Genomic DNA, 142023 nt, shown 5'->3' with positions numbered 1-142023 from the left:
ATTGTGATATTATAAGAGGAAAGTCTATCTGGGGAGAAGATTTGGACTTTAACGCTTAGGGTAAAAAGATGAGGGGATGAGAGCACTGTCTTCTGGCTGTTTTTCCTGGGCTTTCAAGAAATCAGAACAGGCAGGGAGCATTCAGCTGGTCTCTCCCCAGACCAGATTCTCTGACTTTTCTTCTCAGGATGTTGAAGGGCAAATTTATTTAGTCCTCCATAGATCACCACAAACTTACCCAGTAATAGAGGTAAAAGAAGAAGGTTTCCAAGGCCAATGAATAGACACACTATTGGGAAGAGACCCAATGACTCACCAGAAATCCAGCTCTCACTATAATATACAACCAGACTTCTGGAAAATCTATGTTGGCTACTAGGATCATAGGATAAGGGCAGAGGACATTCAGATTGACCAGACTGAATTGGGGGAGAGGGGGTCTCACAGTGAGCACTCTCCTCTGAATATAATGTTCCAAGAGTTAGATGCTGTTTCTGTGTTTGATGAGATTATGGAGATTACCATGATCCTTCATATGGGATGTTAGAGAACAACTGCAGTCTTGGAAAATTATAACAGAAGGAATCAGGAATGATGAAAGAGGCCATCTGAATCAGCCTGAGACAGGCTGCCCCAGTTGCCCAAATAATCTGCTTTTCACTAAAATGCAAAGAAACTGGCATTCCTATTTTCTCAAAAATTTACATCCTGCTCTTCCAAACAGTTAGAAGCAGAGCTATTGCAGGGCATGGATGGTGTTGGTGGTGAATAGCTGGAGAATTGGGCAAATAGAAAATGTATTTCTGTGGGGTGCCTGGCTGGCTCAGTAGGTAGAGCATGCAACTCTTGGGGTTGTAAGTTTGAGCCTGATGTTGGGTGTAGAGATTACTTAAAAATAAAATTCTTTAAGGGCAGCTGGCTGGCTTAGTCAGTTAAGCATCTGCCTTCAGCTCAGGTCATGATCCCAGGGTCCTGGGATCCAGTCCCACATCAGGCTCCCTGCTCAGGGGGGGAGTCTGCTTCTCCCTCTACCCCATACCCCTGCTCGTAATCTCTCTCTCTCATGCTCTATCTCTCTCTCAAATAAAAATCTTAAAAAAATAAGATCCTTTAAAGAGTGTATTTTTGTGAGCTAGTGTTTCATTCTGTTCATACAACTGTTTCTTTGTCAAACTATCTGGTTATTGCTTACTAGTGATTTAATAAAATTACAACAGTAAGTGATGTAGCACCTGAAAGAGTTAATCTCTCAAACTCCCCAGTAACAGCTGCCACTAGGGCAACACTCCTGGCAAACACTCAACATAACTTCTGTAATTCAAAGTTCTGGAAACTGAGCCAAGAGCAGGCTCACCAGGCTAAGAATAAAGCTGTTTTTGTATCCAGACAGCAAGTAGCTGTTTTGAAAACTATGCTTTCCATTTAATCTCTCTGAACATAGGGAACTTTTCCTTAAAGACTAAGGACAAGGCCCCTCAAAGGGAGAGACATGTGGCCCTAATGTCCTTTCTCTCTAGACCTGTTACAATATCAGATTCCTCATATGCCTGAGTCCAGATGCTTTGGACAAGGGAAATATTCAAGTATTTCAGGGGATTTAGATACAGGATGAGAGATAATGCAAATTCTTGGAAACCTCAATCAAATGGGAAAGACTAAATGTTCAAGGATACGGACGAAGAAGGGCCTGAGGTGGACAGCTTTTCCTAACTCCAAAGTGGGACACAGAAGATCAAAGGTATTCCTTTTGGTGATTTCATCAGGCCCTAATACTGTTCTTTGTTGTTTAAACCTTTTATTTTGAAATAATTTTAGACCCACAGAAATGTTACAAAACTCGTACAGGGCTCCCTATACCATTTCTCCCCTTCCCTTAATGTTAGCACCTTACATAACCATGTCACAAATACAGAAGTCAGGAAGTGAACATTGATAGAATACTATGTAACCATGAGACTATTATTGCAATTAAGTTATTGCTATCTTGGAGAAAGAACTTCCTCAGATGTATACTGGCTGCTAAAAAATGGAAATGTGGAGTTCTCTTGTCCCACCAAACCTGTAAACAGGAAATAGTACCAGGCCAGATCATGAGTGAAATCATAGCTGATACTGGGGTAACTGGGAATCCATTCCCACTTCCAACCTTTTCCCCTTCAACTCTCAGTTGGGTTATTGGAAAAATAGATGGATCTCAGATGTCAATTGAGGATTACAGAAAACTAATGTAATGAATCTGTAACTGTTTTTCTATAGGAAGATCTTTCTAAATCATCCCTAACTGTGGGGCACCTGGGTGGCTCAGTCGTTAAGTGTCTGCCTTTGGCTCAGGTCATGATCCCAGGGTGCTGGGATCGAGTCCCGCATTAGGCTCTCTGCTTGGTGGGAAGCCTGCTTCTCCCTTTCCCACTGTTCTCTCTTGCTCGCTGTATCTCTCTGTCAAATAAATAAATAAAATCTTAAAAAAAAAATCATCCCTTGATTGGTATCCTTTTATTGATCTTACTAGGGCATTGTTTTTAATCCCAATACTTTTTTTTTTTTTACATATTAGACATCAACAACATTTTGCTGTCACTTGGTGGCCGTGATTTACCTTTACAGTCTTGCCTCCAAGATATTTCAACTCTCTAACATTTGACATAATCTGTTAAGGTGGTATTTAAACGGGTGTCCTAAGCCTAATTCAGATAGGAAATTACTCATTATACTGATAGCATACTGATCAGGTGACACTGAAGTAACTTTCTGAAGTTCAGCCTTTCCATATTGAGTTTATAACTAAAAGTCAGCAGACTATTATGCATGGAAAAGGTCAGGGGCCTTCTCAGACAGAACCCTTTCTGGGAGTGTAATTATCTGGGGGTAACCAGAGAGATTCTATATCAGGCAAATGTTACCCATAAAGTCCCTACCCCTAAAATAGGGACACAAAAATTAATTTTTATGTTTAATATTGGAGATAGTATGCTACATATCTGGGTTTTAAGCTACAGCTACTTCATCAAGTCACTAGACAAATTTGTTAGATTTGTTAGATTTGACCAATTTGACAGATTTGTTAGATTCTAAATAAATTAGAATTTGTATGAAACCACCCCCCTTTCTTATAGCAACTGATTCTTTTTCAGATTATGGGCAACCCACCCCGGCAGTTGGCCTGTAAAGTACCTATTTCTTCCATAGAGTTCCTAAGTGCAGAATTCCCCACAGGAAGGCATTTTCAATGGCCCAGCCTCTCCTCCCTTTTTTTTTTTTTTTAAAGATTTTATTCATCCATTTGACAGAGACATAGAAGAGAGCACGCACAAACAGGGGAATGGCAGAGGAAGAGGGAGAAGCAGGCTCCCCATTGAGCAGGGAGCCCAATGTGGGGCTCGATCCCAGGACCCAAGGCCTCCCTCTTAGCTGCTTTTCCCTCATGTGCCATTTCTGTGCCTCTTCACAGCAACCTAGGTATCAGGGAAGGGAGAGGGAGAAGCCACCTTTTTCTTTGCCTTTCTGAAATCTGAGTACAGATTTCATTTTTTAAATTTTTTTTCTTTTCTTTTCTTTCTTCTTCTCTTTCTCTTTCTTTGGGCAGGCAGCAGAGGGAGAGGGAGAATCTCAAGCAGGCTCCACACCCAGCACGGAGCCTGATGTGTGGGTTGATCTCATGACCCTGAGATCATGACCTGAGCTGAAATCAAGAGTCAGACACTTAACCTGTTAAGTCACCCAGGCGCCTCTGAGAGCAGATGTCAACTGTGCTGGTGGCTGCTGCAGCCTAGGTAAATTCTTTGTAAGCTGAGTGTTCCTAGATTGAGCACAGCCTGCAACACTTTATTTTTTAAAAGATTTTATTTATTTATTTGAGAGAGAGAGAGCACAAAGAGGGAGAGGGAGAAGTAAACTTCCTGCTGAGGAGAGAGCCCAACCCAGGGCTCAATCCCAGGACCCTGGGATCATGACCGGAGCCGAAGGCAGATGCTTAACCGACTGGGCCACCCAGGCGCCCCAGCCTGCAACACTTTACACAACAGGTATTTTAAATACCCAACAGCAGTTACTTCAGGAGGTAGAGCTATCAAAGCTCACTGAAATTCTGAGATCTGGGACCTAGTCTGGCTTCTTTTTGTTCAGTTTTTAAAAATATGTATTGAGCTTCCACTTGCTGGGCATCTTCTGTGTGTTCCATCCACCTTGTTGTGTAACCAAGTAGGCTGAGCTGAATGGTCAGGTTCAGCTAAAGAAAGGCACTGGCAAAAATGTGAAGGGCAAGAGGAGAGTGAGGTCAAGGTATTTATTCCCTCCCCACTCCTCCTACCACACCACCATGGCTACCAGCCTCCTGCCAGGCAGCCCTCTGCCCTTGAGCCTTCAGGGTCCAAAGTTCTGCACCCAACCTTGTTTGTTTTTTGACCTTGCCAATGCCTTTGTAAATAGTCCCTTTATGAAACTCTCCGCAAATTACCCAATTGGAAAGTGCCACTTGTTTCCTGCCAGAACTCTGACACAACAACACTGACACTGCCAGTGGCCAGATTTGTGAATTGAAAAGCAAAACTCTTGGGGCACCTGGGTGGCACAGTGGTTAGGCGTCTGCCTTTGGCTAGGGTCGTGATCCCAGCGTTCTGGGATCTAGCCCCGCATGGAGCCCCGCATGGGGCATCGGGCTCCCTGCTAGTTGGGAAGCCTCCTTCTCCCTCTGCTTGCCATTTCCCCTGCTTGTGCTCTTTCTCTCTCTCTCAAATAATAAAAATAGTAAGTCTTAAGAAAAGCAAAACTCTTACTAAGCACCTGCTATATAGTTTTATCAGTGCGGTGTTTTTACCTATATTAGCCCATGTAATCATCACAATATGCCTTTTACAGACAAGGAGACTGGATTCAGAGACTTAATTACATATCTTGCTAAGGATCACCAGGCTATTGAGCAGGATCAGACTGGAATTCAGGTAGATCTCACTCCATAAACATCTACCTGCTCTGAAAGCCACCCTTGGTACCCTTAGCTTTAGGGAAAAGGCTCGGTAAAGGATTGAGGCAAGGGAAGGATTAGGCTGTTTCCCCACTGATCATCTGAATTACAATCACCTGGGATGCTTTATAAAACTCCAGATTCTTGGAACTGCCAGTATCTTTCCCAATCTCGGCCGTGTTTGTACCTCTATTTCACCCTCACTGCGCAGGATTGCACAATAATGGAACTCTTTATTTTAGCAGCTACTTTCTTCCGATCAGACGCTAGTGGATTTGCACAAACACTAGGAGACCTCACACAGCGGCTTAGAGTGTCTCACGTGAGTCCAAAAGAAGAAGCGCAAAGGTTCCAACTGCGATTGCTTCCCAGGGAGGTGGAGAGGCGCCTGGCTGGACACTTGACCGAGGAGGGCTGACTCCCCTGTTCCGCAGAAATCGAGATGGCGGCGACGGTGATCCTGCAGCCCGCGGGCCGCTGCAGCTGGGACGAGCCCGTGCGCATCGCCGTGCGCGGCCTGGCCCCGCGACAGCCCGTCACGCTGCGCGCGTCCCTGCGCGACGAGAAGGGCGCGCTCTTCCGGGCCCACGCGCGGTACCAAGCCGACGCCGGCGGCCTCCTGGACCTGGCGCGCGCGCCCGCGCTGGGCGGCAGCTTCACGGGGCTCGAGCCCATGGGGCTGCTCTGGGCCCTGGAGCCCGAGAAACCCCTGGTGCGATTTGTGAAGCGGGACGTGCAGACGCCCTTCGCCGTGGAGCTGGAGGTGCTCGACGGCCACGAGCCGGACGCCGGGCGCGTCCTGGGCCGGGCGGTGCACGAGCGCGACTTCCTGCGGCCGGGCGTGCGGCGGGAGCCGGTGCGCGCGGGCCGGGTGCGCGCCACGCTCTTCCTGCCCCCAGGTGAGCGCCCCGGGTCCCAGGCTGAGCTGGAGAAGCGGGTGGAGGAGTCCCGGGACCCTGGGCAGCCTCTTGCCTGGCGGGGGGTTCGGGGGGAACCACGTGGTTGTGGAACTTTCCTAAACTCATCCCCGCACTCCAGAGCCTATCATGGATTCCGGATAGACGTTTTTCCTCTAAGTTTCATGGCACTTCCTAGAGTCACTACCGGAACTCCTTAGCTGTATGCTAAAAAGTGCATTTATTTCAAGTGCCCGCCAGGCGGCTGTGTGATACCAGTATTAAGTAATAACTTACGCTGCTTTGCCTCTTTTCACATGAAACGTCCAAGGAAGCTAAAACCCACAGATAGAGGCAGTGCCCCATAATCCTAAAAAGCAAACTGATGGTCACCTTCTCCCATCATAAACAGTCTGTCAGTGATTCTTTTGTTTGTTTTTTTAAGATTTTATTTATTTTTGAGAGAGTGGGCACAAGCAGGGGGGAAGGGCAGAGGGAGAAGCAGGCTCCCTGCTGAGCAGGACCCTGGGATCATGACCTGAGCTGAAGGCAGACCCTTAACCGAGGGAGCCACCCAGGCATCCCTGGCAGTGATTCTTAATCTTGGTTGATTTTCCCCCACCCCAGGGGACATTTGGCAATATCTGGAGACATTTTTGATTCTCACAACTGAAGGGTGGGGGCGGGGGGCGTTATTGGCATCTAGTGAGTAGAGGCCAGAGATGTTGCTAAACGTTCACAATGCACAGGGCAGCCCACACAACAAAGAAATATCTTACTCAAAATGTCTATAGTGCTGAGATTGAGAAACCCTGGTCTAAGTAAAAAGGTGCTTACTAGGTAAAAGGGGCCTGGAAACAAGACCCTTGACCCAACTTTTACAACCAAATTCCTGGTTGAAACCCCTCCTATATAGAAATGCTGGAGTTGCCACAACAATTCTGTCATTCTCCAAAACAAGAGGCCCTGGTTTATTCTTACAGCTCATCAGCAGTTCCCAACCTTAACTAGTGGCTGCACACTCAATTGTGAACTCCTGCGGCTGCGATCAGATTTAACCCATCTCTGTGTATCTATATTCCTAGAGGCTTGCCCAGGGATATAGTAGGAGCTCAATAAATCATACCGACTGATTCAGTAAGAATCTTCCCCAGGGGCACCTGGGTGGCTCAGTTAGTTAAGTGACCACCTCTTTGATTTCAGGTCAGGTCGTGATCTCAGGGTCCTGGGATGGAGGAGCCCTGTCTTGGGCTCTGCACTTAGTAGGGCGCCTGCCTGAGATTCTCTTCCTCTCCATCTGCCCCTTCCCGTGTTCCCTCACGTGGGCGCTTGCTCATTCTCTCAAATAAATAAAAGCTTAAAAAAAAAAACATTTAAAAAGAATCTCCCCCCAAAAAACCTTTCACCACCCATCACGGTATCTGATATTCCAGTCAAGTCAATCTTTTGTTAACTATTTCAGTGTCTACTATGTGGTCCATTTAAAAATTGTTTTCTGTCTCAAAGGCTTTTGTAAATAATGTAGAAGAGTTCAATCATTTAACAAATACATATTAAGTCAAGGACCATGCTACATACTGGGATGGAAAAGATAGCAAAGTCAGACATGGTCCTCACTGTACTTACAGCCTAATAAAGGACCCAGGTAACTATACTTGCACTTATAGATGTGGCAAGTGCTGTGATAGGGAGAAGGAGAGGCCCGGGGTGCTGGTGGGAACATATAAAAGGCTATCTGACTCAACTCAGCCTTGGGGGAGATCTGGGAATTCTTCTCGGAAGGGAGATCTAAATTTAGGTTTGAAAACTGAGGGGTCAACCAGATCATAAAAACTAGAGAGGGGAAGAGACTAGTGTATACCACTTTCAGGAGCCAAAGAGAACAGCACATTTAGGGATGGTGTTATTTAAGGCTGGAGCAGAGAGTGCAAGGACACGCAGAGTACATCTAATAAACCCTTATGTATGTAGAACATTTTACAGCTCTCAAAGTATTCTCAAATAGATTTTTTTTTTTGAGGAAAATTTTGTGGGAAATGTACATTTTATCATGTGCTATTTCTAATTTGGTATAAATATATATATGGTGTGTATATATACACTACCATACATATACCATATATATATATGAAAATATGTGAAAAATTCTGGAGAAAATAAATAATTTTGTTCCCCCTCCCTTCTCCCTGAAGGTTACTAAAAGAAGAAAAAAGGAAAATTTTTTTTAAAAGGATCCTTTTTCCACTCACTCCCCCACCCCCAACCTTCCCTGCTTCAGAAACTTCTCTTTGCTGACTGCCAAAATCTGAAACTCGAGAATGTCTTTTGAGAGTCTAAAGCTCCTTATGATTTGTGGTGCTTTCTAGGTGCAGGACCCTTCCCTGGGATCATCGATCTGTTTGGAAGTGGTGGTGGCCTTTGTGAATATAGGGCTAGCCTCCTGGCTGGACATGGTTTTGCTGTGCTTGCTTTGGCTTATTTTGGATTTGAAGACCTCCCTGAATATTTGGATGATATGCACCTGGAGTACTTTGAAGAAGCCGTGGACTTCATGCTGCAGCATCCAAAGGTGGGTTCTAGTGTTTGCCTGAATGCAGAGGAGAGGGGATAGAGCGGACACAGGACTGGATTCAAAAACCCTCCCAGGACACCAGGGGCTAGAAATATGTCATGAGACACCAAAGTTCCTTCAAAAGTTACTAGGATTATTATTTTCATTTCTACCCATTTCTCTCCAATCTCTTAAGACTCAACTGTTTATTTCCCTTTAATTCTTGACCATAATTCAAAGCGCTCTACTAAAATGTTACTAACCTTAAATTCTGGTTCTCCATCTACCACCACATGGCCTTATAATCCTGAACAAGGCAACTGTTTTCTCTGAGATTCAGTTTTTCTCACTTATAAGGCTAATGTAAATGTATAGAGGAAAACATTTGACTATTAAGAGACATTTTTAGGACATTTGAATAGGGACTGTATTTGATGATACTAAGGAATCATTAATTTTGTTAAACGTGATAATGGTATTATGTTTTTATAGAGAGTTCTTATCTGAGACTGCAAAAAATAATCAAAACATTTGGTCTGATTATAAATGGAATACATACTCTGCAACTATCTAGACTTAAAGAAACTCAAATATTCTAATGTTAAGTAATAAAATGTTCTATAAGTTCTATAGGATAGTCTAACACTGCCAGAATTCAGGGAATGGTCTCTTAGCAGAGCTGCTACAACCTAGATGATCTTGAACTGTGATTATTGGTTTATTAGAGGAGATAAGGCCCCAGGGAAAAAGAAGAGACCAGTATATACTCAGTTGTGCCCTTAGGCCTAGGCAAGAGGGGCTTCTGTCCTGGACCTTTTGTTTTAGATGGCCACATTCTGGCCTGCCTTTGGGCTGCATCCCTGCCCACAGGGTGAGGAATCCAAGGGACCCAGGGAATGTATCCACCTGGAATTCATGTGCCTTACACACACACGCACACACACACACACCATGCCCTTGTGATATGGAACCCCAGAATTCTTTGCCAAATAGCACTAATCCTGCTTCCAGGCTCTATGTCTCTTCTCTGGTCTATCAATGTGAATACACCTAGGCCTTCACCATGTAGGCTGGGGTGTCCACATACATGTGTGAGAGGCCCCTTAAAGTACATGATGGAACTCAGGATGGGAAAAGAAGAAAGGTGGACCAGGGACCAAGGACTGGGTCTGGCTCTCCCCCAGGCCACATTCCAGTACAGAACTTCAGGGATTCCCAAGCTTTCAAATTTTCTGTTATGGAGGTATATTTATCAAGGTGGGAAAAAAGAATATACTTGAAGAGTTTGTTCATTTGATTTATAACGTTTAAATATTTAGGTATGGGGTGTATGGGTCTCTGTGTGTACTCTTGACTCAGTCACCATAAATATTAGTGGAAGGCCTGTATATTAAGAAATCAATTGATTTGCTTATTAGAAGACAGTTGAGCTTTGTGGATTGTTGCATAAGGAAAGAAAGCGAATGAAATTTAAGAAAGCTACCTAGAGAATATAAAATCACCATTTATGTCCTCCACTTACAAATTCTAAGCTTGTTCTGTTTCTCTTCTTCAGGTGAAAGGCCCTAATGTTGGGCTTCTTGGCTTCTCCAAAGGAGGTGACCTGTGTCTCTCCATGGCCTCTTTCTTGAAAGGCATCACTGCCACGGTACTTATCAATTCCTGTGTGGCCAACACAATAGTTGCTCTGCATTACAAGGATATGATTGTTCCCAGTCTTGGCAGTGACATAGGAAGATGTACAATTAATGAATCAGGACTTTGGAATTTTCTGGATGTTTGGGACAATCCACTGGAGGAACGCAATCACCCAAGTATTATTCCACTGGAAAGGGCCCAGGGGCCCTTCCTGTTTATTGTTGGCATGGATGATCATAACTGGAGGAGTGACTTCTATGCCCAAATAGCCTCTGAACGGTTACAAGCCCATGGGAAAGACAGACCCCAGATAATCTACTACCCAGGAACTGGTCATTGTATTGAACCAGCTTATTTTCCTCCTTGTAGAGCTTCTGTACATACAGTGTTACACCAACCAATATTCCATGGAGGTGAGCCAAAGGCTCAATCAAGGGCACAGGTAGATGCCTGGCAGCAAATTCAAATTTTTTTCCATAAACATCTCAATGGTAAAAAATCTGTCCAGTCCAGCAAAATATAACATTGTAATCATAGACCAGATACTATTAATAAAAATCTAATTCATACAACATGTGTTGGGTTTTCCAAAGCACATAGGGAACTTTTGGTAACAAGATAATTATCTCAGCTCCTTGTCAGGTCCTGTTGGATTCCAAGGCTTCGCAACCCTCCTTTCTTCACTGCCACCCCTCTCTCCCCTGAACTTTACCTACCATATAGGCTTAACCCTGATTTTATCCATAGGATCCATCTTAACCTGAAATAGGAGAAATGTAAGAAGTGCCTACCCAACTCTCAATTGCTGGCCTAGCTTTGACCTGTGTTCTGGTTGTGAAGACTGAGCTTCTGTATTGCTGAGAGTTCCATATCCCCTTTGGACCCTAACTGACCATGTCTGAACCTTGGGAACATACCCACTTGAATCCCTTAAGGAATGGACTCTGCTTCTTTCTTGCCAGTTCCTGAATGTGTATTCAAGACTTGTCTCTGAACCCCACTCTGAAGATTGGGGGCATTGATATTTTTCATATGCTAAGCTTTGCTTTTATTTTATGAATGCAAAGCTTTGCTTTTATTTTACGAATGAAACCTCAATTTCTTCCTTACTGATAATGTATCCTTTACAAAATTCAACATTTATAAAGGATAACTTTACAAAGTAAAGCTGAATTCTTTTTTTTTTTTTTAAAGATTTTATTTATTTATTTGACAGAGAGAGACACAGCGAGAGAGGGAACACAAGCAGGGGGAGTGGGAGAGGGAGAAGCAGGCTCCCCGCAGAGCAGGGAGCCCGATGCGGGACTCGATCCCAGGACCCTGGGATCATGACCTGAGCTGAAGGCAGTCGCTTAACCAACTGAGCCACCCAGGCGCCCAAGCTGAATTCTTTACAACAAAATTTATTGTAAGCAAAACTGTATTGATATACTGATTTAACCAATTTTTTAAAAGATTTTATTTATTTGAGAGAGAGAGAGGGAGCATAAGGAGGGAGGGGCAGAGGGAGAGGGAGAAACAGACTCCCTGGTGAGCAGGGAGCCCAACATGGAGCTCAATCCCAAGACCCTGAGATCATGACCTGAGCCGAAGGCAGACGCTTAACCGACAGCCACCCAGGTGCCCCTATAACCAATTTTTGAAGGATTTCTTTATTAATCTGAGAGAGAAAGATAGAGGAGGGGCAGAGGGAGAGGGAGAGAGAATCCCAAGCAGACTCCTCACCCAGCGTGGAGCCCGATGCAGGGCTTGATCCCACAACCCTGAGATCATGACCTCAGTCAAAACCAAGAGTCAGATGTCTAACCGACCACACCACCCAGGCACCCCGATACAACAGATTTTTTTTTTAAAGATTTTATTTATTTATTTGACAGAGAGACAGTGAGAGAGGGAACACAAGCAGGGGGAGTGGGAGAGGGAGAAGCAGGCCTCCTGCCAAGCAGGGAGCCCAATGTGGGGCTCGATCCCAGGCACCTGGGACCATGACCTGAGCTGAAGGCAGATGCTTAACAACTGAGCCACCCAGGTGCCCCCTGATACAACAGATTTTTAAGAGTACCGTGTGGGCCACTGCCTTAATCCTTGGATGTCATATATAATTGCCAAATTAGACTTCCTCCCAGCATCATCTGTTCCTATTGTCTTCCTACTGGGAAGTACTGGGATCAGTCTGCTTCAACTCATTGCAATGTACTGAGCACTGTCTAGATTCTAAGAGACCAGAGCAGAGGGTCCTCCCTGAGTGCAAGAAAATTTTCCTGAGACACATCACATGGTTTGCTGGGCACATACAAAATCTTTCACCAGTTTCAGTCTATCCAAACAACTGCCCATTAGTTCTTAACTAATGAAAAGCAAGATTCCTTAGAGGTAACCTAACTTTGACCAATTGCTAAAAATATGTGTTAAGTGTAGTTATTCATTATGTAGTATAATAATTTACTATGACGTGAATTCTTGGAGCCTCTGTTTTAACTCACTGCCAGGTGGTCCTGCTACAGATGCCTTTGGGATGGGGAATCACAGGAAAAAGTTATAAGGAACATGGCTGGGGGTATGAGAGATGTGAGAGCCAAAAGGTAGCTCCAGAAGCTAAGCATAAGGATGACAACTAACCATCTCTAGGTACTAAATTTCTAGGTATAGGGACAGCTCTCCACCTTGATTTCTTCCTTACTGATAAAGTAGCCTAGAAATGCCCTCCACTGACTAAAGATATTTGGTCATTTTCCCCTCAGAGTTAACTGTATATATGGCCACCTGTTTCTAAGATTACAAAAGGAATTTCAGGTTGTTGAAAAGCTACCTAAAGTTTCAGGTTGTTGAAAAGCTACCTAAAATATGGTAATTGTGACTAAGAAGGAAGGCAGTAAGAGAAAAGGTATCCATGAAATGAAGCCAGAAATGAGGTTTCTCATTTATAATAATAAGCACAATAAGCACAATAGCGCTTATTATGAAGTCCTATATACTTGCCTTGACTGGGCCACTCATTCAGTCATATGCTTTCCAATGGTTTATGCAAAGAAGGAAATCTAATCAGTTACACAAACTTTACAGCATTCATAAAATAAAAGCAAAGCTTAGCAATTAATTTCTTCCAAAGGTTGTCATGCTAAGAAACATTAAGTGATGTAAATGGTAGTATCCTCAATGATTCCTCTGAGGTAGATATAAATTCCAGGCTCCACTACTTATTAGCCATGTGATCGGGGTAAGTTATTAACCTCTCTAAGCCTCTATTTCTTCATCTATAAAATGGGGATAATAATAGTGATGATAATAGAAACTACCTCTCTGGGTTGTTGTGATTAAATTAGATAATCCAGGTGAAGCATTTAACAAATTTGTCTTTTAAAAAACATAACATTTAAATTTCATTACAGAGAAGTGATTGATCCCACAAAATCTAAGTGAGGATTCCAACTTGAAAGATCCTAAGAGAGAAGGACTAAGTGCCTTTCAGGTGCCTTTCAACTCTGAGATTCTCAGAGGTGCTGGATTCCAGAACTTTGGACTTGTACTTGCATTCTGAGGTTGGACATGACGGTCACAGATTAAATTTAACCCTCTTAATTTAGTACCCTATTCCAGCCTTCTCCTAGGGCTAATTACAGTTATCAACTTGAAGTATACCCTTCCAGAACCATTTTATGTGCATGTACATACAAATATTTGTTTGAATGTAAAAAATATGGTTTTATTTTGTGAGTCCCATGACTTTTTCTTGGGGGGGGGGGAAGTCACGATGTAATTTTTTTCCGCATATAAAAACACATTTTTAATACTTGTGCCAGGCCCTAAGACAATAAAGATTATTTCCGTAGTGTATACATCTGTAGTGCTGCCTCATCTAAAACGTTTAAACTTTAACGTTGGCAGTCTTTCTTAATCCCAGGCAAAAATAATTTTAAGGAAGGAATTTGGCAGAAGCCTATTACACGTAGCTTCCTTCAACTAGGTTTAGGGAATTGTGACCCCTGGTGGCCAGGGAGGGACTTTAAAGAAAGAGACTCGCCAGCATTCTGTCAGATCAGTAACCTCTCACCTCGTCGAGCGGTAGGCAGGGCATGAGCTCCTGCCTCTTCTAAGCGGTCCCACTACAGGGACCCCAAAAGCATAACCGACCCCGGGCCCTCCTAGAAGTCGCCTCTTCTTGCAGCCTTTTGCTGAGTGGCGCCCCAGGGACCAGCCGGGGGCCCTACTGCCCTCCGGACCCGAGGATGCCCCGCTGGGCCCCGCCCGGCCCCGCCCGGCCCCGCCCCGCCCCGCCCCGCCCCGCCCCCGCCTGCCCTGCGGGCGGGGAGGTTTGACTCTGCCTGCGGCCGCCGCCCGGCCGCGTGTCTTTCCCCGGAACCGCGAAGATCCCGGGGCCATGTGGAAGGCTGCCCAGGCCGTGCTCGGAACCCCCGGGATCCCCCTCCCCCTCCGGAGGTCGATGTCCACATCGGCCCTTCTCTTCCAGAAGGCTGCGACCCTGACCGTCACGCCTACGACTGGGCTGGCCGACGAGCTCCTGGACATGAAAGTGGCTTAGGCCCGAGGGAGCGGGTGACCCTGCGAGCGTCGGCCGTCAGCTACCGAGGCCGTCTCTTCCACTCGCTGGCCCACTACGAGGCGGACGGCCACGGGGGCTCGGACCTGGCCAGGGACCCGGCTCTGGGCGGCGACTTCACGGGCGTGGAGCCCTTGGGGCTCCTGTGGAGCCTCACGCCGGTCGGCTCAGAGGATCCCTGCTTCAGCCAGATGCCGAGGGGCGTGATGAAAAGGCCCCTCAAAGTGGAGGGGACCGTCCACCATGCGCCGCGGCAGCCGGCGGTGTCGCTGGGCCCGGCGCTGGCCTCCGCCCAGGTGCAGCGCTGGTTCTCCAGCCCTGAGCTGCGCGGTGCTCGGCTGCAGGCCGGCCGCCTGCGCCCCGGGGCGTCTTCTTGCTGCCCCCGGGTGCGTGAGGTCTTTTCCGCAGAGGGCTTTGCATGGATTTAGGAAGTCGATTTCTGAAAGCCGACTTGCTCTGCTGGCTAATTTATCTTCTGAAAACAGAGCGGGCGCCTTAATTCCTTTATTTTGTCGCCCTAGACACCAGGTGAGATAGTCATTCTCCTAAATGGTGACTGGGATTTAAATTTTTTTTTTTAATTTTATTTATTTATTTGACAGAGAGAGACACAGCGAGAGAGGGAACACAAGCAGGGGGAGTGAGAGAGGGAGAAGTAGGCTTCCTGCCGAGCAGAGAGCCCGACGCGGGGCTCGATCCCAGGATCCTGGAACCATGACCTGAGCCGAAGGCAGATGCTTAACGGCTGAGCCACCCAGGTGCCCCTGGGATTTAAATTTAATCTGCTCGGATACCTCTTTTCTGCCAGCTGCCGCCCCCTTTAAACTCCTAGTGCTGCCGATGCTTTTCCTTGCGAGCATCTTTGCTACAGTTTCTAGCATGAAGTATTTGTTTGCCTCTCTAGTAGGCAGAGCTTTGTGGTAATTTGACTTTTTCTGTTATTTCTTGTAAAAATGACGAGAATAGTGGATTAAAATCTTTCACTGGTATCCGTTCAAGCTCCAACATAACTGAAGTCCTATTACATATATTCACTTTTTTTTATACTGGTTTTACGTTAGGATACAGATGATCTTTTTGTAGTTAATTCTGACATACTCTGATTCCTTGGAGACCTTTATCATGATGAAGAAACTGTTCTGTTGCTCATTTCATAGATCAAAGAACAATTTCTGTATAGATGAGAAAACTGAGGCCTAAAGTGTTTTAACCAAATCACACAGCTAGATGGTGCTAAAATCAGGGTGTAGTCAAATTCTTTGAGAGCCGCACTGACCACAAACGGGCTGAGTGAATGAGTGAAATAGTGAGGTTTTTATTAAAAAAACAAACAAACAACAAAATAGTCTGGCTTATTTTCTACTCTCACTCTCAGGATCCTCAGGACCAACTAAGAATCTTTTAAATGAGAGATTTAAAACATTTTCATTGTTGAGGGTGGGTGGGCTTTTTTTTTTTTTTAGAGCCTATAAGGTACTAGCAAATTTACATACTGGGGATTCAGTTACTGAATTGAAACAAAATAAACAAATTCTCAGTTATTTTAATGGGGTAGACCTGTGGTTGGAAAAATCTATTGCTGGAATAATTTGAGGATCTGTGTGTTATGTCTTTTTCATGGTTTGCTTTAGGCTTTCTGAAAGTAATCTTGAATCCAGAGATGCTTGAGATTTATCTAATTTTAAAAAGAGCAGATCAAGATATGCCAAGATATCTGAATGTTAAGAAAACCACCCTGTAAAAAAAAAAAAAGAAAAAAAAGAAAACCACCCTGTAAAAATCACTACCTTAATATATACACCCTGGCTTTCAATTTGGTGGCTAGATGTACCTTAACTTGTTTCTAGATTTGAAAATTTAGAAACGGCCTTTGGCACTGGAACTTTAGATCTCTTAGTTTGGTTTATGTTCTAATGTTCTTGCCTCTTAATCTGTTTTTATAGATTTATCTGATACTTTTATTGGAATAACACAGAAGAATATATCTGAAAAATACTAGGAGGCAATTGGCTGAGACATTCTTCTCTTGGAATGGTGAACAATGGGAATGTTGAAAGAGAAATAACATCACCATTACAAGGAAATAGTTTGACATTTTACTCCCTTTCCACTGTGAGGGAGCAAGAATTTACTGTCCCCTTCAAGGTCCTTCTAGCTGGATTAAGAATCAAGTTGACATGAGACGGATTAAGAGGAGAAAATGAAATTTAATTTTGTATGTATGGGGAATCCACAGACATGGAAATTCCAAAGACAGTCAGGCAAAACAAGGTATATATGTCATCCTGAACTAAGGAGAAAAGGGTACGGGTCTAGGACTTCGAAGGGAAGGAATTCAATTCATGGGGCAATAAGAGCAGATGTTTGGAAATTAGATTTTTGCCCTGCCATATAGATGGCACTCAGATAAAATTTATCTCTGGTAATAACCCTCATTCTGAGAAAGACCCCCAACTTAGATTTTTCCATGTCATTAAGGGAGGGCAAAAGTTTCTCTTGAACCTGCAGGGTCTCAATTGCCTTCAGCTCAAAATAATCCACATGCCAAAGTGGCATATTCTGAGGGGAACTCCCCTGAATTCCTTCAAACTCAAAATAATCATTATATACCATCTAGGTATATATCTATATCTAGGGGCAGGCTGTCCTTGGCCCTTACACCGCACATGTTGTTCATTTATATTACACCATCATTAGACCTTTAAAATAGTGTAAGCTTTGTTTATTCAGGGATTTTGGTGATTTTGTTTCTTAAGCTCAATGAGAACTCAAAGGGCCCTTTAGAGTTGGCTTTTTTTAATGAGGTATTATACTTTCATAACTCCAAGACTGCCAGAACTATTTGCTTAGATTAATTAGGATTTACCCTTCAAACCAAAACATTTTCCATATCTTTGGTGCAAATTTTCATATTTTTTTCCATTTCTGAGTGATTTTCTCATAGGAAAAAAAGATAAAAACATTCTTACATTTATAGCTTCAAAATAGCCGAAACAAGTATCTATTTCAACCACAACAATAAACCTATTTCAGCCAAAACAGATGTTTTTTCCCAAGGCAAATAGGTGAATGTTTTAAAACAGAAAAAAAAGATTAAAAAATTTTTTAAGTTAAAAAATAATTTTTTAAAATATAAATTATACAATTAGAATTTGCTTTAGAAAATATTAGCTAGGTATCATAGTCCCATTAAATGTCCTGTCATCTAATCCCAGATTAATCCTCTTTCCTGGTTTATAGGAGACGGTCCTTTTCCTGGTTTGATTGATATGTTTGGTGATGGAGGATTAAATGAATCTCAAGCTAGTCTCCTGGCTTGTCGAGGTTTTGCTACTTTGGCTTTGCCATTTTTTGGCTATGAAGATCTACCTCCAATCATGAAGGACTTAAATTTAGATTACTTTGAGGAGGCAGCTAAATTTGTGCAAAGTCACCCAAAGGTGAGTGGGATTGTAGAGAGAAATGTATTTAAAATTAACTCCTTAGGTCCAGGAGAGAGTGAATAAAGAAAGTGGTACTAATGGGCTGGAAAACATCTATAACAAATACCTGTTGAATGAATAAATGAATGGATAAATAAATGAATAAATAAGTCATCTGATAAATACATAAATGTTTTTTCTTTATTGAGGGCTTTGCGACGCCATTAACAATCATGCTTTTTCTTTCTCTCTCTCTCTCTCTCCTTGTTTGTCTTCTCGTTCTTCAATCTCTAGGTTAAAGGTCCAAACATTGGAGTGATTGGTTCTGGCAAAGGGGCCGAGCTGGCATTTTCCATGGCTAGCTTTCTCCCAAATATAGCTGCAGTTGTGAGCATCAGTGGCTGCATCTCTAACACAACTACTGCCCTTACATGTGGTAGATTCATCCTGCCAGGACTGCCTTTCAACCTAGACAAAATCTCTGCCATGGATTCAGGAGTTTACGATGTTAAAGAAGCACTGGATGACCCCTTGGACCCAGCCTACCGGGAAAGCTGTATCCCCCTTGAAAAAGCCAATGCCCATTTCCTTGTCATAGTTGGAGAGGATGACAGGCATTGGAAGAGTTCTGTTCATGCGGACATAGCTGTGAAGCACCTCACAGAGCATGGGAAGACGAATTTCACTCTTTTAAGCTACCCTAACGCTGGCCACAGAATAGATCCCCCTTACAGCCCTTTTTTCTCTATCACTAGATCCCGTGTTGGGAGTGCCCGTTTTGGGAAGTGGACAGCTCAAAGCTCATGCTGTTGCTCAGACTGAGTCTTGGAAGAAGATCTTGGAGTTTTTGCACTTGCATCTAGGGTAAAGTCTAACAAACTAGACAGTTAAGTTTAGAGTATGCACAGAATGAATTAAGGGATAGGTTGAATATTTTTAACAAGTGCTGACTGAAATCTGGATTTCTCGCGGGCATCTGCAAGCTTTTAAAAGAAGTAAGAATACTTGCTTCAAGTTCATCAGAGCCTGTAACTTTGGTTACTATCCATGTTTCTCCATGGTTGGTTGGTTTGAGCTTGAACTCAAGGTAATTGCTAAGTGAAAACCAGTTTTCTTTCTTTCTTTCTTTCTTTTTTTTTTTTTTAAGATTTTATTTATTTATTTGACAGAGAGAGAGACAGCAAGAGAGGGAACACAAGCAGGGGGAGTGGGAGAGGGAGAAGTGGGCTTCCTGCCGAGCAGGGAGCCGGACGCTGGGCTTGATCTCAGGATCCCGGGATCATGACCTGAGCCAAAGGCAGATGCTCAATGACAGCCACCCAGGTGCCCCGAAAACCAGTTTCAATCTGTCATTTACCCACCTTTCCCACCTACCCTCCCTGTTACCTGTACTTCCAAAGGTTTTTAAAAACTGGTGTATGATAATTAGTTTGCTATTATGTGTCCCAGAGGTTCAAAACTGTTTTGAACAGGGGTGAATACATGAATATAGGTCCTTGGTTTTATGATGAGGAGCCACTGGGCTATGATAACTTTCTCATAATAGAGGCTGGAGTGAATTCTAACAAGATGATGGAGAGGCTAATTTGTGGTAGACTGAAGTCATAGAATCCTTTCTGTTGTTAATCAGGTTTCGATTTTTTTTTTTCCTAGTTGCCACCTGTTCTAGGATCTTTAAAGAAAGTTAGAAATCCTAAAACACTTGCTTTAAAACTGCGGCCAATTACTGAGAAACAATGATTCTTTACAGTTCCTTTATCTCTGTATTTGTACTTTAAAAAACTTTCCTTCACACTTTGCTTCAAAAATATATTTAAAAATAGGCACATTCCAGTTCTCCTCCCAAGTTGATAATTACACAAGTAGACAATGTAATTATCTGAGGGAAAGACAGAGTTCATCCCTTTGACTTTCCACCACTCTCACCAAAACTTTAATTGCACTTTGTGGATGAGCCTTAATATATTAAAATAATTTTAATTGAAGTTCTGAGATTTGATTTTAAACTTTAAAAATATGTGTGGAATTAGAAAATGTTAAAAGTTCTGGCCTTCTCATAATTTAGTTTCAGTTTAGTGTTTTTTTCTTCCACGTAATTGAAGGGAAAGATGAAAGTATTAATTATCAGCCTTTGATTTTGGTTGATCAGTGGATCTTGTCAGAACTATATTTTGGGCTCTTGGCAGAGGATGAAGTGTTGTCACCCTAATTTGTAGTACTAATGGTTTCCCTCCCCCAAATTAACATTATTTTTAAAATGTAATACATGTTTCAAATTATTTTTTTTTAAGATTTTATTTATTTAATTAACAGAGAGAGAGAGAGAGAGACACAGCGAGAGAGGGAACACAAGCAGGGGGAGTGGGAGTGGGAGAGGGAGAAGCAGGCTTCCCGCGGAGCAGGGAGCCTGATGTGGGGCTCGATCCCAGGACCCTGGGATCATGACCTGAGCCAAAGGCAGATGCTTAATGACTGAGCCACCCAGGCGCCCCATGTTTCAAATTCTTAACATCGACAAGAAAGTATATATGTCATACTTTACATATATATGTATATATATACCTACATACATATGTATTACCTCCTGATTTTTGGATTATTCATGTAAGTTTTTTTTTTTTAAGATTTTATTTATTTATTTGAGAGAGAGAGCAAGAGCACAAGGGGGAGGGGCAGAAGCAGGTTCCCTGCTGAGCAGGGAACCCTTTGTGGGGCTCCTATCCCAGGACCCTGGGATCACGACCTGAGCTGAAGGCAGAGGTTTAACTGACTGAGCCACCCAGGCGCCCCATTCATGTAAGATTTTTAAAAGATGTTTTTTTTAAAAAAACAGACCAAAAACATAGTGAGGGGAGAAATTGGCTTTTTATCAAATAACTATAATGAGAATAATAATCTGGGAAATTGACTATTGAAATTTGTTACAATGCTCATTCTAATTTGAACTGATAAACCTTTTGACTGTATAAATAACCTTAAGAATTAATGACTCTCTTAGGCTTTAAGTTATTACATTTTTTTAAATTTTAGGGTATGTAACTTTTAGCTATTTTGCTCAATCTCTAATCATCTGTTAAATGTGACTTTTTTTTCTTTTATTCAACCCACATTCTTGTTTAGAAAATTAAAGATTCCTTAACATATTTGGTTGCTATCATTTCACACTATTTTACTTTTACTTTTCAACGGGTCTGCCAGATTTTCTGTATTTGGGGAAACTGTTTCAATAATCTTTTTAATCTTTCTCTCAACTTTCTTCTAGGCCTGCAGCAAGAGCAAGTAGATCCAAAGCCATAGTCTCTGGTGAACAGCTTTTCGAATCTATTTTGCCATTTTGCAGGACTTAAAAGAACAAAGGATCCACGTTATATAATTCTTCCTTTTCCTGTGTGAATGTTTTTAACCTTTGAGAATTTGAAACTCAGCAAATGTCTGCTTTTATAGTGGTAAATAGTTTATTTTGAGGTAAATAAGACATTCATAGTCATTTACTCCTCCAATGATGGAGGAGGAAGTAAAAGTAACATTCTGAGCAAGCATGAAGGTAAAATTGATTTACTAATGATATTTCACCTTTAATGCCAATGCCTTATGATATAATCCACAGTTTTGTTTTGTTTTTTAAAGATTTTATTTATTTGAGAGAGAGAGAGAGAAACAGCATGAGAGGGGAGAGGGTCAGAGGGAGAAGCAGGCTCCCTGCTGACCCGGGAGCCCAATGTGGGACTCGATCCCAGGACTCCGGGATCATGACCTGAGCCGAAGGCAGTTGCTTAACCAACTGAGCCACCCAGGTGCCCATAATCCACAATTTTGAGTAAAAGGCATACTCTGTTAGGTTATAAGATATGTTCAAGGATTAAATTCCCATTTCAGCCACATCAACAAAACTGGTGGAGATTTTGGCAGCCAGGATAAATTCTAGTTTGGAGAGGTGTGGAGGTGTGGAGATCTGAAACAAAACAAAACACTACAAGAAAAAAGGCTGGATATATTATGAATACCCATTTTATTTTTTTAAAAGATTTTATTTATTTATTTATTTGTCAGAGAGAGCACAAGCAAGGGGAGTGGCAGGCAGAGGGAGAAGCAGGCTCCCCACTGAGCAAGGAGCCCTAAAGAGGGACTTGATCCCAAGACCCTGGGATCATGACATGAGTTGAAGGCAGATGCTTAACTGACTGAGCCACCCAGGCACCCCTATGAATACCCATTTTAATTTTCTTTAATAAACAATTTAGTTTTTCCTGTTTTTTAATAAATATGATAAAATTACCTTTTTCAAAATGGAATTTGTTATTTCAAAATTTAAAATATCCACATTGCAGGGGCTCCTGGGTAGCTTAGTTGGTAAGGGTCAAACTCTTGGTCTCAGCTCAGGTCTTGATCTCAGGGTCGTGAGTTCAAGCCCCATGTTGGCCTCCATGCCTGGTGTGGAGCCTATCTAAAATATATATATATATATACATTTATATATATATTTACATTTATATTTAATTTATATTTATATTTATATACATATATATTTTTTTTTCCACATTGCAGAATAGAATAATCAGAAAATAGAGAAGCAAAATGAACACTGTATTAGTCTGCTCAGGCTGCCATAACAGAATACCACAGACTGGGTGGCTTAAACAACAGAAATTTATTTCCTCACAGTACTGGAGACTGGAATTCCAAAATCAAGATGCTGACAGTGTTAGTTTTGGGTGAGGCTTCTCTTGTTGATTTGCAGATGACCATCTTCTTCTTTTTTTTTTTTAAGATTTTATTTATTTATTTGAGAGAGAGAATGGGAGAGAGAGCACAAGAGGGGGGAGGGTCAGAGGGAGAAGCAGACTCCCTGCTGAGCAGGGAGCCTGATGCAGGACTCGATCCTGGGACTCCAGGATCATGACCTGAGCCGAAGGCAGTTGCCTAACCAACTGAGCCACCCAGGTGCCCGAAGATGACCATCTTCTTACTGTGTCCTTGGATGGCCTTTCCTCTGTGACCACCACTCCTAGTATATCTATTCCTCTTATAAGGACATCAGTTATATTGGATTAGGGCCCCACTCTTATGGCCTCATTTAACTGATATTACCTCCTTAACAGCCCTTTTTCCAAATACAGTCACATTAGAGTTAGAGCTTCAACATATGAATTTGAATGGGGGGGGGATACAATTCAATCTGCAGCAAACATTAGACCCTCATAATATTCTTTTAGATATATGTTATGTATAAATGTGTGTACAGTATATATATTTTTTAGATTTATTTATTTGAGAGAGAGAGAGAGTTCGTGCACAAGTGGGAGGAGGGGCAGTGGGAGAGAGAGGGAGAGAGAGAGAATCCCAAGCAGGCTCCATGCCCAGGATGAGCTCCACCACCCCAGATCATGACTTGAGCCAGAATCAAGAGTAAGAGGCTTAACGGACTGAGCCACCCAGGCACCCCTGCAGTATATCATTTTTAAGAAGATTATACCAACTATTTTGTTTGGTAACTTGCATTTTAAATTAGTACATCATGACTGCATGTGAATAGATGCATTTCAGCAACATTTTTAATGGAAGTATATTATTTCATCGTTTGGGTGTTTGATAATACCACTTCTTTTTTTCCTTGACATTTGGGTTTTCTTTTTGCTATTAAAACTTTGAACATAAATCTCTGTGCACTTGTCTGATTATTTCTTCAGGATGAAGTCCTAGAAGTGGAACTGCTGGGTCACAGAGGTGCACACGTTTTTAAAGCTTTTAATACTATTGCCAACAGCTCTCCAGAAAGGCTGTTAATTATAAACAGCAGTGTATATACGCATCCGCATTTAAACATACCTCTAGCAACTCAATATTTTTGTCTAATTTAATAGAAGGGGAAGAGGGAGACATCTCGGTTATATAAAACCAGCATTTTATGCTTTAATTCGCCTCTGGCTCCCTTGAGGGGTTGGGGGAAGGCAACCAAGGAAATTCAGCTGAGTTTAGTTTCAGTCAGACTACAGGTGAATCACAGTAGGTGGAGGGGATGCGGAGGGGCAATCTACAGGAGAAGGGAATTTTTAAAGTTATTTTATGGGAAAGACAATTTTTATAGCGAGGTTTTAAAGTTTTAAACTTTAGGCAGATACCTCACTGCAGATCGGCTGAAATTGCTTTCGGTAGAAAGCATCTCCTGACCACTCTGAGCGGTTAAGCTCTCGCATCCTGCGAACCGCAGCTACTGGGACGCCAGCGGCCGATCGGCCGGAGGACCGAGGCGGCCGCCGCGCGGTCCCACAATGCCCCGCACGCGCCACCCTGAGGGCGGAGAGAAAGGACCGCTGCCGGGGGGTGGGATCCGCGGAGGGCTCCGAGAAGTGCGCACGCGCACTGACCTCGGCGGGCCCTAGCAACCAGAGCAGTGACAGTAGCAACGGCCGGAATGGTGAGTACCTTCTAGGCCTCATAGTCAAAGAGGAGAGGAGATTGGAGATGGAAAAGGGTGACTGTGGCGTGTTGAGGGTTGGGGGGGTTCTCGATTAGCGGAAGGAAGCCGGTAACGGACGCTAGCTCTGCAGTCAGAGGCCGGAGGCGAAAGAGAAGCCCCGGCACCGGGTGGTCTGGGGTGAGGGCGGCCTGGGGCGGATTGGGGGTTGGTTCATGTGGAGGGACTCTGACAGAGAAAGGGGGCGCAAAGAGCAGAAATTCCTCCAAAAGGAGCGGATTAGAGTGGGAAAGGTGATGGAAGGCAGAGTGTGAATGAGGATATTTCTGGACATGGAGATAATTTTCCCCCTGGTGAGACGGGGCGCGGGGAGTGTGTGTAACACCGAGCGCAGCTGTATTCCTAACCTGTGAAGTGCCCAAGTTGTCCTCTGAATGACTGTAAGTGCAGTTATTAGGTAGCATTGTAAAGCCCACTCGGATAGAATATATTAGGATAGCGTTTCTCAGATTTTATGGATAAATATAGTCGGCTGAAGATTGAGCTTGCTGGAATGCAGATTATGAAATTTTAATATAATGGGATTCGTGAACGTGCATTTCGACAGTGCACCTCAAGTGATTCAAAAATTGGAGGGCGTCCCACCACACTTTGAGAAATACTGCTACCTTGGATTTGACGTCTATCAGTGATCTATCCAATCAAAGCCTTTTATGAAGTAGTGATTTTTACCTACTGATGCTCCTCAACTCCTACTTAAAATGTGCAGTTTTGCTTACAGATTTGGTAGTTCCACCCAGTAGTTTGAAAGGGATGTTGTTGGTTGATTACAGACCCAGTCAAAGTTGTTTTAGCGATGTATGTGATTGTCCTGCCTGATGGGGATGTTTATGAAGAATAAGTATAATTAGTTGTCTTTTTGTGATTCCAGTGCTGTTTAAGTGGGCAGAAATTGAGCCCAGGAAACTGAAATGATGACGAAGTCTGTGCCTGCCCTCAACCACAAGATTAAATACCACTCTTTTATTTTTTTAAAAAGATTTCATTTATTTATTTGAGAGAGAGAATGAGATATATATATATAGAGAGAGAGAGAGCATGGAGGGGGGAGGTTCAGAGGGAGAAGCAGACTCCCTGCTGAGCAGGGAGCCCGATGCGGGACTCGATCCCGGGACTCCAGGATGACCTGAGCTGAAGGCAGTCGCTTAACCAACTGAGCCATCCAGGCACCCCATAAATACCACTCTTTTAAAAGTTTCCCCCCACACTTTCCTTACTTTATTCCACAGGCATTTATCTGAAAACCACTGCCAAAGAAAATAAAAAGTTCTGGAACCTAGGTTTATATTCAGGTGAAGAAATAATCAGTCCTAAATGATTCTGAAAGCATGATCCAGGAGAATTACTGAAAATCTTCAAATAGAGAATCAGAACCAGTAATTAGATGAAGCTAGCTAAGTCTGGAAACTGGTAGTTCCAGAGCCCTCGAGAAATCAGGCCAACATAGTTTTTTAATTAACAAAACATTAGCCTCTGGGGCGCCTGGGTGGGTCAGTCAGTTAAGCGTCTGCCTTCAGCTCAGGTCTTGATCCCAGCATCCTGGGATCAAGCCCAGTGTTGGACTCCCTGCTCAGCAGGGAGTCTGCTTCTCCCTCCCCCTGCTCTTGTGCTCTTGCTCTCTCTCCCTCTCAAATAAATAAATAAATAAATAAAACCTTTATTAAAAAAAAAAAAAACCTTAGCTTTCATTGTCTTTAAATGATTGTATTTTGTATTTCACATCAAAACCCAGATTTATGGCCTCTCTGAAAAATGAGAAATACCATATTTCACCACTGTACACATTTTTGCCCCATTTTTGTATTACTAAAATATGGTGGTGTCATATAATTGGCAGCATCTTTTCATTCTTAATGGTACATAAAATGAGGGTGTTATTTTCAATAATGGAGTTTTAATATTTGAAGAAATCTTGTCCCAAGTCCCACCTGCCTGCTGTTTTCTAATGCCAGAGTAGAGGTTATCCTCTTTATATGGCCAGCTTTACCCATTAAAGATGTCCATTGGTTCCCTAGGCATTTCCGTTTTTTTTTTTTTTTAAAGATTTTATTTATTTATTTGACAGAGCACAGCGAGAGAGGGAACACAAGCAGGGGGAGTGAGAGAGGGAGAAGCAGGCTTCCGGTGGAGCAGGGAGCCCGATGCGGGGCTCATCCCAGGACCCTGGGATCATGACCTGAGCCAAAGGCAGAACTTAATGACTGAGCCACCCAGGTGCCCCAAGGCATTTCAGTTTTTGACTCCTGCTATCTCTAGGGGAACTAGAAACCTCATAAACCAACTTGTAGACAGCTAGATTGCTTCCAATTTGAAAGTATTCTTATATATATCTCTTCAGGGACCCATACAGGGATTTTTCTGGGAAATCTATGCATAGGTGGGATTTCAGAGTCATAGGGCCTATGCATACTTAATTTCTTTCTTTCTTTTTTTTTTTTTAAAGATTTTATTTATTTATTCATGAGAGACAGAGAGAGAGAGGCAGAGGGAGAAGCAGGCTCCTAAGGAGCAGGGAGCCCGATGTGGGACTCGATCCCAGGACCCTGGGATCATGACCTGAGCCGAAGGCAGACGCTTAACCATCTGAGCCACCCAGGCGCCCTGCATACTTAATTTCCTTAGGCACTCTCAGACTGCTTTCCAGAATGGCTCTGCTAGTTTGTTTTGTTTTGATTTTAAGTAAGCTTTACCCCCAACATGGGTCTTGAACTCACCACCCTGAGATCAAGAGTTGTATGCTCTGCTGACTGAGCCAGCCAGGCACCCCTGGCTCTGCTAGTTTTTACTTCGTTCAGTAATGCATGAGAGTTCTACATTCTCACCAAATTTGTAACTTTTGCCAATCTGAGGATGTATTTTAGTATTCCATTGTTTTACTCTTCATTTCTCTGATTTTCAGTGAGTTCCAGTACCTCATGATATTGTTAATCATTTGGATTTCAGTTTCTATGAATTCTGTTTATATTTTTTGTTAATTTTTTCGATGTTTTTGTTTTTTGAATTTTAGGAGTTCCTTCTATATTCTCTATTAGTCTTTTGTTGGTTTTATGTTGAAAATATCTTCTCCCAACTTTTTTGTTAACTCTCTCAACAGTGTTCTTCACTTGCTGAATTCTATTTGTTCTATTTGTCAGTTTATTCTATTGTGTTTTCTATGTAGATGATCATGTGAGCATAGTGAGTTTTATTTCTTCCTTTTAATCATTCCAATTTGTATTTTCTTTTATTATAACATTGATAAAGATCTCTTGTACCATGTTAAACAGTAGCAATGATAGTAGTAAGGATCTTTGATATATTTGGGATCTTAAAGAGAATACTTCTAGTGTTATCTTCCCAATTTGGCTCTTCTTGACCACCTTATTTAAAATAAACATGCTCTACACACATAAACACACATCCTGATACCTCTTACCAAATTCAACATTTTTGTTTTTGTTTTGTATTTTCTTCTTCCTTAGTAATTGTCACCTTCTAATATACTATATAATTTATTTATTCATTAAATATATTATTTACCATCTGTCTCCCGCCAGTAGATATAAGTTACACGAAGGCAGGGATCTTTGTTTTGTTCATTGATATATCCCAAGCATGTAAAAGTATGTTTGGTACGTAGTAGACACTTAATGAATATTTGCTGAAATGAATGAATTTCTTCATTAAGTATGATGTTTGCTATAGCTTTTTGGTATGTAGTTTTATCAAGTAGGGAATTTCCTTGTAATTCTTAGTTGAGAGCTTTTAATATTAGATGTAGAACTTTATATATATATATTTTAACATTTTATTTATTTATTTGACAGAGTGAGAGAGAGTGCACAAGCAGGGGGAGTGGCAGACAGAGGGAGAGGGAGAAGCGGGCTATGGGAGAGGGAGGGCTTGATCCCAGGGTTCCAGGATCATGACCTGAGCTGAAGGCAGACGCTTAGCTGACAGAGCCATCCAGGCGCCCCAGATGTAGAACTATTTTATAAAGTACTTTTTCTTCACTTTACTGAAACAAATGTGATTTCCTCCTCTTTAATCCATTAATAGATGATTTACATTTATAGGTTTTTTTTGTTAAACAATCCTTATGCTCCTGGGATCAGCCATTCTCGATCACGATTATTATTAACCATTGGCTTTGGAGATCTAATGTTGTATCTAGGATTTTCAAATCTGTGTTGAGAAGTAAAGAGGGCCTCTTATCTCTTTATGACATCAAGGTTATTCTAGCCTCATAAAATAAACTGGCAGCTTTCCCTCCTTTCCTGGTTTCTGAAATAACTTGTCTAACAGGGAATATCTGTTCCTTGAAAACTTGGCAGAATTTACTTGTAAAATTATCTAGGCTTAGAGATGTAGGAGAAGAGAGTAAGAGTAAATCTCTGATTATCTTTTTAACATTTAAAATAGTTATTGGTCTATTCATATTTTCTGATTCTTCCTGTGACAGTTTGGCACTTTTGTGTTTTATTTTCTAGAAATGCATTCTTTGTCTAGGTTTTCAAACTTACTACCATATATTTGCTTATAATATTTTATTTTTAAGTCCTTGTGGTATCTGTTATTTCCTCTGATTCTATGTTTTTGTCGTACAGCTAGCTCTCTTTTCTCTCAGTCAGGCTTGCTAGAGATTTAGGAACCAACTTTTAGTTTTGTTAATCTTTTTTTTCTTCAGGTCTGTTTTTCATTGACTTATTCCTTTGTATTTTTTTTAGCCTTCTTTGTGTTAGCAATGACATGCTTTTTCAAATATCTCAAATGCTTAGCTTATTTGTTTTCTGTCTCTTATTTTCTCTTATTTTTGAATAAATAAATATATTTGAAACTATAACTTTCCTTTTAAATGTTATATTCCTCAAATTTTGATATTTTTTCTTTTATTGTTTTACTATAGTTTATAGTTTATTTTTTTATTAAAGATTTTATTTATTTATTTGAGAGAGAGAGCGCAAGCACACAAGCAGGGGGACGGGTAGAGGGAGAAGCAGACTCCTCACCAAGCAGGGAGCCTGATGTGGGACTCGATCCCAGGACCCTGGGATCATGACCTGAGCTGAAGGCAGACGCTTAACTGACTGAGCCACCCAGGTGCCCTATAGTTTACTTTTTAACCCAAGGATTATGTATCACTGTGTCTTTGCTTTCTAGACATAATGACATATACAGTTGAGCAACATAGGTTTGAACTGCACTGATCCACTTACATGCAGATTTTTTTCAATAAATACACTGCAGGGGTGCCTGGGTGGCTCAGTCGGTTAAGCGGCTGCCTTTGGCTAAGGTCATGATCCCAGGGTCCTGGGATCGAGCCCCACATTGTGCTCCCTGCTCAGCGGAGAGCCTGCTTCTCCCTCTCCCTCTGCTGCTCCCCCTGCCTGTGCTCTCTCTTTCTCTCTCAAATAAATAAAATCTTTTTTTTTTTAAGATTTTATTTATTTATTTGACAGAGGGAGACCCAGCAAGAGAGGGAACACAAGCAGGGGAAGTGGGAGAGGGAGAAGCAGGCTCCCCGCTGAGCAGAGAGCTCGATGTGGGGCTTAATCCCAGGACCCTGGGATCATGACCTGAGCCGAAGGCAGACACTTAACGACTGAGCCACCCAGGTGCCCCATAAATAAATAAAATCTTAAAAAAAAAAAATACACTGCAATACTGTAAATGTATTTTCTCTTATGATTTTTTTTCTTTTTTTAAAAATTTATTTTAGAGAGAGAGAGAGAGCCTGTGAGCCAGAGGAGGGGCTGAGAGGGAGGGAGAATCTTGAGCAGACTCCACACTGAGCCTAATATGGGGCTCCATCTCACAACCCTGAGATCATAACCTGAGCCAAAACTAAGAGTTGGACACTTAACCTATTGAACCACCGAGGCACTCCTCTTATGATTTTCTTAATAATATTTTCTTTTCTCTAGTTTACTTTATTGTAAGAATATAGTATATAATGCATATAACATGCAAAATATGTATTAATCAAATGTTTATGTTATTGGTAAGGCTTCAGGTCAATAGTAGGCTATTAGTAAAGTTTTTGGCGAGTCAGAAGTTATACTCAGATTTTTTACTGTGTTGCAGGGGGTGGGGGTGGGGAGGTTGGTGTCCCTCATGCCTGTCTTGTTGGAGGCTCAACTGTATTTTTAAACTTTTCCTTTTGGTATTGTTTAGGATTTTTTTTTTTTAATGAACTCTAGCGTAATTCAAAGGATGTCTTCCTTTTCTCACATTTAACGTTTTAAGTGTCATATTAAATTGAATCTAAGATACTATTGATTATAAGGTGCAACATTATTTTATGTTCTAAGAAAGAAAAATAAGAAGTTGGAATTAAACCATAACAAGTAATTTCTTTCTTTTTTTTTTTTTTTAAAGATTTTATTTATTCATTTGAGACAGAGAATGAGAGAGAGAGAGAGAGCACATGAGAGGGGGGAGGGTCAGAGGGAGAAGCAGGCTCCCTGCCGAGCAGGGAGCCCGATGCGGGACTCGATCCCGGGACTCCAGGATCATGACCTGAGCCGAAGGCAGTCGCTTAACCAACTGAGCCACCCAGGCGCCCCATAACAAGTAATTTCTTATCACTTAGAATTTTTGTTTTGTACCTATTGACAGAGGTTTTTTTTTTTTTTTTACTGGATCATAAGTTAATTTTATTTTTAATTTTTTAAAAATTTTTATTATGTTAATCGCCATACATTACATCATTAGTTTTTGATGTAGTGTTCCATGATTCATTGTTTGTGTATAACACCCAGTGCTCCATGCAGAACGCGCCCTCCTCAATACCCATCACCAGGCTAACCCATCCTCCCACCACCGCCCCAGAACCCTCAGTTTGCTTTTCAGAGTCCGTCGTCTCCCATGGTTCATCTCCCCCTCTGATATCCCCCCCTTCATTCTTCCCCTCCTGCTATATTCTTCTTCTTTTTTTTTTTTTAACATGTATTATTTGTTTCAGAGGTACAGATCTGTGATTCAACAGTCTTGCACAATTCACAGCGCTCACCATAGCACACACCCTCCCCAATGTCTATCATCAAAGCACCCCATCCCTCCCGCCCCCCACCACTCCAGCAACCCTCAGTTTGTTTCCTGAGATTAAGAATTCCTCGTATCAGTGAGGTCATATGAATGGATAAAGAAAATGTGGTATATATATACGACAGAGTTCTTTTAAATGTATTTAGGCATGTAGATTTTTATCATATGTCATTCTTTGCAAAGGAATATATGTATATGAAATAAAATGGTTAATATTTTTCTAGGTCATCACCACTGCTACCTGGCCACAGTAATTATAAATTGTTCCTGGTTTTAAAATGCATCCAAATTTCAAAGATGTTAAAATGTAAAAGATGTAGATCTTAGAATCAATGAAATGGGATCTATTTTAATATCAAATGTTGAAAGCTGTATTTTTTTTGTAAACCAAGTGGGAGTGAAGTATATGGGCATTACATCATGATTTCCTTAATTTCTCTGAGAGGCATTTAAATAAATCATCCTGATTTCAGGAAATTAAAACACTCAGTTTGCATATAAAGTCTCAAAGAAAAAAGTTAATCTTTTCAATGGTAGATGCCGAGGCTCATAATCATTGCATGAAAACTGAATCAACAAATCATACCAATAAAGACACTCTTGTTTCTTCTCTTTTTAAGGCAAAAGCAACAACAATCAAAGAAGCTCTAGCCAGATGGGTGAGTATATGAATTTTTACCTCTTTTAGAAACCATACAAGGAGAATTATTGGATAGTTATTTAAATCTGACCATTCAGTACAAGGAATCTTTGGGGTACTGGAACTATTTAGCTGTCTTGACTGTGGTGTTGGGTATGTGAACCTATATAGGTGATAAAATTGTATACACTTAATACACACATAGAAACACATTCCTACTTGTGTATAAATGAATACTAGTAAAACTGGGAAAGTCTGATTAAAATCAGTGGATTATATCAATATGAATATCCTACATGTCCATTAGTGTGTAAATGGATAAAAAAATTGTATATATACAGAGTGGAATATTATTCAGCCACAAAAAAGGAAGGAAATCCTTCCATTTACGACAACATGGATGGACTTTGAGTGCATTATGCTAAATGAAATCAGACAGAGAAAGACACATACTCTATGATCTCACACATATGTAAAATCTAAAAAAGCTGAACTCAGAAACAAAGAGTAGAATGGTGATTGCCAGGGACTGGGGTGTGGGGGAAATGGGGAGATGTTGGTCAAAGGGTACAAACATCCAGTTATAAGCCAAGTCCTGGGGATCTAATATACAGCATGGTGACTATAGTTAATAATACTGCATCATATACTTGAAAGCTGCTAAGAGAGTGGATCTTAAAAGTTCTTAGCACCAAAAACAAAAAAAATTAGGTGATGGATGTGTTAGCTAACCTTATTGTGTTAATCATTTTATAATATATACATGTATAAAATCATCACCTTAAACTTATACAATGTTACATGTCAGTAAAGCTGGAAAAAAATCCTACAGCATATACTAACATAAGAAAGGAAACTGCATTATAAAAAACATGAATTGAATATAAACTATAAATATTTTGAATAAAACATTCTATAAAGTTTGAACAGTTGTAATTCAGCATCATAAATAGAATTTCCATAGAGTATAGAGATAGTGCCTCAATTTCTATGCCAAGTGATAACTTTTTTATGGATATTATCAATAGTTTTTTGTATAATAATGTATCTTTTGCTTTTGAAGCTGAGCTTTGAATCAAAAGTCTTTCAGGAGGCTTGATGTCTAGGGAAAATAGGGTGGATAGGATAATGAAATATTTGAATTCTTGTTTTAGTGCTTATAAACTTCTTTGTACTTTGCATTTAAAAAATCTATTTCTGTTTGGTTAATGAAAAATCTGTTTTGTTAAAGAAGAAAAGTAAATATGGAATAAATTTAGTATTAGATTTTCTTTGAATCAGATTTTAGGTCTTTATTTACTTACAATAGTAAGTGGTTGTTTTTTTGTTTTGCATTGTAGGTTCTATTTCTAGATTATATTGTGGCCATAAATTGTTGACTTTAAGATTATTTGAAGACATTAAGCTCACTCTTTCACTGATTAAGCTAACATTTATTGAGGATCTACTATGTATCCGTTCCCCTCTTATAACCTACAAATGTATGACACAAAAATAAGTACTGAGTGGATGTGTATTAGATATTTTTCTTTCAACTTATTGTGTATTTTCTTTTTCTGTTTTTTTAATTATGTATTTTCTAGTATTGACATGTTATGATTTGATTTTTAAAAACAAGCCTCTGTGTGTCTTATAGTGCACTATGTTATAGAAAATACAGGAAAGCAAAGGAAATGGGCCCTTCACTTTAGGAGCTTCCTGTTTTGTTGGAGAGAGAGAACTAACTTTAAGTATTGAGGTACTTCAAAAATATTATTAGGCAGCATATATTGGTAATTAAATTTTAAATTGTGTACATAGTACTGAAAATCTGAGATAGAGTTTAAGTAATAGTAGAGCAAATAGCTTTGACCTCAGCTGTGTTGTAAGGATGTTATCTTCCAGAATTCTTGGCATTTTGGGGTTCTATCTCAGACTGAACTGTGTATAGAAAAAGCAAGAAGAGGGACGCCTGGGTGGCTCAGTCGGTTAAGCATCTGCCTTTGGCTTAGGTCATTATCCTAGTGTCCTGGGATTGAGTCCCGCATGGGTCTCATTGCTCAGCGGGGACCCTGCTTCTCCCTCTGCCTACCGTTCCTCCTGCTTGTACTCTCTCTGGCAAATGAATAAATAAAATTGAAAAAAAAAAAAGAAAAAGCAAGACGAGATGACAAAATAGTTGATCTTATAGATCTAAATCTGATATTTAAGAAAAGAGTTCTTAGGGACAAAGAATTCTTCCCAAGATGGGGTGCCTGGGTGGCTCAGTCTGTTGGGCAACTGCCTTCGGCTCGGTCGTGATCCCAGGATCCTGGGATCGAGCCCTGTATCGGGCTCCCTGCCCAGCGGGGAGCCTGCCTCTCCCTCTCCCTCTGCCTGCCGCTCCCCCTGCTTGTGCTCTCTCTCTCTCTGTGTCAAATAAATAAAATATTAAAAAAAAAAAAGAAAAAGAAAAAGAATTCTTCCCAAGAAAATGTTATTATTGTTGTTGTATTTTTTGGTTTATTGATAGACTCTTAAAGGATTTTATTTTTTTAAAGATTTTATTTATTTATTTATTTATTTATTTATTTATTTATTTATTTATTTATCAGAGAGAGAGAGAGTACACACAGGGGGAGTGGCAGGCAGAGGGAGAAGCAGGCTCCCTGCTGAACAAGGAACCTGATGTGGGGCTCGATCCCAGCACCCTGGGATCCTGACCTGGGCCAGAGATGGATGCTTAACTGACTGCGCCACCCTGGCGTCCCAAGGATTTTAAATATTACAGAAATGGAAGTTATTTTCTTTCCTCCTCCTTTCCATTTGGTTGGGACCTAACAATAAATTATCTGAACCAGCCATGTAGAAGCCTGGTTATCAGGGTCAGTTAGTAAATGTCAGCAAGTGAATTGTAAAGAATGCACAGAGTTATGAAATTCTAATAATTGTTTTGAAATAAACATTAAAAGCCTTAGGATATTCTGGACTTTTTTAGTTCTGTATTATAATCTGGGTTCACTTTCTTCCAAACTAATTTTTATCATAGGAAGAGAAAACCAGTCAAAAGCCATCCGAAGCCAAAGAGATAAAGCTTTATGCTCAGATTCCCCCTATAGAGAAGATGGATGCATCCTTGTCCACACTTGCTAATTGCGAGTAAGTTCTCTTGTCTTTTTTCCCCTTTCTTTTCTAAATACACAAACTAGAAAAAATGTGTTTGTTTCCTGTGATCTTCATTTCTCTTTTTTTGTTTGTTTGTTTGGTTAATGAAATTCCCCCTTTGGCAAAGCCAAACATAAGAGATTATTGGTTTATGGGACTACTAATAAAGTAACCCTGAACAATATAGTATTTTTTTACAGTAGAATTTGTATAATGTGCCTGGAAAATAGAAGTTTCCTTGTCTCTTGGGAGAAACTAAATAACACAATAAGACTATTATTGTCATAAAATCTAATACTTTCTCTTATAAAATTAGCCAGTCAGTACTATACTTACCAGAAGCCTAAGAGATGCTGCTTTAAATTTTTTCTTCAAATTATAAAAATACATTGTAAAACATCTAGAAAATATAAAAAGCACAAAGGAAAGGAATTAATATCAACCAAAATTGCACCACCTCTTGAGAACCAGTGTTAGCATTTTGATATAGAGCCTTCTAATTTCTTTTCCTAATTGGGATCAAATTATACTTATTATTTTGTAATTCTATTTTCCTGTGACTTTAAGTATCAGATCTTTATTAGTTCCTCTTAACTTATTTTCTAAATACTCTACGTACTTTTTAGTAAGGTTCTGTGGCTAATTTGAGGCAATTATACCATGACACCTTGTGACCATGCTCTCAGGCTGCAGTGTCTCTTCTCAGAGCTGTAGAATGTTATAGAATCACTTGGGGTTCTTTTTGATTTCTCCACCCTGTGTGTTTTGAAGTGTAGTGCACTGACTACCTACATAAGAATCTCCTTATGCAGGAGATAAGCCCCACCCCAAATTTATAGAAACAGAATATCTACTGATGAAATATAGGAATCTGTATTTATAATAAGCAACTTGAGTACCTCTTAGACATGTAATTTGTGAACCTATGAATTAGACTAATATCTGTCTATGTTTCATTTCCCTTAGGGAAATGGGAAAACCAAACATAGTTATTGTATGCAACTTGTCCTTTATGATGACAGCACAGTGTATTATATAAAACTCCACCTTAGATTTTTTTTTTTTTTTTGCTTCAAAAGCATGATTTCAAAGAGCACTGTTTCAAAGTGGTCAAATATCTTTTTATCATAAAGCCTTCTCAAAGGCAAACATTTGAGAAGGTATTGTTCTTAGTACCAAAGTACCTTGGAAACTGCTTGGAAAGAGTCAGCCTGTTCATATTTTTGCTGACTGTCTCTTTGGGCAGGTTGCCTAAACAACAATTAAAGAATTCATCCCCAATCATATTCCCAGATTTAAGGCACTCCATTTTTCACTGGTAGTTGTCAGGAGTTGGAGATTACTAGAAAATGTGCAATTTGACCAATAATTTACACTGTACAGTAATTGCTTTTGTAAAAAAATGAATAATTCTTCTTCAAGTCATATCAGAAAGGATAAGATCACATGTTCTAGAGTCCGTTTTTGGGGGGTTTTAAATTTGACTCTGCCCCTTTCTGGCTACGTAATATTAGGCAAATTGCTTAACATCTTTGTACCTCAGTTTACTTATTTGTAAAATATGGCTGATAATAATAGTACGTATTTCACAGGATTGTTGTGATGGTTAAAACAGTTTATGTAAAGTACTTGGAAGAATACTGAGCACAGATTGTGTTCAACAAAATTAGATTTTATTATATTTTTTGCATGAAATATTCTAAAATATTAAATATTTTGTCAAGAAAGGAAGACTAAGAATGTGTAGTTATGTTCCCTACATAAAATATTTTTTTTTTTTTTGGTAAATAGTCTCCACACCCAGCGTGGAGCCCAATGGGGGGTTGAACTCATGACCCTGAGATCAAGACCTGAGCTGAGATCAACAGTCAGATGCTCAACCAACTGAGAACTGAGGAACCCCTAAAATTTTTTTACATAATTTAATTATGAGTAGAAAAAACCTAGACAAATATATACAAACCATTAAAAGTAGTTCTCTCTGGGGGAATCTGTGTGGTTAGGATTACACATGACTTCTTCAGTATACATTTCTGAATGATTTATTTAACACATGAGCAAATAAATATCTTTGTACATGCATATATCTGCTTTTTTATCAAAAGGGATCTTATAAAATGTATTGTTCTGCTAGGTGGTTTTTAACTTGACTGCACATCATGGACATCTTCCCAAGCTGGTATCTGGAGCCCAATTTAATCTGTGTTAGTGACAGCATAGTTTTTCCATTATCTATCCCTCAGTTGCTAGATGTTTATAGACTTTTTCCCCATTTTTTTTTTGTTACAATAATACTCTAAATAATCTAGCTTATATATCTTTTGGCATTGGTATTAGTATTTCAGTAGGATGTATTCCTAGAAATGAATCACTGGGTCAAAGAACACATGCATTTAAAAAATTTAATAGAAAACACCAGATTACTTCAGAAAGTTTTTTTTTTTAAATTTTCTACAATGAATATGTATTAACTTCTGTAATCAGAAAAAAAGTATGAGGATTTCAAAATGAAAGAATACATGCCATGTCTGAGAGGGAAAAAAGGATTCAGTGTAAAAAGAAAACATGACTTAAATATTATCTTGTATGGGCACTTGAGGAATAATTTCTGATACACCATGTATTTATTTATTTATTTATTTATTTATTTATTTATTTATCTGCTACACCATTTAAAATTGTTTTGTATTAATTCAAGTTTTCCTTTGTTCTTTTTAAGGAAGCTTTCACTGTCTACAAACTGCATTGAAAAAATTGCCAACCTCAATGGCTTAAGTAAGTGATCCACAGTAACAGATGGTTCTTGGATTTTCTTGTTATTGGAATAAACATTCCAGAGACACTATGTAATCCCAGAAGCTGGCACCTGTTTTAACCACAGTAATTGTCAGATGACAGAGAGAATATATAAACCATGTGTCTTAAATTTGATTATCCAAAGAAAATTAGAACACAAGATCTAAACATTTTAAAGACATTTTAAAGCTTTTATAGAGTTAGAATTAAATAGAATTAGATTTTTTAATTATATATTTTTTGTTCAAATTTGTCTTGTGTTTCATACTTGTTGTATTTAAATTTTAATTCTTCACCATCATTGTTTTTCTTGTGCTCATTATCTGTGTTAATGACATTGCCACCATCCCAGTTGCCAAGGGTTCTGACTCCTGCTAGTTTCCTATGGTTGCTGAAACTTGGTGGCTTAAAGCAACAGTTCTGAAAAACAACAGGAACAACAAAAGAACAGTTCTGGAGGATAGAAGTCTAAAATTGGTTTCAGTGGATCAAAATCAAGGTTTTGACTGAGCCACGCTGCCTCTGAAGGCTTTTGGGGAGAATCTGTTCCTTGCCTCTTCTAGATTCTGATGGCTGACATATTCCTTGGCTTATGAGGGCATCACTAATCTCTGCCTCTGTGGTCAGATTGACTTCTCCTCTTTTGTCTGTGTTAAATCTTTCTCTGCCTTCCTCTTATGAGGATATGTGTGACTGCATTTAGGGAATACCTGGATAATCAAGGATACTGTCCTTATCTTAAGATCCTTAACTTGATGACATCTGTCAAGTACTTTTTCCCCATATAAGGTAACATTCATAGGCTCCAAGGTTTAAGATTTAGGTATCTTTTGGTGAGCCATTATTTAACCTACCATCCTCGTCCTTTACTTCCCTTAAGACCTACGTCCAAGTCCATCACAAAGTCTTGTTAACTCTACTCTTTGAAAGAGCTCTCAAATAATTTGTTGCTTTTTCATTTCCAGAAGTTACAGCTTTAATTTAGACCCATGTTATCTCTCCCTTAGATTGTGTTTTTCAAACACTTTTGACCACTTTTCCACAGTAAGGAATACATATGAATTCATGACTCAGTACATATATTCATATGAATACACATATCTAATATATACACACACATGAAGTGGAATAGGTTTGTAAAACAATATTTACCCTTATAGCATAGGTTCCAGTATAAGTTTTTTAAAGATTTCTTTCTTTCTTTTTTTTACAAACCTAACTGGAATAGATTGAGTCATCTTATGCATAGCTCTATTAGTAAATGTTCCCTCTCCAGGACTACATAGATACTGAATGCCAACTTTGAGTAGGGTCCTGGGAGGGGGATGGAGATTTGGAAGAGATGGTAGTAAGATGTAATGCTTGCCCTCAAGGAGCTTATTATCTAAAGTGATAGAACATATTCCTCACTAACTGTAATAATAGCTGGTATTTCTTGAGCATATATCCACCAGGCATTATTCAAAGCACTTTATATATATGAACTCATTTAATCTTCACAATAACTATATGAAGTGGATATTTATTATTATAATCCAATGCCATGTTCCTAAAGAAAGTGTAATTATGATGATGACTAGAGAAGTCTTTAGAGGGAGAAATGACATTTAAACTTGACATTCTTTTTTTTTTTTTAAGATTTTATTTATTTGAGAGAGAGAGAGCGTGTGCACAAGTGGGGGGCATGTGGCAGAGGGAGAGGGAGAAGCAGATTCCCCGCTCTGCAGGGAGCCCGACACAGGGCTTGATTCCAGGACCCTGGGATCGTGACCCGAACTGAAGGCAGATGCTTAACCTACTGAGCCACCCAGAGACCCCTAAACTTGACATTCTTAATCTTGTTTCTTATAGGATTTTCCTGTTAGAGGAAGGGGCTGTTCTCAAAGAAAAAAAGCACTGCATTAATGAATGCAAAGAGTCATAAAAAAGAATGATGTGTTCAGGTGTGAATAGGGTGGCACAGCTTTTAATGACTTTGAATGCAACATTAAGGCATTTGGTCTTCACTAGGCAAAGAGGAACCACTAAAGATCTCTGATTTGGAGGAATGATAATGAGACAATATACTTTTTTTAATTGCTTGTCATAACCCACTAAGTTGATTTCATATCACCCATAGTTTGAAAGACAGTACCTTATGACTTTTGTGATAGCCTCCTAATTGATCTTTTTGTCTCCTATCTTTCTGCTCTTCAGTTGACCTTCAATACTAATAACAGAGTTTTCTTTTCTTTTTTTTTAGATTTTATTTATTTATTAGAGAGAGCGCATGTGCGAGTGCACAAGCCAGGGGAGGGGCAGATGGAGAGGGAGAGAGACAATCCCAAGCAGACTCTGCACTGAGCCTACTCGGGGCTCGATCCCACGACCCCGAGATCATGACTTGAACCAAAACCAACAGTCAGATGCTTAACTGACTGAGCCACCTAGGAGCCCCCAGAGTTTTCTTTCTAACAATACTATTCTCATTGTCATTAACTTTGATATCATAATTTCTTTCCTTATACAGTAATAAGTAAGATCTTTTTAGCCTTCCGTCACCATTTTCATGTGTATTTTTTTTTAAAGGAGTTGTATTTTTTAAAGGAGTTTTACATATTAAGTTCGATATTATCTTTGGAAGAGTTGCATATATTTGTTATCTCCAGTTCCTGAGGTTGTTTCTCAGTGCTCATCTTAGTTGACCTAGCAGCATATTTTGACATGGATGATTTTGTTCCTCTTTGAAGCAATTTCAATATTTGATTTCTGGGATGCTGTACCCTCCTGATTTCTTAGACTGCTCCTTCCCGGTCTTCCCCGACTTTTAAGTATTAGAGTACCCCAGGACCCAGTTCTTGGATCTGTTCTCTTTCTATTTTCACCTACTCCCTGGATTATTTCATCCAGGTCATGGCTTTACCGTCTATATGCTGATGGTTCTCACATTTGTACCTCTAACGCAGGCATGTCCTCTGAACTCCAGATTCATGGACAGTTGCCTGATATTTCCATTGGATGTCTAATACACATCTCATAATTAATATTTTGTTGTTGTTAAAGATTTTACTTATTTATTTGAGAGAGAGAGAGAAACAGCATGAGAGGGTAGAAGGTCAGAGGGAGAAGCAGGCTCCCTGCAGAGCAAGGAGCCCGATGCAGAGCTTGATCCCAGGACTCCAGGATCATGACCTAAGCCGAAGGCAGTAGCTCAACCAACTGAGCCACCCAGGCGTCTTACACATCTCATAATTAACATGTCCAAATCTAAGTACGATATCCTTCTCCAGCCCCAGCCAAACCAACTTTTTGTATGTCTTTCTCAGATAACAACAGTTCCATTCTTTTCTTTGCTTAGGCCAAATTCCCTGGTAATTTCTTAACTCCTTTCTCACACATCCCCAAGACCCATTATCTTTCTAATTTCATCTCCTATTACTCTCCTCCCATTCTCTCAGCCAGCTTTTTGTGTTTTGTGAACACTTCTGATGTGGTCCTGCCTCAAAGCCTTTGTCCTTGAAGTTCCTCTGCCTGTAAATGTTCTTCCTCCACAGATCCTCATGGTTAGCTGCCTCACTTCCTTTAAGTCTTAGAAGTCACCCTCTATCCAAAATGTCAACTGCTCCCAACCCCTTGACATTTCATTCTTTTTACCTGCTTTTTTTCTCCTTCACACTTATCAGTGTCTAACATACTTACTTATTTTGTTTATCATCTGGCAAATTATTAGCTCAATGTCAGCAGGAATTTTTATCTGTATTATTCATTGTTATATCATGAGTGATTATAGCTGTTCCTACCATATAGTAGATGCTCAATAAATATGTGAATAACTTATTTTTTAAAAGATTTTATTTATTTGAGAGAGACAGAGTGAGCAAGAGAGGGAATATGAAGGGGGGAGGGGCATAAGGAGTGGGAGAAGCAGACTCCTCACTGAGCAGGGAGGCTGCCCAGGGGCTCTATCCTGGGACTCTGGGATCATGACTTGAGCAGAAGGCAGACACTTAACCGACTGAGCCACCCAGGCGCTCCAAATAACTTTTTGAATAAGCTTCTTTTATAGAAAAAATAAAATGCCAATCTTTCCATATCAAGAAGCTTTAAAAAATAATTGATTATGTGATTTTCTTAAATATTTAATTTTCACACATTTATAGCTATATGGGATGTATTAGTTTGCTAGGGCTGCCATAATCAATTCCACAGACTAGGTGGCTTAAACAATAGAAATTTATTTTCTGGTAATTGTGGAGGCTAGAAGTCCAAGACCAAGGTTTTGGCAGGATTGAGTTCTTCTGAGGCCTCTCTCCTGGGCTTATGGATGACCATCTTTTCCCTTGGTCTTTAATGGTCTTTCCTCTGTTTCTGTCTGTGTCCTAATCTCCTCTTCTTATAAGGGCACCAGTCATATTGAATTTTACCTAAAATGATCTCATTTTACCTTAATTACCTCTTTAAAATCCTGTGTTCAAATACAGTCATATTCTGGGGTACTGGTGCTAGGACTACAACTGTGAATTTTAGGGTAGGGGGACACAGTTCAGTCCATAACAAGGGGTCTTCTTTCAATGATTAAAGCATTTTGCATGAATTAGATCACTCTTAAAATACTTTGTCTTGAAAGTTAAATGTTTCTCATAACAGAATTTAAAATAATTCATTAAATTAAATAAATTAAAACAAAGTTTATATAACCGTGTACGCCTGATACACACATGCACACACAAACACATACATACACACAGACATCATTTATTGTGTACTTACCATGGATTAAGCATTATGCTGAATGTTTTAGAAAATTATCTCATTTAATCCTGATATTCTTCTTTTTATAATGATTTATTTATTTATTTATTTTATTTGGGAGAGAGCTTGAGGGGGGTTGGGGGGGAGGGGCAGAGGGGGAGGGAGAAGGAGGAGGGGAAAGAATCTCAAGCAGACTCTGTGCTGAGCACAGAGCCCAACACAGGGCTCCATCTCTTGAGCCTGAGACCATGACCTGAGCTGAAACTAAGAGTCTCAACTGACTGAGCCACCCAGGCACCCCAATCCTGATATCCTTATAAGGTAGATATTATATTTCCTCATTTTATATATGATGAAACTGTGATTCAAAGAAGTTTGGTTGCTTCCCTAGAGAGCTGGGATTGGAACTCAGTTGAGTGAATTTGTGTTCTTAACCATTCAATTATGGATTTTGTAAAACATTGCAATCCAATAGAGCTGTCTGCACCGTCCCAGTATAGTTACCACTAGCCACATACAGCTGTTAAGCTTTTGAAATGTGGCTAGTATGATTGAGAAACTGAATTTTAAATTGTATTTAATTTTAATTAATTTAAATTAAATAGCCACATGTGGCTAGTAACTACCATATTGGACAACATAGTTACAGAAGGTTACGTTGTGAAAACTAAGTGTATAACTTATGCATAAGTAATCAACAGGTTTTTAGAACAGAAATGAAGTTTCCTTTATTTTGCTAGAAATCTTTTTTTAATTTTGAAAAATAATACATGCACACGGTTTTATGCAAACAGTTCAAAAAAGGTTACAATGGAAACTAAGTTTTCCTCTGACCATAAAGCAACTACTTTTCTATTTTCTTTTTTTCTTCTAGAAATAGCCTATAGATACACAAATAGAACCATCCTTTTAAAAAATACAAATAAGAATTTTTAAAGCAAATCACAATCTAATTCTTTAAAAGATTGAAAGCAAAAGATTTTTAAAATACTAGTTAAATTGATTTCACTTTTAATCCTTTGTGGAGTGAGGTGGGCTATACATAAATATGTTCCTATTTTCTAGTGTGAGTCCTTATACTATAGTAGATTTGAAATAAATATGCTTCCAAATTTAAAGATCAAATCTTCTTTACTCTTATTTTAGCCCTGAAATATTTTTACTAGCCAGCAGTTTAAAACCATGCATTCAAAATAGCTAACCGTTTGTAAATTTAATATTGTCATGATGTGAAATTATAGTTGTAGTGTTTGCCTTAGATGATAAGTAAGTCAATTTCTTGAATTGAATTGACTTGAATACCACTTTTAATTAATATAGCCTTTCTTACTTACTATATAAGTATATTTATTATATAAAATTTATTAATACTTTATTATACTAGATTTACAACTGTTATAATATGATCCTCATAAACAAAAAATTGTTTTTTTTCCACTGCAGAAAACTTGAGGATATTGTCTTTAGGAAGAAACAACATAAAGAACTTAAATGGACTGGTAGGTTGTTACTTATTTCTTTAAAAAAGCATGCACTTTTTTTCCTTAATATACAAGTAATATTTGTCCATTTCAGAAACTTTACAAAGTAGAAAAGCAACTGTAAAAGGTACCTATAGATCACTTAGTTTAAATATTGGTACTATTTTTTTTAAGATTTATTTATTTGAGAGAGAGAGTGTGCAGGGGGAGGGGCAGAGTGAGAGGGGGAGAGAGTCACAGGCAGACTCTGCGCTGAGCACAGAGCCTGAGGTGGGGGCTCGATCCCGGCCCTGAGATCACAACCTGAGCGAAAACCGAGAGTTGGATGCTTAACTGACTACACCACCCAGGCACCTCATAAATATTGCTAACATTTTGATTGTCATCTTTCTTGCATATTTTTCTATTCTTTGATGGGTATGTACATATTGTTTTGCATCTCTTTTTGTTTTTTACTTAATATGTAAAGATCATTTTTTCATGTTATTTATTCATTTAACAAATTCATTTAGTATGTTTCCTGAATGCCTACTTTAAGCCAGGTGCTGTTCTAGGCATTAGAGATACAGAGAATATGAAATGAAGTCCTTGCTCTCCTAGAACTTCCATTACGGTAGAGGGAGGCAGACTAGAAAATATTTGTATGGTACATATACAATAGATTGTATAATACAGGTGGTGATGAAGGCAATGAAGAAAAATAAGGCATATACAAGAGCATAGATGGATGGGAAGTGAGGATGTAAGCAACAGAGCTGACCAAGGGACTGGTGCTCCAGACTGAGGTGGGACAACAAATGTAAATGTCCTGAAACTGACAAGCCCATTTGTATATATGATCTGGCCTCTTGCCTTCCTTTCAGATCTCAGTCCATATTACTCTTCTTCCTAGTTGGTAATCTCCAGCCACTGGTCTTTCTCTTCCTTGAACACACCAAGTCTGTTCCCACCTGAAGACTCTGTACTTGCTATTTCTTCTGCCTTAACAACTCTGTTACTTTGGATTTCTACCTTATTGGCCATCACACTTCAGCTTAGATGTCACCTCCACAAAAGTGTCCCAGCTACTCTATATCTAAAGTAGCCCTCTAGGCAATAACTCTAACTACTTATAATTTTTTTCATCTTTCTTATTATTATCTGAAATTTTCATTTGTTTGTTCTCTCTCTTTCTGTCATGTCACACACACACACGAATCCTAATGAGTACATTAGTTTTTTTCATCAGCATCTATATTAGTGCTTGATACATGTAGTAGGCACTCTAAATATTTACTGAGTGACTCAATATATTCCTAATTACAAAAACTATTAGGTTAAATTTTTAATTCTAAGAGTAATATATGTTAATTATAAAAAAACAAATCAAGCCATTCATAAATATATGAAATACACTGTGAAAGTCTTTCCTCTTTTTACCTATAGATATCTGTGTGTGTGTGCATGTGTATGTGTGTGTATATATATGTTATATATGTTTGTACTGATAATATATAGGGCATATTTTTTCTGCTTTTTCATTCAACAGTGTATCAGGGATATCCTTCCATGTCAAAATATAAAGATCTAATGTATTTTTTTTTAAGATTTATTTTATTTATTTTAGAGAGAGCATGTGCTGGAGGAGGGGCAGAGGTAGAGGAAGAGGGAAAGAAGCAGACTCCTCGCTGAGTGTGGAGCCCAATGCAGGGCTCGATCTCACAACCCCGAGATCACGACCTGAACCAAAATTAAGAGTGGGACGCTTAACCAACTGAGCCACCCAGGCACCCCAATGCATTATTCTTTTCTTTAAAGATTGTATTTATTTATTTGAGAGAGAGAGAGAGAGTTCTCACACAAGCAGGGGTAGGGGCAGAGGGAGAAGCAGACTCCCTGCTGAGCAGGGAGCCTGACATGGGGCTCAGTCCCAGTACTGGACCATGACCTGAGCTGAAGGCAGATGCTTAACAGACTAAGTCACCATGGCACCCCTCAAATGCATTATTATTATTTTTTAAGGATTTTATTTATTTATTTGTCAGAGAGGGAGAGAGCACAAGCAGGAGTGTCGGGCAGAGGGAGAAGCAGGCTTCCTGCTGAGCAGGGAGCCCAATGCAGGGCTCAATCCCAAGACCCTGGGATCATGACCTAAGCCCAAGGCAGATGTTTAACTGACAGCCGCCCAGGCGCCCCCCCCATGCATTAATTTTTAATAGCTTTATAGTTTTACACAGTTTCAGTATATAACAATGTATTTATTCCAGTACTGCTGAGTGTTTAGATTATTTTCTTGAGGAAGGGGTGTCTCTTTTTTTTGTTATTACAAATCATGCTGCAGTGAACATCTTCACACATCTATCCTTCAACAGTTATTTGAATGTTTATATAGGCTAGATTGCTAAAAGTAGAAATGCTGAGAATATTTGTGTGCATTTAAATTTTTGATAGGTACCTCAAATTGCTCTTATAATGCTAGTGCCAGTTTCTACTTCCATCAATGGTATATGGGTGAGGATTATCCCCTCCACCCTTAATATCCATGAGTATTATCCATTTTTTTAATATTTGCCAAAATGATAGGTAAAAATGGAGTATTGTGTTGTTTTAATCTGTATTCTTTAGTTAGTTGTGACTTTGAACGTGTTCCTATATATTTGTTATGTATGTTTCCTCTTTTGGAAATTGACCAACTATAGTTTTTACCCATTTTTCTATTGGCTTTATTTTTTTCTTATTGAATTCTAAGCACTCTCAATATTTCTAATATCCATTGTTGAGAATATTACTGTAACTGTTGTTAACATTTATTAACTATGTAGCAGACTCTTTATATGCATTGTCTCCTTTGAAATTCACAAGTAGATAATGTCCTCATTTTAAGATTAAAAAAAAATCCTCATTTCAGGATAAAGACACTTGGTCTCAGGTATTTATGTAAAGTGCCCAAGTATAGTGAACAGGCACTCTTAAACACTGTTGCTGAGACCAGCAGTTTTTAGTAGCTATCACAGTCTTCAATATGTATTTACCTTGTCCCAGCTATTCTATATCTAGGAGTTTTTCATACTTACATACATGAACAAAGATGTTGGACCAAATATGTTACACACACACAAATATTTCTGGTGATAGCTGTTGCCTCTGCAGAAAGGAAGAGTTGTGGGGTGCGAAACACTTTTCTTTTTATGCTTATTTGTACTGTGTGGGGTTTTTTGTTTGTTTGTTTGTTGTTATCTTGTATGTTATTCTTTACCCAAAAAGAAACAAACAGATGATTCCCCCTAAAATACAAGGAAAATATTTGTTTACCCATGTTTATAGCAGCATTATTCACAGTAACCAAAAGATGGAAGCAACCCAAGTGTACCTCTATGGATGAACAGATAAACAAAAAAGAAAATGATGGAAGAGTGGCGGAGGGTAGGAGGGAAGAAGAGGGAAGGGGTGGAGGACTTGCCAAGATAGTCAAATCTAGGAAATCTGATTGCAGATTCCACACTTCAATTTAATGCAAACAGTTTTCAGATTTTTTTTTTCAGATTTTATTTTTAAGTACTCCCTACACCCAACCAAGGGGCTCAAACTCCCAACCCTGAGATCAAGAGCCACATGCCCCTCTGACTGAGCCAGCCAGGGAACCCAGTTTTCAGGATTATTAAATGTATTTTTCTTAGTTTGTCCCTTGTCTTTTTACTTTTTTTGTAGTTGCCAAATGGAATTTTAAAATTTGTCAAATTTGGGGTGCCTGCGTGGCTCAGTCATTAAGCATCTGCCTTCGGCTCAGGTCATGATCCCAGGGTCCTGGATTGAGCCCTGCATCAGGCTCCCTGCTCCGCAGGGAGCCTGCTTCTCCCTCTCCCACTCCCCATGCTTGTGTTCCTGCTCTCACTATCCCTCTCTGTCAAATAAATAAATAAAATCTTAAAAAAAAAATTTTGTCAAATTTATTTGTCAAACTTTATGACTTCTATGTTTTGTATCTTATATAGAAGGTCTTTACTTCTAGATATAGTGTTATATTTTCTTCTAGTACTTCTGTAGTTTTTTGGTTTTTTTTTTTTTAAGATTTTATTTTTTTTTTATTTGAGAGAGAGAGAGAGCACATGAGAGGGGGGAGGGTCAGAGGGAGAAGCAGATTCCCCGCTGAGCGGGCAACCCGATGTGGGACTCCATCCCGGGACTCCAGGATCATGACCTGAGCCGAAGGCAGTCGCTTAACCAACTGAGCCACCCAGGCGCCCCTAAGTGTAAATTTTTAAAGTTTATATCTTTAATCCATCTGGAGTTTATTTTTATATGTTGTATGAGGCAGGTATCAAACCTTATTTTTTTTCCTTCAAATGGTTAACCATATGTTGAAAAATCTCCTTTGCCCACTGTAAATGCCTCCTACTAAACTCTGTGTATGCATGGGTGGGTTCCTGGATGGCCAGGTTTCTTTCTATTTGTTGTTTTACTTACATATTCCAGCTCCAATATCATGCTGCTTTAATTTTCTTTAGCTTTATAATATGTTTTGATACCTATTTGGATAAGTCCTCTTTCTTTGTTCAAAATGTTTGTTGGCTTTTCTTAGACATTTACTCTTCGAGAGGAACTTGAAAATCAGTTTATCAAGTTCACAAAAATAAATTCCCTTTGGAAGCCTTAGAATTACATTGAATTTATAGATTGATTTGGAGAAAATTGGTATCTTTATAATAATGAGACTTTCCTCATAGGCAGATTTATTTAGATTTTTTTTTCTTTCAGTAGAATTTTAGTTTTAATTCGTATAAGGCCTGTACACTTCTTACAAAAATGTATTCCCAGGTAATTTATATTTTTTGTTGCTCGATGAATGAGGTAATTTCTCTCTATTCACTTCCTGTTTATAATATAAAAGCTATTTGTTTTGTATATTTATAATCAATTGCCTACGAGCAGTTCTTAACTGTTTATGAATCAGATCTTAAAAACTTTTTTTTTTAAAGATTTTATTTATTTATTTGACAGAGAGAGCGAGAGAGGGAACACAAGCAGGGGGAGTGGGAGAGGGAGAAGCAGACTCCCGGTTGAGCAGGGAGCCCAACGTGGGGCTCAATCCCAGGACCCCAGGATCACGACCTGAGCCGAAAGCAGACGCTTAATGACTGAGCCACCCAGGCGCCCCTCTTTTTTTTTTTTTTTTAAAGATTTTATTTATTTATTTGACAGAGCACAGCGAGAGAGGGAACACAAGCAGGGGGAGTGAGAGAGGGAGAAGCAAGCTTCCTGCAGAGCAGGGAGCCCAATGTCGGGCTCGATCCCAGGACCCTGGGATCATGACCTGAGCGGAAAGCAGACGTTTAACGACTGAGCCACCCAGGCGCCCCCCAGATCTTCCTAAAGACTTCTAAGCAACATTATGTTATCTGAATTCATTACTTTATATAAAAAGCAAACAATAATAATCATCATCATTTTATGTGGTCCAAAATGGAGGTTTTACAGCACTTCATTAAGCCCTTCCCATTCCTATAACTTCCAATGTAATACTATTTACGGAACAGACATTTTTTTGTTTTCAGTACATAGTGGTTTGTTGACCTCAAAGAATCATAAACTTTAATAGCTGAAAGGGATCTTAGAGAACTTCTTGTCCAACCTCCTCATTTCTTTTCCTTTTTTTTATTGTGGCAAAATACACATAACATAAAATTTACCATGGTAACCATTTTTAAGTGTACAGTTCAATGGTATTAAGCATATTTGTATTATTGTGCAACCATCAATGCTATCCGTCTCCGGAACTCTTTTCAGCTGGTAAAACTGCACCTCTGTACCCATTGAACAATAATTTCCTTGTCCCTTCCCCTCAGTTCTAAAACCCCCATTCTACTTTCTGTCTCTATGAATGTGACTACTATACGTACCTCATGTAAATGGAATCATACAGTATTTGTCTTCATGTGACTGGCTTATTTCACTTAGCATAATGTCCTCAAGGTTCATTTTGTTGTAGTGTGTATCAGAATTTATTTCCATTTTAAGGATGAATAATATTCTATTGTATGTATATACCATATTTTGTTTTGTTTATTCATTCATCCACCAATGGATGCTTCCACCTTTTGACTATTGTAAATAATGCTGCTGTGAGCATTGGTATCCAAATATCTCTTCAAAACTCTGCTTATTCTTTTGGGTGTATGCTTAGAATTGGGAATGCCAGGATGCTTGCATGGCTCAGTTCATTAAATAGCTGCCTTCTGCTCAGGTCATGATCCCAGGGTCCTGGGATTGAGTCCCGCATTGGGTTCCTTGCTTAGCAGGGAGCCTGCTTTTCCCTCTGCCTGCCAGTCCCCCTGTTTGTGCTCTCTCTCTTTCTGTCAAATAAATAAATAAAATCTTAGGGCGCCTGGGTGGCTCAGTTGGTTAAGCGACTGCCTTCGGCTCAGGTCATGATCCTGGAGTCCCAGGATCGAGTCCCTCATCGGGCTCCCTGCTCTGCAGGGAGTCTGCTTCTCCCTCTGACCCTCCCCCCCTCATGCTCTCTTTCTCTATCTCATTCTCTCTCAAATAAATAAAATCTTTAAAAATTTTTTTTTAAATAAAATCTTTAAAAAAAAAGTGGGAATGCTGGATCATATTTTTTAATTTTTGGAGGAACCACCAAACTGTTCTGTAGTAGCTGTACCATTTTACGTTCCCACCAGTAGTGCACAAGGGTTCCAATTTCTTCATATACTTGCCAACACTTGTTATTTTCCATTTGCTTGATAGTAGCCATCCTAATGAGTGTGAAATGGTATCTCAATATGCCAACCTCCTCATTTTACAGAGTAAGAAACTAGGAGGAGGAATGATTTGTTTGCATGCAGAAGCAGACCAGTTTGCTAAATACCTGTTTACTCCATGTCCAGTTCTCCAAAGAGCCAGTGTATTTAATGACAGATTCCACTGAACTGATTTACACAAACTTAGCCAGGTTTACTAGTTGATAGTCACCAGATTGCTTCACCAAATCTTATCACTGTTACCTCCTTACAAATATATAGAAAATTATGTTGCTTGGAATGGTTTCAACACCTTTAAAATTTTTCTTTAAGGTTTAATTTAGTCTTAATATACAGCTGTTTCATCTCAACTGTTGTTTTTGTCAGTCCATCTTTGTAGAATTCAGTTTCATAATTTAGACACTAATCACTTCTCAAATGATTAGAACGCATAAAAATAGTAATCTAATTGAGCTGGTTAGTAAATCCTTACATTTACAGAAGTATAATAGACAGTGGAATAGATTGAAAATATATTGAAAAAACTATGCTCTGGGCATCCAAAATCTATACATTAGTAAGTCAGTATACATAGGAAATTCTCATTCCACAAAGTCATATTGCCAAGCAAAGTCCCCAAGTGCACTGCAATTTGGTAATGGCAAAACAGTTACATCCAAATGGCTGAAAACTAAACTAAAACTAAATTAGTACTTGAATAAAACATCACAGACATCGTCAAAAGTTACCCTGTCTAAAGGAATTTATAACATATCTTTTTTTTTTAAGATTTTCTTTTCTTTTTTTTTTTTTTTTAAAGATTTTATTTATTTATTTGTGAGAGAGAGTGAGAGACAGAGAGCACGAGAGGGAGGAGGGTCAGAGGGAGAAGCAGACTCCCCGCCGAGCAGGGAGCCCAATGCAGGACTCCAGGATCATGACCTGAGCCGAAGGCAGTCGCTTAACCGACTGAGCCACCCAGGCGCCCAAGATTTTATTTCTTTATTTGACAGAGAGCACAAGCAGGGGGAGAGGCAGAGGGAGAAGCAGACTCCCCGCTGAGCAGGGAGCCCAACATGGGGCTCGATCCCAGGACCCTGGAATCATGACCTGAGCCAAAGGCAGCCGCTTAACTGAGCCACCCAGGCGCCCCAATTTATATCATATCTTATCCTATCTAAAATGAATTGCTGGGGCGCCTGGGTGGCTCAGTCGTTAAGCATCTGCCTTCGGCTCAGGTCATGATCCCAGGGTCCTGGGATCGAGCCCCCCGTCAGGCTCCCTGCTCCGCCGAAGGCCTGCTTCTCCCTCTCCCAGTCCCCCTGCTTGTGTTCCTTCTCTCGTTGTGTCTCTCTCTGTCAAATAAATAAATAAAATCTTAAAAAAAAATAAAACAAATTGCTATAATTTATAAGTGAACAGTTTTTCAGTAAATCAGTGAACAAGTAAATTCAGCAAATTGGTTCTTTGGAGAATTGATCAAATTGGCTATGTGAAATTGACCGAGAGTCCTCACGTGCACAGGTAAAACAAAACTAAAACAAACCTAAGCGGCAGAACCCAGAATTGAGCCTAAATCTTCTAATCCATATTTAGTCAGTATTTTTCCTGCTACCTCATACTTTCTAAATTGGCAACATGAGATGATTAGGGATGCATTGAGATGAAAATGTATGCAAAACAGCTTAAATTGTTTGAAGACTGATTCCCCTCTTCTGAAAGGTAGGATATATTAATTAGGTCCTTTGGTAGAAGATATCAGAATACTACTAGATGAGGGGGTTTGCTTAAATCACAAAGTTCTGAAATATGAGTGCCAGGATAGACTGATTTAAACTTTTTTTTTTTTTTTTTACTTTGAATTGTGTTTCTTCTCAACTCCGAAAGTTGAAACTATGATGAATTGTGGGAGTTGGGATGGCACACAGACTAATTCAGGCCACTCCCTTCTCGGCTTCCCCCTGGTTCCACCAGTATGGAAAATCTTTATCCAGGATACACTTATTTTCTCTGCGGTCTTTGAAGGGAAAGTGACCAGGACATAGACCTAGGCCCCACATTCTAGACGTTACCATGTGGATGTAGGTAAATTCTTTTGGGATAGGAGGAAATTGAGCATGTAATTGTTCCTGCCTAGAACTTTTTTTGGGGGGGGGACAGGCAAAGGGGGAGGGAGAGAAAGAATCCCAAGCAGGCTTCATGCCCAGCGCAGAACCTGATGCGTGACTTGATCTCACAACCCTGAGATCATGACCTGAGCTGAAATCAAGAGTCGGGCACTTAACTGACTGAGCCACCCAGGTGCCCCTCATTTCTTTTTTTTAAATTTTATTTATTTATTTGACAGATAGAGAGCACAAGTAGGCAGAGAAGCAGTTAGAGGGAGAGGGAGAAGCAGGCTCTCCGCCAAGCAGGGAGCCCGACGTGGGGCTCAATCCCAGGACCCTGGGATCATGATCCGAGCCAAAGGCAGCTGCTTAACCAACTGAGCCACCCAGGCGCCCCCCTCATTTCTTTTTTATAAAGAAAATAATCATTACATTTTGTCTTATGTCTATAAAAGAAGGAAAAGTCTTTGTACCACATTGATTATATCTAGCATTTAAGAGCCAGCATGATCTTTATACTGTAATGGAAAGACTGTGGGTTTTAAACTGAATTTTATACATCAAAAAAATAAGAGGAATTGATGGATAGATAGTGGATGGATAGATGGACAGATATGTGATAGGAAAAGAATAGTAAAATGTTAATGGTAGAATCTGGGTAGTAGATACATAGATATTTGCTATAAGATTCTTTCAACTTTTTGTGTATGAAAGTTTCTGTAGTAAATATTGAAACAAAAACCCTGAAATTTAGACCTAGCTCTATTATTTGATAGCATTGTGATCTTAGAAAATGCCTTTAATCTCTATAATGGAAATCAAATAAGCTACTTTGCCTATCTTAAATATTATAAGGATCAAATCATATAATACAGGGAAATAATTTGAAATCTATATAATTCAATAAAAATGATAAAATAGTGCTATTATTTCCCCTTTTGGTGATTTCAGTAGCTATTCTTAGTTCATATCAGTTTGAAGAGAGGAAGAAAATGTTGTACTTGCCTTAATGAGAAAAAACTCCCACATAGCCTCAGCCCCCCTGCCAACGGACAGGTGGGTTTCAGTTCTCTCTGAAGACCATTGTCTTTATGTTTATAAGAAAGGGGACAGAGGAAAATAAGCTTGTAAACCAAAATGGCTTTCTTTTTCAGGAAGCAGTAGGGGACACATTAGAAGAACTGTGGATTTCCTACAATTTTATTGAGAAGTTGAAAGGGATCCATGTAATGAAGAAATTGAAGATTCTCTACATGTCTAATAACCTAGTGAAAGACTGGGGTAAGCTGAAGCTGGCTCTTTGCTAACCTTCTACCTCCTGTTTATAGAAAATAGCCCAACAGAGAACAAGATGCAAAATGGGGACATTTCTTTCTAAGCACACAGGGAAATAGCTATAGGAGTTCCTATCTTTCAGCTGAATGCTTGAAATTTACATTTAAATATTTACTTAAAATGATTATATTGAATAGATCCTGGTCCTCTTCATCATGGAAAAAAATTAAATTATAGTCCAAAGGCTGAATGGAATCAGTTTAAATTTAATAATTCTTGGATGGAATATGTATTTGCCATCTATATGACTTTGTTTTTTTATAGTACATTATTCATTGAGCATTTACCAAAGCCCTATTAAGTGTTACGAGCTATGCCAGGCTCTTGAGATACATAGTTGAATAGTACACTGTCCATGCCTTCAAGGAATTCACAACTTAGGGGGAAAGAGTAGTTTATAAACTGTGTAATGAGTTCTTCAGTAGGTGTGTGAATGTGTTGCTTTGAGAATTCAAAGATGAGGGATGTGTGGGTGGCTTGGTCAGTTAGGTGTTGGATTCTTGGTTTCAGCTCGGGGTTGTGAGATCAAGCCCTGCAGGCTCTGTGCTCAGTGGGGAGTCTGTTTAAGACTGTCTCCCTCTCCCTCTGCCCCTCCACCCTGCTCTCTCTCTCTCTAAAATAAATAAATAAATCTTAAAAAAAAAAATTCAAAGATGAGGGGCACCTGGGTGGCTCAGCTGGTTAAGCTTCCGACTCTTGATTTCAGCTCAGGTCATGATCTCGGGGTCGTGGGATTGAGCCCCACATCAGGCTCCGTGCTCAGTGTAGAGTCTGCTTGAGATTCGGTGTCTCCCTCTCCCTCTGACCCCTACCCCATGCTGACTCTCTCTCTCAAATAAATAAATCTTCTTTTAAATAAAGAATTCGAAGATGAGGGAATGGTTGGAGACAAATTTGATTTAACCCATACTGATGCAATACAGCATAGAGAAGACCTGTCGCTGGAGATGATATGTTGTTCTTTGTGATTCTGAACCTCATCTCCTTTTCTTATCCCGTCCTTAGGCTAGCATAAAGGTAGAAGAGGTATGTCTTCTTTTTCCTTCCCTTTCCATAATGTCTTCAGAGAATGACTTCATATGGTATAATTTCCCTTACTTTCTTCAAAATCTTAAACAACAAATTGTTCTGAATAGTCACAAACTGAGGGCTAGTGATACTGGAGTTCAATCCCCAAAATCATAACAGGAGAATTTTCCATTTTATTATAGAATGTATTCTTTGTACTTGTAGCTGAATTTGTGAAGCTGGCAGAATTGCCGTGCCTGGAAGACCTGGTGTTTGTAGGCAATCCCTTGGAAGAGAAACATTCTGCTGACGGGAACTGGATTGAAGAGGCGACCAAGAGAGTCCCCAAACTGAAAAAGCTGGATGGTGAGTGATTCTGGACTAGCTTGGGGCAATGCTTTCTAGGCATAAGGATTGAATTTGTGACATGGAATCATGAAAAGGAGCAAAACTAAGAAAGAAATAGGTTGTCTCTAATCTCCAAAGCCATTTCATTCCATAGGAAATTTTAGAGTCTAGGTGAGATGAAAACCTCCTAGGATACTTAGACTGGTATAAGATCATCCCTTGACCAAAAATTTTTAAGAAAGCCAGGCTTGTTCTCAAGTCACAAAGGTATTATTTTGCAGAATAATTAGACATAAATGGTAAGCAGTTGCTTTTTCACAACTGGATAAAAATTGTAGTTTTCTCTCTACCCCTACCCTCTAATTTTAGTTAACCAATATTTAAGATAGGTGTCAATGTCAGTAGATATCCCTGACTGACTGGGTTCAAGTTCTAGTTCTACCACTTAATAGCTTTTTTGTCATTTTGCTAGTTAATTAATTTCACCAAGCCTTGTTCTTTTGTAATCTAAAAACTGAAAATGATAATAGTCCCAGACTTCTCTGGATCTTACCTCCTCCCAGGAAGCCAGGCCAGGATCCCAACTGTTCCAGAACCCACAGACTTCTCTCTTTTCTGCCAGCCCAGGGAAATAACCTTTCTAATCTGAAGAGAATCACTATCCCCCTCCCTCTTTTCCACATTTTTCTGTATCTTCTCACAAACTGTCTTCCAGTGATCTTCTTAGGCTTTTCAAAGACAAAATCCAGTAAGTCTGATGGTCTTTCTCTACTTTCCACATTGCCCCTGAAGCAGTGATCCAGAACTGACTAGGCTACCTGATTGAATGGAGGGAAAGGAAATACTTAGAAGAAACAAATAAGTAATATCCACCAAATATTTGCCCTACTGTCTTCAGCACCATACTCATACTGATAGTCACATCCAAAACAAAAGGATCTAGTTGTCTATGGTGGAGGCCTCCATGTCCCTCAGCCCTTCTCTTCTCTCTTTACCACCCTGCTGCCTTGTCATTCTACCTTTCCTATATTCTTTGTCTCCCCATTGCTCCCTTACTACCTCTTTCAAAGCCTCAGTATACAACCCTTTTATCCACCCCAGCTTACTGCAGTGGTTGTTCTTAAATGGGACTGCACCCCTGTGAAGATATTGGATATTTTAGAATCTCTGGGGAGAGAGTGAAGAGGTCTCTATAGTTTGAAAAAGTTTCACAGGTGATTCCAATATGCCTCCCTGGAAGATATGTGCTCATCTGTCCTCTAATTGAGAATTATTGATGTGAAAAGCTCTTACCCATCTATTTTCCTACACCAAAAAATGTTAACAGCTTGATTGAAGTTTAATTGACACACAGTTAACTGCACATATTTAAAGTGTATAATTTGGTATGTTTTGATATACATATACACCTCTGAAACCATCGCCACAGTTAAGATAGTGAATATATGATGGTGACTATAGTTAACAATACTGTCTTACAGCAACTAGAAAGTTGCTTAGACAGTGGATCTTTTTTTTTTTTTAAAGATTTTATTTATTTATTTGAGAGAGAGAATGAGACAGAGAGAGAGAGCATGAGAGGGGGGAGGATCAGAGGGAGAAGCAGACTCCCTGCTGAGCAGGGAGCCCGATTCGGGACTCGATCCCGGGACTCCAGGATCATGACCTGAGCCGAAGGCAGTCGCTTAACCAACTGAGCCACCCAGGCGCCCCTAGACAGTGGATCTTAAAAGTTACCACCACACACACACACACACACACACACACACACACACACACAGAGAAGTAACTATGTAAGGTGATGAATGTATTACCTAACATTGTGGTAATCATTCCATAATATATATCAAATTATCATGTTCATACCTTAAATGTACACAATGCTATCTCAATCATATCTCAATAAAGCTGGGGGAAAAGGGGAATAAACATATGCATCACCCTCAAAAGTATCCTTGTGCCTCTTTGTAATCCCTCTCTCCTGGTCCTTGCATCATCCCTCCCAGAGCAATCACTGATTGCTTTCTGCCTCTATAGATTAATTTGAATTTTCTAAAGTTTTATATCAGTGGAATCATGCAGAATGTTCTTTTCTTTTTTTTCTGGATGCATAGGGGTAAAATGACAGACTATAGATTATCTCTTGTGGAGAGGTACAGGAATAATTGGGAAGAGGCAAACGGGTTTCTAAGATGCTGGTAATATTCTATTTCCTAAATTGGTAGGGGGTATACAATCATTGGCTTTATTACTCATTAAATTATTTATATTATATTTGTATGAATGAATATTTCACAATTAAAAAATAAAATAGAAAAAAGCGGGTAAGGACATTAGAGTCTTGGACTTCAGCTTTTTTATGTTCAACTTTGGTTGGATTCTAGAAACCATTTGAAGTCATTTGTCTTCTTTCAGGATTGCATACAGGAAGTAAAACTCTTCCCTTAAACATGGAACAGAACCCCTCAAGTAGACCCTGAGTAGACCAAGCCACATTATAGCCTTTTGGACCAAGTGCTGACCTCAGGGCAATCTAAACAGCCCCTACGATAACCAGCTTGGTCTATGGGATAGACCAGAACAGAGACAGCTACAGCTGCTAACTTGCCTACTTTTGCTCCTCTTCTGTTGCTTATAAGCAAAACTAGGGAATCTTAAAAAGCTAAAATGAAAAAGATAATGCCAAATATTAGTGGGATGTGGAGAACTAGAACTCTCAGACCTTGCCAAATGGTAATGTAACTTGGTATAACCACTTTAGAAAACTGGCATTATCTATAAAAGCTCTACATACATATCCATTATGACCCAGCACTTTTTCTCCTAGCTATATACCCAAAAGAAAAGGATATATATGTTTACCAAATGACGTGTATGAGAATGTTCATAGCAGCACTAATTTAATAGCTATGAATTGGAAACAACCCAAATGCCCATCAACAATAGAACAAATTATGACATATTCATATAATGTAATATTAAACAGCAATGAGAGGGACGCCTGGGTGGCTCAGATGGTTAAGCATCTGCCTTCGGCTCAGGTCACGATCCCAGGGTCCTGGGATCGAGTCCCGCATCGGGCTCCCTGCTAGGCGGGGAGCCTGCTTCTCCCTCTGCCGCTGCCTCTCTCTCTCTCTCTCTCTGACTCTCATGAATAAATAAATTAAAAAAAAAATTTTTAGGGGCGCCTGGGTGGCTCAGTTGGTTAAGCGACTGCCTTCGGCTCAGGTCATGATCCTGGAGTCCCGGGATCGAGTCCCGCATCGGGCTCCCTGCTCGGCAGGGAGTCTGCTTCTCCCTCTGACCCTCCTCCCTCTCATGCTCTCTGTCTCTCATTCTCTCTGTCTCAAATAAATAAATAAAATCTTAAAAAAAAAAAAAAAAATTTTAAACAGCAATGAGAATGAGTGAACTACAAATTTCACACAATATAGATGGATCATGCAAACATAATGTTGAGCAACAGAAGCCAGACACAGAGTGTATGTTATACCATCTCGTTCATATCAATTTCAAAAACAGGCAAAATAACCTACGTTGTTAGACATCAGGATAGAATATGCCTTTTGTGGGGGGATAGTGACTGGAAGGGGGCCTGAGGAAGTTTTGGGGGTTCTAATAATGTTCTCTACCTATTCTGGTGCTGGTTACCAGATGTGTTCACTTTGTGTTTATTTATCGATCTGTACACTTACATAATTTGTGTGTTTTGTATGTTATACTCTAATAACACATTCACTCTCCCCCTGTGAAAAGATGCTGCGGGGAGTACAGAGAGATGAAGCTCTGCTCGCTACCATAAAGAACATAAATGTTCATTAAGGAAGGATCACAGAGGAAGAGGCACTAGAGTTGGTTCCTTATTAAGGGTGGGGTTTAGATGGAAGGAGAGTTGTTGTGGGAGGACATTCCAAAATGGAGGAACTCTGTTGAACAAGGGTCCAGAGGTAGGCATGTGCAAGGTGAGTTTGGGAGACAGTGAATTGATCAGTTTAGCTGGTGAAGAAGGTGCATGACTGAGGAGTTAAGACAGAACAGTGGATTGGGGTCAAATTGTGGGCAGGCTTCAAATGCCAGTGCTCAGAAATGGGTGGCCCTTGGCCCAGTGACAGCCTGCAGATGTGTTTTGTTTTTTGTGCTTTGGTTCTTTTTATTTTTTCCCAAATTTGTCCCTATTGCTTAATATTTGGGAGAGTAATATAAAAATACAGATTTCTGGCAACACTGGGATTGCATATTTCATTGTGAAAAATGAAGAATATTTCTTTGTGTTTAACATACAAAGTTTTTACTGGGTATAGGGCTTTATTTTTCTGCCTGGCACCTGTAGGCATTTTATTTGCAACTCTGCATTTGGGGAGCCAAATATTCATAAGTACTTATATTAATCCATTTGAGAATTTCCCTGAGAGGCTTTTTGGATAATTTGAAATTAAAGAGATTATTTTATGAGATTATTTTTATTATGGCACACTTCGTAGCATCTCATAGCTTCTCAGGTTAACAGGAAAATATTTTCATTTAGAATTTTAGCAATCTGTTGAGAATGACCAGAAATATTTTCTTTTTCATTTTAGGTACCCCAGTAATTAAAGAGGATGAGGAAGAAGATAACTAACACCACGTTTTCTGCTTTGTGTTAACTTATTTAAATGTCATAAGAACAACAGATAAGTTTTGTATAATTGTCTATTTTAAAGATCCTGTGTGGGGCAAAGGTTCTTAAGATAAAACAAATCTCTCATTGCTATCTTTTTTTAAACCTATTGAGTGTTTCTCCCCCCAAAACGGTAACACCAACTTCATACATTCTAGTACTTTTTTTAGAAACTCGAATTTTCAACTTTTTGTCTTCAGTCCCAGTTATGTACTACATGGCCCCATCTACCGAAACTTTTATAGACCAGTCATTTTTAACAACAAAGAACAACAAATATGGTTCTTTATTCAGTTTGTTTAGGGTTTGTTTGTTTGTTTTCAGACCAGGCATTTAAATATATATACTTAACTTTTGAATCTGTAGACCATCTTTCCTGAAGGTCCATGTCCTAATGACTCAGAAGCACAAATGTGTCATGCCTTTGGTTCAGAAGGCAGCACGGTGACAGAAAGAGTTCCTCTTAGAAGAAATACAGAGCAGTCCTAGAACCAAGACTCCCAAAGTCCAATTGGAAAAGCTATGGTGAAAAGAGGAAAAATTAATATCTTGGAGGCCTTACAGCCCATGTTATATTTACTTACTTGTTTTTCCAAAAATGTGTGCATTGTCAACTGGAATTTAGGTTGTGTTTGTACACCTGGCCACTTGAGTCACTGTGCACAGTCAGTCATGCTGTGATCTGGGTCAGTGGTTAAAATGACTGTCACGATCATTCCTTTGACCACTATTCTGGTCATGTTACTCACATGGGCCTGATCTTAGGCACACTTTTTGGTTTATAGTCCCTTATATGTTATATAAGGAAATACATGTAAACAGTAGTTATATTTGAATTCCTAGCCTAAATGTTGGCCATTCATATATATCAAAATTTTCTCTAATAACTTTGTTCTGTGGACCCTCATGTTGGGAGAATTGATTGCTACAAATAAGGATATAGAACTTAAAAGACTGCATCTGATACCTTTCAATAGATTAAATTTAGAATCTCAAAATATATTTTTAGAACATTTCTAAGTTAGCTCTTAAAATGAACTATGTAAGTGATTGTGGAGGGAAAAGAGAAGAGCGATTTCATTATGGGATCCCAGGCAAATGGCAATATTTTTGAGGATTGCCTTCTCTATGAAGCATGGTAGGTGACCTAACCTCAAAATTGCAAAGCAATAGTTGGATACAGAGCTTAGAATTTGTAAGGAAAAAAAATCTTTTTGGAAAGTACAAGGTATAGTCAGTAACCAGATGAAGTCCATAGCAGATCATGACTGAATTACTGACAGATTGTAGAAAAGAAGTCAAAGGCGCTCTGCCAAATTGTGCCTAAAGTCCCTCAACCAGAGGCTGATTCTTATTTCCCCATTTACTTGTGTAAAATCAGTCAAAAGAGGAGAGAGTCATTTTTTTAAAGTGATTGCATAGTCCTGGGTTTCAGAAAACTTCAGCTATCATTTAAGTAGGAATTACGTGATTTCTCTGAGTCATTCTGATCTACAGGGACTACTGCTTTGACAATCAGTTCTAAATACAAACAGCAAGAGGAGAAATTAGTCCAACACTTTATTAGCTTCCTTTTAGTTCTTCCTTATAATCTCATAGGAAGAAATCTTTACTCTGGCTTATATATTCAAAGCCTTTGGGTATTTCTTTTGTGAGCTGTAGACAATGAGTATTCCCTGTGGTAATGTTTAAGTCCCCCAAACTAGGAGGGAAGATGATCTTCTTCACTTGTAGTTTGCACTTCATCCAGTAGGCAAGCTTGAAGCCATTTTACTATTTATGGATATATTTTCAAAAGTTACTCTGGAAGTGAATGTAATAGGAAGGGATGACTTCATATTGAATCTGTAAAATGGCTTACGGTGTTGGTGTGTGGTTTTCTGAATTCTATAATATAGAAACTAATTTTTTTCTGCTTCTCCTTGTTTCTTAATGTCTTTTAATCACTGATAGTTCTCAGAGAAATGTAAGGTGCTTTTCTGTGTTCATTTCACACAAAATTCATACTTAGTTTCACTCAACAAATGTTTGAATGACTTCTATGCATCCTTTTCATGGAATTAAAGCCAGAATCCATGCCATTAGAAAATGGAAGATAGGGTGTATGAGTAAGTTCAAAACATTTTCTCCAGTCATTCCTTAAATCATCCTTTACTGTTGCAAATTTAGCTGATATTAAATGCCTTTGGTTTATGGATTAGATGGATTCTCTCTGTTCTCCTGGTTTAAAGCATTGTGCCATTTTAGTGGCTCATTTAAATTTCCTCTATTCTCATAATGATGGTAGAGCTCTAGAATCAGTTCAGCATTTTAATTTTTCACAGGTAACTTGATTTTAGTCTACAAAGGAATTCAACTTTTCTGTGTTCCCTAACTCTAAGCTTATGGGTGTATTACCTGGTCAGACCTTGAAAGGTTTTTGTGTTCTCTGTTCGTACGATTTTGTTCCTTTAAACCAGAGTTTCTCAGTCTTGGCACTGTTAACATTTTGGGTTGGATGATATTGTCCTGTGTATTACAGGATGTTTAGCACCGTCTCTGGCTTCACTAGATGCCAGTAGAACCCCCTGCCTAGTTGTGACAACCAGAAATGTCTTCAGACATTACCATCTGTCCCCTCTGGCAGAGGGGTAGGAACAAATCCGCCCCTGGTTAAGAACCAGTGCTTTATATTCCTTTACCTTCACTGTAGCATGAGGTTGTTGTTTTTGTTTTTGTAAAACCATAAAATAGGTGCAATAAAAAAAGGGTGTGTTTAAAAAAAAATCACTGAACTTTTAGAAATCCCACATCTAAATCTCCATTCCTGCCTTTTTATAAAGTAGTGAGTACAAAGGAAGAAGACTGAAAGAAAAAGTGAGACTGAGTCTTACTTTTTTCTAAACGAAGAACAAAGGACAAACATTCCTTTTGTCCAGGGTGCATTTATTTTCACTCTGTAGTCCTATATGCCACCTGAGTTGTTGTATGAGAGAAGGTGATGTATTTAATAATCATGGATGGAAGGAAAATGGTCCTTGGTGTTTTGCTTTTTTGTAATGGTCATTTTAATAATTTTTCATATAACATTAGAAACTCAGGGCTAGAAGGTTCAACTTACATTTTTCAGCAGGGTCTCAACTTTTATTTCTTAGCATTCTTGCTTATCTTAGGACAGTGATTATTAACCTACCTCTGTCTTACTATAACAGAATTCAACTTTATGATAGATTTTTCTTTATCTCTAATGTTGAACTTTTTGAGTGTGCTTTTAGAAAATGGACCATTCTTTAAGTGTTCATTCTTTAAGTGTTCATTCATTGTCCACTAATGCATAGGATTTTCCAGACTGTAGCAGTCATTAAATACAGAAAAAGTGTATAAAATTTGGCAAAATTTGGTAATCATATATGAAAGTTAGCTGGTGTAGACACCAATTTTGAATGTGATCAGAGGAATGTCTGATCATGATAATTGGTCACTAACTTGGTACGGTTATAAGATACTTAAATGTGGTTCTTGTGAGGAAAAAGAAATTTTGGCTTGAATAGATGCTTCTTCTTATACCTTTTACCAGTGGTCTGAAGTAGAGTAACGAGGAATAAGAAATTAATTGTAACTGTTGACTTATTCTCAGAATTGGTGATGTGTAAGTGGAATTGAAGATCATCATCTCTCTGACCCAGAACCTTCCACCTGGGTTTTTCTTAGGACTAAATGGGAAAAGTGTAGGGTCTAGAAAGATTGGATTTAATCATTAACTTTTAAAAATTGGTGTGTGTGTGGGGGGGTGTCAAAATATTGATCATATGAGTAGTTAGTGTCTCTCTAACTGCAGTCTGTCAGTTTGTGAAGACCTTACATTGTAAGTATTGGTAAAGGGAAAAAACTAACTGCTGAACTGAAAGTTATCCTTTAACTGAAATTAATTCCTTTGGCACACATTTTCTTTATTTAGGCTGCTTAATGTGTCTGTGAATAATTAAATATAAAACAAGATTCAGTGTAGTGGAGTTGGAGCTTCTGACACAGCTAACTTGACCATATTCCTTTACCTTCACTGTAGCATGAGGTTGTTGTTTTTGTTTTTGTAAAACCATAAAATAGGTGCAATAAAAAAAGGGTGTGTTTAAAAAAAAATCACTGAACTTTTAGAAATCCCACATCTAAATCTCCATTCCTGCCTTTTTATAAAGTAGTGAGTACAAAGGAAGAAGACTGAAAGAAAAAATGAGACTGAGTCTTACTTTTTTCTAAACGAAGAAAAATTTTCTCTTGACACTTAGAGAAGTCGTAACTGGATTCTAGTTAATTTCCCATATTGGGCTAAAGTGGAGGGGAACCAGCCAACCAAATTGTGCTCCAGCAAATTTAACAAGGGGGTGGGGGAGAGTAAACTATTTTGCAGTAGATTTGCACTTTAAAATTATGAACTGGATGTTGGTGGAAAGTACTCCCAAAGGGCAGGTAGGTAAGTACCTAGCCTGCATGTGGATATTAGAGAACCCAACTTCATTCTTGCTCGTTGTAAGCGCTCCTGCGCAGTAGTTGTCTGTTGACATAATCAGAGTCAGGATTTCCCTGTTTCCCTCCTTGGTGTCACCTTCCACGTCTGCTACATTGACAGTCATCCCTCTGGGGAATATGTCAAGTAGAATTCTCTTATTCAGAAAAGGAACTTTGTGAGTTATCTTTCCCACATCTAGATTTGAAAAATTAATTTAGATGTTGGTTAAATTAAGTTGTGGCTCATGTTACAAGGGTGGGAAGTTCTTTGCTTCTTTGCTCTGCGGGGTACCTGCCTCTGAGGTGCTGTTCCCTGGAGGGATCAATCCCGTCCACAGACTGGTGAGTTGGTAGCTGTAGAGAATATGCATATAGCTAGCTGCTTCTCCCAGGGTGTCATCATGATAACGAGCGTCATCCCAGAATCTTTGGCCTCTAGAACCAACTCCATTCTGAAGAACATTTTAACATCTATTAATACTTTGGTAATAATCTTTTATATGCAGGAATTTTGTAGCATGACTTTATGACTAAACTTATTGTGTTAAATTATTTAGAAATGTTGAGTTTCTGAATGTTATTTTGTGAGACATGTTTTAAAATAGTAATAAATTGTGTTATTTTATAAAAAAATGTATCTTTTTTGGTTATATGACCATTAGTTTTAGCTAGTACAGAGCAACCACATGAACTTCCAATGACGTTCAATTCTGAAGAAATTTGGTCTTTGGATCAAATGTTCCACACAGCTTGTGTGCATGTGTATGAAAGAGAGGGGGAGAGAGATTGACTCATTTCTTTATATTTTTTGTTTTTTGTTTTTCCTGTAGTTCACCACCAATGACAATCTCCTCTCCCAGGTTTGTAAGTCTTCACCGTAAGTTCTCTGGGCACCATTTCAATGATTAGTATCCTGGAAAGAGTGCTTCCCAGGACAGCAAGTTACTACTGCACCTGACCATTCCTAGTCCTCTCCTCACTAGTAGTATACAAGGTTAAGATTGGTTGATAGGCCCCTGACGTGTGGTCTGGAATAACCTGACATTGGCCAGCCCCTTTGTGATGCACAAGCAACAGGGAAGAGCCCAGTTATAGCCGCAACATTACACATGGTCTTAGCACATATTCTGTGCTATCGGCTGAATATAATTTTGGTCTCAGAATGGTACTGTAGTGCAGTTTCTACTTCTTTATTCCACAGTTTTTTGGTTATAAGGATGTTTTTTTCTGCTGTCCTCCTTTAAAAAGCAGATTTTAATTTCTGAGCCTATAAAGAGAAAACCTTAATTCAGGTTAGAAACAGCTCATTATTTTTAGTTCATTACTTTCTAGAATAAAGGGTGGCTGTCTAGAATCCTGACATGTATACCATATATATGTATTATATAAATATATATGTATGTATATGTAGATATATAATTATTATATATAATAAAAGAATCCCAAGTGATAACCCTCCTTTCTAAAATGCAGTCAACTCTGCAGCTATAAAAAGGTGTATCCCTATGTAGACATAGAAGGATGCCTATAACATTGGGTGAAAAAAATGAAGACCGCAATCACTTTTATTATGAATGTAGTATGTATGGGTGAGAATGTGTGTATATGTGGTGGCCAGCTGGTGTGAGCAGCAGTGGGAGCACGTGTGCACGCGTGTGTGGAGAGACAGGAATGTATGGTTGGGGTGGGAGACTGCTGCACTGTATGCATGGGGTGGGGTACGATGGAGTGCTGGGAGGGGGAGAGGTGGGAGTGAGTGTGTGTGTACGGGTAAGATTCTCAGAAGTGAGGGGGCTGCGTGTACCCAGTGCCATGCCGCCATGCTGATGGGAATGGAGGGGGAGGCTCTGTGAGTTGGGGCGTGGAGGAATGAGGGGACATGTTTGGTGGGGGAAGTGAAGACTTGCATATCTGTTTTAGGGGTCAAATATGTGGAGATGTGTGTTGGGAGAAGACTGTGAGGGTGGAACAGACCTGACATGGAAGATGAAGTACATAAGTGAGTGTACAGAAAAATCTTTTAGACTGTATACCAGTATTAGCCTTGGTAATTTTTTTGCCTTAAGATTGTTAAATAGGTTGGCTATAATTTTAAAGCCTTGTTACTAGGGGAAAACCCCACTGAACTCTTATGTTCATGTAACCACTTCTGGATTTATTGGGATCTCAAGACAAACATCTTCAGTCCCTGATTCTCTGCAAACATGTTTTTAAACTCTTTCCCTGTTTATATCCTCTGGATATAAAATGGCTGCTATAGATCTGAAACATTCATTTTAAACAGGTATGAGGAATTATTTCTGTAGCAAAACAAAGATTTTTAGCTGAAAAGGGACTTAAAAGGGGAGAAAAAGCATTGCTAGATAACATCCTGAGCCCCATTTCAGTATTTCCTAACATTTTATAGTAAGTTAATATTTACTTACATCTATTTAGCCTTCTAACATTTGCCTTGTAGAAAACATGCAAAAATGGAATACATTGAAAGGTTCTGCAATTTATACTTACACAGTATGCTATAAAGCTTAAAGTAATTGAAGTTTGATTTTTTTAGTGACATGGGGAAGTCTTCCTAAGAAAAGAGAATACAGAGCTTAATTACACTGAAATTTTGTATATGTGTCAGAAAAACAGGACAACAGAATTTTAAAATTCTTTTATTCATGTACATGTATTTTGATAACTTCAAATTTAGAACACTTAGAATCAGCATGAACAAGAACTACTATTCAATGACAAAGATTTGAAATGGGGGAATAGATACTGTAACTGGTTCTTATTAGCCTCCCCATGCAATTTATTTCTGTATCTTGTACGGAGAAAAATTGATTTACATAATTCTAGAATTGCGGTATTTTTCTAACACCCCATTCGAGTCTCAGAATACTTTTCAATTAAACTGATCCAGATGTTTCAAGATGAAAAATAAGAAATTTGTAAGGTTGAATAAATAGTATCTAATTAAGTCACATTTCTTTCCATTAATATAAATGAGGAGCAATTTACTGTGAACACAAAAACTATTCATGATATTAGTAAGGACAGCTCATATATTTCCTGAACACTTCCTGTGTTGCCAGGCCCTGCCCTGAGCATCTGAACATGCAGTTTCCCACCTGCTCCCCTCCGTGGGAAGTGTCATGGATTCACAGGTTCACAACTGATGACCGCCACGACAGCTTGCACTGAGCACCTGTGTGCAGGTCTTTACTTGGCACTGTGGCTAGGACGACTCACTTGTAGCAGCTCAGGGGGCTCACTGGCACCACTGTACTAATGTTACATGAATACCCAGGCCTGACTCCCCCCACCCCCCAAAACAACAGAACATGGTGAAGTCTTTACAACTACGACACACACCTGTAAGACAGCACGGAGACAAGGAAAGCAGCTGGGATCTACATCTGCACTACAGCCCAACTCCGGGGCCTCAGAAGTGCCCCTCCAGGCCTAACTGCAGGAGGGCGGCCTCAGCCTCCTCCTCCTCCTCCTTGGCCTCCTCCTCGCGGATCTGCACCAGCAGCTGGAAGAGGTTAGGGGCAGGCCCTTCCGCAGCTCCTGTCAGCCACAGCTGCCTTCGGATGGCCCCGCTGTGGTTGGCCCCGGCAATGACCTGCTCCAGGCGGGCCTGGTTCACGTTATCTTTATCTATGGCCCCCTTCTCCACCACCTTCTGCAGAAGAGGCTCCAGACGAATGACATATGCAGATAACTTTTCTCCTGGGTTCTGGTAAGTGTTCAGAAACCTGACCTGCGCATCCCTAGAGCTCTCGACGCTCCCAAACACCTGCTCAAGCGCCTTCAGGCATTCAGCAGTGGTTATCGAAGGGTTGTTAGTCTTGAGGATGCGGATGACATCAGCGGCAGGGCCTCTAAGACTCTCCATCAACCGCCGCCTCTTTTCTACATCAGACACCTGCCACTCCTCTATGACTTCATTGGTGTGTTCCAGCCAGGGATCAAAGGTCTCCTCCCCAGGCCCCGGGATGTCCCTCCCGGAGAACAGCGTCAGCTTCTTGTACCATATGGACTCAACAAGAGGCTGAATAACGTTATCCAAAATATAGTTTAGCATCTCTGCTGGCATATCTGGGCCTGGGGCCGGAGCGGGGTTCTGAAACCCAAGGACGCGGGCAACATCTTGCACGGTCCACCCCTCTCTTGCTAGGAAGAGGTGCAACCTTTCTAAAAATTCAGCATCGGAAGTCGGGGGTTTAAAGACCACTTTCCAGACCCCTCCTTTACCGGGCATCTCCCTGGGGATCGCGGCGTAATCGACAGCGCCAGTGAGCTCTAACAAGGCTGCTTTCGCATTCTCTTCCCTCCAAAACATTCTCCCAAGCACTCGATAGGGCACCTGGGGCATCGCAGCCTGGAGGGTCTCTTCGATTTCAGCCTCATCACAGTTCACTGGGATCCCCCAGACCAGCAGGGCTCGCTGGGAGTTCACATCCATCCCCCTGCACCAGTCTTCCAACAGTGTCATCGCCATTTTTCCAACTACCAAGGATCCCAATTCTACAAATACAGATTAGACTGTGGCTCCCTGTGCTCTAGGACTTAGGGACAGCAGCAGACACTCCCCCCAATATGCCCGAGGGAGGTAAGCTTCACGCAATCACAATTAACAAATGACACCAGAGTCCTGCTCTTGTCCTTTCGCTGCCCCCCGCCCAAAGTCAGTCAGTCCGTCGGCTCGTTCTCGCAGCGAAGCCTCTGGGAGGCTCAGTCAGTCAGTCACGCGTCCGCCGCCACCCTGCGTCTCCGGTCGGGTCCCCCACCTGCAGGCAGGGTGTCGCGTCGCAGCGCAGAAGGCGAGGAGCGAGGGCGGGTGGCGAAGGCTGGAGCGCGGGGCTGGAGAGGCGCCGGGGTGTGATCGCGGGGCGTGGCCGCCTTCTCCCTGCAGCCGGGGCGCGGGGAACTCGGGGCTCCTCCCGGAGACGTTCGGCGCTCGCGGTCGGAGCCCGGCCTTCAGTCGGGCGAGGAGCGGCTGCTTTGCAGACGAGGGCTGTGTCGTCCCCGAAGGAAGAGACAGTTCTGAGGTCTCAGCGGCGGTGGCGAGGCCAGCCCGCAGGCGGTTTCTTTGCAGACGCAGTGAAGGCTCCAGGCGGCGAGGGCGGCTGAGGACCGCGGACACAGGCCGGGCAGCGGAGGCGCCAGAAGGACGGGGAAGCGAGGCTACAGGCGGCGGAGGCAGCGGCGGGCAGGGGCGGCCGTGCGGCGGCTGCAGCGGGCTGCGGCGGTGTGGCGCAGCTCAGTTGCCGGGTCGTCCGACCCGCAGCCAGCGGAGGCGTTCCTGCCGCAGTGAGGGGCGGGGCCGGCTCCGGGAGCGGCGTCCACCGCGGCCCGCCCCCGCGGCTGAGCGTAGCCATGGCAACGGTGGCCTTGACGACGCAAGTTCCGCGCGCTCCCGTGGTTCGCGGGGTCGAGCGGTTGCCATGGTGCTAGCGAGGCGCTCCGGGCACTGCTTACTCTGATGGCGCATTTCCTTTTTCACATTTTCCAGATTTTTTTTTTTTTTTTTTTAAACAAAGGACCGTGTTTACAAGATAATGTAATTCTGGAGTGGAGTTAAGGTGATGTTGTTGAAATGCGTCCATCAGGCAGACTGGTCTACCGCTGCGTAGGAAAATACCGTCGTGAGCACTGCGGCTTCCTCTGCGGCACCTGATTGCATTCTGCACCCTCCATACTTCACCTCAACGAAACGAACACGTGGGAAGTGTGCCGTGTCCGTGTTTTTGTGTGAGACACTGAGTTGAGGCTTTTTCTTGTCTAAAATTTTGTAAAAATATCTCTATCTTTTCAGTAATCTTTGTAGCCAGGCAAACGTTAGCGTGTTATTTTTCCTGCCCTGGCATCATTGACAAAGAGGTGATAGAATCCTTGTAGTTCAAAAATGTCACGTAATCCCCTGCCAGCAAAACGGGGTCGATCCCAGGTGGTGAAAATCTCCCCAAAAGAACACAGCATTCAACTCTGAATTTTTAAAACCTTATTTAATAAAAGGTTTAAAGATACAGAAGAACATTCAAAAGTAAATAAGTTACATAGGTACATTACAATCACATCCGCAAGATTTACTTTAGTGTGTTATTTTTTCTTTTTTATAAAAAGCACACAAAAAATAAAATCTTCAGCCTTGTCTATCACAACTGTACAGCAAAAGAGGTAATATTTATATATATATACACTATTTTAATATGTAACAGTCTTTTTTAAAAAGGGTGCCACAGGCAGCAAACACACAAAAGGCAGTGTCTGATCATGTTTTTTTCCAAAATAAAAGGAATATACTTATTTATATGCTATTAAAATATTTGTACAATAATTACAGACTGTCAAGGCTGTTCCTGTGCTGTCCCCTCCAAACAAGGCCTTCAACTTAGAGACAAATGAGGGAAAGGTGAAACAGCTGCAAATTGTTAGAGGCAAATATTAACACAGCAAAATATGGGGAGGACATACAATTGTTTTATAAAAATACGCATACTTCCCGTAAACCTAAGGAGTTAGGCTTGCCAGTCTGGTGATAAATACCGTTCGAAAAAAGAGAGCCCCAGTGAAAATATATTTAAACAGCTGAGGCTTGGGTATGTGTCGTATTCCTCCTTCATCTTAACATCTGGCACATGAGAAGAAAGAGGTTAGGTCACTGAGGCAGTTAAATATAGGGGATCTCTTTAGACATAAGCAGCACACGACCTCTGTGCCGGGATGGGGGGGTGGCAGAAGGGATGAGGGTGTACCTTAGCTGTGAGGGGGGGCTGCTGAAGGCATGGAGAACAGTGCGCTGACGCACAGTCTCCTTGGGTGGGTAAGAGACCTCAGAAATGGTCTGGAACACAGGCACTGGTTAGTTTCATGCCCTTAGCTAAGTGTAGATGGAGACTGGAAGATGGATATGGGAGATGGTGTGGGGAGGGCATTATAAAGCTGGAGGTGTTTGTCATTTAACTTCTTAAACAGCTCTGAATAGAAAAGAGAAAGAAAAAACAGAAGACGAGCCTATTGTGTTCACAGGGAGAAAGCACCATAAAGGACATACCTATCCCAGCTCTTATGGCTGCACCTACTTTATTGGCAGGTCACTCAGAAAAATGGCAACTGCCCTCTACACATTTTAACTTTCACCTTATATTCTAGATATGAATCCATCATGGAGCATGAGCCCTTCGAAAATACAGTGTCTGGTGGAATTAATACAGAGGTACCAGCTTGATTTTCTCCCCCAACATTCACCTAGTCTGATTTCTATGAGCTTAGAAGAGGAGAATCACTCTAAATGAAGGGGGTTCCTTTTACCACACGTCCACAGAGGGGCCTGAAACTAAATACTATTTAAATAGAAAAAACCTCGGGAAACATAAGTAGCACTTTGGGGCGAAGCTGCGAAGGCACTCTTATTACACAAGTGATTTAGAAGACAGCCTAAATTTGCCACCCTCCTGTTTCTGGAGGGTATACCAGATTTTTGCAGTCTTGGGACCTTGAAGAAGCCTTTGGGGGAAACTGGGAAGTTGAAGATCTAGGTAGCTTCCTGGAGTCTGGCGGGGAGAAGAATTTTGTTACTCCCATCGCTGGGGTCCTGAAGAACCATATTAATGCATAAATGAATGCTGAAGAACACCTGCTAGTGCATAGTTTAGAAACAAAACTCCCTCCTCACTCCCAGCTACCAAATATGGCGCCTTTAGGCTATCTCGTAAGGAGAGTGGCAGAATTTTCAGCTCCTTCCTAACCTGCTGACCTGTCATATACTTGCATTCACTTGGAACTTTTAACACAACTGAAGTTGAATAACAAGATCAGAAAAGTAACTCAGCACTCCTATAGGATTGGCAAGTGATGGGGCCTCTAGAACCTTCCAGCCCTTCACTTCAGTGACTCCATGCCAAATATGGCTTCGTCCAGCCAGAAACAAGACTAGAATTCTGGCTTCCAGCCAATCCCCTCAGGCAAGTTGAAAATACAGCCAGAGAAGAGGTAGCAATAAGAACTGCCTTTGATCTCCCTTGCTTCTGCTAGTCTTCCTGCGGCTTTGGTGACACCTCACACCTTTGTACCCTCTTCCAGGGCTACTATCACTCCTATTGGCAAAAGCTTCCAGAGTAATGAGGTGAGGGACCTTAGGGTCTTAGGAATGGGGGTGGGGTGGATGCCAAGAAGGTGCCTTGTTTTGGGATAAATGCACTTGGGCCTCTGGAAAGCAGGAGGCCCCTGGTCCCTGAGAGGATGTTAAAAATTAAATATTAAGAATAAATAAATAGCTCTCAAATGACACAAGTCAAGGAATGAAGGCTCCTGTCCAATCTGGTTAGGAAACCTCCCCCTCCCAGGGAAGGATCCAGAAATCTCCAGCAAGCGGGACTGGGGGCTGGGCTGTGGGTATCAGCACTAGACCAGGTGGGATGGGGTTAGAAGGCAGCTGCCAAGGGCAGGACAGAGGCAGGGAGGAACTTGCACCGAGGAGGAGCAGGCTGGACCCCAGATAAGCTCCCTTAGCAGCCTCCAGGGCCCAAAGGCGTTTGGCAAAAAGGTGGGAAGCAGGAAGAGCCAAGGTTTCTCACAAAGTTCCCTCCAGCCCCACCCGGCAGCTTCCACCGTAGGCTGAGAGCTCGGGAGGCACGCCGGTCCCTCGGCCACACATTTGAGAACACTTCAGCCCCAGCAGGCTGCTCACCAGCAGCAAAGGGACAGGTACCTGTCCTCTGACGTACGGGCATTCCGGGAGCCTTCCTCCCAGAGGAGGTGGCCTGGGACAGGGTCATGGGAGCGGCGCAGGCCTGGGCATTGTCGTGTAGGGGACAGCACAGGTACCAGGCTGAGCTCCCTCTCGGAGAGACCACCACACTCCCTCCCGGGGAGTCCCTTTTGCCCGGGGCTTGGGGCAGGGCCTGTGCAGCCTCTGAGGTCCTCTGGGGAGGGGAAATAATGTTGCCAGGAGGGTGAGCTAGTGCTTGGCTCTCCGTGGGTCCGGGGGGGGGGAGGGGCGGAGCGGGGGTCACGGACGGAAGAAGTTGCGCGGCGGCCGAGGTCCCGGCGTGGGCGGCGGCGGCGGCGCTGGAGGCCCTCCCGAGGGGGCAGCCCCAGCCGGCAGGGACCTCGGCGGTTCCAGGAAAGCGTAAGGGCGACTTCCGACACCGAATGCAAGAGAACTGGATCCTGCAGCCCTGAAGGCTGCTCCCGGGCCTTTGATAAATAAAAGAGCCGTTTATTTTATTGTCTCGTTTTGCAGAGAAAGTCCACGTGATCGCTCCTCTCTCCCTCCGGAGGTCCCGGGGTGCTTGCCGGAGCTCGGGCAGGCCGGTGCGGGGAGGGCCCGGGGTCCGGGGAGAGGGGCGGCCCCGGGGCCCCGCGGCCGAGCTCCCCCCACCCCGGGCCGTCAGCCCCTCTCCCCCGCGCCGCTCTCCTCGCGCAGGGCCGGCTGGTGCGGAGAGGCGGCGGCTGCGGTGGCCGCGGCGGCCGCCGCCTCCTTCTCCTTCTGCCTCAGAGCGGCTGCCTTCTTCTCCTGCTCCGCGTGGCTCTTCATGTGGGCGCTGCGGCTCTTCACCTTGTAAAACACCCTGTAGCCGGGGCAGGAGGGGCTCAAGTCAGAGGGCCGTCCCCTCGCCCCTGGGACCACCAGGCTAGGGCGTGCGTGCGCGTGTGGTGTGCGCCCCTCCTGGGTCCGTCCTGAGCCCGCCTGCTGGGCGCCGGCCACTCGGCCCACCCCCACCCTCCTCCTAGGGAACAAACGGAGGGGTTCCTGATTCGGCGCCATCATCCGTCTTCTCGGAGCCAGGTGACATCACTGCCCTAGAAACCCTCATTGCCAATCAGAAGACGAGGGCAGAGTTCCGACTGCCTCTTCCCTCTCCCCTGCCCCCCAGCCGTGGCCACCCTGCTAGGTCCCAGTGGAGGAAGGGCCACCATCTTACCTGCCACATTTTTTACAAGGGAAAGTGTTCTCCTGATTTTGGGTCTTGTTAAACGTCTCTGGTTTTTTCTTCTTCTCCGAAAAAGGTAGTGCCCTCCGTGACTTCCCTGCCCCCTCCCTTGGCTTCTCTGAGGCATGGCCACCAGCAGACCCAGGGGCATTTGATTCATGGCTTCGGAGGATGAGGATGTCATTGGCCTGGAGAGGATCAGACAAGGAGAGGTGAGAGATCTGGGAAAGAGAGGTTCCTGAATCACTCCTGCCAAATGGGCCCCTAGAATCCACTGGAATCCTTTCAGTGACAAGGGACTCACTGCTTTCTGGCAGCCCATTCGGGTCTTTGGCCAACTCTATCTTGGCCAAGCTGTTGGTACAGTCATTCTGTGGGACAGCCTATGGCAGCTAGGACTTCTCCATGCATCTATCTGACGGGGGGGCCTTGGTGTCTCAATTAATGATGTTTGCATGTTTTCAGTCATTTAGCCCATTCATTCATGCCTTAATTCCATAAATGAGATTCAAGTCCATGTGACTGTGCCAGTGCTGGGGATACAGAGGTGACAGACAGGGACCCCTGCTCTCAGAGAGCTCGAAATCTAGTGAACGGGACAGACAACATGAGCCACCAGCGGAAATGCCAAGTAGACAAGCAAACGACCGAGAGTAGAGGACCCTGGCACAGAACTGGAGGGGTGCTGCTCAGGATATAGGAATCACGGGCCTTGGGTTAGGGGAGCCTCAGATGGCCATCAGAAGTCGCAAGTATGTGCACGGTTGACCCTCATAGGGAAGTATTCACAGAAGTCAGCAGAACTTGGAGCTTGTACACAGAGCACAGCTCCTGGAGGAGCACTGCCAAGTCTCAGAAGAGAGGGAACAGCTGTTGTCTACAGTCTGGGGCGGGGTTGGGGGGTGTCTTCCTGCAAGCGTAAGTGTACAACACAAAAACTTTTTTAAAGGCTCTCATGGTAGTTCCCTAATAGGCCCTTCCCATCCCTACTCTCTTTTGGGGGACCTCTCCCTGACAAGGAACACCTCTGGCCGGTATGTCTGGCTTCTTGGTCTGCGATATGGTGGACAGAGGACCTCACTACAAGGACCGTGGGCGGGACCTCAGGCAAGTCACTCAGCATCTCTGAACCCAGTGTCCTCTATCTTCCAGGTAGGTGTTCACACTTTATGCGGTTACCGTGAGGAATCAACGAGAGATAATGGGCAGGAAGGCACTGTGCGGAGAACATGTGTGAGGGGCCATTGCTGTTCTCATGGTCTCAGCTCGTTCTTGCCAGGCGTTCTTGGTGAGGACACAGCTCTCTTAGGGGGAGCCTGCCTGACCTACAACTCATAAATGCTTCCCCAACGTCCCACATGCCTTTTAGGTCTTCACAAAGCCGCCTTCTTGAGTCTCAGATCCAGAAGCAATATAGTATAAAAATTAAGAGCAGACTTTGGAGTCAGGCTGCCTACTAGTTGTCTTACCTAGGGGCCTCAATTTCCTCATCTGTAAAACGGGCATAATGACAGTGCCTACCACCCAGGGTTCCATGTTCCTGTTCTGCCCTCCCTCCCACCCCCCAGGCCCAGCTCCAGCCCCCCTCCTGGCCCTGGGCTCCCCCAGCGGAGGTCACACTTACCGACTCATTGGCCTGTAGTGTCTGTGTGGCCTTGACAGCCGCTGCCCTCCGGCTTCGCTCTCTCCCCTCCTCCTGCTCTCCCTTCTCCTGGATCTCTGGCACCTCCTCCTCCCCCTCCTTCCTGGTCTCCTTTACTTCCCTCTTGGGCTCCCGTCTCTCTTCACTTGGAGACTCTCTTCTGGGAGGAGGCACCCTAGGGAACTTCTGGGAAGTCTACAGGGGACAAGAACGAGGGCAGTGAGCCTGGAGCTCAGTTACACAGCCGCACTGCCCTGCTTGTGACCCAGCCCGGGGCCACTAGCCCCTGCTCACCCTGCTTGCCTGGCCTGGCCCGGCCCAGCGGGGCCTCCCGTGCTGTGGCTCTGTATCCTCCCCCCGCTAGTCTGCCTGGGAAAGACGATGGAGTCTGGAGCCCTGGAAGCCCTTGAAGCCCTCAGGAAGAGACGGAGCACTTGAGACTGAGTTAGGGGCAGGGAGGGAGCATGCCAGTCCAAGAAACACATCCTTCAGCAAGGTTGTCTGGTGGGGCCAGGCAGCAGCCTTAGCTGCAATTCTAAACCATCTTCCTCATGCTTTCGGGACCTGCACCCACTTCCCATCTGCACACTGGGGACCAAACCACTCTCTGCTTAGCACATCACCAAGATGATGTTAGGTGGATATATGGACAGAGAATTAAGTAATATTCACTTTTCAATTTTCTTTCAATCCTGATTGTATCAAGGACAAAGTTTCGAGTTGGATCTTAATGTGTCTTCTATACTTCTCCAGGTTTAATTAAACAGAGATCAGGGCCAAGACTCAGAGCCTTGGCAGGTAAGAGTATCTACCTAGAATTTAATAACATTGTTTGGTTTTCATTATCTACTTATTTTCACTAGTACCTTCTATGGCAAACAATACTAGTTATCTATTTATGATTGTGATACAATGTTTCTCTTCTGAGTAACAAATGAGTTGATTTAAAGAAAAATATGAAGTAGGAGCACAGGTGGTATGTGAACATGACAAAATCGGTAACAGTGACGTGTGGTCGGGATGCAGAGAGAACATATTCATGGCTGTGTAAGAATGACTCCAGTTTGGGCAACAGTGTTAGAGATCTGCTGCGAGGGGACAGTAAGTCAGCACTGGTGCAAATACTGATGCGGGGTTCTGCATCAACACACCCTGTTATTATCATGACACTGGCAGATAGAGAGGGGAACCTAAAAGGTCCAGGTCCAGTGCCCAGGACATCAGCTCCTTGAGGCTGTTAGGGACACTGCCTTCCTCTCTCTACCCTCCAGGGACTTCCAGAGAGCTTGGCCTCAGGCTCCCAACTCAGCCCCTGGCCCCAGACACAGCCAAGGCTCTAAGCAGCCAAAGCTGGGAAGGGAGTCACCTTAATATCCACTTCAACCTCTTCCTGGGCCGACTTCTCGTCGCTTGTATCCACATCCCCGAAGGTTAGCGTCCCATTGCGGCCAATTTTCACCTGCTTCTTGTAGGTGTAGTAGAACTCCACGCACTGGGCCACGGTCTTGGTCTGGATCTGGTTTGAAGCCAAAACTGAGGTCAGAGTTCCTGGTTTAGCTCACCTGCCTGGGGATACTCCAGCCTTTCCTGTCCACGCATATGTTCCCCCCGCTCCCAACCGCAACAAATGCTGAACCTGAGAAACCCAGGAAATATAACCATTTCTCCAGTGCCTACTCTGAACAAACCACTGACCAATGCTTCAGCACTATTAAAAAAGAAAAGAAAAAAAAACTAAAAAAGCTAAAAAGCTAAAAGCAACAAAAGGCCATTGGGGGAGATCTGAATAGGATAGGGACTGCATATTAGAGAATATTATTGTATCAGTTTAAATTTCTTGGGTATGAGGACGGTATTGTGGTTTTGCAAGAGAATATCCTTGTTTTTAAGTGATATTTGGGTCAAGTGTCATGATGTCTGTAACTAACTTTTAATGATTAGTTAAAACAGAGGGAGAGGAAGTAGGGTGTATATAAATTTATATATAAACAGAGAAAGAGAGAGAGAGAGGGAAAGCAAGTATGGCAAATGGTAACAATTGGTAAATGTATATGAGGGGTACATGGGTGTTCATTGCACTATTTTTTCAATTTTGCTGTAAGTCTGAAATTTTTCCAAAATAAAAAGTTCAGGGTGAAAACGTGTGGACACCATCCATGTTCAGAGCCAGCGCAGACCTGGCAACACAAACTGCCTTCATGAAGCCGGGCAACAGTGTCATTCCTCCCCAGGGTGCTGCAACTGGCAAGTGAGGCTTAGAGAAATGTTAAACCGTCCTCTGTCAGAGAGGGACTGAAGGGACACTAACAAGAAAGTTCTGGAAAACCTGAAAAGGAAGCAGAAGGCCCAAGTCTTACTCCTAACTCTGCCACTAAATGGCTGTGTGACTTTAGGCGAGTCTCTTCACGTGTAGATGAGCCTCCAAGGGGCCTCCTGGCCTCTGAAACCCTAGCACTCCCAGGTCACAAATGCATCTGGCTCCTGGGTTTAGTTTCTGGAGCGTTTCCCACACACAGAGGCTGTTTGCTCTGACTCTGCCCTTTCTGCCCCAGGCTCCCAGGCAGCTCAGCCAACTGTGGGGCTGCAGAGGGAGCCGGGAAGTCCTATCCACAGAGGCCAAGGGGTCAGTGACAGTCTTCAGTGCCCGAGGAGGAAACAGACGTGCTCCAATCTCACAGGAATGGCCAAGTCACAAATGTATTAATTAGATCCTGTTTACGCTTTTGCTATCAATTCTCTTTGATCATCTGTATGACTAATAGTCTGCTCTTTTCATTAAGGCGTTAGTCGCCCCGCAGTGCATTTCACGGGCATGTACTTCGCAGAAATGTTGCCCAATCTGGGAATGCAGTGTTGCTAAACCCCAGCAAATGACTGTCCTCACAACAGGGCCCTTGTAGGAGAGTTCATCAGCACTTTGCCCAGTCCCCAGAGCTGTCCTGGCACAATCTACAGTTCCAGGAGGAGACAACACATTCTTGGAAACCCTCTTTCCTCAGTGGTCTACAAGGCTCAGATTTTGTGAGGCAGGGCTGCTGGAAAGATGCACGTCCTTGGATTAGCAAAGTACTCTTCTTCTCCCAGAAGAACACAGGGAGAGGACGAGATAAATCCAATCTAGGAAAACTAGGCTTGGCCTCCTCTACTTGGTCAGCTGAGTTACTGGAAGGAAGCCCTGGGTCTGGCAGGAAGAGGGCAGCGGCCCCCCAGGTCAGTTACACAGTCTCTTCCTTGCTGGCTCTCAGTTCCCCTCATTCTTAGGGTGATCTCTCCTCCACATGCTGATTGTGGCTTTTGAAGTACTCCAGCCCCTTGGGGAATGGCTCACATCTGTCTGCAGCCCTCCTTCTCTTCCTGCACCCCTCCTTCTCTTCCTGCACCCCACCCCCCACCCCGAGGCAGGTCACTCTCTGAAGTCTGACCTCGCTGGGTCTGCCCACTCAGGCCTCCCTCTGAGATCCCAGAGTATGGGCACTACCCTAACCTGAGGGAAGAAGGCTCGGAACCAAGGGGAGGAAAGGCCCAATCTTTCCCCCTTGTTTTGTTTGTCTCTGAGGATACCGAGTGGCCTTAACCTAACCGCTTTCTCAGAGGGCCTGGTAAGGGACTGCAGGCCCACCACCGGCAGAGGGAGCCCCAAATCATGCAGCCAGTTCCTGGCCTTCACTTGCCCCAGCTCACCAGCTTCTGCACCAGGAAGAAATCCTTCTTGTAGATGGCAATGCCCTTGTTGAAGAGCTTCCTCTCCGCCATCCTCCACTGGTCAGAGCCTGTGGGGCAGAGAGGAGCCAAGGTCGTGAGGTGGAGCTGGGCACCCCGCGGGGGCGATCCTGACTGGCACAGAAGTGTGAGGGCATCCACGGGTGGTCTCTGCAGGCACCCTGAGCTGGATCCACATCCTGCTTGTGCCACTTAATCTGCCTCTGAGCCTCACTCCCCTCGCTCTCCACCTGGGAGCTCGTCCAAGAAGCCACCGCGCCCGCTGTGGTGCAGACTAAATGAGGTAATCCTGGGGAACCCTCGATGCTCTGCCGGGCACACACAAGACGCACCGCTCAACAGGGATCGAGGACAGTGGCTGCTGTGACTAGGCCGTTCGGTCAGTGTCCCTTCTAGAGCACAGCGCCCAGCAGGGGACAGGGCACTCCAGGGGCTGTCTAAGTTCCAGGCACCTGATGCTAGTTTGGATGGCACTCCCTAGATTCCTGTCCCTTGCACCCAGCCATGGACTTTTCTGCCTGCATGGCCTCCCACCTGCCCACACCTCTCTCCCTTCCCCTCCAGGGCACAGGAGGCCCCTTGAGAACTACCCCAGCTTTGGTGTCGGTTCCTTCACTCTGGCTCTTGGCTTGTCCACCCCCCACCTCCTCCCCCGCACCCAGGGCTGTGACTCAGCACAAAGCTGGGCCCCACTGATGCTGGAGACCCCTTGAGGCTCCAGGTCTCAGGCCCACCTGTGTAGTGATACGTTGCCAGTGGGTGGTTATGGGGCCGCAGGGGCTTCTTCAGTAGCAGCTTATTCAGCGTTTCCTGAAGGGGAAGTGAGGAAAAGGGTCAGGGCTCTGCAGGGGTCTCAGTGGTAGGCTGAGCATCCTAGGTGCCAGGCAAAACTCCCAGAAGGCTTCTTCAGCCCTCTGAGTAGTAGGGTGGGCCTTTATTTTTGCCCCCGCTTAACTGCTGAGGGACAAGAGGTCTGGCAGGATGATGAGGTCATGGGGGGTGCGGCTGCTCTGGAACCAGGCCGTGGGCCTCTTAAGAGGGAACATGCGGCCCCCAGGACAGACAGCCACAGGTAGAGAAAGCCCTCAGTGACAGCCTTTCTAAGGGTGGGGACTCACTGACCCAGGATCAGAGACTGGGGTAGACGGGAGGACCCTGTGCAGCAAAGTCTGGACTTTGGAAGTAAGATGGCCGTGGGTGGAGCCCCTACAACCCCCAGCTTGGTCAGACCCTCCTGCCTGCCTCAGACCAGCATGTCAGCAGTCCTGGCTCCTGCGCAGAAGACCCGGATCCAGGCCAGCCTCCCTGAGGGTCCCTCCCTCCACCAGGGCTGCTGTCTCACCAGGATGTCTCCCCTGGACTCATGCAGACAGTGCAGGGCCAGCTCCTGGTTGGTACCAGCTCCAGGGAAGATACTGGAGCAGGCAGCTGTCAACAGGTCTTCCACTGGAGCACGTGTGGGAAGGGAGGAGAAGAAGTCATTTTCCGGGCCTAGCCCACCCACCTGCCCGACAGCCCGCCTTCACCTCCTGGCCCCGGTGCCCTCTCACCTTGCCTCTGCTTCTCTCGGCTCCTCTCAAGGTCCTCCCACGGCTGCCACACCAAGTCGGCCTTGTGGGGGTCCGCAGCTGCCAGAGCGCGGTCCCTCATCGAGGGGATTTCCGCCTGGAACCGGGAGCCCACGTTGATCCGTCTGCAGGGGTGGAAAGGGCAGGGAGTGAGGCCTCACCCCGCGGCGATAGGGACTCCTTCCCCCCGGGAGAAGATGCAAGGGGTAGCTGGCAGAGGCTGAGCACAGCAAGGCCCCAACTGGGTGTAAGGGAATTTGCCTTCCATGAGGAAGCCTGGCAAAGGGCACCTGGTCGGGCCAGAAAGACAAGGCCCAGAGGTTGGAAAGGGGAGAAGCTCCAGGTTTCCAGACACAGAAGGAAGGAGTCTCTTGGACTCTACCCTCCTAATTCTCCTCAGAGGCAAATTTCAACTCCTCGTTGAAATTCTTTCCCTGGTCGTCCTTTCCTTTCCCTGTGACTTCCACACAGAAGCAGGGTGGGGACAGTAAAGCCCAGAGCCCACTGCAGAATCTCAGAGGCCCGCTCAGCCCTCTGTGGGCCCCACACGACCCTCCTCTTCCTCACGGGCCCCGCACGCACTGGACCCCACTCGGCCACCCTCATGCCGTGGGCCAGAGGAAGCGCTGCACTTACGGCTCGATGCTCACTGGGGTGGCCTCCCCCATCACAGAAAGGACAGGTGGGGTGACTTCAGCACTATCTATGGGACAAAAGGCACGTTGGTGAATGGCACCGTCCTCCCTTCAGCAAGCTCCCCCACCCCCACCCTACGTGGCTGCTCTGTTTGCAAAGACCCACAGCAGTGACTCACAGAGACTCACACTTGGAAATCAGGCCCCCTGAATCCTGGCTCCTCAGCCTGCAACTGTGACGACTAACTGAGACTCTGCCAAACATGTGGGTGCTTCTGTTTCCACACCTGCTGAAAGGGGCTATTACTACCCACCTCCCAGGGTTAATGTGAGGACTGAATGAAATCACACACAGAGCCTCACCCTCAATAAATATCAGCTATTATTATTACTACTACTCCTACCCAAAGCTGGGTCCCTGCCCCGGGAGCTCCCACACTACAGAATTAACACCAACATTAAACTGTACCTGCTCTAGTCAAGAGGCTGAAACTTCTGGCACGCTAGCAAGGTGGTGAAGGGGATCCCCATTTCACACTTATCTTCTCACTTCCACGCTGGATTCTCAGCCTCAGTTTCTCCTGAGCTCATCTTAGTGCCCCATGTGATCCAGACACTCCCTTGCTCCAAAACCAAAACCTTGGCTGACTCCCCTCTGCAGCCTGAGATAAAACCTGAACTCCTCAGCTCAGCTGGCTCATGCAGTCCCCCTTCCATCTATACCTCCCCTTACCCCCTTGCCTGAACCCCAGATCCTAGCAGACTGCTTACTCACGGCTCATCACTCTTCCTGCACATCCCACCTCCAGGCCTTTGTACCACTCGTTTTCTTTAGCCTAGTGGGCCCTCCCCACCCCCTTCCTAGTTTAAGCTCAGCTCTAGCCCCACCCTCTCTTGAATGCTTTCTTACCACCCCAGGCTAGGAGCCTCTGCAGGCTTTGGAGCTTAGGGTCTGCTTCACTCGCTGGCTACTGATCCCACTCTGCTCCTAACCTCTGCTTTTCTTTCTCCCAGGTTCCCATGTCAACTCCCTAATGACCCTGTACTCTCTTTAGAACAGACCATGCTGTCCCATGCACTGTTGGGGCATTCACCAGCCCAGTTCAACGCTTTACACCCAAGTACTCGATAAATACTCATAGATGGACGGGAGGCCTCTCTTTGCTGCCAGTCGGTCTCTACAGTGACTTCTTCCTGCACAACCCAGGCAGGGAGAGAAGCTCCAAGCTTGGAGGGTACGTGGGAGGGCAGGTCAGCCAGCCCAGGGTGAGCCATTTCTCACCCACAGACACCAGGGGGCACCAGAGAGCTACGCCAAGGGAGTCAGGGTCAGAGGTTAATCTGGTGATGGCGCAGCCTCACCCTTCTACCTCCCACTTAATCCTCCACTACGTAAGAGATAGGATTATCCCATTTTTTCAGAGGAAATGGATCCTTTTGTGGAGCGGGACACATTTTTCAACACTTCACTAGCCAGGCCTGCCAAAATGTCTGCTCTTGGCCAAAACAACTGGTTAAGAGACCCAGGAGACAGGATCTACCACAGAATAAGAGCAAACATGACGCTCCAGGCATGACGTTAAGTGCTTTACGTTTGTTTGTTAATGCACCTGAACCTCACCACAACCCTGTGAGGTGGCCATTAGGTTGAACCCTAGGAAACTGCTATTTGTGGATCCCAAAACAGTTGAAATTGGCAATCTCATCATCAACCCAATACTACTAATATCTTCAATTAAATACTGAAGAAACTGAAGCTGAGAGGGTTTAAATGACTTGCACAAATAACAGTAAATGGTAGAACTGGGATTTGAACCCAAGCAGTTGGGCTCATACCCCCCCACCCCTGCACCCCTGCCTGTTCTTGAACCAGGAAAATCTCCTTTTCTCTCTCAGAGAAGAGAGTGGAGCCCCTTTGCCCACAGTGCTTTAGCCCCATCTCCAGCAGCCCTGTAAGTGGAGTCTCATCCCTACCCACCGCCCTCCCTCCCCACATCCCCTGCCCCCGTGGCCCCTGAGGGCGGGTCACTCACTAGACCGGAGCAGGGTGCGATGGGCACTCTTTGGCGTGATGGGAGGGGGTGCTGGGATGCTGCTGGTTGACATGATGGCATTGAAATAGAGGCCGGAGCCTTCCCGCACAGGGCTAAGGATGGGGGGAGGGGTGTAGGGCGGCAGCTCAAAGCTCCGCTCTGAGGGGTGGTCGGCTAGGCGGACAGGAGAGCGCAGGTGGCTCTGGTATGGGGTGATGTTGGAGTAGACGGGAGGGGCAATGAAAGTGCCCGCCTTGGTGGGGATGATCAGGGGCTCAGGCCGTGGCCGCTGCTTTGGTTTCCGCGCTGAAGCTTCCCCTTCCAACTTGACATTCATGTCCTCAGCCTGGAGAAGGAATAGAACCAAGATGGCTCAGCCTCCTATGTGCTGGGAAAACCGAAGACTTGACCACTGCTTGTCAGTCTCCCCTTTGGAACTTAGTCTGCCCACTACACCCGCCAAGGCAAACCTGAGACAGAGAACAGGTCCAAAATTCCTTTCACTGTCTCCTCTAGGCTGGGGGTTGGCAAACTGTTTCGGTAAAGGGCCAGAGAGTGAATTTAGGCTTTGAGGGCTGCACGCCCGTCTCCCTTCTTCTTCTTCTTCCCCTCCTCCCCATCCTTTTCAAATAATCCTTTTAAACGTAAAATCCAAATAAATAAATAAATAAAATAAAATGTAAAATCCATTCTTAGGTCTGGATTTGGCCCACAGGCCCTAGTTCCCAACCCCTGAGGTGAAGTATGCTATTGGGCAGGAAACCATAGTAGTTACGGGTCCAGGCTCTGCAGCTGGATTGCCTGGTATGGGATCTACCTCCTTTACTTACCACCTAAAATTTCTTAACTTCTCTGTGCATCATCATTTTTAACATGGGAATAATAAGCACCTCCCAAATGGGTTAGCTCTGAGGACGAAATGAATTAATACATGGAAATCACTGAGAACAGTACCCGATATGTAGTAATTGCTCAATAAATACCAGCTGCTCTCAAGCTCTGTATTAGATGGAGGCGCCAACTGTGTGCCACGACCTGAGCAGGGACCACAGAATGAACAGGACGGTCCTGTCCTCACAGAACTTGTCCTCATAGTATCAGTCCCATGATAGAGGGTAGGTAGGGCTATAAGGGAATAGAGGCCTCTCTCTGCCCCATCCCTGTCCTCTCAAGAGAGAACGGAACCCTACGGGGAAGAGCAACATCCACATCATCTCCCTGGGTGTAGAGCGGGCTAACAGGTGAGGCTGGCCACACTGACTGAGGAGGCCTGGGAACAGCAGGCTTTCTTCCCCTCCCAGGGTCCAGCTCCCACAACCTCTTTCAGCAGAGGGCCTTGACTCTCCATGAGGTCCTGGCCGTGTCCTTTACCCATTTGTGCCCTCTTTTCTTTTCTACAGACTAGGAAGAAATGAAATTTTTCATTCTTCCTCCCTTAGGGGAACAAGATGATTACACAGAAAAAAACACAATGGAGTCGAAGGCATCCAAACTTGCCAGACAAGAAATCCAACATGAACTCAGCTAGCTGTAATGATTTGTAATTTTGTAATAAGGGAAATGGAATGAAACTATTTTGAATATTTGACAATATTTTTTGTATTGATTTTGTAGGTATGATAATAATATTGAGGTTATATATGGAAAGAAGGGAGGGAGGAAGGAAGGAAGGAGGGAGCAAGGGAGGGAGGGAGGGAGGAAGAAAGGAAGGGAGAAAGCTTATGTATTGTGTACTTCAGATACAAACCTAAGTATGTATGAATGCAATGATATGGTGTTTGGCATTTGTTTCAAAAAAAGAAAATATCCAGTGGCAGGAAGAAGTGGAGATACAAATAAAAAAAGAATGTCTATATTTTGAAAACCGTTAAAGCCAGCGGATGGCTAAATATTGAGGTTCATTTTACCATTCTTTATACTTTTGTGCAAGATTGAAAATATCTATAATACAAAGAAAGATAAAGAAATAAGTGAACAAATAACCAAAAATAAATAAATAGACCTCCTCCTAAAGCCTGGTGAAGTGAAAGTACCCACGGGTGGGGATTCAAGAGGTCCGAATTCCAGGGCTAGCTCTGTCATTACTTGGCTGTACAAACTTAGGTAGGTCTCTTGCCTTTTCTGGACCTACTTCCTCATCTATGAAATGGGCATGCAGAGCTGTGTAGTTGCTCAGGCTCCTTCTGGCCATCCTCAGGACAAGCTGAGGCCTCTAGCCTCCAATCTCTATCACAACCAGGGAATAAGACCCCAGAGAGTAGACACTGAGCTGTTCAGGATAATCTTAAAGCTCCCCTTTCTATTACAGAGGACAGGCTCACAGGCCAACTCTCCAGCTGAGAACAACTAAAAAATCCAAACTCTATATAAAAACCACATTTCTGAAAGTAGCAGAGAGCAAATCAGTTGGCAAAGACTTGAAGAGCCAAGATACAGGAAAAAAAAGGCAAGTGAAAGAGGTGAGTGCGGCATTTGGAGCTGTGTTTTCCCTAGAGGTGGATGCATTACTAGAAGAGGTAACTGGGAAGCTGTGAAACTAAACAGAGTTCTTAACAAATCCAGGAGCTAGCAGAATAAAAATTGGGCTTTAGGCCTTGCCAAGGAAGGAGAGCCTGATAAACCCCCAGGTTTGGACTGGGGCCCCAAAGGGCTAAATCCTCAGAATAAAGGTAAATCAGAAATAGACTAGTCCTCACACAGAATAATGCTCAACTTAAAATCATCTCATCTCAACGGCTGATTAAATTAAAGTAATTCAGGATTGCTAATGCCCTTTGCTACCAGTCAGATGCAAAGATAAATCCTCTCTGGAAGACAAGAATATCATCCAGAGTCTTTAATTACATCAACAATTTTTCACGCAATTAAAAGTAACCGGGGTATACAAGATATACAAGAGAACAAAATGTGACTTAGAAACAAGAAGTAACATAACAGAAAGAGACCCCTGAGGATCCCACTAATGGAGTTATCAGACATAAACTTTAAGAATACTACGCCTAAATTATGCAATAAAATGAAAGGTTGAAAATTTCATCAAAGAACTAGGAACTCTAAAAATGAACCAAACAGAAATTCAGTAACCGAAAAAAATAACTAAAAATAAGAACTCGATGAGTGGGCTTAACAACATATTAGATATAGCTAAAGAGAGAATGGGTGAACTGAAAGGCCAGAATACGAGAAAAGTGGAAATACAGAAAAGTGCATGACAGACAAAATAGGGGATATGGTGAAAGACTCTAACAGGTGTGTAACTGGAGTCCCAGAAGGAGAGAAGAGAGAAAATGGGGCAGAAGAAATATTTAAGGACTACAAACTCTAAACAGGATAAATACAAAGCAAACCAATATTTAGGTGTAACAGCAAAACTGCTAAAAACCAATGACAAAAAAAAAAAAGCACTTAAAAGCAGTAAGATAAAAAGACACCTTATATTCAAAGACACAACAATATGGCTTATGATGATTTCCCAACACTGTAACTACAATGGAAGTCTGAAGACAATAGAGTGATATTCTTTTTTTTTTTTAAGATTTTATTTATTTATTTGAGAGAGAGAATGAGAGACAGAGAGCATGAGAGGGAGGAGGCTCAGAGGGAGAAGCAGACCCCCTGCTGAGCAGGGAGCCCGATATGGGACTCGATCCCTGGACTCCAGGATCATAACCCGAGCCGAAGGCAGTCGCTTAACCAACTGAGCCACCCAGGCGCCCAATAGAGTGATATTCTTTAAGTGCCAAGAGAAAATAACTACCAAAACAGAATTCTCCACCCAGCAAAGTTATCCTCCTCCTCTCTTGCTCTCTCTCTAATAAATCAATCTTTTTTTTTTTTCTTTAAAGATTTTATTTATTTATTTGACAGAGAGAGACACAGCGAGAGAGGGAACAGAAGCAGGGGGAGTGGGAGAGGGAGAAGCAGGCTCCCCGCAGAGCAGGGAGCCCGACGCGGGACTCGATCCCACGACCCTGGGATCATGACCTGAGCTGAAGGCAGTCGCTTAACCAACTGAGCCACCCAGGCGCCCCTCTAATAAATCAATCTTAAAAAAATAAAAATTTTCAAACAATCAAAGACTAATAAATTTCATCATTAATAGACTCACACTAAAGGAAATACTAAAGGATGTTTTTCAAGCAGCACATAAATCATCTGAGCTAGAAGCTTGGAGATACGAGAAGAAATGAAAAGCAACAAATATGCTAAGTCTTTCAGTAAATCTAAAATGAACAACAACTGAACAAAACAATGAGGAATGTATAGAATTGTTGAATCACAAGGTTGTACAGCCGAAACTAAAATAACACTGTATGTTAACTATATTGGAATTAAAATTAAAAACTTAATAAAAACAATGATGTTATAACATCTTGGTAATGTTAAAATGTTTAGAGAATGAAAACACGTGTTAATAATTCTACAAGTTAAGAGACTGGTGAAAAATGGAGTTAAAAGTGTTGTAAGAACTTTGCATTGTTCTGGAAGAGGTAAAATACTAATTTATATTAGATTTCAATAAGCCAAGAATGTGTGTTTTACTCTCTAGTAGCTCTTTTCAACCACAGAATTGAGCCCTAATGTCACAAGGCATTCACCGTATGTAATGACTTAGCTTCTCGCCTAGGCATCTAGAATGGTACTAGCTTTGTACCATCCTCCAGCGATTTGAGAAGGTAGTTATTCAAATTCCTTTTTGTGGGGCTTAGTTCTCTCACATTAATCCAAGAAAGAAAGGCTGCCTGGATAATTACTAAAAGAGTCATAAAGAAAGAAATAAAAGAGTAATAATTAAGTAAATCAATAAGAATACTAAACAAGTATATAACTAATAAATTAATAAAGAGGGAAAATGGAATACCAACCCAATCAATCCAAAGGGGGTGAGAGGGTGGGAGAAAGGAACAGAAAAGGCAACACGGGATAAATAGAAGGCAAACGGTAAGAAGGCCGATTTAAACCCAAGTATTTCAGTAATTACGTTAAAAGTAAACTATATCAATACCCTAAAAGACAAAGGTTGTCGGAACAGATAATAACAAACTCCAATTACAGGCCACTTGAAAGATACACCTTAAGCCTAAGGATACAGAAGGGCTAAAAGTAAAAAGATGGAAAAGATACACATCTCATCCATTCCCCCCCACCCCCGAACCCGGCAACAGTAACCAAAAGAAAGCCAGATGTTCACAAAATAGACTTTTTTTTTTTTTTAAGATTTTATTTATTTATTTGAGAGAGAATGAGATAGAGAGAGAGCATGAGAGGGGGGAGGGTCAGAGGGAGAAGCAGACTCCCTGCTGAGCAGGGAGCCCGATGCGGGACTCAATCCTGGGACTCCAGGATCATGACCTGAGCCGAAGGCAGTCGCTTAACCAACTGAGCCACCCAGGTGCCACCCCACAAAATAGACTTTAAGAGGCAAAAAGATTACTAAAGATAAATAGAAACACTTCATAATGATGAAGTCTCTAATCTACTTCTAAATGAGTATGCAGCTAATAACACAGCATTAAAATGTATAAAACGAATACTGACAGAACTAAAAGATGAAATAGATAAAACCTCAATCTTAGTGAGAGATTTTAACATATATATATCTGTACTGACAGAACAAGTAAACATCTCTGCCTCCCAGTGCCTAGCACAAAACCTGACCCAAATTAGAAGCCAGAATTTGCTGACCTGAAATGAAAGAGATTCACACATCCTAAATTCTCCTAGGCAGTCTCAACTTCAAGTATAAAACTGTCTCACTGTCTCCCATAAGTGCATTTATCCATAAGTTTGGTTTGGAAAATATAAATAGTATCTCCACGGGTTGCTTGAATCCCTCCTATATTGCCATGTTCTCCTTTTTCCCATAGGGTACTAGGCCCCCAGGAGCACACAGGTACTACAGGTGTTTGCATGGGGAGCCTCTCATACCTGGGCTGGGGCATCAGTCCCAGGGATACGTGTGGACCGCCTGCGGGTGACGATGACAGATGGCTTGTGTTCAGTGGGGTTCTGTTCAGGACCCTTCCCGTCCTCGTCAACACCTCCAACTTGGGCCGCCTCAGTTGGGTCCATAGTCCGCACAGGCACAGACACTGGGATGATGAGGGGTACCAGCCCGCTGTCCTCTCGTGCTCGCTTGGCAGCTAAGGAAGGCTCAGAAAACTCCACCCCACACTTGGTAGTTGAAGCCAACACACTTTTCCGCTTCTCCTCGGAGCCACTGGCATCCTGGAGGAGAAGGAGGGGGAACAGAGGTAAGGTTTAGAAGGTAAGTCCTGTTAAGTCCAAGACCCCTAGTCACATTTGATTCAGGAACTCAGACACCCATGATGGTTCCCAGTGGTCTTTCCCTGAATACCTTTTCTCTCACTACGCTCCCAAATACTCTCCATAACCTCCCTTCTGCCAGGGTCTCCGATCCTGGCCTGGCCCAGGGGTCCCCAGATGGCCACCTCAGGCCACAAGTGGCTTACAGATATGTTTTGTTTGGCCTGCACGGGGCATGGCACATGAAATAGTATCTAAATTCAAAACATACCTCTGCAAAAGAAAGTAAGCAAGGAACCGGTTACCAGGTAATGGTGGTCTTTGTACCTTTTCCCCACTGGCAACTGGCTGGAGGGAAGTCAAATTCTACGGCCTCTGACATATCAGCCTGGCCCACAGGCATGGGGGGAGGGGGTGTGGGAGGGCTGAAACCCCTAGGGAAGGAAGGTGCGAATACTGGCTTTTGAGCCAGATACTCGACTTTTATGTGACTTTGGGAAATACTCCTGGGGCTTCAGCTTCTTTAGCAATAAAACGGGATAATGGCAGCATCCCTGTCACAGGGTTTGATGATAAATTATTTGTGATCAAGTATAAGAAACTACAAGAGAGATGCTCAGATTCTGTTCATTCTTCTTCCCCACTGTTATTGTCATTTCTTTTAAATCAACTTGATTGCAGCAAAATTTACATACAACAAAATGCACCTCTTTTTAATTAGTTTGAAGCATTTTGACAAGTATAAGCACCTGCGTAACCACTGCCACCTTCTTGTCTTAGTATCCCGGATCTGGCAATGGTTTCACCTGCCCCTACTCCCAATCCTTCATGTGCCAAATGGAAGAAGCCAACCCACGATGGTGCGCTGCACCTTCCCGCCTGCAAGCCTGTGTGTAGAAACTTCCCCTCTCCTTCAGGTACGGATGTACCTATGCGGAGATTCTTTGCACGCAGGGAGTTCAGAACTCCCGGAAGCCTATGGGTTCTTTCTGTTTCCTTCAACGAAGTGAGAAAACTGCCCTGTGGCCTTGCGATCCCTTGCTCTCCCCTGGCCCCAGACAAGGCTCACGCGGCCCTCTGCCAGGCCAGACCTCCATCCCCGGCCACTCTCACCTTTGCGTTCTGCAGTGAGGCCAGCTCCACTGCCTTCTGGGCCAGGGTCAGCAAATTGGCCTCCTGGGACACCCGGCGCCTCCGTCGAGTGCTCTGGATCACCCCACCCCGTAGCACCTGCCCACAGTCCCCTGTGCCCACAGCCCTCACGCTCTCCTCGCTGCCCATCGTGGGAGCCTCCCGCTCCCGACCGTTGGGTGCCAGCCTGTCCCCGTCAGACAGCAACTGCGCCTCCCTCAGCTCCAGCGGGAATCCCAGAGCTTCAGGATGGGGCTGCCCCAGGGGGCCGGGGGGCGGCTGCTGTGGGGGCCAGTGATGCAGGAACAGGTTGCTGGCGGGCTCCTGTCCGGGCTGGGTGCCAGCCACATCGAGGGGGGCAGAAGGCAGGACCCCCTCCTTGGAGAGCCGGCGGGAGCGGCGGGGGAAGGCGATCTGGGACTGAGGTAGCACAGGCTGTGGGGCCGACTCCTGCAGGAGGGCCTTGCGCAGTTCTGGGTTCATGTCAGGGTTGGGGGGGAAGGCGTAGGGCGCCATGCTGTGGTGAGCCAGGTGGGACTGCCCCAGGGGCCCGGCCGGCTGCAGGCCGAAGTCCTGGGGCTGCTGAGAGGGGGGCTGCTGCATGGGATAGAAGTTCTCAAAGAGCGGCATCTGGGGGAGGGCGGGCTGCGGCGGCGGCGGCGGCGGCTTCTGCGGTGGGAAAGCCGCAACCGGGTTGGGGGGCGGTGGGCCCTGCCGGAAGACCTGCCGGTTCACCTGGTGGCCAAACGCCAGCTGGAAGGGCTGCAGGGGCAGTGTCTGGTTTGGGGGCTTCTTGGCCACATGGAAAGAGTTCAGGGGCGTCTGCGGCCGCCCGACGTCCAGCGGCACCTTCTGCGGCATCACCGGCCGCACCGCCGTGCCGTAGCGGTCCAGCTGCGGCCCCCCTCCTTTCTCCCGCTTCAGCGCCTCGGGGTGGTTGTAGTAGGTCGAGACCCCCACGCCGGGGTGCGGGCTCCCCTTGGGTGCACTGTAGAGCGGCAGGCTGTGGCGGCTCCACGTCGTGTGCGGTGGAGGCTGGCCCGGCTGCTGCTGCCAGCCGCTGTCGCTCACGCCCCCACCGCCTCCGCGCTCGGGGCCCCGCCCGGGAGCCGCCGCCGAGTTGGGCCACTTGACGGCGCCCACCTGCTGGGACAACATGGCCGCCGTGGTCCGCTCGGAACCGTACACCACGGAGTTCAGCAGCGCCAGGCTGTTGGGAGGGGGCAGCTCCACAGGCTGGGAGACCGGGGCGGCCCCTGCCGGACCCTCGTGCCCAAAGTAAGGCTCCTCCTTCACTCTGGTGGACGGTGGGGGGGCTGGGGGCTGCGGCGGCGCCTGCAGGGGTGGGGGCTGCTCCTTGGGAGCCGGTTCCTGGTCCCCAAAGAGGCAACGCTTCCGCCTGTTCTGAGCCTTGGGCTGGGCCTGGAGGTTCATGGTGTGGCCAACTGGGCCCTGGCAGTGAGCCCGACTTCACCAGTTGCCCATCCCCTGTGGGAAGGTCCTGCTGGAAGCCCAGCTCTTGTCCAGGAGCCAGTGGGGGCAGAGCAGGAGGGAGGTGAGGTCAGGCACAGGCAGAAAGAACTGTCGGCTCTTCCTTGCTTGTCGTGGAGAGGTTCTTGGGCTCGGCTACTCTTCCCAGTTCATGATGTTCCACAGGGCCCTGGAGCCTGCAGAGAGAAAACGACAGGGTCAGCCACAGCATCCCAGCCCCAGAGGTCAGCGCAAGTGTGCGGGAGGGGCCCACGTTCACAGAGCAGCCCTGGTGAGGCAGGAGCCAGGGCCTCGGGGAACAAAAAGAAGACAGCGCTTTGTGACTCTCCTGTCCCACCACCGCGCCCTGCAGCATTTGGGTATGTAATCTGTACACTGCACGAAGGCACCTGCCAGGGAACAAGTGGGGCTGAGATCCAGCCACGATGGTTCAAGGGGCAACAAAGGCCTTCTCTTAGGCTAGGTCTGGCTGCCCATGGGCTGAGCACGTCTGTCCATGAAGTAGCTTCCCCACCAGACCCAGAAGGAGTTTTATCCAGACCGTGCCTCCTCTGATGCTCCAAGCACATCTCAGATGCAGGAAGTGGAGACAACAGGGGTCATTCCTAACTATGGGGCTCCGGGGTGGGAAGCCCACCAGGTTCTTGCAGAGTCCAGGACCCAGGGCTAGGCTCACGTCTCTGCAGGGAGGCATGTAGGTGAGGCCCTAGAAGGGTATGTGCAGTTCTAGCCCCACCCCTGGGAGGAGCTGCTGGGTGGGACTGTGGCTGCCAGAGTCTTCCCCAAACCAGCACAGAACCTGTTTTGCAGCCCCGGCTGGCTGGAGGCAGGATCCAGCCGGGTACCTGGTCAGCAATCCTCACCTACCCTCCTCCACTGCCAAAGAGCTCCTGGTGTCCTGAGCAAAGGACTAGCACAACTACGATACTGAGGAGATGCAGATTGCTAGAACTTAGGTCTGAAATGTTTTTCTGTGACATGGTATGACTTAAAGCGTTCAGTGTCTTTGTTTATTTTCTAACTTGATTAAAAAAAAAAAAAAAAGTTTGCTCTATTTATCCTGCTACAGGATAGTGAAAATCAAGACCAGGTTTTTATAACTTACATGTATTTTTATTACCTACATGTATTTTCAAAGACTTTGTTTTTCTTCAGAGGGTTTTTTTTCTCCCTCCCTGGGAAGTTGTGATTGTGGGAGCTACGCAGCCCACCTCTTCCCAACGCTGTTAAGATTCTGGTCCTGGGCCAGTCAGGTCAGGAGGGAGAAGGAAGGAGGGGAGGGGAGCTCAAGAAGCCCTGAGGAATAAATCTGCAGGTCCAGACCAACCTCAGGCCTCAGACCCTAGAAGCTCCAGGACCTAGTTAGTAGTCCCAGGAGTTCCTGGGAAACCAGCCCAACCAGGGTGGGCTGGGGCTGGGGCTGGGCGGTAAGGGCCGGCTCTCAGTGCTGCGAGGCCCCCTATCACCCATTCACAGGCTTCCGCAGCTTCCCAGCCCTTCCCCTCCCTTCCCCTCCCTTCCCCTCCCTTCCCCTCCCGGAGCTGCAGTGACTCACTCCAGCCCCCCCTCCACCTGCCTTTCACTTTCACCAGCACCCAGAAGGGGAGGGACTTCCTCCTCCATTTCCTTCCTCAGCTCCGGGCCCTGCAATAAGCAGACCGTGCTTCCCATTAGCAGCACCCCCTTCGTCTTCACTTATGGACATCGGGGGAGAGAGGAAGAGACTAGGTGGACATCCAAGTTACCCTGGCCCTGGCAGCAGGGGGACAATTTGGACAAGCAGGGAGTGCAGAGGGCCAGAGAAACCACCTTTAGAACAAACCCCTTTCTCTTGCTTTTAAACTCTCATTCCCTGACAGGCAACCCGTTTCAGAGCAGAGACCCCAAAGCCACCCGCCCCCCATGAAAATAACCCTGGGCGCCACGGTGAAGCTGCAGGCTGCAACTGTCCCTGCTGCAGGCATCAGGCTCTGCCTCTCCAATCAGTGTGAGCAAACTAGATGTGTGCATCTGCAGAAGCAAGACAGAGGAAGGAAGAATGTGCCTGAGGGGAGGGGGAGGGTGCCCCAGGAGGGGAGCTGGCCCGTGCATGTGCCTCGAGGGGGCCCGGGTGCCCCTCAGGTGCTCACGTGCCCTTGTGCCTCCCCTGCGCTGACAGGCACAGGCTGCCCCCCTTCCGCAGTTACAGCCCTGCCTCGCTCGGGGACTGGATGAAGGGGAGGGCCACGTGGCGGATGAGTCTGTGTGCACGTGAGTGTGCACCTGGTGGAGGGCACACAGGCACGGGGGATGGCCGCTCGGGGCGGGGGGAAGGGGGGGTCTGCAGGTTGGGTTGAGTGAGATGGAGGCGGAGTGTGTGAACGGAGCTCCGGGACGGCTGCTGTGGCCCTGGGGCCCTGGGCCCCACTGCTGGCTCACCAGCAGCTGTTTGGTCAGGCTGGTGGGCCTCCCATCCTCCGCCCTGCAGGTCAGGAAGGACCCGCACTCAGGATCCCACAGTAGGTTTCCAAAGCTGGGCTGGGAACTTGCTTATAAGAAACCAAAGGGGCAGATTCTGGGGAGGTTGAATCACCCCAGAAGCTTCTGCAGAGGCCTTCCTTGTCACCCCCACTGGAAGGCTAAGAGTGTCAGGAGCACAGACACCCAGACCCGGGACCCTCAGAGAAGAAAGGTCACGATCTGGCGGGATGAGAAGAGTGAAAGATGCCTGGGAACCCTAAAGGTAGGAGGGGAGGAGCCACACCAAGGCCGCAGGGCTCCTAGGAGCGGCGGGGTGGCCGCAGCAGAACAAGGCACCTGCGCCAGGCCGGTCCCAAGTGCTTTCCATAGGTTTAGTTTCCACAACAGCATTCTAAGGCAGCATGAAGCCCACGCATGAAGCACTGCTATTTTAACCTCCATTTTACAGATGAGCTAGATGAGGCTCAGAGGGGCTAAGTGACTTGGCAATGGTCACGCAGTAATTATGTTGCAGGGCCAGGACCTGAACCTAGGTCTGTCTGCCTCCAAGGCCAAGCTCTTCTTCCTTGTCCCTATGACATGCCACAAGGACACCAGGGCCCTCTCTGCATCCCCCCCTTCTACAACATAGTCCCCACCATCTCAGAGCAAGGATTTCTGGACACAAATATCCCTCCTCACTGACAGGCCCCTCACCCCTGCCCAAACCATCGGCAGGTAAACCTCTATTTCTCCTCCCATACAGCTGAGGTCCTCAGTCCTACAGGAAGGGAGGCAAGAAATGGGGCTTTACCACAGAAGGGCCACCCACAAGGAGGTCTGAGACTGCACGGGCCACTTCAGCCCAGCCCTCTGGGCCTGGACTCTCCAGCCCCTGCAAGCTCACTCCTGCCTCAGATGTAGTTGCTGCTGGTGGGGCTTCCAGCTCTCATACCCTACTTGTACCTCACAGCCTGCAACTCTGGGCAGGAGTAAGCCACTTCCTCTCATTTCTTGTGCCCCAGCCCCACTTCTCTGTTCCTCAGGTGGAAGTCAGCCTGGCCTTCCTCCCAGTGAGGAAGAGGAAGGAAGCCATCTTTTCCAAAGGCTACTGACCTGTGGGCCAACTCCCTGAGGGTACAGGGGAGAGGGTGTAATGAGGAACTTCTGCAGGCAGCTCACCCATGGGACCAGCTGCAGGGTCTCTAACAGCGGATGCAGGAACACTGCAAAAGGAAACCCACAGTCACCAAGGGGCCCCAGACAGTGCAACCCACTTATCAGTCTGTTTGATTGTCTGTCCCAGCTCTATTCACTCTCTCTTCCTCCAGGCACCTCACTGCAGTAACCAATCCCCGACCAGACCCAGAGATGCCCCTGGGCTGAAGACAAGGCAAAAGTCTGTTATCAATGACCAGGGACCTATGAGGCTTTCAGGAGGATCTGTGGTGGAAAACACTTTCTCTCTACAGAAGAAAGCAACGTGCAAGAAAAGAAAACAGTGCTGAACCCGCATATGTGTTTTGCAGACACATGAGGGAAGGTGCCGGAAAGGTCTTTGGGCGCTCTATGCTGATGGTGACACCATGCCTTCCAGGGAGGGCAAACTAGAACACATGCAGCTCCCCAAGTGCCCTCAACAGCCCCGCCACATGCCCAACACCGGCTGGAGAGTCCAATGAGCCCTCACCACAGCGTAGCGGGGCCAGGCCATGACCACCAGGAAACCAGGGCCACCCACAAGCTCGAGACACTGAGTGCGGCCATCTGAGAGATAAGACCGTTGTGAGTCAAGGTTACAAGGCCAGGAAGGAGGTGCTTCACTTGGTCCTAGCAGCTTCAGGGACTCAGCTAAAGACCCTTCTTGCTAAAGAGCTCCTGCTCTCACAACCTGGGCCACTCCCAGCCCCACAAACTCAGCGCTAGGAGTCGGAGAGTCAGAGCTCATGCATCCCCAACCAAGACAGAACACGCCTATTTATGGCATCTAACAAATCTCTAGACCAGCCAATTCCCTGAGCACCAGAGAGGCTATGTCAGGACAAAGTCTAAACTCCCTATCCTGCCCACAAGTCCTGCAGACTCCTGCCACCTCTCTCAACCTGCCGTGCCTGAGCCCTTTCAGCGGTGTTCCCGCTTTGCGTCCAGGTCCTTGGTGAGGCGGCACCCCTGCCTATGACACCTTCCCAACTCTTTCATGTGGCCAAGTCCTACCTGTCCTCCAGGTCTGAGACAGTTTCCTCTGGGAAGTCCTCCCTCACCCCAGGGCCGAGACAGGAGCCTCCCTATGCGCCCGTAACACCTCCCAACCACCATCCCCCGCCCCCCACCACGCTCAGCGCACGAAATTCCGGATGCCTATTTCTTTGTCCTCAGCAGACAGCAAGCTCCATGGAGCAGAGTTTGCGGACCGTTGCACCTTGGCACTTGGCTTGTACCTGCCTCATGGGATGCTCATTCAAGACTGCGCCCAAGGTGAGTCAGAGCCGTGCCCAGGCAGACACACCACTCATGGCCAGCGTGTTCACCGTGGGCTCCTGCCCCACCCTGGCTCCCAGTCTCTCTCCCTGATGCACATCAGACGTCCCCACGATCCTGAGATGAAGTGAAAAGGTCCCACCTCCCAACCCCACCCCACCTCATCCCATCAGTAGTAGCCCCAGGCCACCTCCAACGAAGCTGAACATGAATCCTTTTCGAATTGCTGGCCCACAAGCTCCTTGCCCCTTGACTATCACCTGCTGCCCCACACCACATGCCGGCCAACTGGAAAAGTGCCAGCCCCTCTGTTGCCCTGTCCAATTTTTCTTCCCCCATGGCTTCCCACCCTTGCTTAGACCATAGCCAGAGACATGAGCCTGTGGATCTGTTTACTTCATGCCCTGACATGGCTGGGCTGGGCCTCGAGACACCAAGGTGTTCGGCTGGGATGCCAGGCCCAGTGATGAGGGGCCCTCCTTAGAGGAGCCCAGCTGGCCCTCTAGCCTACACTCATATCCTGGAAAGTTCTCTCCCAGATACTCTTGGGTCTGTGGCTACAACCAGACTAGGCAAGTGGCCTGGAACTGTCATCTTGGGCTGGCTAGAGTTGTCCAGGCCTTAGATACACCTTCCCTCTGGACACAGTGCAGTCATCTGCAATGCTGCAACCCCCTCCCCCTTTAACTGGGAGCTCATACCAGGCTAAAGGGCCCCATGTCTCCAAACCACTGGACACATAAGTCCTGTTCATAAGGAGTTTGCAAACTGGTAAGGAAGGAAACACCAGCAACAGGGACAAAGACCTGACTCTGACAAGTGTCACTTCCCCCGGGGGGGGGGGGGGAGCGGCATGAGAACGCAGGCCATGTGATCTACCCATTCCCAGTCCAGAAAGTCCCCAGATTAGCACTTCTCCGGACTCAGCTTCAGCTCTGAAATGCAGAGCCCAGGCCGATCAGGTCTCAGCCATCAGGCTGGTCAGGCTCAGAAGGTTTGGCCAGGGTTCCAGCTGGCTGCAGCCTGAGCTGTGATGGTAATAATGTCAACACTGAGATGCTTTTAAAGGGATGTGTGCGAGAGGGGAATCCTTTGTCTTATGAGGCACTCTCGGGGCTTCATTCAGGCATCTGCCTTCATTGTCCCTCTCCTCCACTGCCAGCAAGCACCCTCCGAAAGTCCATAGGAAGCCAGGATGTCCATGAGAAGCTACGAGAGCCAGGTCTGTTTTATGGGGCGGGGAGGAAAGAGAAAACAGAGTCCCAGGAAGAGCCTGGAAAGGATCAAACCTCCAGGCTCAGCTTTTGCCCACATGGAGGGGGCTGGCTGCCTCCCTCCTAGGCAAGGGCCACCAACAATCACAGGCAGCCTAGGAAAATCCCTTCCAGCAGGATTTGGGAGTCCCAGGGGACCAAGGTCAAAGCTGGCAGGTTTTGGCTTTCTCCAGAAGAGATAAAGCAAGTATCACTAAGGTCTGTAAGTGGTTGAACCTCTGGAAAGGGCCTCGTGGGGAGCCCTTGGTCTCCTGATAACCTTCTCTGTGCCCTAAGGGACTCACACACACACACCCCAGGCTGCTCCAACCCCTCCCTCCCCTTTAGAAAGGCTGGGCTCCCCAGCAGGTCTAGGGCAGGGCTCTCTGGAGTCTGTGCCTAACTAAGCCCCAGTGCTAGAGTCTACCCCAGGCCAGGACACAGACAAGCTATCTCACACGGGCCTCCCTTAACATGGCCTCACCCTACCTACCAGCAGTTCCCCCTCCCCACCCAACCACCCCCCCACACACACACCTCTGCAGCCCTCCAGGCTCTGGGGAGACAAGGGAGACCAGGCACAGTCCTTACCTGCACAGAGCTCCCAGTCTAATGGAGGACAGACACAGAAACACACACTGACTACAACGCACAGTAGCCCATGCAGGGGCGAGAAATACAAGGAACAGGTGGCCTGGGGAGAGTTCCCTGACTTTGAGCCTTTGACCGAGCTGTTCCCTCCACCTGGAGGGCCCTCCCCTGCTTCCACACTGACAGTCTACCTTCCTTCAAGGCCTAGCCCCTAAGGGCAGCCTCTGGGGCACAGTTCTCACCCTTTCTGAATCTTCATGCTCTTGCTCCATATTAACCATTTTCCCAAACTACTTCTTCAGTGCCCTCTGTTTCTGCACCAAGACTGGGGCACTCAGGGCCTGGAGGCAGTGTGGCCCAATGGTGAGTGCCATGGACTGGTTGTCAGGTCACAGGTGTCTGGTCAAGGAGCTGCAGCTCCCTGGTTCCTGCCTTTGAGGAGCTTAGGAGCTTTGGGCGGGTGTGGGGGGCAGGGGACAAGGCAGGACAAACACCTTCCTAACCCGCAACTGCGACATGAAATATTAGCCACCAGCACTGACCACATGCCCCATGAGTGTGAGTATTGCTCACTTGTGTAACCACTGTTCCCGAGAGATGAGATAAGGTTGGCTCTGAAAAGTAACTTGTTCCAGGTCACAGCCTGAGAACACAGTGAGGAGCCAGGGTTCAAATCTAAGTTTGCCAACTCCAAACCAGATCTCTCAAACCCACCCTAAGAGATGGGTTTATGGGTCTGGTGAGGAGTGGTCGGGGTGGGAAGCTGCGATGCTTCCTAGGCAGCCCAGGTGGTGCCATGAGCTGGAGCAGGGGAAAGACGAGAGGGTCAGGGAAGGGCGTTAAGGTGGCTTCCAAGGACCCACTGTTCCTTCCTCCCCCAAGGAGCCAACTGCCAGAGGGCCATACCCTGCCCAGGAGATGAGAGGAGTCCCATGGAGCCCTGGGTGGACTTTGCTCTCAGTTAGCCCCGCGGCCGACCATGACTCTGACAGTGCCAGAAGCCCACAGGAGCGCCGTGTCTACTGAGCACTTACTATGTGTCAGGCATGGTGCTAAGTGAAGTACCAGCAACATCTCACTGAACCCTCACTCTCCTTGGTCCCATTTTATAAGTCAGGAACGATATACTCGAAAATACCTATTTAACACAAAAGAAGACAGTAATAGAGTAACAGAGAAACAAACAAAAAAGACGTAAGACAGAAATCAATAGCAAAATGGCAGACATAAACCTTACCCTATCAATAATTATTTTAAATGTAGACTAAACACTCATTTAGAAGGGAGAGGTGGGGAAAATGGGTTTAAAAAAAAAAGAAACCACAATCCAATTATATGCTGTTTACAGGAGACATATACTTTAGATTCAAGGACGCAAATAGGTTGAAAGTATATGGATGGAAAAAGATAGACCATGTAAAGGGTAACCAAAGAGAGCAGGACTGGCCATGCTAATATTATGCTAATAGACTTTTAAGACAAAAATTCTTCCAGAGACAAAGAAGGGCCTTTTATAATGATAAAAGCATCCATCCCTCAAGAGAATATTACAATTAGAAACATACATGCACCTAACAACAGAGTCCCAGTATACTAGGCAAAAACTATCAGCATGGAAGGGTGAGACAAGACAATCCAACAGTAATAGCTGGAGACTTCAATAACGGTCCACTTTGAATAATGGACCGAACAACTAACCAGAAGATCACCAAGGAACAGAAGACTTCAACACCAAGAAGCAACTAGACCTAACAGATATCTACAGAACATTCCACCCAACAACAGCAGAATACACATTCTTCTCAAGAACACATGGAATATTCTCTAGGATAGATCATAAATTAGCCTATAAAAACAAGTCTCAATAAATTCAAAAGAAGTGAAACCATATGAAGCATGTTCTCCAATCAAAATGAAACGGAATTAAAAATCAACAACAGAAGGAAATTTGGGGAATTTACAGGAAATGAAGGTTATAAGTAACTTGTCAAGTTCTCCCAACCCAGCAAGGCCACTCCCTCAGATCACGCTCTCTATGCCTTGGGCACAGCCCTAGGAAGCTGCAGATCTCAAGAGTTTTGCAAATGCCTGGGTAGCCCCTCTCCCATCCCCCATACCGGACACACACTGCACCTGACCCCAAGCTTGACCCTAGAATCAAAACAGCCGTGGGAGGGAGAGGCCTGTGGGGCTGTAACAGCTTGTTATGCAGCCTGCTTCTCCCCGGGAAAAAGGCTACAGGCAAATATTTTCACTTCCCCTGCCAGTCTGCAGAATATCCAAAAGGAAGGAAGCAAACATTTATAGAGCAATTGCCCCATGCCAGGCACTTGACATGCCCTAATCCATGCTTACAAACTTCCCATCTAGGCATCTTATTGTCTCCATTCTAGACAAAAAAACCCGAGCCTCTGCTGCTCAAGTGGCAGAAGCAAGATGCAGGTCCCTGTTGTCTGCCTTCAAAGTTCCTGGTCTTTCCATCATTCTTCCAGAAAAATCCCAATTCCACACTTGTTGTGGGCTTCAGAAGGAATGCTACACATGAGAACCCCACAAAGCCAGCTGTGGACCCTCCCCTTCCTCACGCTCCCTCCCACCTGTTGCTTTTCCTGGGAGCACTTCCAAGTAGAGCGTAGTCTGTAACACTCCCACCAAGAAATAATCCCAGCCCCAGTCTGTCAGAAACGGGGTATCTGTAAAAGCCCCTGGAAGCCCATAGGGTTTTGAGGGAAGGGGACAGCAGAGGTGAGTCAGGAGCAGCAGGGTCAGTAGATTCTCACTCGCTGGAATAAGAGCCTCCATACCACATGGAGAAAGGTGGTTAGTGCCTCTCCTCAGAGCCAACCGGCAAAGCCAGGCCCAGCTGGGGAAGCTGAACAGATTCCAAATATTAAGGGTTGCCAATGTTCACTTAGTCCATTCCTCGTTCCACAAGGCAGCCAGAGAAGGAAAGAAATTAGCCTGCGGATGCACAGCCGGGAGCAGAGCAGGGCCCAGAATCAAGAACTCCAATAACAAGACTTCCTGCTTCCACTTAGGCAGGCCACACCTTTTGGCAAGACATTGGGCAGGGCCTGGAGCCAAGGTGAAATCCCAACATCACAAAAAAAATAAGGCCTTCTCCTTTACCACCATCAGCATCTTCTCTAACATTTCTTGAGGGTATTACTATGTGCCAAGATGGTGCTAAGTGCTCTACCCATGACGCTGCTTAAAAAACAAGGTAGGTGTTAGTATTCTCCCCCTTTTTCCACGGAGGAACCTGAAGATCCAAAGGGTCCAGTCACTTGCCCGAGGCCACAGGAGTATAGAGGTGAGGCAGGGACTGGAACCCACGGCCCTTTCTGCAAACTTCCTCCCCAGGGCTTCAGGCTCAGCCTCCTGCTTGGCAGCTGGGATCCATGGCACAGCCTCTGGACTGCTCACATCTCCCTGGAGAGCAGCTTCAGCGGGCTTGAGAACCACCGTGGTGTTCTGGAAGCGTGGCTGGGCAAGTATGGTGGCTGAGAGAGGCGCGGAAAGTGAGCGGCTTTGAAAATGAAGAGGCTACTGGTGATCACCACCACAGGGGACCGTCTGTCGAAGGCCCAACACCTTCTGCTCAGGAGGAAGCCACACCCCTCCCACACTCCCCAACCCTACATCCACGGCTGGCAAACAGCTCTTTACACATAAAACCTTGACTCTCCCCTGCTTGTCAGATAACCTAACCCCTCAAGGGACGCAGGCTCCTGTCCCTTCCCCTGGCACCCTAAAGTCTGGCTCAGGTCAGCTCCATGACTGGGTTCCTCCTGGTGACAATGCCCCCTCCCCCACCCAGGACACTGAGTATCAGCCCCAAGCCTAGCAACCTGCCTCTTGCATAGTGCTCTCGGAGAGCCTTCATCTCAAGAACTTGAATTCCTAAATAAGGGCTGTTCATTGTACATCCTAATTAAGGGAGACAGACAATGCCCACCCGCTCCAAAAATCATTGGTCCACATCTCTATTTCATGGTGAATAAAACTGAAGCCCTAGGGGCGCCTGGGTGGCTCAGTTGGTTGAGCGACTGCCTTCGGCTCAGGTCATGATCCTGGAGTCCGTGGATCGAGTCCCGCGTCGGGCTCCCTGCTCGGCAGGGAGCCTGCTTCTGCCTCTGACCCTCCCCCCTCTCATGTGCTCTCTCTCTCATTCTGTCTCAAATAAATAAATAAAATCTTTAAAAAAAAAAAAACAAAAACAAAAAACTGAAGCCCTAAGAGGTGAAGTGACTTGCCCAAGGACACACAGCTGATTACTTGGGTAGAGGCGTGGTCGGGGCCTCCCAGGTGGATGTTCTCACACCCAGCACTTCCGGGCAATCCCAGGTCCTTGATGTTTGGCTCATGTCCTTCTTGGGAGGGAGGTGAACAGGGGTGTCTAGCGTGTGGTGTCTGCATCGGCCCAGGATCTCCTGTGTGGTCAGCTCCAGAAGGTGCCAAGACCAACTTGGTGGATTGGGGCAGGCAGTGAGGAGGGTGTCTTGCTGGTTTGGAGGAAAAGAGTAGGGACAATATGGCTCCCCAATATCTGCTAGTGACTGAAAAGCACAAAAACTTGCTGCCAGCAGAGGGGGTGTCAGCATGGCTGCCTGGGCCTCCACGAGGAGCTACGAGGTGGGCAGAGGCGCCTGCCTCACGGGCCCAGCCAGCCAGTCGGAGCCGCGCCCTTTCTCAAGCCCCGGTCAAGATCCAGGGCCTCTGCCAAATGCTCACACATTCCATGCATTTCTTCAGTCTCTGAGCAGCTGCTGCAGGGCCTTTTTTCCTGTGTTGATTTATTCTTTATTGTTCCTGAAATACACCCAGAGGCCTTTGGCACCAGGCACCGGCAGATCATCCAGCCCAGGCCCCAAGTACACACCAACCAGGTTCCCTGAGAGCAGGGCCCAGCCTGCTGGAATGATGGACCCCAGGGGTCAGACTCAACAGCCGGGAAGAGAGACCCAAGATCCCACCTACCCACCCCCAGCCTATGGTCCTAGAACTGATTCCAGGGCTGACTACAGAGTCTGGGATGTCTGGGGAGGAGGAGATACTTGGAAAGTCTCAGGGAGACCTAAGCCAAGCCTTTCCATTCCTCCCATGCATGAGCAACGCCCCCCCCCCAACACACCCACAGCTGACCCTCAGGTGTCTGTTGCCCTCTGCAGGAGGGCCTTGTGGCTCAGGCTGGGCTTCTGATGGCCCTGTGAAGTGTTTGGAGAGGGAGGCCTCAGAGGGGTTTTCCCCTGCCCTTCCCAGCCCAAAATATCTCCCCTAATCCTTGGGTCTAAAGGAGCCTGAATTCCTACCATCAGCACTTCATTCCAAGGGTCAAAGCATTGTTCCCTGTGCACGTGAAAATAGCCCAAGGAAGTATGAGCTGCAGGGTAAAAAGAGCCAGGGCTTTAGGGTCTGACAAAATGCATCCCAGCTTCTCCAATCACCAGCCTCTCTGTGGGTCTCAGTTTCCCTATCAGTAAATGGGCGCAATATCCTCGCCTCATAGTTACCATGGAATTAGATGAGGTTAGCACATATATGGAGCGCCTGGCACAAAGTAAAAGCTCGATAAATGTGCTTTCCTTTCCCCTCTGCTGGGCAGGAGTGGCATCATTGTCAGTCTTCAACACCCCGGGAGGACCTGAATCGTCTGATGCTCTCAGTCCTGCAGCTGGCTGAGCACAGGGCTGGCCCTCGAGAGCAGGACAAGGAGCTGAGCGGTCCCAGCAATGGTGTCGGGTTCTGCAGGCACGCGGGGCATCTGGCCTAGGGACGTGGGGGGGGGGGGACACACCCAGCACAGGCCCCTCCCGGGCTCCGCTGCGCCAGCAGAGCCTGCAGGGACGTGGTGAGACAAGAGTCCCCGGATGATAACTGCCAGAGCATCCGGGCCCACCATGGAGCCTCCACCCTCCTGGGCTCACCCGAAGGAAAGCAATAAAAGGGAAAGTACCATCACCTGAGGGAAGCTGGGGAGGGGGTGGCCAGAGCAAGTATGAGCAGGGACGCCAAGGGCACCCTGGCCTGTAGACGGCCAGTAAGCCTGTCCCAAGGCGACCACAGCGAATGTCCCACAAGTGCAAGTGCCCGCCTGGTTATTTTTGGCACCTCTTCTGCCCAAAGCCAGCAAGGAAAGGCAGCTGCTAACAACATGGAAGGGCTGTTTATGCTCCAGCGTGCAAGCACTGAGGCGGGGACAGAAAGAGCACCATGCAGCGGAGGCCTCGGCCCCCTTTCTTCCTCTCCCGACTGTCCCCATAAGGTCCCATCTGCCTGTCACATAGTTGACATAGCATGGGTACTTCTGCTTTCACTCAGATCCAGTCTCCCAACCACGAAACACACACACACACACACACACACACACGCACGCACGCGCACGCATGCACGCACGCACAAATAAGTAAGCACGGAGCCAGCAGCCAGCTGGCGACTGAGCCACACCCAGGAACGGCAGATGACTCCTCCGGGCAGCCCTCCCACCTTCCAAACTGGGAGGGACAGGGACCAGGGGCAGGACGCTGGAGCAGCTCCTCTTTCCACCCGCCCCAGGTGAAAGTGGACACAGAGCGGAACCTCAAGCAACTCACTGTCTCTGCACTTCCCCATCTGAAAACGAAGGAGTGGGATTCCATGTCCCACAGTGTCTTCCAGCTCTGGCATGACTCCTGGGAGCTGGGGAGCCCAGGACTGTGACCCGGGCCCAGCTGCGGAGGTCAGACACAGCAAGGTCAGGTGGGGGGGAGGAGCTGAGCAGTAGTCAGGTACATTCCCCAGGAGCTGCCAGAAGGCTGGGGGGGGCGGGGGGGGCAGGACCAGGGACAGGAGGAAGAGGTAGGAGAGAAGAAAGGGGGGAGAAAAGCCAGCCTACGTGCACTCTCAAGAGTTGCCAGTTATCACTTAAGCTTTTCTGAGCTCCTTTCTGAGCTCGGGGGCCCTCCCCCTCAAGGAACTGACAAATTCTGGCAACAGCAGGCTGGATTGGGCCTCTGTCTGCCCAACTGCTGGAAAAAGATGGGAATCGAAATCCCTCACCATCTCCTTCCTCTCCAGACCCCATTTCCCCAGAGAAGTTGGGCAGCCTCACAGGGAACCCCCTTCTGGCTGCAAGCCTGGTATCTTTCCCCCTCTCCAAGCTCTGGCCTGGTCAAATCTTGCCCTGGCTGCTCCCCTCCCCCTCTTCGTGAGACTCCTGGAGGAAGAAGCACAGCCTGGAAAAAATAACCCACAAGCTCCCCACAAGCGGCTGGGGAGAAAGGCAGAGGGAACAGGGAGCACCTTCCCCAGCCGGCCACAGCACGGGGCTATGTTCCAGGAAGAGCAAGAGCAAGAAGGGCTGCCAGGGAAGCCTCAGGCCCCCAGCCCCCCTCTTCCCCACCAGCTCCCCACGCCCCTTGCAAACCACAGCCGGTAATCGAGTCCCTCAGGGAGACCCGCCACCCCCACCCCAGCAAAAACCCAGCTCTTTTTTGACATGTGCCAACTTTCTTCTTATATAATATCTCAGTGTCTCCCCCACCCCCCTACCCCACTCCACCCCTGCTATTTCAATTGGTGAAAGAGCCAAAGTGCTCTTTAGAGGGACAACTCCCACCCTCAGCTCCACCCAAGCCTCCACTGAGGTCACACTGGGAGGCTTCAGGTGAAGCAAAGACAAGGGGACTTTTTCCGTGGCTGAGAAAGCAGCCTTCCTCCCACCCACGTGAGCAGTTCAGCCTGAGGCCTGGGCGGGTAGGTTCCCGAGAGTACAATCTGATCTCTGGGAAGTTGAGCCCTTAACTCTGGGCTGCAGGGACAGAATCCCTTGCAAAAGCACATAGGCACCAGGATCTGGGCCCGTCTAGGTGGGCGAGGATCACACAGCTCTACCCGGGGCCTAGGGAGTTATAAAAGGAGCTTCATTCACACAGGCCCCAATGCCCTGGAGGAGCATCCTCCTACCATAAGCAGGACACGCTTCATTTCCTCTTCCCTGGGAAGAGTTCAAAAGGCAAACAGCTAAACTTGGGAGGGACCAGTGAAATGATAGCCACCATCTGTTGAGTACCTACTATGCACCACTTTGCATGCATGATCTTGTTTAACCTGCACAGCAACCCTACGAAGTACTATTATCATCCTCATTTTACAGGTGAGGAAACTGAGGCTCAGGAAGTTAAGCAATGCCCAAAGCCACACAGGAAGTAGAGAAGCTGGAGTAGGAAGCCCCGGTCTGCCCAGTCTTCGTTCCTGTGCACCTACTGAGCTTCCTTCATAGTCACTGCCCAGGTTACTGTCCACACACCATCCAGGAATGGTGTTCTGAGCGTGGGGGTGGAACTGGGTGTGGCCAAATTTTGCTTGATGGCTCTGGAATCCGAACTGACGCCCCACTAACTGTTCTCACTCCCAAGTGTGTGGCTGTGAGAGCCCCTGTAAGTATATGTGTGTTGGGGTAGAGGGAGGGTGATCTGGATTCCAAATAGCAGTTTCCAACACCAAAGTTATGCTGTAATGCCTCTGATTCATAAAATGAGCTCACAGTCTCAGGGTATCCTGAATGTTGCCTCGAATGCAAACGCAGATCCCTTAAGTAAGACCTGGGGATTTCAGGTCCACCTAGCTCCAGCCCTGTGTGCAGTTTATTTAGTTCAGCCGCACAGAGTCACTGCTCCACTGGGCAGGAGCAACCCCTCCATTGGAATGCAACCCCTGGCTGCATTTCCTGCAGCCTATGGTGAGTCAGGGAGGAATGGAGCCCCCCAGCTGCTTCTATACTGATACTCGCGTGCATACACACATGCACACACACACAGAAAGGACGCCAATTTGGCCTGGCCAAAGGAAATGCCCAGGTTAGCAGATTCCCAGGCAGGAGGCTTCGCACTCTTTCACTCCGAGGTCCCTCTGGGGTCAGAACGATCAGATATATTCTCCAGCTCTCTGGAAGGCCAGCTGTAGTGCAGGGCCAAGAAACTGGGTTCACCGGCACCAGACTCACTCGTGGACTGACCCTCTTGAAACCAATGTTATGAATCCCAGCATCGGGACTCGCTGGGCCCACCCCACACAAGCCCTCATTTTTCTCATGGAGATCTTCCATTCATTTGTTCAACTAACATATACTAAACACCTGCTAGAAGCCAGGCACTGTGAGAACAACACAGAACATACACTAGGGCAGAGATTATGGTAATCCCGAAATGGACTTTCGGCGTTTCACACACAGAAACTTCACTGCAACTGTGCAAAGGAGTTCAGAGACTCTCTGAGTTTATGTTTTGAGCACCACAGTACGGTATGTACAGAAATGACTACATAAGGCGGAAATGAGTGTTCAGAAGAAGGCTGAGGCATCTCCAAAGAGGTGTCATTTGAAACAGGCCTAAAAGGATCAGCAGGAATCTCCCAGCTACTTGTGGCCATCCCACTCCTCCATGAGCAAGGTTTCCTCCTGGGGGACCCAAGCTGCAGGAGAGGGGCCATCAAGGCCAGATTCCCAGACTGGCCCATTCCCCTTCCAAGATACTATGCCCCAAGTGCTCCCCCAACACACACATCCTTCTCCCACTCCTCTCTTCTCCTGGCCCCACAGGGCAGCCCTTCCCTGGGTTCTGCAGGCACAGGCAGCCCTTAACTGAATCTGTAACTGCATATGCCTTTTTTTTTTTTCTCATTCCAGGGTACCCTTTCCTAAAGTGAGGTGAGAGTCTGCCTGGCACTTGGAAAAGCCACAGCGGGCAGTGGGCAGACTGTCCCAGAGCAAGCTGTATGGTGGGGGGTGGGCACCCTCTAGGCTCTTCACCCCCTTGTCCCCTAGGAGCTACTCAGATCACAGTAACCAGCCAGAGGCCAATCCAATTACAGTGGAGACAGGGCCTGGACCATGCAATGAGATGGTTTATCACAGTAATTGAATGTTTACACCCCTATTATTCACTGTCCAGAGCAGGAGGAAAAAGAGGACCGGTAAATTCGCAACCTGGAAAGGTTTCTCTTTTCCCCCTTGGTCCTGAAGCCATCTAACTGCCTGTGGAAAGGGTGCATTTCTCTGATTCTGTGCCACACCATCCCTGGGAGGTTCTGGAGCAGGACAGGTGGTATTCTCTCCTCAGCCTGGCCCCACAGAGGAGGAGAGGCTTCTCCTCAGAGCTGCAGTCTCTCCACCTTCACCAGGCCCTCCAGTTGAGCTTCAATCCTGAAGCTGCAGGGACAAGGAGAGGCCAGCCGTCCAGGCTGCCACCGGGCCAGGCTCCCCCTGCTGGAGCAAGCCAGACCTCCCCTCCCCCCAGCCACAACTGCCAACAGGGATCCCCTGCACACACGTGCCACGGAGGCCTCCACAGTCAGCCACGGTGAGCCAGCTCTCCTCCCATCCCACCGGCCCCAGAGCCAGGCTCCACAGGCTGGCACACTGATTCGATGTGGGATGGTGGAAGCAGGAAGTAGCCACCAAAGTTGTGACCAACAAAGTTTTAAATGGGGCGAATAACTTCCCCTTTCACCCTTCCAGCAGCTTGCTCTGGAGGCTGGGCTGGAGTACCCAGGGGCCTCCACTTTGGCAGGAGGCAGGTACTTCCTTCAGGTCTGCCTTCCTTGGGGCTGAGGCTTGAAAATCCCAGGGCGGCACCAGGCCCTTAGCCAGAGGCTTGGGTGGGGGGCCCCAAAGCGGGGGGCAACCTGGTGCACACGCTCCTGTAAGCCTGAGTTGGGAGGGTATGACTACCTCCACCAAGCCGGCCATGTGCGGGGACCAGACAAAACCCGGGGCCCCGAGTTCCGGGCGGGCACCCACAAACACAGCACGCGGTGAGGGGCGCGGAGAGCTGGGCAGGCCGCAAAGGCGCGGGCGTGCGGGGGCGGGCGAGAAGGATGACAGGTCTGAGGTGCGCCCGCAGCGCCGGGGTGCGCGGGGCGAGGCCGGCCCGCCCGCCCTAAGCGCTCCAGCTTAGGCCTCTGCTGCACTTGCCCCAGCTCCCCGCCGCCCCTGCACGTCTGTTCCCCCAAACTCCCGGCGCGGGCACAGTTTCCCTGTCCACTCTGCCGTGCACACTGGCAGGACCTGGGGAAGGGGCTCCCGCGCCAAGTTCCTGCAGCTCGCGTGAGCCCCTCCCGACGCTTCCGGGGCCTGGGCTCGGTCACGCAAGCCGGTTCCCCCGGACACCACGTTTCTCTCCGGCGGAGGAGCAGCCGTAATACCGAGTCGCCGCCGCCGCCACCGCGGCGGGCCAGGCGGCTCGAGAGGGTTTTCCTGCCGGGGCCGCGCCCGGGTGGGCGGGGGCCGCGCGCGAGCTGCGTAGCTGCACAACACGGCGGGCTGGCGCGGCACACGCAGCTGCGGGCCGGCGGTGCTGGCCGCGGAGGCGCGGGCTGCGGAGCGGCGAACGCACGTACACACGCACACCCCGCCCCGGCCGCCCAGGCCGCAGAAGTTGACGCGCCGCGCCCCCCGCAGCCCCGCGCCCCCGCGCCCGGCCGCGCCTGCAGAGCTGCAGCCCGCGCGCCCGGCAGCCACCGCCTGCGCGCAGCCCGGGGTCCCTGGGCCGCCGCCGCCAGGGCGGGCTGCGCCTCGCCGCGTGCAGGCCTCGGCCGCCGGCCGGGCAACCCCACTTACCCGGCTCCTGCCCGAGCTCCAGCATCGGCTGTCCCCCTTCCGCCGCGGGCCGCCGCCTTCGGTCACCTCCCAGGCTCCAGCCGCCTGCACGCACTCCCGGATTTTAAAAACAAACAGGCGCCTCCGCCTCCCCGCGGCGCTCGCAGGGCTTCCGCCAGCCCGCGCCTCCCAAGGCTGGGAAGTTTGCTGGCGGGGCCCGGGCCGGACGCGCGGGCTGTCACCCCTCGCTTGCGGCGCAGGAGCCTCGGTGCACCCCGCGCCCGCGGTGTCTGCCTCGCGATCGCTCTCCCTCCCTCCGTGTCACCCCCAGTCCTGCGATGCAGTGTCAGGATTGCACTGCTCTGACTCATCGGTTGAGCTCACAGCTTGAAAAAAAAAAGAGAGAGGGCGAGAGGCAACAGCGAAGGAGGAGGACTCTCTGGCGTGCTACAAAGGATTGCACAACTCCGGGCTGGGAGCTGGGAGCGCCGAGCGCCCAGCGGCCGGCCGGCGCGCGCGGCACGGCGGCGAGCAGGAACCAGCTCCACCACTTCATCAGCACAACTGTCTCGGGTCGGCCTCACAGCCGGCAGGCCTGGCGCCGCCCACTTCCTGCGACCAAATAAGGCCGGAGAAGGCGTCCTTAAACCTCGGGCGGCTGTCCGGGCTGGGGATTTCCAGCAGACCTCGCCTCCACTCCCGAGGGGGTCGCCCTCCTCCCTCAGCCCAGGCCGGCGCCCCCGATGGCTTTGCTGGAACCAACAGGCCACGCGGCTCGTTCCTTTCACATCAAGGTCAGAAGGAGACGGTGACGAAATGCTTGGAAACCCATCGGGCCTGCCAGGAAAGTGTGTATGTGATGTTGGGGAGGACACAAGTCGCTTTCTTCCACAAAGAGAACTCTGGTTTTGGATACGGTAAATCATGCACAGTCCTCTCTAAGGCACTCTATTTAAGTTTCCCCAAGTTTCACTTTTGGCTCACCAGCATCCTAGTGGTGTAAAGGTTATTGAGAAACGTCCCAGCCCCTATAAAAGACCCAGTTACTGAGGTGATGAAAAGCTCCTGGGTTTCATTATAGCAACTGAAGGCAGTTGGGGCAGCTTTTCACTGCATGCCCACATTTCCCCTCCCTTCCCTCCTAACCGCCCCCCCCCCCAATCCCATGCCCCCTTGCCTGGCTGATGGGAAGATGAGAAACATTTCTGCTGCTCAGGAGGTTCTTCTTGGCCCCCACATTCAGTGAAGCTCCAGGGCCAGGAGAAAGTCCAGGGGAGGTTCTTTCCATTTGTTTTTGGGGTTTTTTTTTTCCCAAAGAGATGGGTCAGAAGGAGGTTTGCCTTTGAAGGAAAAAACACCACGTCCTGGCAGCTGCTATCTGCCGTCCAGTCCTGAGGAGCAAATGCATCTCTTGCTTTCTCAGGGAGAAGGGGGAGAGGCAGTGGAATGGGATTCTCCCAGATCCTCTGAGCCTGCAGGGCAAGGGCCTTTGCCCCTAGGGAGCAGACAACAGAGACCCACCCTTGCTCCTGAGGAGCACCACTGTCCCGTGCTGTCCCACCCCTTTGCTGGCTGGAGCACCTGTGTGCACACAGAGTTCACACCTCACCCAGGAGGAAGAGGGCTTATTGTACCAGGGTAGAACAGATATGGCAAAAGAAGAACTACCTAAAGCAGTCTCATCTTCCAAATAGAGATAATTATGCCAGGGGACTGCACCAGATGACCTCTCTTCCAGTTTAAAATCCAGGATTCTGTGATTGTAAAAAGTGAATGGAGGAGCCAGGGAACCCGCCTCCAACAAAGAAAAGCCCAGGCTCTAGGATTTAGCATCTGCAATGACGGTATTGTTCCTGACAATACTCAAAGTGCGTCCCCACACAGCCTACTCAACAACCCTACGCGTGTGAGAGTTTTATCCCCCTCGTTTTATGGACGAGCACACGTTTGGATAGGTTAAGTGACTTGCGCAAGATCACAGGGCAAGCCAAACATTTGTCACTTCTCTGTTCCTCTTCCCAGCTCCCCCAGAGGAAGACAGTGAGCAGTTGAGGGACTGGGGTGCTCAGGCATGCAGGCCCGGCCCCCAAGTAGAGGCTAGACTCTCAGGACTCCTAGGCAGGGGTTTGGTGTAAAGGCTTTTTGTTTTTTTCCATTTGTCTGATTTCTTCATTCCCGCTGACACCTCATCCAAGTGAGGGAAGCAAAAGCAAAGCCACTTGGTGTCCAGTGCCCACGGCTGCCAGGTCTGCAGGCCTCTGGCCATCCTGTCCTCCTCTCCCCCACCCCCAGGGCCTAACCCTGAAATCTGGCCTCAAGCCAGCCCAGAGCAAGCCCAGGGATGTTCCCAACCAACCAGAAAACCCAGCTGGGAAGCACATTCCTAGAAGAGCCTGCCACCATGAAGCCAGGGCCCAACCTCAAGGGAACGAGTGGGAGCCACTCCAAAGGGCACTCCTCACTCAGCCTCGTCCCGCCAGGACTTCCTCCCTGTCCCACGCGGGGCTGCTGGGCCCCGGGCCCAGGAAGCAGCAGGAGGAGCAGGGGGTAAGGTGGCAGGGGTGCATGAGAAACAGAAGTCAGGGACCCGGAGGAGTCCCGCTTATCTGGGAACAGCACATCCCTTCACCCCAACTCAACTTCCAGACTCAGGCCATTTCAGAAAGAGGAGAGGAAGGAAAGGGGCACGTGTCCGTGCAGGGGAGGAGGGCTCAAGATGGTGTCCGACGCCCCCCCACCCCCCTGCAGGAGAAGTCCGCCTCCCACAGGCAGGCCGATGAGGATGTGCACGGACAGCTGCAGCTCTTCCGAGAAAGCCCTGGAGGTCAGTTTGGCTGCAGATATGACAGTGCAGAATCACTGACATGTGAAGTGAAAGTTTTGGTTTTAGAAGCTCTAGTCTCTGGGGCAGCCAAGAAGGGTGCCCTTTGGAGAAGAAAATAAGGTGTTCTAGGGACCTTCCCCATAGAGCGGGCTTCTCTCGACCTTTACAAGCTGCAGGGAAGAGAGGAGCACAGAGCTCCAGGTCCCAGGGAGTGTGGGAGGCAAAGCACCCAAGACAGGCTTACAAACTCTGGGTCCCGATGAGGGCAGAAAATGGCCTTACAGAGGCTTCCTGGGGCTGTACCAGCTCTCTGGACTTGGCTCCGAGTGCCCGTCACTGCCCTGAGTGGCCATCAGCAGTGTCCACTTCTGGGACAGCCCAAGACCATTAAAAAGCTTCCGAGGGTGAATTCTGTGGTATTGAATTATATTCCAATAAAGGTGTTACTAAGAGGGGGAAAAAAGCTTCCAAGGAAGCCAGGTCGTCCCTACCCACACACCCACCTCCATGAACTTTCTGCTGCCATCAGTCACTATTTCAACAGGGGTTTTCTTCCCCCCGAACCCCAGCCTGCATTCCTGCCCTTTTTCCATTGTCCCTTCTCTGTCAGGATCTTTCCATGGAGGCCAGCACAAATGGTGCGTTTCAGCGAATAAGCAACCTTTACTGGAGTCTGGGGAACTGAGGAACAAATACAGTTGGGGAAATTACAAATCGACAGTGCTGGGTTCCTTGTGTCCCCACTGTCGTCTCCCTTTGCAGAATAAAGGTGCCGCCTCTAAGACCTCATTACCTACAGTTACAACAGAAGAAAGACAGGTTGTGGGAAAAACAGTGAACCAGGACGGAGTCTTGCCAAACTACAGCTAACACCCTGCGTGATCTTAGGAAAGTTGACACCTCTGAGCCTCACTTTTTTGGGCCCATAACAGATGTACTGAATTTGTTACATGGACAATGAGAGAACACACACCTTCTATGGGCTTGGGAGAATTCCAAGGGCAAAAAACTGCTTTATGACGGTATCATGCTATGTACCCTTAAGGGGTTACAACTGTCCTTATTTCTACTGTTTTAGCCTATATCCCCTTCTCCGAAAACTAGCTTCTTTCTTTCAAGAACCTAGTCCAGGCAAGATCTTTTTCCCCCCTGAAGACCCCTGAGTCCATCCCCATCCGCCTCAGGGTGACCCTCTGCTGGGCTCAGCCCAGACTCTTTCCAACCCTGACACACAGTTCCATCCGGGTGTCCCTCCAAGGCTCGCCTCCCAGTCTCTTCATGTCCTTTCCACCATTCTTCTTCCCCAATGCCACCCACCAGCCTGAGGAGGGACGCTCTTTGGATGGCCATTGCCTTCTCCTCACCCTTTTTTGTCATGTCCTTTCTGAGGGGGCAGGGAGCTCAAAACCACCCCAGCCAGTAAGTTAAGCCACCGTGTGCCACGAAGTCCCTGCACTGTCTTCTCTTTTACCCTTGAAAACCCGGGAGACCCTCCTCCTCCTTTCACATTTACGTCACCTGTTCTGGGGCAGGGCCACGCCTGCCACACCAGCCCACAGCTGGCTGCATCCTTTGGCCCTCCCACCTACCCTCACCTCCACCTCCCTCTCCTGCAGGCCCGGGCTAGGTTCTTAGTGCCATTGTCAGGCCTGAGAGGGAGCTTCTGCAGATGTCCCCAGTTGCTGCTGTCATTCTGGGAGCAACATCTGGCTGGGCATAGTGGGAAGGACACAACAGGTGTGGCTGCCAGGGAGGGCGGGCCAGCAGGGCCACGGGGACAGAAGCACCCTTTCTTCCCAGAGCCAAGGCCTCCTTTCAGCGCGGTTCCATGCCCCCTGCGGAACCAGCCCCAGACAGACTCCATCACTGGCTATTCACGGGAGCTCAGCTTCCCTACCTTGTGGCCGTGGGCCAGGAGGAACAGGACCCACAAGATCGAGTGTGTGCAATGGGGCATGCTTTAAAAACATTATTTTTAAATGAAAACAAATACTGATAGGTCATGGACTAGAATCCCAAGTTCGTGTTCATGGGACTGTACGGGTTAAGAGCAAAAGCTGAGACCTAAATCCAAATCTTGGCTCATGCTAGCTTGATGACCTTGAGCAAGTTCCTTAACCGCTTGGTTTTCTCATCTGCAAAATGGAGACAAGAGCTTCACAGTATGAGGCACACATGACCGTCTTTTGTAAGTGTTGGCCATTGTTTTTTCTCATCTCCGGATCGATCCCCTTGCTTCTGGCCTCGCACACCCACCATCCTCACTGCCATTAGAGTGCTCACATCCCTTTTCAATAGTTCCCAGCATTCCTCCGCAAAAGGCTGAGCCCGTTAGCCAAACTGTTAGGTGTGGACACTTCAGGCATGACTGGCTCTGTCCTACTTCCCAGCCCCAGGGCCACACAGCCTGACAAGCTGAAGTTCTTCAAGATGCCTGCTTGCTCACACATGCTCCTCCTCCCCGCACCTTCATCCACAGGTAAACCCACACCCCTAGTCTCTCATCAGACTTGAACTCAATGGCAACTCTTCCAGGAAGCCTTCCTTGACCACTCCAAGCAGAGGAAGGCCCCTGGAGTATATACAGCTGGAGCCCTCCTGGATCTCCTTTATCAGACTGGTGCACAATCCCCCAGCTACTGTGTTAGTTACTAAGGGTTCATAGCTGCCCCCTTTTCAAAGGGAGCCTTTGCTGGCAGAGAGCTCTAAAGCCAGTGATTGATTAGGGGGTGGGGCAAGGGGATGGGTCGAAAAGTTCAGCCCCCTCATCTCAAGGTGGAACCAATTCTGTGATGGTGCAAGTCATACTTCTGGGATCCCTGTGGGGTCTGGCTGAAGCTATGGAGCTCCAGCTGCAGCACATCCTTCTTTTGCTTTTGCATAACGTCCTCCCCAGCTCTAGCCTGCTTCCTTCATCCCCTTCCCCGAAAGCACTTCCTAAGTCAATCCCAGGCACCCCTCACTGCCTCTGTCCCTGCTCCTAAGGAACTCCCGTGGCACCCCCTTGTTCATCTTTCCTCCATCCTGATATATTGTTCTGCATATTGAGCTATCTCCTTACTAGGATCAGAGCACAGTCTAGATCTTAGTCGCCTTGTATCCTTGGCGCCTACACATGGTGGGTACTCAGTAAATTCTTGTTGATAAATGCACAAATAAAAGAATACATGTGAAAATTTGAGGTAAGCAATAAAATGTAACATTATTATTATTATCATCATCATCACTGCTTTCATTACTATTTCTTCCATTCCAAATGCACGTTTTAACCGCTCCGAAATCAGGATGCATCTTACAATCAACAGAGCATGTCATGGTTTATTTTTTTAAATTTTTTTTCAGAGTGCATGTCATGGTTTAAGCAGCAGCTTTTTCTCTTTCTTAGTTGTACATAAAATAATGGTGCATCTGATAATTACTGGTGTCTCAGGCTCAATACTCCTACTGCTACCCCCACTTACCACTATCACCACCACTCCTATTGCTATTACTCCTACCACCACCACTACTACCAAGGCTCAATCTCCTGGGTTCTGGAGCCCACAAGGCGAAGTCCACAGAGCTGAGAGGATCCACTGCCTGGGCTCAGTAGCTGTGCAGCAATCAGCTTTCATAAAGTGATTTGCAATTTCCCAGGGATCAGAAGGACCCCTGTTCCAGACACTTCCAGAAACTCCCATGGAAGCAGGTCAGTGTGATGTGGAACAAGCTCCGGAATGGGAGTCAGGAGAGCAAAGTTCTAAGCCTGGTTCTTCCTCTGTTTTCTGGATGGTCCCATGCAGCACCTAGCAACACATTTATTAAAGGTCTACTAAATGCTTGATGTGATGTGAGCCCAGGGGGTCCACCCAGCACCCTGAGAGGAAGCCATGATTCCCATTATACAGATAAGGAAACTGAGGTTCAAAAAGGTGAAACACCTCTTCCAAGGTCACACAGATGGAATTCAATCACTGGCCTCTCCAAGTCCTTCTCTCTGATATATGAGGATACCTTCCTGGGCTTGTGTTTTTCCAGTAAGGAAGGTGAATAATTAGGAGTCACAGACTGGAGGCTCACAATCCATTCTCACCCCCAGATATATTTTATTTGACTCATATAATGTGTTTGATTTGAAGAGAATTAAATTTACTATCAACATTTTTTTTTTAATCAGGAGATTTGAACTAAAAATCAGGATTTCTGGGGGGCGCCTGGGTGGTGCAGTTGGTTAAGTGTCCGAATCTTGGTTTCAGCACAGGTCATGATCTTGGGGTTGTGAGATCGAACCCTGTGTCAGGCTCCATGCTCAGCTCGGAGTCTGCTTGGGACTCTCTCTCCCTCTGCCTCTCCCCCTGCTCTCTCTCCTTCTCTCAAATAAATAAATCTTTTTAAAAATTAAAAAAAATAATAAAAATCAGGATTTCTGGTTTGTCATGAAAAAAATTGGAACACTGGCCACACTGAGCCCTCCTACTTGGAGGGGGGGCAGAGTAGCTACACGAGGGGGGTGGCATTAGGAGCAGCACTGCAGTGGGACTCCCACACCCCAATTTGCCACTGCTCCCTTGGCCACTTATCATCTCACCTCTGCTGTTCTCCTATACCCAGCCAGCCTCTCTTACTGAGAATGTCCTTGTTCCCTATCGACCTTGGAGTGGGTGACCCTTAGACCAGATGAACTCCATGCCTTCTCCAGCCCTACCATCCTGCGTGGCTCCCCCCAGAACCTCCCCAGCAGCCCCCCACAAGGAGGTCACTTTAGGAACCTATTTTGGAACCACTCAGGCAAGCCCCGGCCCCACACCTACCTCCCCTTTGACTTCCATTACTGGGCCTCCAGTGTCTGTCCCTCTCCTTCCCTTCCCCTCCCTCCACACCCAGAGCACCAGTCTCAGCCAGTTAGGGGGTGAGCCAGGCAGGTGCGGAGTCGGGTTAGCCCAGGCCATGGGTAGGGCCCCACCCAGGAGGGAGCGAGGGAGCAAGGAAGGCAGGACATTGTGTTTCTCCATAGGAGAGTGGTTTAAGGAGACAGATGGAAGTGGAGAGGTTCTACAGACACAAGGATGAACGGAGTTTGACACATGAAGAAACACAAACAGTATATCATCAGGAGGAAGAATGTACAGTCTCACCAGCAATTTAAGATATGCAAATTAGAACACCATTAAGGACCCATGATGACCTGGACTCCACGTGCAAATAAGTAAGTAAGAAAGCTGCTGACGGCAGGGCCATCGGGAGACAGCCGTACCGATGCTGCTGTGCCTCGAACCTGTCCAAACCTTTCCAGAATGTGACTTGGCACTGTGAGGCAAGAGTTGAAGACCTTGATCCGGTAATTATGACTGGGAGACCAGATTCCATGAAAATAATCTAAAATAGCATCACAAAGGAGTTTTGTTTTTTTTGTTTTTTTTTTTTAAGGTTTTATTTTATTTGTTTGACATTGAGAGAGAGAGAGTGAATGAGTGCACAAGCAGGGGGGACAGCAGAGGGAGAGGGAGAAGCAGGCTCCCCACTGAGCAGGGAGCCCGATGCGGGGCATGATCCCAGGACCCTGGGATCATGACCTGAGCCGAAGGCAGACGCTTAACCGACTGAGCCACCCAGGCGCCCCACACAAAGGAGTTTTTACAAACGATGCTCCTCGCACCTATTTGCAGACCCTCCAAAACTGAAATCCACTCCGGTTATGGGATGGTGTGGTAACAGAAAAAAACCTGAAAGGGCTCGGCACATGGAAACAATCTGACAAAACCATTTGATCAGGCTAGGTGACAAAATCAGCACAAAGAAATAGTAAAGGTGGACTTACAAACTAGGTTAAAACATCCACAGGAACATTAGCAGCAGTCAGAAGGGAATCCTGAACAGCACAAATTGCAAAGGTGTGATGTTTACTCTAAATAGATGGAGATGGTTTAAATAACAATGATGACGATGATAATAACGTCAGGGCCATTGAATAGGATTTCCTCACCATAAAGATACCCAGCCCAGCTCCCGGGAAGCAGGTGAGCCCAGGCTCCTGGCCTGAGGAGGGAGGAAGAACGGATGCAAGCTGGGAGAGACGGGGCTATGACTGTGGGCAGGAGGATGGCCCCAGAGCTTCCCTTAGCATGAGGGCTGGAAAAGATACCTCCTGCTAAAGAAACAAAGTTACACAGATAAACCCACACCATTTAACCTCTAACGTCCTGGGGCTAGATCTCGGTGCTGCATTTTCGCTCTCAATTTTACTAATACCTTATTTCAGCCACTTCAGAGGTGACACCGGGGCTCTCTGTGGGCTAGCCTAGGAACCCAACCACCATTTATAGCATTGTTTCTATGGAAATGTGTTTCGAACTTCAAGAAATCTAGCTGCTGACAGCCCTGGGGCACGCACGTGGTCTCTAAATTAGGGAACTGAGACGAGCAGTTACTGCTGGTCCTGGGCTCAGGAAGACAGCTTGTTACTTAGACTGTGTCCACACCACCAGCAATGATCCCATGAGAGCAGGCTGGAGGCCCCTGTATGGGGTGGGGATGGGACTTTGGCATCTAGGAATATTCCAGGGAAGCACATGGATATTCTCCCCCACCCCCGCCTGGCCTCCAAACACATCACGGAAGATATGAAACCGGCCTCCGTACCCCTCAGGAGCATCCAGGTGAGCCCTGAGCCCACAAGCTTTCCAACTTCTCCCTGACCCTGGCCAACCTCTAGCCACAAGGGCCCATTTCAGTCTGATCTCAGAACAAAGAAACTCCAGACCTTTGACAGTTCTGGAATTTGGCTTCCGCAGATAGGTGCTCGAGATAACCAGGGCCCCAGCAGGGCCCCGACATCTCTCCACACGCGCACTGCTGCCGTGGCCTCTGTTTTAGCAGGCTCCAACCTGCCTACACAAGGTCTGCCCAGGGCTCTCCAGCTCCCACCCACCTCAGGACTCCAAACAACACCCAGGAGTCTCTGTTGCGTGCCCTGAATCACGCTGGCCACAGGGAAAGGACAATCAAGGGCCCTCCACACAGGCACTCAACATGTCAAGAAAGTGCCCCATTAAGAAGAAAAGGATACACACACATGGGGAGGCAGGACCAGAGTGGGGTGGACAGTGAGAAGGCTATTCACTAGGCGTCCCCAGGTTATGAGATGCCAGAGATATGAGAAGGTGGTCAGAAGAGGGTCAGCTGCTCAGCCACAAGGCCACACCTACAGTTGCAAGTCCCAGCAGAGCTCATGGCAAGATGGGGGTTCAGAGAGCCCTGACTGCTAAGCAGGTAGAGGTAGACTGGATAAATGTGGGGGGCTTTCCAAGGCCTGCAATAAAGGGCAACTCAAAGTTTCAATCCTATAATAAATATGTACAATACTGCAAACACCCAAGACACTAACTCACTAGGGCCCTACCTGGGTTAAGCAGGGCCGCAGGAGGTCAGTGTGCAAAGCACACCCTCGCTGCTGCCTATCGGAACTGCAAAAGAGAGGATAGGTTGCCTCCCCCCCGTGGCTGAAGCCCCCAGGACCAGGCAGGCAGCCTGGAGGTGAGCGGGCGGCTCAGAGCTGAGTCTCAGGGCCACATGTACTCAAGGGGCTGGTTCCCTGGAAAACCAGGTGTGAGCAATCATCTGGGGCTCTGAGGCCACTTGGAGGTCACCTCCACCAGGCAGAGTTCATGCTGGGAGCCCCGAAGTTATACAATTAGCCAGCCTGTGAGGTCAGGCTTTCCATCACTAAAAGACTCAGTTGGCCAATCTGAATCCTCCAGCCCCTGCAGTGCAGGTGGCTGATAAGACACAGCAGTTCTGTCTTCCTGGTGGTAACAGATGGGAGGCCTGGAGGTCCCTCCCCCTGGCCTTCCCACCCAGAGCCAAAGTCTTTGATACGTTAAGGTCTTTTTTTTTTAAAAAAAAAAAGTACATAAAGTATATATATTTTTATTTATTTATTTATTTATTTATTTATTTTAAAGATTTTATTTATTTATTCATGAGAGACAGAGAGAGAGACAGAGGCAGAGGGAGAAGCAGGCTCCCAAGGAGCAGAAAGCCCGATGCGGGGCTCGATCCCAGGACCCTGGGATCATGACCTGAGCCGAAGGCAGACGCTTAACCGACTGAGCCACCCAGGCGTCCCTAAAGTATATATATATTTTAAAGCAATTTCTTTTTTTTTTTTTAGATTTTTATTTATTTATTTGAGAGAGAGAGAATGAGACACAGAGAGCATGAGAGGGAGGAGGGTCAGAGGGAGAAGCAGACTCCCCGCCGAGCAGGGAGCCCGATGCGGGACTCGATCCCGGGACTCCGGGATCATGACCTGAGCCGAAGGCAGTCGCTTAACTGACTGAGCCACCCAGGCGTCCCTAAAGTATATATATATTTTGAAGCAATTTCAAACACGCACAATACTCTATTCATAGCCACATCACCTAAATCCAGTATTTACCTTGTGCCAATTTATACTATGGCCAGTGTAATCAGTTTTGATGCACTCAAGTGTATCTGCAATTTCGCCTGCTAAAATAAAAACCACTTTTTCACCAAAACTCATCAACATTTTCCTATGAATTAGTATCACCTTCATATTAATTTAACAATGGCACAATATTCCACTGGATCTAGGTTATCACGAACTCATGAGTTACATAACCATGTGGAACATTTAGGCTGTTTACAGTTTGTTGCTATTTTAAACAATGTTGCTGTAAATATCTTTATGCATATAGCTTTCTTCCTCTTTAGAATTATTTCCTTAGAATAGAGTCCCAAGAGGGGCACCTGGCTGGCTCAGTTGGTTAAGCAGCTCAGGTCATGATCCCGGAGTCCCAGTCAGGCTCCCTGCTCAGCAAGGAGTCTGCTTCTCCCTCTCCCTCTGCTCTTCCCCCAACTCGTGTGTGTGCTCTCTCTCACTCTCAAATAAGTAAATAAATAAATAATCTTAAAAAAAAAAAAAGAAGAAATTCCCAAGAGTAATACTTACAGATAAAAGGAAATTAACATTTTTTTAATAGCTTCGAGTTCTACATTTTTTAAGTAAGCTCCATGCCCAGCACGGAGCCCAACATGGGGCCTGGACTCATAACCCGAGATCAAGACCTGAGATGAGATCAAGAGTCGGGCACTTAACCAACTGAGCCACCCAGGTGTCCCTCAAATTCTACATTTTAAAAATACATTGTTCAGGAGTGCCAGGGTCGTGAAATTGAGCCCCATATCGGCTCCTCACTGACCTTGGAGACCATTGGGATTCTCTCTCTCTCCCTCTCCCTCTGCCCCTCCCCCATCCCCCACTTGCATAGGCATGCTCTTTCTCTCTCTCTCAAAAAAAAGAAAAAAATTATATCTATATCTATATCTATATCTATATCTATATATCTATATCTGTGTCAGTTACCTGGATTGCCTATTTTCCAAGATAGTTTTCCTGAAAATACTTCCCAATCCTACCAATCAAAGTCTACTTGTTTTTTTTTTTTTTTCCCCAAGGTCTACTCTTAAAATCTACTTTCCACAAGTCCCCATTGGGTCAGGCATCTGGAGCAGACATCTTATGATTGCATGGATGTTGGAGGTAACTCAACTGATTTGTTGTGGAGGGATGAAGAAGGAGGACAGAGAGATGTGGGTAGGGAGGCAGAGGGCTGGGATGGATAGGAGGGAGCAGTAGGCCCCATGGAGGCAGAAACAAAGGCAAATCCCACAGGCTGTCCCTTCCAAAAAAAGCCAGTACCTCCCTAGACATCAAACCTACCCTACCACCCAAGCTTCCCCTAAGCTGATTCAAGGAGCCAAGAACAAAAACGCACTTGAATGGGTTCCTAAAGACCTTAGAAATACTACGTGTTTCTAAGTTCTGGAAACATACTCTGCAAACAATACAAGCCATGCACTTACCACTAGTGAAGGAGGCCCATGCATGTGCGGGCTCAGCCCTAAGTGTGGTTCAACTTTAAGAAAAGAAGTCCACCCCATCAGCCATGGCAGGAAGATGCTTCTCGTCAGTACTCTAAGTGGCATGCAGACCCCAGACAACTGTTCAATCCCAGGAATGCCCTTGAGAGCAATCAGGTTTCACTGTGATGCACGATCAGGACACCGCCTGCCAGACTCTGTTCATAGGCTTGTGGGATTTCTGAGCAGAAAAGAACCACATGTAGTCCAAGCCTCTCAGAGACACACTGAGACCCCAAGTCCCTGCTCTGGGGCTCCCGCTGTACCCTGCAATCATTGTCAGGAGGATCTGGTTCTCTTTCTCACTCAACATGAAGAGCCACAGCCTGTCCTGTCCTGTCACCAGATTAAATAAGGCTTTCATTTTAAAGAGCCTCAGTCTTTTCTCTCATGGTCTGCTGACTCGTTTTCCCTATTTCCTTCCCTGTGCAAGGCCAGCAGACAGCGTCAGGCATGAAAACTAAGGGATTCTCTAAGGGAAGCTGGTATTTATCCTTTTTTAAGGATCAGGAGGAGGGTGCCACCTTTAACCCAGCTCCTCATCACAGAAGTCTCCTCAGAGTCCTCCTCAGTGTGAGGGAGACCCAGGTGCTAGGCTTTGGGGCCCTAAGTTCCCTTCCCACCCTCACCGGGGCCTACTTGGCAGGCTCAGACAAACAGCAAAGCCACCAAGGCCGTGACTCCACCAACAGGTGCAAAGGGAGGGCCGCCATGGAGACCAACAGTTCACCCACCACACATGTCCACTTGGTCCACACCAGGTCCTGGGCCTGCCCACTGCTCCCTCCCGTCCCCACAGGCTGCCCTTCCGGTCCCACCACGGGACACCTACAGTGGCCAGGCACAGTTCTGCACCAGTGAGGAGCCAGGCCCCGGCCGTGGGTAAGTTCCATGGCAGAGACGCTAGGGTGGAGGCTCGGGAAGGCAGCAGGGAAGGTGGTCCCTCCCCCTGGCCTTCCCACCCAGAGCCAAAGTCTTTGATACGTTAAGGTCAAACATTGATACTCCAGGCACAGAGGAGCAGAAGCGCACTGAGCAGCAGAGAGAACACAAGCCACGCTGGGGAAGGGGACAGTGGCAGGGGAAGAGGCAGGAAGGTGCACTGGGCCTCCAAAGAGGGCCTTGCGTGCCATTCTGAGGACTATGAGCTTTCTCCTGCAGGATGTGGGCAGCTTGCGAAGGTCTGTAAGAGGGGGGATGTGAGCAAAGCTTTGTTTTAGTAAAATAACCAGGTCCTTCAAGATTTCTTCTCCATTTCAGTGCTGCTTTGAACACGATTTCATGTCACGGGGGCAAAAACACACAAGTTAGTATAAACTGTGCCAGGGTCCCGGCCAGGAACACGCCTGCTTGTCCTTCTGGAGGGCCATCCTGACCCCACAGGGGCAACCAAGCCTCACCTCAGGACTGCCTCCAGTCCAGGCTGTAAGAAGCTAGCCCGTGGGTGCCTGGGTGGCTCAGTCGTTAAGCGTCTGCCTTCGGCTCAGGTCATGATCCCAGGGTCCTGGGATCGAGCCCCACATCGGGCTCCCTGCTCCTTGGGAGCCTGCTTCTCCCTCTCCCACTCCCTCTGCTTGTGTTCCTGCTCTCGCTATCTCTCTCTCTGTCAAATAAATAAACAAAATCTTTTAAAAAAAGAAGCAGCAGCTAGCCCGTGACAGACCTGGCTTCCCACAGGCAGCAGCTCCCACTTGCAGGGACCAGGGGGAAGGACTCTTGCATCGCTGGCAGTCCCCCCAGCCTGAGTCCAGGAAGTCCAAAACTACATTTTCCTTTTTCTTTTTAAAGGAAATTAAATCCTTTGTCTAAGGCTATTGGGACTGAATGATCAAGATTTCAGTCCAGGTGCCCTTGCTTCAAAGAGCTACAACCAGAGGATCGGAGGGCTAGAAGGAAGCCAGCACTCACCCAACCCAATGCCCTCTCGTTGTGTGGATGAGGAAACTGGGCAGGAATGTGACCGCAGATGCTGACAGCCCCAGGCAGACAAGTTCTCGCTCCTTGAGCTCTCCCTCTCAGGCAGGATACTGGGTAGAACATCTCACGAGGTTGACATCTTCAGGACTGGAGAGGTGCCCAGTCCTGTTGCCTTGGACAGCTGGGGCACCAGGGACCTCAATCATGCCACAAACCAAGCCTGAAGCCAGACCGCCAACCTCCAGTCTGAAAAGCAAGGTAGGACCTCCCAAGCACCTCATGGCCCTGAGAGTCTTGCCCCACCCCAGAGGAGAAACAGAACTCAAGCCATTAGCTAGGGAGAGCCAAGCCTTAGACTCCATCTTCACAAGGCAGCGATAAAGTTTTCCAAGTGGAGTCAAATGTGCAGGGAGGATCCAGATGCTGGGATAACCTCTCCTTTCCACTGGAATCATTCAGACTCCTTGAGCAGAAATCTAATTGCTAATGAAACGCTTAGCTCTCCAGAGCATGTAAGAATCCTGCAGTTTAGCTGGAGGCTAAAAGATTCAGAAAAATGTCAAAAAAAGATTACGATCAAGATGTAGATATGTTCAATAGCCTAAGGGGGATGCTCCATCTCCTCCTCCCATGTCCACTTTCAGCCATCGGGCAGTGTGAGCCCTGGTGGGAGGCAGAGTTCCACCTGCTGCTGGGGGGCCCGTAACCTCCAGGGCCTCATCCTTCAGTACCCCCAGCAGGGAGATCATGGGCGCGTGACCTGAGCTGGACAACCAGATGCTCGGCCTGGGTTCTGCCTCTGGAGTGAGTGGCACAGAAAAGCAGGGAGCGTTCAGAACTCATTCTGGAGGGGGCAACAGCATCCAGGGTCGGCCAGTGGCAGAGATGCAAGGCCAGCAGCGTCACCCCCTTCACTTTGGTTCCAGCCACCCAACGCCCCCACAGTCCTGACCGATGTCCGAGCCCTAGTTCTTCAGGCTTTCAGGGATCCACCGTGTATTGTCCCGATGCATTCCTTTTCTCCCTAATTTAGCCAGAGTCCTAAGGCCCGGATTATCCCACTACGCCCTTTTACCTCCAAAATGGTTCCTCTGGCCCCCCAAGATAACGCCTACACTCAAGCTTCTATCTTTTCCTCTGTGAAGGCAGTCTAATTTAAATACCCACACATCTGAGAGGACTGCAGCCACCTAATCATCACAAATATGGACAAATGCCATAAGTGCTGGATATAACAACCTCCCTATCCCTGGTTCTACTGGTTTGGGGCATTAGTATCAGAAATTAAAGGCACTGCCACTCCCTTGGACTCTTCCCTAGTTCTCCACCAACTCAGGGAAAGGCGGACGTGGAGCCAGGAAACCTGGCTTCTAGAACTTGCATGTGCCACTTCAACCCTGGGGCAGGTGATCCCTGCACCACCTATTTCACAGGGAGGTGAAATCAAACGAGAAGCCCCCATGGCAAAGCCCCAGAAGCCCCCTAATTCCTAGGTCAATCATTCTTTTCGGTCCTCTTTCTTGACATCCCCAGTGATCAACAGTTGATCAATTTCAACTCAGTTTAATAAATTCTTAGACGGCGAACTTTCCATGTGCCACCTGCCATACTAGGTGCACAAAATCACAGTCCCTGTTTTCATAAAATGCAAAGCTCCCCCCTCCTTCAGCTCTATGACACCATGCTCTCCTGGGGTTCTTCCTTCCTCACCATTCTTTCCTTCCCAGTCTCTACTGCTGATTCCTTCACACTGCACCTCTTAAATGGTGATCCTCTCACCTTCTACTGTATGCTCTTCCTGGGTGTGGCCATCAGCTTCCCCACCTCCACTGCCATCTATGTTCTGGGATCCGCAAATGTCTGCTCCAGAAGGTCTGATAGGCAGAGGGGCTAAAGGGAGGTAATTGGGTTTCTTTGGAACTTGTCTTGAAGCTGCAGCTGCACAGGGTGTCATCATTTTTTTTTAAAGATTTATTTATTTACTTATTTGAGAGCGAGAGAGAGAGAGGAGGGGCAGAGGGAGAGGGAGAAGGAGAGAAGCAGATTCCCCGATGAGCGCGGAGCCAGACACGGGGCTCGATCTCCTGACCCTGAGATCATGACCTGAGACGAAATCAAGAGTCAGAAGCTTAACCAACTGAGCCGCCTGGGCGCCCTGGTGAGTAATCATTTTTACTTAAATGATGGTTATTTGGGATGGCTTAGTTAGGGATCACAGAAGGGCAACATCCGCCATTCGTCATCTCTTGGGATCTCCTGCCTGGACCCGTATGTCCAACTATCCATTAGACCTCTCTCTCTCGGATGTCCCATCTCATGAGTTGGATGTACCTCCAACTCAACATGTCTGAAATTAGACTCATTGTCTCTGCCCTAAAATCTGTTCTTCCTCCTATATCTCAGGTAGAAACCTGAGCAAATATTCTGACTTCTCCCTTGCTCTATACATTTGGTTGGTCCTCAAGGCCTGTCAACCCAACTCCCTGACTGCTTCCTAATCCAGTTCCTCCCTCCCCCACTGCTCTGGCTCAGACTCCTCCATCTTGCCCCAGGGACTGCAATGACCTCCCCACTGGTCTCTTTGCTGCCCATCTTCCCCCATCTCTAGGCAACCCTCCACATCACAGCTGAATGGTCTTTCAAAAAGAAAATCAATCTCTCTCTCCCTCGTCCCCCAAGAGTCCTCTGTGGCTCCCACTGCTCTCACAGTAGGGTCCAAACCTCTTAGCCGACACAAAGGGCTGCTGCGAGACCCGACCCCTGCCTGCCCCTTCGGCACTCTCTCCCACCAGTGCTCCCTCATACCCCGTGGCTTGCAGTTCCCAGAGCGTCCCAGGCCATGTCACGCCTCCACGCCACTTGCCTGGGCTGCTCCCCATGTGGAGAATGCCCTGACTCTCTTGGCCACCTGGTGGACACCCACTCGTTTCTTAGAACTCCACTCAAAATCAGGACCTCCAGGAAACCTCTCATTCATTCATTCCACAGCATTCACCAAGCAGAGGCACCATGCAAGGCACTGGGGCCACCCTGGACCTTTCTTCACACTCCTGTCTCCTCTGGCCTGGCAGAAGTGACCAGTCCCTCAGCAGACCCCTGAACACATTCACACTGACATCCATGCCACTAACTGTCCTTGGCTTTTGCTCATGTCTGTCTCCCTCACAGACCATGAGCACCTTGAAGGGGGAGGCTGAATCTTGATCTTTGTACTCCTAGGACCTAGCCCAGAGCACAGAGTAGGGATTCAATAAATGCATGCTGCATGAGCGGGTGAGAGAATCAAGAACGCGAGGGAAAGTACCCTGCAAACCGTGCTGGGCGGGGTTACCACAGCTGCTCTGGCCGGTTTTCTTTTTCTCTGGCCGGTTTTCTTTTTCTCTGGCACTGGGCAAGTCAGATCCTAAATGCCAGCCAGGTGGCTCAGCACAGCCTTCCTGAGGAAATGGTAGAGGAAATTCTGAGCTTTTTACCACGTCTAGGGCAAGTGGAAACTGGGTTGGGGAGTGGCTGCTGGTTCCTCAGTTGTCACGGAACACCTGCTCTTGGGAAGCCACAGAGAAAGTGGACACAGACTCAACTCACGTGAGGATCCGTGCAGGCTCCTTACAGTGGCCTGCGACAGGGAGACTGGGGAGGCGACAGAGTGGACAGAGGGCTAGTGCCTTAGGGCAGAGAAAAGTGTGTTCCTGGGCCTTCTCCTGGGACCCTCATGAGACGACTGGGATCTTAGGAACTGGGAGGATTTCTCCATTTCCTCAGTGTTGCCCAACCCACATCCTGCGCTTAGAAAATACTAAGTAATCTCATTGGCCAACTGAGCCTGGTTAGGAGTTTTTAGGGACTCAATAAGTTGATAGCAGTTAAGATCAATGAAGATTGTAATGAGATAATAAAATGGTAAGAAGTCTATTAAAAAAGCATCCCACTCTCTTCTTTTTTTTTTTTTTTTAAGATTTTATTTATTTATTTGAGAGAGAGAGAGAGCGCACATGAGAGGGAGGAGGGTCAGAGGGAGAAGAAGACTCCCTGCCGAGCAGGGAGCCCGATGCGGGACTCGATCCAGGGACTCCAGGATCATGACCTGAGCCGAAGGCAGTCGCCCAACCGACTGAGCCACCCAGGCGCCCGCATCCCACTCTCTTCTTAAAGACCTCCCCCTCCACCCCCCTTGTTTGTTGCTGTTTGTTTCTTCTTTTTATTTTTTTATTTTTTATTTATTAAGATTTTATTTATTTATTTGAGACTGAGTGAGCAAGAGAGAGAGAGCATGAGGGGCGAGCAGAGGGAGAGGGAGAAGCAGATTCCCTGCTGAGCAGGGAGCCTGACTCAGGGCTCTATCCCGGGATCAAGTCCCAGGACTCCAGGATCATGACGTGAGCCGAAGGCGGACGCTTAATCAACTGAGCCGCCCAGGTGCCCCAAGTTTCTTCTTTTTAAATCTTTGTGTACTGCCTTAAGGAAACCGAAGAGATAGAATCCTTGACTTAGAGACATGGTGGAACTAATGATTATGGTGACTAAGATGATCCATGCATGATGGCAAAAGGAAATGGATTGTGGGGTTTGTGCCCCAATCCTTCCATTCAACAGCTGTGTGACCTTAGAGAAGACACTTTTCATCTCTGAACCTTAGTTAAAAATGAGAGTTACTAGAGGTGCCCTTCCCAGCTTTAAATTCTTAACCTCAGATTCTCTGAGATGCTGTTACCATGGGTACTGTAAAACGGGCTGGATGGAAAGAGTCCCTGAGGTCCTAGTCAACTCTAAAAGTTGATTGTTTAGGGGCGCCTGGCCGGCTCAGTCGGTGGAGCGTGCAACTCTTGATCTCGGGGTTGTGGGTTCAAGCCCCGTGCTGGGTGTAGCGATTACTTAAAAATAAAATCTTAAAATAAATAAATAAAAGTTGATTACTTAATGAAACCGCAGATTCTAGAGATTATTGGTTTATTAAATGTAGTTGATGCATAACTTCTCAGAAATAGTTTCTATGTAAATCCCAGTTTCACTCATGTATGTTGTTCAAGAATTTTCAATTCAAAGTCCATTAGACATATTAACTGCAACACTATGTGTAGTCTAGAAAGACAGGAAGCAGCCCAAATGCTCTTCAGTAGGACACTAGTTACATAAATGATGGCATTTTCATACAGGGGAATACAATCTAGCCAGAGGAAAACATGAGGAAGCTCTACACACGTTGTTACAGGATCATCTCCAAGATACATTAAGTGAAAAACAGAACACAGAACCCTGTGTATAGTACGCCAGAATTTGCTTATATATTCAGATTTTCTTCAATCTGCAGAGGCTACCTCTGGAAGCATGGCTGAAAAATGACAAATCATAGTTGCCTAAGACAAGGACACTGAAGGACTGAAGAAAGGGGAACAGTAGAGAATGGGAAATTTATGTTTTGAAAATTTCATGTTATCAGATCTATCAATATTTTCTTATGGCTTCTGCTTTATATCTTTCTTAAGAAGGTCTTCCTTCCCTCAAGGTTGAAATAGATATTTATTTTTCTAATTCTACTGCATTTGTGTATATGGGCATAATATACATAGTAATCTCCTGTCTAATGTTGAAATGACTTTTGAGACTTACTTTATACTATATAACTTATCTCTTCTGAATTTCGAACCCTATTTATATATTACCTTTTTAAATAGAAAATGGGGGGGGAATCTACCAGATTTTATTTTTAAATAAAACAAAATTTGGGGGGCACCCAGCTGGCTCAGTTGGTAGAGTGTGTGACTCTTGATCTTGGGGTTGTGAGTTCGAGCCCCATGTTGGGTGTAGAGATTACTTAAAAATAAAATTTTTTAAAAAATGAAAGAAATAAAACAATTTTTTTAGGAATCTATTTTACAGGGTACATTTTATGGTCTGTGAATTATATCTCAATTCAAAAAGAATCTAGCTTATATGACAAAGTTGAGATTAACAGCATGAGAACTGGCCCAGTCAAGGCCAATGTTAGGGTTTTAGCCAGGATCTCCCAGAGACTCAGTTTTATAGTTTAGCCTAGCTTTGTAGGTTCAATGCCTCTTTGGCCAAAACAAACCTGCAATGAACCAGGAAGCACCTCTTTGTCTTCCTCCAAAGTCTTGCCTGAGAGTTGGCCCTACCTCCTATCAGACTGGTTCCCTTGGAAGGACAGGCCAAACAGATGACGAAGGCTCTCCCCAGAGAGCTGGTGCTCAGGCACAGGACATTGTGGGGCAGGTCAACTGAGCTCAAATCAGGACAAGGAGGAGCCAGTGTGGAAGCTGGACAGAAACCATCTGACACCCACGGGAAGAGGTTCTGGAAATGGAACAGAACGATGATGTGCAAAACCAGGAGGCGCCAGAGAGGCTAATGGGCAGGAGGAGACAAAGCTGGGTAAATGTTCAGAATACAGGATAGGAACCATGGTCCTTGGTGCTTGGTGTGGCTGCGTGTGTCTATACACAAGCTGACAGTATTGGACAGCTATTGCCATTTTATCATCATCGTCATCATCACCACCAAATAGTTACTGGGACTTGCGACGAGTTAGGGCACCAGGCCTGGAGATACAAATGCACTTAAAACAGGGACTTCCATGGGGTGCCTGGGTGGCTCAGTTGTTTGGGCGACTGCCTTCGGCTCAGGTCATGATCCTGGAGTCTCAGGATCGAGTCCCGCATCGGGCTCCCTGCTCGGCAGGGAGTCTGCTTCTCCCTCTGGCCCTCCCCCGTCTCATGCTCTCTCTCAAATAAATAAATAAAATCTTTAAAAAAAAAAAAACAGGAACTTCCAGTTTAGTTGAAAAATACTAACAGTGGTCCACCCAAAGGCATATTTAAGAAGCTGGATGAAGGTGGGGCACCTAGGTGGCTGAGTCGGTTGAGTGTCCAACACTTGATTTCCACTCAGGTTATGACCTCAGGGTCCTGAGACGAGAGCCCTGTGTCAGGCTCCATGGTCAGCATGGAGTCTGCTTGTCTCTCTCCCTCTGCTCCTCCCCTACCTCATGCTCGTACTCTCTCTCTCTCTCTAAAATAAATAAATAAAATCTTTTTTTTAAAAAAAGAAGAAGCTGAATGAAGTGTGTGACTGAAGCCCAAAGACAATGTTAAAAATCCTTTAGTCCAGGTTTTTAGGTTTTCTTCAGTACAGGGCCCAGATGAATGTTAGCACAGGATGGGACAGGGGAAGTTCCTAAAGAGGGGAACATGAACAGGGCTGCAGGGAAAGCAAGACCGAGCCAAGCAGAACAGAAGAAAAAGGCATTCCAGTCTTCCGGGGAAGCATGAGAGGTAGGAATGCTTGCCACGGGCAGTTTGGACAAACACACAGAGTGGGTCACTGGGTCAGAGCAGAGGGTTAGGGCAGGAGAGCAGCGGTGGCCAGACCCCTGTGTGGAAGGCCCTGACTGCTAGCCTAGAGGTTTGATCCTTACCATGCAGACAGTGGGGAGCCATTGAAGGTTGCTGAGCAAGAGGGTGACCCTTGCAACCGGGCATTTTAAGTGACATTACAGAGAGCCCTTTATCCCGGGCTTATGCAAAGCTTTGTGTATATTTCAAGTAGCACTTGATACAGAAAGTCGCAAAGCAAAGCCCTGTGTCATGTAGATGAGGAAAAAAAATGGTTTGAGGGTCTCACAAAGACATGCTTCAGTGAGTACAAGAAATGAAGGGGAGAACATTTTAAAGAAGGAAACAAAAGTGCAGCACAGAACTGCCAGGCATCTGGAAAACTGCAGCACCTTCTTCAGAGTCTGGCATGCCCTCTGTTAGCTGGGGCTGTTCTGCCTCCTTGTTTGGAGGTTAGTGGTGGTGTCAGAACACTGGATTGTGGTGTAGGGAGTGAGGCAGCTGGGAGGAGGCAGATGAGCAGAAATGTAACTATCAGGCCTGGGGAGCATAAAAGGCCTTCTTTTGGAGACCGCCGTCTTGCAGGGGACTTCATCCGCCTCTCTCAGTGGCACACAGGGGCTTTTGACAGAGTTGCTGAGCTTGCGAGTTACCTCCAATGGTTTCTCCCCTTAAAACAAAATGATTTGTAAACTGTCAGGTTCTGACTCAGTGCTTTTTCAAGATTGTTCCTAGTTGTGCATGGCGAGGCAGCAGGGCTGCTCAGAGGCCATGAACTGGGCAGCAACTCCGGGCCGTAAGTCAGCATTTCCGTGAGGTGCGAGAGGAAGTCAGGATTGTTTCCGGCCTTGCCCTGGGCTGCGGGGCAAGCTCTCTGAACGCCGAGGCAAATCGGGGCAAGCCAAGAGAAGGGCCTGAGTTAGGCACAAAAATTAGCCAGGCTGACCTGAAGATGTGGGCAGGCAACGGCTCCTGGTGGGGCCGCAACTCCGGGGAATCTCCTTCCTTCTTTCTCTGGCCTTTACAAGGAAGGGGTCCGTCTCCTCAGCTCTCCTGCCTACACCGCTGGAGGGCCTTTCCGCACCTCTAGGCTGCGCAGGTTCTAAATTAACGTGAAGTACCGTGACTCAAAGTTGTCTTTTCTTTGAGGTCATAAGGGAATGCTCCCCTCCTCTGCCCCTCAAGGCTAGTGCTGGGCACCAGTAGGTTCTTACAAAAGCAACCAGGTCAGAGGATGCAGCTGACCAGAACCTTGACAGTCAAGTTCAGGAAAAACCCAAACGTACCGCAGCTCAGGACCCCCTACCAGAGTGGTGTTTTTGCTCTAAGCCCTGTGGCAACTGGGCTTGTATATCCCAGACTTCCTAGAAATGTGCTGATTTCACATGTGTTTCCTCGAGTCTCTGGAAGCACATAGGAGACTGCCAGGGACTATGCCCTTATGTTTTGCTTTGGCAAATTGTCACTGTGCCCATGACACACAGTTGGCACGAGGCTGCAAAACAGCATTTTTCCTCCAGGTGAAACTCAGTTACTGGGTTGGGGAGAAGGCCAGGCATGGGGAAGCTCCAGGGTGCCAGGGCTATCCGTTCCTGCCACTCTGAGCAGGGAGGCTGCCTGAGCACCGTGGGAGGGTGCCCCGGAGTCACACAGCACCCCCGTGGTGCGGGGCTGAGCGCGGTCCCACGAGAATCTTCCACCTAGGCCGCTCTGTCTCTGAGAGAGAGTGGGTTGAGACATGGGGTGGGAGCAGAATAGCCCTGCCTGTATCCTGTACATGCTTTTTGACTGTGTTTTAAATCCCTCCACTACCGTTAGCCACATCGGAGGCCCTGCAGGAAAATCTGTTTGCCTTCTTTCCACACTTGCAGTCTTGGCTCCCTCCCTGCAGCACAGAAGCTCAGCGGGTATGAGGACCCCCACCCTTCTCTGTGCTGCAGGCCTGGCTCAGGAAATGGGCCTGGGGCTCTTCTGGACAAAATGTACTTGAGTCACTCCTTTGGGGGGTGTCAATCCCTACCCCCAACCCCATCCTGCCCAGCCCAGACACCATCACCGACAACCCAGTCTTCAAGCCCCAGCACTTTTCCCTTTGCCCAGAACACAATAAAGGCATTAGGACCCACCTACTAAGTTTCTGCAGCTGACACTTCAGGGCTCAAAGTCTAGTTTGCCAGCTCAGTCACACAAGTCTGACGTGTCCTCTTCGCAACCAGGCCCCACTCAGCCACCGTGCAACTTTGCTAATTCAAACTGCTTTCCCGTTTAGGGAGGTTGATAGCCATCTCCCATCTCCTTTTCCTGCTGACGTCATCCCACATTTTCTACCGACACAAATAAGGGTACAATCCCTGGGATAGTTTTTAGGCTGCCTAAGATGGGAGTGGAGGGACTCTGCTGCCCTCCTGGGTCTACTTCACTTCTCTGGTGTTTGGCAAGGGGTCGAGATTAAGGGAGAGGCCCGGAAATAAATCACCTACCTAAGGTGCAAGGCCAGAAAGAACTTGGTGACTTGCAGCTCAAGCCCAGATCTGTCCTGGGCATTTGCAATGCAAATCTGCGTTCTGTTCGCAGCCACCACGGTCTTGCACAATAGCCTGCGTATAAACATCCATGCCAACAATGCCGGACTGTGCAATCACGCTGTAATTACAGGCCGGCAGGAAGCTGCTGCTAGGAACTGCACCATTCACCCTCTAGACGTCCCACGTCGGGAGTCTCCACGGCACCGACGGACATTCCGGCACAGCCCGACGCGTCCCGCCGCTGCGGCTGCTACGCTTGCAGCCTCCCAGCCAAGGGAGCCCCGACGCCCCCCGCCTGGCCTGCCAGCCCCGCGTTACTCTGCAGGGATATCATAAACTTCTCAGCTGGTCTTTAAAAAGCCCTGCGCCACGAGGCTACCGAGGGCGGCGGGAACCACCAGCAAAGTTCGCAAGCACAATCCTGCAGCCCTAGCAGTTTTAGAAAACAGAGGAGAGCGAGATGTCACAGAGTGCACTGGAAGCGGGCTTCGGAGTTTTATATAAAAAACACTCACATATGTACGTGGGTGTGCTGACAGTTTTTATGGCTAAATTGCAAAGTGTTAGGCCTTAGGGATCACTGTCAGGTTCGGGGCGTTGGTGTGTGTGTTGGGGGGGGAGTCGGGAGGGATTTGTTGAAAGGGGGCTTGGGAGGCAATTCTGGTTTTGCTTTTGGGAAGTGCGTAGGGTTGTTTTCCCAAATGGCCGAGTTGCTCTGCTCTTCGTCACTGCAGGGCCAAACGAAGAAAAGTGGGGGGAAAGTTCCTTTAACTTCCTTCCTGCAACCTCACCGAGGGCTGCGAAGAGGAAGAGCACGTTTCCCTGGGAAGCACCGGGCAAGGCTGGGGGGAGGGGGGTGGCTGCGCCCAGCCTGTGGGGATGCGGGACGGCGGGCGAGGGACCAGCCCCGCACGCAGGCCGCGGGCAGCCCCTCCCTGCACCCCTCCTCTCTCGAACAGCGCCTGGAGAGGCCCGGCTGCAGCCGCGACTGTTTTAAGCCCCGCGGCAAACCGGCGACAGCAGGGGAGCAGCCTGGGGCCCCCGATCCCGGCCGCCGAGCGCGCCGCACCCCCCCGCCCCCGTGCAGCGCTGCCCGCACCCCCGCGCCCAGCGCGGCCGGCCCAACCCGGCCCCCCACAACCCCGCCCGCGGGGCTAAGCCCCGGCCCCCCGCGTTTTCGAGCCCCACGCCGGCGCCCCGGCGGCAGAGGGGGCGCCCAGCCCGCGGCTCACCTACGCGCTGGATCCCGGGGCCGCTCGCAGAGGCGCGGGGCGCAGGGCGCAGGCGAGCGCGGCCCGCAGACTCAAAACTTTGTTGCTCTCGGGACGGCGCAGTCGTCACTTCCTCGCGGAGCGGGCGGCGCGGCCCAGCGTGTGACCCAGCAGCTCGCGCGGTGGCGCGCCGGGCCCTGCAGCCGCCAGCCCGCCCGCGCCCCCGGCTCTGCGCGCCCCGGTTGCCCCGGCGCCGACTGCCCGGCTTGGCGCGCCCCCGGCTGTGGGGGGCCGCGGGCGGTCGTCCGGCGAGCCTGCACCCCTCCGGGTGGTTTGCGCGCGGAAGAAATGCGACCGAACCTGGATTCTCAAGGCTGGGTCTGGAAGGTGGTGTTGGGGTTCAGGGACCCCGGCGAGCTGGGGGTTCCAGGGGAAACACACCCACCCCGCAAGCAAAAGGGTGGGAAAGGAGGAAGAGAAAGTTTTTCAGTTTCGCGCTGAGGCTAGAAGGTCAAGTCAGAAAGCGAAGTGCTCTGTGTTTTGCCAAATAATGCCTAAGCTGGGCCTTAAAACCCGGGTTTCCTCTCCACTTTCCCTCCAAAGGTCTGCACGCTTGTCCTTCGTCATTTCCACCGGTTGTAAGTGCACAGGACGGTTACCATTTATCACACTTCAGGGGGGCTATTTCAGCGTCCAAGCTGGGGCTGCAAAATGTTCTCATCCTCCCCCGCGACTTCCACCTCTTCCTTTACGCTCAACTCTCACATCTCTTTGGGCCCTGATGCATTCCGTGTTTCATCGCGGGCCAAAAGTGACTTAGAGGGTAGGGAGGGTGGAGTCCTGAAAAGACGAACTTCAGGCACTAATAATTGTGAAATTTACCGTTGCCCAAAATAAATTCGCTCACTGTATTAAAAACTGCAACAAATGGGCGCCTGGGTGGCTCAGATGGTTAAGCGTCTGCCTTCGGCTCAGGTCATGATTCCAGGGTCCTGGGATCGAGTCCCGCATCGGGCTCCCTGCTCCGTGGGAAGCCTGCTTCTCCCTCTGCCTCTCTCTCTCTCTCTATCTCTCATGAATAAATACATAAAATCTTTAAAAAAAAAAAAGTGCAACAAAAAAACCCCACCTTTTTGGTTCCTGATAAATAGCAACAAAGTAGTTAAACAGCAGTCTTTAGGGAAGAATTCTCTCCGGTAAAGCTGGAGAGAAAATGGGGTTAGCCTTTGCTGCGGTTTGGAAAAAAAAAAAAAAAAAAGCAGCAGACATTCGAAACTGCAGTGGAGGGCTTTCATAACAGAAACATTAGCTTCATTGTAGCTTGTTGTGGAAAACAGGGAGCTTTTTAAAGGTGGTTGAAAAGCATCTGTTAGGGCTCAACAATTTTCCCTTTTTCCCCAAATAACTGCTTTTACTAGCACATTGGCAGGATCACAGAACCTCCCGTTCTAATGCTTCATCTTTTTCCATAGAGTGGAGGCTTTGTCCAGAAAGATGGATGTGAAACTGATGGAAAGTGACATCTGGGCAATGATCCCCAGGTCTGCCTTAATACCTAATGGGAAGCCACAAATGCAGACTCACCCAAAGATGGGGAGTATGCAAATGAAGCTCTCCTAGCAACATGAAATCCCCCACACTGCAGCCCTTATGTATTAGTTCTGACTTCTACCCAGACATTATTAACGGCACATTATAAATACAAAATGTACCACGTACGAAAAATAATGTTGCTTTGAGAAATATTACATGCATTATTGACTCTTAATAATTACAATTTTCTGAAATTTTTATTGCATCACAGTCTTGTGGGGATGGGGGTGGAGAGATTGCCCACTTCAGTTTTGGGATAGACAGAAGTCCTTCCTTCGTGCATTCTGCCTACAGCAAGCAATAATATAATCAAGGGGAGTAAAGACAATATGTCACCCAGACTTCTAAAAACAATCATGTGATATTCTGTATTTGCTAGGACAAGAGCAGAATAGTTCTTTTTTTTTTTTAGAGCAGAATATTTCTTTGTTCCGTATTGTGATGCCGAATTCTCAGTCACAATTTCATGAATATTCAGGATTTCTGCATGCCCAGGAATAATTAGCAGATGGCGTAAATGTGTGGAGGCCTGACACATATATATGCACACACATACATTGCTTTTTCTCTGTACAGAGTGGCATTTGCTGGAGCACCACAATGTGGAAGCTGGGGTAGGCGGTCTCAAAGGTCTCAGAGTCAATCCCCTGCTGATGACCCCCTGCCTCCTGGTATCCACACCCTTGTGTAATCCTGTCTTCTTGGGTGTGGGCTGGACTAACTGACTCCATTCCAACAAATAGGATATGGCAGAAATCATGTGATATCTCTACTGAGATTAGGTTATAAAAAACTGTGGCTTCCATCTTGGGCACTCTCTTTCTCTCTCTTGCTCTCTCTTGGGCCACTCACTGCGGGGAAGCCAGTGGCCGGGTCCTAAGGCAGCCCTGTGGAGAGGGAGCAGGGTCTGCCAACAACCATTGTGAGTTAGCCTGGGATACCTCCCCCGCCCCCTATGCTAATCGAGCCTTCAGATGAGACCTACACCCCAACCAACAGTTACCTCAGGAGAGCCCTTGAGGCAAAAGCACCCGACTAAGTTGCCTGGATTCCTGACCCACAGAGACTGTAAAGTAATAAATGTTTGTTGTTTTAAGCTGCGATGTTTTATAGTCATTTGTTGCAGAGCCGTGAGTAACTAATGCACAGGCCAAAAGAGAAGTCAATGTGGGCCCAATGACAACTCCACATAGATTCCTGGTCCCTTCCCTGGAAAAAGCAGAACGTGGAGGAAGAGGCAGGGGCCTGGACCGGACCTAAGGGGAACACACGAGTCCCAAGTACAGAAGGCCTAGCCCTCACCCCTTTTGCAGAGCCGGGGTCATCCTTGAATTTAAACCAGCTCAGAGGGTGTGGGCTGCTGTTCAGGCCCAGGGGGCCCTGGGGGGCTGGCTGTCACCCACCTAATAGTACATGCAGATGTGTTTGTTTCACAAGAACTGACATCTGTCCGGGTGTCCTCTCCCTCTTCCTCAGAGCAGTTACCCTGCTCCTGAGGCCTTGGCACACCCCTGGGGGCTGGTGGGGTCAGGCCTTGGTCCTGAAAGGAGAGCTGGAAAGAAGGGCTTTCAAGCCTGGCAGCTGGAAGAGGTGGTGAATTCAGAGCAGGTCTAAAACTAGAGAGAGGGCGCCTGGGTGGCTCAGTTGGTTAAGCGACTGCCTTCGGCTCAGGTCATGATCCTGGAGTCCCTGGATCGAGTCCCGCATCGGGCTCCCTGCTCGGCAGGGAGCCTGCTTCTCCCTCTGACCCTCCCCCCTCTCATGTGCTCTCTCTCTCTCATTCTCTCTGTCTCAAATAAATAAATAAAATCTTTAAAAAAATAAAAAAATAAAACTAGAGAGAAAGGCTCGTGGGCCTGCAGCTGAAGAGCAGGTGGTGGACAATCTCTGATAAGAATCGCCTCCACACTGCTTCCAGGGCCCCAAAGAACATTCTCTCCACGTGATGGTATCTTGCTCTCAACATCATTTCCTCCCCGACAAGAGCAAGTTATTCACTTGGAAAATACAAAAGGAAGTTTGAGGAAGCGGGAGAGATGTTCTACTCCTTCATCCCTAACTAGGGCAGGCATCTACTTGTGGTTGCCCCCGCGTCCCCCCTCCCCTCGGCCAACCCGTACAAGCTGGCAATCGTAGAAATCATTTTCTCTCTGGAGACCCCAGGCTCTGATTTTTCTCATGTGCCATGGCCACAGCTGCTGGTTGCCATGCCGTCATCCGGTTGCTATGACTTGTGAGGTTGTGGATGTGCCAGAACGTGAATCTATTAATTTAACAGGAACTAGGCTCAGCGCATATATTTCTTGTTAGGTCATTTGCTTTGCTACCTAAACCACATCCAGTGTGTTCAGCAATGGGAACATTTCCTAGAGTCTGGCTTTGCAAAAATGCCAAGTGCCCTGGATCTTGCATCCACACAGTCTGGCAGCCTTCAGTTACCGTGGAGGAGGACATAAAGGCATTCCGGCATGGGGATGCAAACAGGTCAGCTTAGAAAAAAAAAATCCAAGGAGGGGAAATAAAGTCTCTGGTCTTCCTGCTTTGCACATTACGGTCCATTCTGCAGGAGGCGTATGAACTAACTTGCGCAGGAATCCCGCCCCGAGCCCAGGTCTCTCACTGACAGGCTCCAAGCTCTCTACCCCAGAACGAGGTGATGTGTGCTATGAAAAGAGAAAACACTGGCCTTTTTTCTTCATTCCACCCCTTTGATTAACACTTACTAATGTCTGCTGGTAGCTGGCTTTGACCATGCCAAGATGAAAAGGACAAAGTCTCTCCCTAGTGGGAGAGAAAGGCATGTAAATTACAATGTGACCTGAGAAGCGCTACAGTGGAGCTTCTCATAGGGCACCGTGGATCCCAGAGAAGGAAGCAAGCCGGCTTGGGGATAGGAATGATGGGTCACCACCAGGGTTTTTCTTTTTCTTAAAAAAAGCGTACGTTGAAAATGATCAGATGCATTGCATTAAGC

General features: G+C 46.2%; 5 protein-coding genes across 13 annotated transcripts; 3 read left to right on the top strand and 2 right to left on the bottom strand.

The window, feature by feature from the left end:
• Positions 1 to 4700: 4700 nt before the first annotated feature.
• Positions 4701 to 11212, top strand: LOC118002327 (acyl-coenzyme A thioesterase 1-like). 2 transcript variants are annotated; one of them, XM_034992695.1, is made up of 4 exons: positions 5328 to 5859; positions 8223 to 8425; positions 9963 to 10055; positions 10793 to 11212. In XM_034992695.1, exons 1-4 carry the CDS (start codon positions 5403 to 5405, stop codon positions 10802 to 10804), a joined length of 765 nt encoding a protein of 254 aa, XP_034848586.1. In that variant the 5' UTR covers positions 5328 to 5402; the 3' UTR covers positions 10805 to 11212. The 2 variants fall into 2 exon arrangements, with proteins under 2 accessions (XP_034848585.1, XP_034848586.1); XM_034992694.1 differs by lacking the exon at positions 10793 to 11212 and having other exon boundaries at positions 4701 to 5859; positions 9963 to 10617.
• Positions 11213 to 14390: 3178 nt separating this feature from the next.
• On the top strand, positions 14391 to 22100 carry LOC118002277 (acyl-coenzyme A thioesterase 5-like). 2 transcript variants are annotated; one of them, XM_034992629.1, is made up of 4 exons: positions 14391 to 15131; positions 17844 to 18043; positions 18320 to 19112; positions 21288 to 22100. In XM_034992629.1, the coding sequence occupies exons 2-3, from the start codon at positions 17873 to 17875 to the stop codon at positions 18845 to 18847; spliced, it is 699 nt and encodes a 232-aa protein (XP_034848520.1). In that variant the 5' UTR covers positions 14391 to 15131; positions 17844 to 17872; the 3' UTR covers positions 18848 to 19112; positions 21288 to 22100. The 2 variants fall into 2 exon arrangements, with proteins under 2 accessions (XP_034848520.1, XP_034848519.1); XM_034992628.1 differs by lacking the exon at positions 17844 to 18043.
• Positions 22101 to 24355: 2255 nt separating this feature from the next.
• DNAL1 (dynein axonemal light chain 1) lies at positions 24356 to 65590 on the top strand. 2 transcript variants are annotated; one of them, XM_034992265.1, is made up of 8 exons: positions 24356 to 24440; positions 32147 to 32185; positions 35174 to 35283; positions 38009 to 38064; positions 44260 to 44315; positions 54279 to 54405; positions 55693 to 55833; positions 60393 to 65590. In XM_034992265.1, exons 1-8 carry the CDS (start codon positions 24438 to 24440, stop codon positions 60431 to 60433), a joined length of 573 nt encoding a protein of 190 aa, XP_034848156.1. In that variant the 5' UTR covers positions 24356 to 24437; the 3' UTR covers positions 60434 to 65590. The 2 variants fall into 2 exon arrangements, with proteins under 2 accessions (XP_034848156.1, XP_034848155.1); XM_034992264.1 differs by lacking the exon at positions 24356 to 24440 and adding an exon at positions 24742 to 24880.
• A 2008-nt stretch (positions 65591 to 67598) lies between these two features.
• Positions 67599 to 70242, bottom strand: PNMA1 (PNMA family member 1). The gene has a single exon (XM_034992548.1). It carries the CDS (start codon positions 69447 to 69449, stop codon positions 68388 to 68390), a length of 1062 nt encoding a protein of 353 aa, XP_034848439.1. The 5' UTR covers positions 69450 to 70242; the 3' UTR covers positions 67599 to 68387.
• A 697-nt stretch (positions 70243 to 70939) lies between these two features.
• On the bottom strand, positions 70940 to 137573 carry MIDEAS (mitotic deacetylase associated SANT domain protein). 6 transcript variants are annotated; one of them, XM_034993098.1, is made up of 15 exons: positions 125855 to 125879; positions 97503 to 97579; positions 96929 to 97038; positions 91865 to 93549; positions 90413 to 90712; positions 84485 to 84830; positions 82453 to 82519; positions 81799 to 81941; positions 81591 to 81694; positions 80983 to 81058; positions 80210 to 80298; positions 77895 to 78044; positions 76511 to 76723; positions 74878 to 75074; positions 70940 to 74523 (listed from the first exon to the last, which is right to left on the bottom strand). In XM_034993098.1, the coding sequence occupies exons 4-15, from the start codon at positions 93314 to 93316 to the stop codon at positions 74343 to 74345; spliced, it is 3318 nt and encodes a 1105-aa protein (XP_034848989.1). In that variant the 5' UTR covers positions 93317 to 93549; positions 96929 to 97038; positions 97503 to 97579; positions 125855 to 125879; the 3' UTR covers positions 70940 to 74342. The 6 variants fall into 6 exon arrangements, with proteins under 6 accessions (XP_034848989.1, XP_034848990.1, XP_034848991.1 ...); XM_034993099.1 differs by lacking the exons at positions 97503 to 97579; positions 125855 to 125879 and adding an exon at positions 137478 to 137573; XM_034993100.1 differs by lacking the exons at positions 97503 to 97579; positions 125855 to 125879 and adding an exon at positions 111731 to 112811.
• Positions 137574 to 142023: the final 4450 nt, after the last annotated feature.

The sequence above is a fragment of the Mirounga leonina genome, unplaced genomic scaffold, assembly GCF_011800145.1.
Source record: "Mirounga leonina isolate KUSES-001 unplaced genomic scaffold, KU_Mleo_1.0 Mir_82, whole genome shotgun sequence".
Taxonomy (NCBI): Eukaryota; Metazoa; Chordata; class Mammalia; order Carnivora; family Phocidae; genus Mirounga; species Mirounga leonina.
This window is presented reverse-complemented; position numbering and strand designations above follow the sequence as displayed.

Bases quoted from the DNA above. Each gene is read 5' to 3' on its own strand.
- LOC118002327 (XM_034992694.1), top strand. From the start codon at position 5,403: ATGGCGGCGACGGTGATCCTGCAGCCCGCGGGCCGCTGCAGCTGGGAC. The intron at 5,860-8,222 runs GTGAGCGCCCCG...GGTGCTTTCTAG, and splicing joins CACGCTCTTCCTGCCCCCAG to GTGCAGGACCCTTCCCTGGG. The intron at 8,426-9,962 runs GTGGGTTCTAGT...TCTCTTCTTCAG, and splicing joins TCATGCTGCAGCATCCAAAG to GTGAAAGGCCCTAATGTTGG.
- LOC118002277 (XM_034992628.1), top strand. From the start codon at position 14,847: ATGCGCCGCGGCAGCCGGCGGTGTCGCTGGGCCCGGCGCTGGCCTCCG. The intron at 15,132-18,319 runs GTGAGATAGTCA...TTCAATCTCTAG, and splicing joins TTTGTCGCCCTAGACACCAG to GTTAAAGGTCCAAACATTGG.
- DNAL1 (XM_034992264.1), top strand. The intron at 32,186-35,173 runs GTGAGTATATGA...TTTTTATCATAG, and splicing joins AAGAAGCTCTAGCCAGATGG to GAAGAGAAAACCAGTCAAAA. The intron at 55,834-60,392 runs GTGAGTGATTCT...TTTTCATTTTAG, and splicing joins CAAACTGAAAAAGCTGGATG to GTACCCCAGTAATTAAAGAG.
- PNMA1 (XM_034992548.1), bottom strand. From the start codon at position 69,449: ATGGCGATGACACTGTTGGAAGACTGGTGCAGGGGGATGGATGTGAAC.
- MIDEAS (XM_034993099.1), bottom strand. From the start codon at position 93,316: ATGAACCTCCAGGCCCAGCCCAAGGCTCAGAACAGGCGGAAGCGTTGC. The intron at 81,695-81,798 runs GTGAGAGGGCAC...CACGTGCTCCAG, and splicing joins CCGAGAGAAGCAGAGGCAAG to TGGAAGACCTGTTGACAGCT. The intron at 74,524-74,877 runs GTAAGATGGTGG...CCCCGGCTACAG, and splicing joins CCTTGTAAAAAATGTGGCAG to GGTGTTTTACAAGGTGAAGA.